Source organism: Anastrepha ludens, chromosome 3 (genome assembly GCF_028408465.1).
Source record: "Anastrepha ludens isolate Willacy chromosome 3, idAnaLude1.1, whole genome shotgun sequence".
Lineage (NCBI taxonomy): Eukaryota > Metazoa > Arthropoda > Insecta > Diptera > Tephritidae > Anastrepha > Anastrepha ludens.
This window is the reverse complement of record NC_071499.1, coordinates 52548257-52683286: the sequence shown is the minus strand read 5'-3', so window position 1 is coordinate 52683286 and position 135030 is coordinate 52548257. Positions and strand designations below refer to the sequence as shown.

Sequence of the window (135030 nt, the reverse complement as noted above, 5' to 3'; positions counted from 1 at the left end):
AGTAAGATGTTCATTAAAACGAAAAATTCCCAAAAATAAATCTTTTTTTCCTAGTCGCTAATGCTTTTTAATTTATTGTGATTGTAATTCATTACTTTTCCAATTTTCAAAAAAAAAAAAAAACAAAAAAAAAATCGTTTTTGAAACAATTAGACAATTTTCGCTGCGCGATTTGCCCGCCTATTTTCAAATCTTTATTCACTTTTTTTATTTCTTCCGCCACCTTATTCCACAAAACACTCTTTTTCCTCCTCCCTGAAGCAAATTCACTTTCCATGCTCAGTCGGACTCTGAGAAGCAACTTTACTTCCGATGTACTTAGATAATAGCTAAAATCAAGAAAAATGTAATAAAATATTGTTTTAATAACGTATATTTAATATATCTTTGCATTAAAACCTAAAAAAAATTAGTTTTATACTCACTTTTCATCGGACATCATATCGTCCCCTTAGTATAACAATAGCCTATGTGCTCATAGGCTATTATTTTTTTTTTTAATTTTTGGATTCTCCATCGTCGATTTTATATGTGGTCAAAATTTTGTCAAATTCTAGTTCCACAAAGTGGGTCAAAACGTCAGTCAAAAAATAATAAATATTTACAGACATAACGAGATTTGAGTGAGAACTACTTTCGACAAAAAGTTTGAAATTCATTTTCTCAAAACATCAAAAAATTTATAGGCTATTTTAATACTAAGGGGACGATATTAGCGTAATCAGCGGCAGTATTAAAATTTTTCCTGCAAATAATGCGTGACGTTTGATACAAAAATGGCGTTTTGGAACGCGATGCATTTGCAGTACTGCCATATTTGCATTTCTGAACGCATGGCCAACACTGCAAAAGTACGTTGCGTATTATAATGCGTTTCTGAATATACCCATTGTCATAGGAAAGAGACTATGATAATATTAGTATGGAACAAAATATCGGGCAAATGGCTGCCGCGGCCTCGGCGGCACACCTCCATCCGATGGTCCAAATTTCCGATGACGCTGAGGCATAATTGAGGTTCTATGCCGTTACTGTGCCGAATTATTTCATCCTTTAGCTCTTGAATTATTGCTGGCTTATCGACGTACACCTCTTCTTTCAAATAACCCCAAAGAAAGAAGTCCAACGGTGTCAAATCACATGATCTTGGCGGTCAATTGACATCGCCGCGACGTGAGATTATTCGGCCATCAAATTTTTCGCGCAAAAGAGCCATTGTTTCGTTAGCTGTTTGACAAGTGGCACCGTCCTGTTGAAACCACATATCGTCCACAACCATATCTTCCAATTCGGGCCATAAAACGTTCGTTATCATCTCACGATAGCGAACACTATTCACAGTAACTGCCTGACCGGCCTCATTTTGGAAAAACTGCGGCCCAATGATGCCGCCGGCCCATAAACCGCACCAAACAGTCACTCTTTGTGGGTGCATTGGTTTTTAGGCAATAATTCTTCGATTATCATTCGCCCAAATGCGGCAATTCTGCTTATTGACGAATCCACTGAGGTGAAAATTCACTCTGAGGTTTGCTATTGCCTGCCGAGGGTCGTACCAGTACATTTCCGAATGATAGGCACGCATCAATCCATTCGGCTACCGCGGCCGCCATTGATTGAATTGTTGACCTGATTGCTCGGCTATTAAAGCAAACCGTATCCCCTCCACAAAATCAAAAACAACAATATTTGTGGCATTAAATAAAAATCTGTAGCTGATATTTGAAAAAAATACAAGCATTCTTAATTTTCCGAATGACTATTTATAACAAAATTTTTGGTAAAGAATATCCAACAATTACTCAGATGTTAATACATATGTACACATATATACATATGTGGTTGATTGACAGTTTGTACAGTAACATTTTACATATTTACAAAGTTCAGGAGCAAAGTTTCTTATTTACATTGTTTTTGTTTTTTACAATAACCTACAAACCACTACAATAAATAATTAAATACATGCAAAAATACGAGTTCTAATAAAAAATAATAAATAACAAAAGATGCAAATATTTATAGCTGCTTTAAAAAACTGTTTGTGGTATCAATCAATACTTAGGAGACAAGTTTTGTTCTTGCATCATCATCATCGTGGCAAATTCGGGTTGTGTAAAAAGGTTCTGCCTCCACCAGGACACTGGGTGTTCGTTCAGCTGTTGCCAATTCCTCTGATTCGTGGGGCGGCTGGAAAAGATGTATGGTTGTGGGTAACAATTTAATAAATAACTCAAACAATAAACAATACAAAAAATAAAAAAAAAACGGCAACTGCAATTGAAATTCTTAGTTTCATCTTAAACGCACAGAAAGGATCGAAATTCCGTAAACCAAGCCACAGCTAAATAAGCCCCCAATTACTAAACAAATCCTGCGGGAAATTCACTTGTAAGCACAGCGATCCCACGTTAAGGGATTCAAGTATTTTGGACACTGTGCTAAAGTTTTTCAAAAAGTTAACTTCAAATATTTTGAAAAAAAGTAAATTTGTTCAGATGTATTCAATGTTGAAAATTAGGGTTTTTAAACTGGAATGTCTTCATCAAAATTATATTTGTTCCTTCAAAATTTGTTTGTTAACTTTTTAAAAACTTTTTAAACACTCAGTAGATGGGTAGCCAGTTGCGGTCTCAGAGTCACTTCTGACAAAACGGAGTTGATGCTATTCACCAGAAAATACAAGCCTACACCTTTTAAGCTTCCAAGACTTAACAACCAGTGTTTTACTCTTTCATCGGAAGTCAAGTATTTTGGTGTAATACTTGACTCCAAGCTCCACTGGATGCTGCACATAGAAAATCGAGTTAAGAAGGCCAATATAGCTTTCTACGTCTGTAAATCTATGTTCGGCAAAAAATAAGGTCTCAAGCCACGTGTCGTACTTTGGATGTAGAACTTAGTGGTTCTGCCAATTTTGACATATGGTTGCCTAGTTTGGTGGGTAGCTCTTCAGAAGGGGTACAACACCACTAAACTAGAGAAAGTGCAGAGAACTGCATGTGTGGGCATCACTGGTGCATGTAGAACATGTCCCACTGCTGCGCTCAACGTCATTCTGCACTTACTTCCTGTGGATCTGCAGATTAAATCCATTGCCGCTCAGAGTGCTATTAGGTTGAAGGAGATTGGACTTTGGAGACAACTTCCTGTAGGACATAGTAGCATTTTGAAGTAGATCTCCCCTTTTCGAGCAGGCAAGATTGGAAAGAGGGGAGAGTCGGTACGGATATAGATACCTCTGTATTCACTGACGAATCCAAAATGGAGTCTGGAGTGGGAGCGGGGGTTTACTCTAAATCAGCCAGAAATCTCCTTTAAACTGTCGGAAGCAAGCAACGTTTTTCAAGCAGAGGTCTTCGCGATCCTGCGGGCATGCAAAATGCTTCGGGATCTCTATTGGGAGGCAGACATTAATATTTTTTCTGATAGTCAAGCTGCAATCAAGGCCCTGACGTCGCCGTATTGCAGCTCTCCTCTGGAGAACTCCTGTAAGGAGGAACTCAAACGTCTCGAACGTGCAGGAAACATTTCCCTTATGTGGGTTCCTGGGCACAGGCATATAGAAGGGAACTAAATTGCCGGTGAGCTTGCCAGGAAGGGGCCGGCAGAACCGGTTCCAGCTGTCCCCTTCTCAGACATCGGTGTCCCCTTGTCCGTCGTTAAAGGGAAACTACACAATTTCTTTCTAAAAAAAGCGCAAGACAGATGGAGGTCTGTCTCATCGTGTGCTATTTCGAAAACACTATGGCCTTAATACGATAGAAACAGAACGCCTAAGGTGACGGGAATTCCCCGCCATTCAATTTCCAAACTCATTGCGGTGTTCACTGGTCACTGGGTGATCGGAAGCTTGGACTTCCGTATAACCCCTATTGCAGAAGCTGTGGGGATCCTGCAGAGAAAGAGACTGTTGAACACTTTCTCTGCGAATTTCCGGCTCTGGCGGCTAGGCGCTTGAGATTCTTTAGCGTGCCCTTTGGCTTTAGGGAAAGAAATTCTCCAGCCTAGATCCCTTTTCTCTTCTCCACTACATCAACAACACTGCATTGCTGTAGACGGTTTTTCTCTTCCCTAAATCTTTTCACAGGTGGTGGTCCACATTATGGTATCAAAACGGCACGTAAGTACTACTTGAAGTGTACCTGGGGTACTCTTGCCATCTTACCTACCTACCTACCTTTTAAATTTTTGAAAATTAGAAGTTGTAAACCGAAATATCTTCATTTTAATGTACATTTTAAAATACAAAATAACAGTTTTTTCTTCAAGATTCGTTTGGTAATATTTTTAAAATCTACAAAATTTTTGAAATTAGGGCTTTTAAACTGGAATGTCTTAATTTTAATTTTAATTTTACTATTTAGTATTATTTCTTCTTGCCATTTAAAAAAAAAATAAAAAATTATATTTTTTTCTTCAAAATTTTTGTGCTTTAAAAAAATATTATAAAAAAAAAATAACATTTTTTTGTTCAAAATTTGTTTGTCAGTTTTTAGAAAATCACGGAGATTTTTAAGCCACTTAAAACTTGCACTTTATTATAATAAAATTAAATAGGCTACAACTTCTTATTAAAAAATGTATGGAATTATTTAAACTTTCGGTCAAGGTTTGAAACTTCAAGTTATATTGTTTTTGTTGTATGAACCAGATTTTAATAAATTCATTTCATTTTATTATACTTCCATTGATTTATCCGAAATGCCTCTAGTGGTTTTACGACACCTCCGAACAGTAGAAGTGGTATTTTACGAGAAGCTAAAGTAGAAATGCAGTCGGCCTTTTGCCGCGAGGGTTGATAATAGTTAAAGAAAAAAATGCTGGAAGTTTCGTTATGCTTTGGCTGCTCACTTGTGTAATCACTGTCAAGGAGGTTAATATCTACTCCGACAGCCAAGCGGCAATTACCGCCCTGGGTTCGATGATGGTGCACTCGAAACTGGTTTCGCAATACCTGACTTTACTTTCGATCGCATCCGAATTCTTCGATATAAGGCTCATCTGGGTGCTTAGTCATAGTGACATTGCAGGAAACTGCGAGGCGGATGAGCTGGTCAGGCAGGGGACCTGTGAGGTAGTTACCCCGCGAAACGAGAGGATTGAGATCCCTTCGACTACCTGCGGTTTGCTCCTGGAAAGGTGAGTTTCGCGTCAACTCAGCGACTGCTGGGCAAGTATATAAACTTGTAAGGTTGCGAAATCTTTCTGGCCACGAGTGGATCGGAAGCGCTCGAGGGATCTTTAGAGGTCAGCTGTCAAATGTCATGGGTGCACTTAAATAACACTGGACATGCTGCGAGACTCGGCATTACTTCGAGTCCCTTTTGCCTCAGTTGTATAGAGCATGAGTTGGAATAATCTCAGCACATCCTCCTTAGCTACCGTACTTTCGCAAGTATAGCAAGCGTGGTCCAATTTCAACAAATCTAGAACTGACGAGTTGTTAAGAAAGCCACATGCAGACATATTCAGAATTACGCCACCAATAAGCGGCCACTGGATATCGAAAGGCCATTCCTGGAAGATTGGGTGGCCGTACATCAATAAATGTAGCATTTGCAATCAAGAAGAATCTGAAGAAACAGCTCTTCACTGTCTATGTGAATGCCCAAGTCTGGGGGCTCTACGACATAGAATGCTGGGGGAATTCTCCAGGGTTAATTTGAAAGAAATTGCAGAAAAGAAATTAGATGACATAGGCAGATTCATAGTCAAATCAAGATGGTGCGACTAATAAAAAGTCTTTCTACAAGTGGCGTATCGAAATGGCATCTTTTGTGCTAATTGGGTCTGGGGTGTGTCATTCAGACAACACCTGCTGTACCACGCCCAAAAGCCTGTCTAGTGAGTTATGGTTAACTTCTCAAATAGGTGATAAATCCAAGGTATCCAATGCGTAGACGTTCAATACATATAAGAAGGCGGTTAAAGAATATCAGAGTACGGAATAAAATAGGCAATGGGAGTGGCACCATTAATAGTTGTAACTATGGTGGAAATACCAATTTTCCTCTTCCAGCCGTAAATATCTTTACAACATACTTCGATGCCTTTTAAAACACCAGTCTTCGTCATTTTACTTTCTGCGGTGGACGAAAGCTAAGCAAACCATAACAGGAGAAGGTTTCACAATAACTCTGCAACTCAATCTGAAGACGAATCTACTTGGCATTATTACGAGATTTGTCTATAGGCTTAGTCAGTCAATGTTAATCCAAAGTATGAATATAGTAATATGGAATATCCTTAGCAATTCAATTTCTTTGAAGATAAGTTGTCGACTATGTGACACACTAAAACTCAGAGCCCATTGTGATGCCGCATGAGGACCTTGTCCTTATCTCTCCAAAACCAGTTTGAACCGTTTAGAAGCTTTAGAAGATCTCTGACTTCTACCGCGCTGAGGTCTTCTAACTCGTTGAAAATCTGTGTCTAGATAGAGCAGGACAGTGGTACCGAAGCAGCAAAATCGTCTCCTGCCTCTTCCTCGTGTAGGTAGTACCTGCAGTAGTTGAATCTCTGCATGCCGATCCCAAGTGCGTATCTGCCTATTAGTCAATGCCCTAATATTCTGTAACTCCGCATGGAGCGGAGGGTGTGCGAAGACTCTGCTTAGTTTGACTTAGCCGATATTCTGTGCGTTTAGTATTGAGAGTCGTCCACAATTGTTGGCCGATCCTGCAGGTTGGTTCAACTCTCGTTTTTACAAATTTCTCAAAGGTAAGTAGCTTATGGTGTTTTCTAAGCAGAAGTAGCCGCAATTAAGGAAGCTCTGGATTGGCTGCTCGCTTCTGTAAGTACAGTGAAAGAGGTAAATATCTACTCCGACAACCAAGTAGCAATTAAAGCCTTGGGCTCGCTGTTTGTGCGAGTCGGAGAATGCCTGACTTCCCTCTCGATTGCATCGGAATACTTCGATATTAGGCTCATTTGGATTCCCGGTGATAGCTGGACCGATGAGATGGCCAGACAGGGAACCCTTGGGACGGGTCATCGCAATATGAGAGGATTGGAGTTCCCTTAAGAACCTCTGGAAGACGGGCCTTGCGCCAGCTCAGTGAGCGCTAGGCTAGCGCGCAAACGTGCAAAGTCGCGAGGTACTTCTGGCCACGGGGAGATCGGGGGCGCTCGAGAGAACTTCTAAGGCTAACAAAACCACAGCTATCGAATTTGGTAGGTATCCTTACCGGACACTTCTTGTAAGGTGTCCATGCGGTGAGGCTTGGCATTGCGTCAATCCCTTTCTGCAGCAGCTGTCTGGAGGACGGGGTGGAATCATCTCAGTACCTTCTTTATAGCTGCCCTGCTCTCGTCGGGCCAAGGTTTAAACATCTGGGCTCTCACTTTTTCGCTACACCAGCTGCTTGAAGCGGTTAACGCATACGTAAATCGCCACTGGTTGGTCGTCATCCTCAAATTCTCTAACCCAAGTCTTGGATTGTGTCTGGTTCCTCCCCCTCCCCCTGTATGACATTACAACGGACAAGTTTTTCCCTCTCAAACCTCTTTAACCTAAGTAGCTTATAGGTCTGTAAGGCTATATCTATGAACACGTTAGTCAGTTGGATGCCAAGTCTCGCTAGTTCATCTGCCCTACACTTCCCTTCGATGCCGCAAAGGGAACCCACTAATGTTGACTATTTTGTAAGTATATTTAACGCCGCCTGGCAATACGTGAAAATGTAGATATCACTAGAATGTGTCGCATCACACTTTGCCAGTACCACGGCTTTGATCGTTGCTACCAGTTCAGCCTGAAAAATACTGCAGATGTTCGGAGCATATACCTTCGCCTATCCTATCTTCGAGCTTTCGGTCATCTGTGTATACATGGATGAACTCGCCCTTTCTTACAACGTCCCGTCCCCCTCTTCTCTAGAGTGTAGGAGAGTCTTAAATTGTGGTGGCAGTTGTAGGTTAGGATCTCACCGTTTTTATAAGAATACGTTAATTAGATTATGAAATAGAAAGCTGTAATTACCCACCCGATGTCTGTTTACTACTTAACAAATTCTGGTCTCAATTTATATTAATTAAAAATTTGCTTTCCACTCACCGACGCATCTTCGAGAAGAATCTCCGCACCCGAGAGCGAACCGTTTCTGGAACTTCGCAGAAATCTATAGATCGGCGGAACATATTGCTTCTTCTCGTTTGCTTCTCCTCCTTCTGCATTGCCGCTGCTGACATTGTTTTGGGTGTCTCCATCAAAAGAGGCAGTTGTGCTGATGATGCCGCTTTGGTGCTGCATGCCGCCTGCAGACTTACCACTGCCTGCACCGATGCTGGAGAACGCAGATAATGGATTCTGGAAATGCAGGTTGATATTGAAATCGCGATGACCTTGAAAAGCGCGACGATAGTACAAGTACCCAACGCCTGCGCATAGCATAGCTAATATTAACAAAATCAGAATGGTCATAACTGCAGCAATGGGAGTAGACTTCTCGTCATCAGCATACAGCATTCCACCAAGCAAAGCGCTGGACAAGATCTCATTGGTCGCTGCCTTCGGACAGTGAACATGTTCGGCCACAATAGCATCACCACACATACACTCATAGCCATAATCGGCCTGTATACACATACCATGACACTTGGCCATGTTGCAGGGATTTGTGGCGAGCGGTTGACGCGTTACACCATCCACCACAACATCCTCAGCGTTAAGAATATTCAAATTGAAAGCTTTGCAGTTATGTGCACCAAAAAGCTGACAATGCACCGCTTCCTTGGAACCGATATTCACAATGAACGCTTGATTCTCATAGATTGAAAGACCCGATGGATGCATAATGACATTACCCTTTTGTATGATTGTGCGTGGAATGCGTAAGCTATCCGTGCGATAACCCATTACTTGCAGTGTTTTCGAATGCATATCCACAAAGTAGAGTGCACGTTTGTAAGGATCGCAGGCTAAGGCGGTGATGTAAGCATCACGTTTTCGCAACAGTGATACAGGCTTCTTGCCATCCAAGTGGGCCATGTGGAGCTCAGAAACAGGTGTGTCAAAGGATTGTGCGCGTACGGTGGCATAGAAGAGGTGACGACTTAGCGCATCGACTGCGAGCGCGCGTATGGTTTCGCGTGGGTTGGCCTGAACTACGAGACCGCACATTTTTGCATCGAAGGAGCACACTTTGATGCCATACTTTCCAGCGCGGGTAATGACGTAGACATTATCTGTGAAAAGAAAATGAAAAATTAGCAAATTGTTAATAATTGAAGTTGAATAAATTTCTTCACCCGTGATCCAGTCCACTGCCACTTTTGTTGGTGTCTGCACCCACAGGCCAGCCTTCACCTCACCATTCTCTATATCGACTTTATACAACACCTCTTCGACATCGGTAGCAAAGTAAGCCATACGTTTACGTACATTCAAATCGAAACCAGCGATTTTCGAGTCATTTACCGCCCATGCGACCCTCAACGTGATCGGCTGCTCCGTTATGCTGCGCACTTCATTGTAGGTGGAGAACATCAGCGCGGATTGACTTTCGATTGATTTACAGCTGGTCTTGTCGGGGCGCAGCATAAAGTCTGGATAGCATTTGCAGCGATACGAACCGTGTGTGTTCTCACAAATTTGTGCGCATGGCTCACCTTCCTCACACTCATTCACATCGATGCAAGTGCGCTGATCCGTATCTAATCGATAACCGGGAAAACATGAACAAACTGCACCTACTGGCGTTGGACGGCATTTTTGCGTGCAAAGCGGCTGATTGGGTAAGGAAGTGCAAGACGTATCGCAGAGTGGTCCTTCATCAGCGCCCGTATCACAGTCTTCGAAATTATTACATACGCGCGACATTTCTACGCATTTCCCATCTTTGCAATCGAACATATTCGGTTCGCAAGGACGTTCATTCTGCTTGGTCATCACTATGCCGACGACGGATGCATTTTTATAATGTTCACAATTCATTTCGTCTGAGCCATCAGTACAGTCCTTATCGCGATCGCAACGAAAATCCAATCGTATACATTCTTTATTAGATTTGCACTGGAATTCGTTTATGCCACACACCGTGCCACACTTTTCTTCGTCCTCACCGCGTGGACATTCGGCAGTGCCATTACAGCGAACGCTCAACTCTAGGCAAATGCTGGTATTGCTCGTACACTGGTACATCGGTTGGGTCGCCGAGCCGCAGGTCAAATTGTGTTGCTTGCCCGTAGCAAAATCGCAATTCATTTCGTCCGAAAAGTCGCCGCAGTCATTGTGACCATCACAGATCAAGCGTCGATCAATGCACTGGCCAAGCATGCATTTGTGCATATCGGGTGGACATTCCTTGGTGTCTAAATTAAAACGGAAGGAAAGTTATCAACTTTTATTACCGATTGAATTTGGATGAAATAATAAAAAGTAGTAGCTACGACAAATCTCCGAGTGCATTTCTCCCATGAAAAAAAAAAATCCATCTGGCGTTCATCCAAAACTTATCAAAAATCCATCTGGGGGCAGACTTCAGGACGCACAATTGGAGGAGGAACTCACCAAATACGCAACAAAGGATTTAAGCGGCATTTTTATACATATACAGTGAAGCCTCTCTTGGGCAGACACTCACCGTCAGTCAGCGTTTGTCCGTTCAAGAGAGGTGGAAGCTATCCAGCTAATACAGGTGTCCGCTAACTGAGATCTCACTGTACATATACAGGGCCCGCCATCTATCGTTACGGATTTGAACTAGGTATTATTTGAAGAATGGTAACACTTAACTGTTATCTGATTTGACAGAAAATTAGTTTTATTCTTCCGCTGAACGAAAATGGTTGTGTATACGCTCAAAGAACGCGACCACCCAATGCGTTTTCGCTTCGCTTCATGGGCTTGGGATCGACTTGAAGAAGATGAAGACTTTTACCGAAAAATCATCTTTTCGGATGAAGCTCATTTCCATCTCGGCGGGTATGTTAACAAGCAAAATTGCCGCATTTGGGGCTCAGAAAACCCGCACGCACTCGAAGAAAAGCCGATGCATTCACAACGAGTCACTGGTTGGTGCGGATTTTGGTCGAGAGGCATCATAGGTCCATTTTTCTTCGAAAATGAGCGAGGAGTGGCCGTAACCGTCAATGGAGAGCGTTACCAGGCCATGTTGAACGAATTTTTGTTCCGAGAAATTGAAGAGGAGGATATTGGTGGCATTTGGTTCCAACAAGATGGCGCTACTTGCCATCGCATTATCAGCCGAAATTCTGACATCGTTTGGGCGCCTCGGAGCTGCGATTTGACGCCGTTGGATTATTATCTTTGGGGTGCCGTCAAAGACCAGTGTTATGCCAACAAACCAGCAACAATTGATGCACTGAAGACCAAAATACGCGATGTCATAGCTGAAATACAGCCGCATACAATCGAAAATGTGTTGAAAAATTGGACCGATCGTATGGGATGATGCATGGCTAGCCGAAGCAGTCATATGAATGAAGTTGTGTTCCATCATTAACCGGAAGGATTGTACATCAAAATAAAAAAAAAACAGTTTGGAAAAATATTGAGTAGTTTCTTTTTAATTCCGTAAAGCTATATGGCGGACCCTTTATATGTTTTTCTTAGGACCCTGACAGCGCAATTAAGGTGGTGCCGGCACGAAGACGCCAAATTGTGTAAAGTTTGAACTTCACCCTATTGCTGCTTTCAGTGCTTCTGCCATAAAAGAAAATTATTTAGATTTATTTGGGCGCCTCTACTCTCTGTTGGGCCTTTGGCTGAGCTCCTCCTCGTATTTGTGGTGTGCAATCCAAAAGTGCACCCCGCTAAAGTTAAGTGTATAAAGTTTTGTCCTAGGCGGATCTCAAACTATTTCTTACCGCATTTTTCGTGCTCATCCGATGCATCTGTGCAGTCTAATTTTCCATCACATTCCCAGCTCTGTGCGATACAAGTGCCCGTGTTGCATTGGAACATATCGACAGCACAAAAAGGCATATCGCCGGATGTCTGATCAGTATTCAGTTTGCAGTTGGACTCATCTGAGCGATCGCCACAATCGTCTATGCCATCACACATGACACTCTGATCTACACAATTACCATTATCGCATGCATGTTGATGTACGTGGCAACGTTTCTCTTGATCTACAATACACAAAAGATAGTGAAAGAGCTATTACTAGTTCAATTTTGTTATACATCTCAAAGATTCTTACCAAATTTGTCGCAGTGTGTCTCATCCGACCCATCGCGACAATTTTTCTCTCCATCGCAGCGCTGTTGCATTTTTATGCACTCTGTAGCATCGTGACACGCATATTCGCCAATATCACACACAACTTTGCGGTGCTTAATACGCGTCGGGTCACAATCAAACTCATCCGAACCATCCGGGCAGTCTTTGCGTCCATTACAGCGATGCGATTGTGTCAGACACTCACCCGAACGGCAACGGAATTCACAGTCCAGCGACTCAATGCAAGTGTTGTTGGCCATATCGCGAAAAACAAGCCCCGCCGGGCATAAGCAGGCGCTAATAAATTTTGTGGCAGTTACACAAACATGTGAACAGCCACCATTTCCATGCTGGCAGGGATGATCCAACGTGCTGGTTGGCTGGCTGGCCAACAGTGGTATGCGTGCAGGTAATACGTGCGTGTAGGCTGGATGTGCCATTGAAATTTCAAACCGTTTCACTCCACCCATATTGTGTTTGTGCGTCCAGTGTATGGCTGAGGAACGCACCTCCGACCAGAAGAGATCGTCTTCGACCAGTGCGAGTGAGTAGGGACGCTTGAGTCGAGCACGAAAAGTGTAATCTTGTAAAACTCGATAGTTGGTGAAGGAGATCTGGTCGAGTTCACTATCAGACCAAAAGAGTGTTTTCGTCTCAAAGTCGGTGGTAAACTGAAAATCATTATAGCCAAGCCCATCTTCAAATGGGTGGGCGTGTGGTCCGCGTCCGCTGAGGGGCAGTTGATCTATGTGCACCTTTTTGCGTGTGCGTAGGGCAACAAACATAACGCTAGAGGGATGAGAGGTGTTTTATTAAGTTTTATTTGTTCAGACTAACATAAATGCAATCATTGTAATAAGCAAATAAATTAATTATAATTCTTGCAAATATAAAAGAGTAAAGTATTACGAAGGGAAAATTCTAAGTCTCATAAATTAATGACGGCATTTAACTAAGCTCTATGCTTCACTAGTGTCTTTTAATTGGAGCCTAATATTATTACTAAAAATATCAAAGCGCCTAATCATTTAGCATCGAGCAAAGTCTGAAGACTTTGGTTCCGAGAGATTTGACAACTGTAAGAGATTACCGAATAAACGCTTCCGAACATATTCCAACCGACTCTCGTAAAATTCATAATAAGGCCTCCATATAAACGTAAATCATAAGAAAAATAATAAGAGACCTTTTCTCAATTTACACGACCTGTAGCTCAGATATAAAATGTTACAACTGCGGTTAGACTGGGTATATTTCACGCAATGGTACAATGGGCGTAGTATGCCCCGTAGCCAACCGAAGACGAGTTCAAGTGGAAGGAAACAAAACACGCTGGAGTAAAACCGTCTTGAGCATCGTAAAGAGGAACAACATGGAATTGCTGCTTTACTATTTCGGCGACCTGGTGGTATAGATTGTAAAGATTGCACTACGGTCGAGAGATCCGACCGAATAGTTGACATAATATCAATGCACTTGCAACCCGATGATAAGGGTGAAGTGTGATAAGGAGTAAATTGAATGTTTCTGGTAACGAAAGGGCAAGGAAGCGAAAAACGCCGGAGACCCTCTAAAAATAAAATAAAAAAGAAAGAAAGTCCTTTGACTAAAGCAAAGTTATTGATGGAATTCTCTACACCAAAGCGCCCCTGCGAGAGGACTGTCCTAGTAGCGTTGGATCTAAAAAAGGCTTTCGACACAGTCAGCCACGCCACGCTGCTAGATGACATTCTACAGTCGACACTTCCGGCAGGGCTGAAGAGGTGGACCGCGAACTACCTTAGTGGTCGTCACTCGCCGGTGATATTTCGAGACCAAACATCTAAACAGAGGAAAATAAAGCAAGGCGCACCGCAGGGTGGTGCCCTTTCACCCTTGCTTTTCAACTTCTATATCTCGAAACTCCCCCAGCCACCAGAGGGAGTCCCCCTGGTCTCATACGTCGACGACTGCACAATAATGGCGTCGGACAATGACATTGATGGCCTATGCTCTAAGGTAAATAACTACCTCGCCACCGGACGAGATCTCAGACAAAACCAACAGACAGCTACTTGATCGGACAGTGTACAGAGAGGCCATAAACAACATTCATCGGGAGACTCTCACCACCTTTTTAAGCTCCCGACGCCCGAATGCCGTTATCGGAGTCCAACCACCACTAATTGCCGACGAAGAGCTCCGACTTCCCCGAGAGTCCCGCGTAACCTTGGCACAATTACGTTCTGGATATTGTAGCAGGTTAAACTCCTACTTATCCAGAATCGATCCCGACATACTAAACATTTGTCCAGCATGTGAAGGCACCCCGCACGACACTAATCACTTTTTCACATGCCCCATCAAACCCACTTATCTAACACCCCTCTCCCTCTCTCCGTCGAAACAGCTAGTTTCCTGGCCCTACCGTTAGATGAGCTAGACGAAGACGACCGGAGATTACGCTACACTGACAGGGCAAGGGTACTGGTACAACAACAACAACAACATGGAATTCTCTATCACGAATATGAAAGCGAAGACGGAAATTCGTATTCTAATCTGATCATAGTTCCTAAATCCACAATGGGCCCAGCGGAGGTCATCTGGATATCACTTAAACGCTGGAGAAGTTTATGCAGCGGTTTACTGGGTAAACTGAACAAAATCAGTTGCCGACTGGATTCGAAATTGCGCACAGTGTATGACATCGAGAGAAATCATGGAAAATTATAGCGATAAAACGCGGGTTCACCATTTGAGTGAGTGACCACGGATGTGGCAGGTCCGTTTCTAACTAGGGACTCCGGTAACTAATATGTACTCTCTGTTATAGACTACTTCAGTAAGTGGCCAGAAGTGTACGTTCTATTAAACCAAAAGGCCAACACCATTGTCGAGGTTTTTGTGCAGAACTGTGTGACTCGGTTTGGAGTACCTATTGAATTGCATTCAGACCAAGGAAGAAACTTCGAGTCCGCAGTATTTAAAGAAATATGTTGCTTCTTAGGAATTAAGAAAACACATACAACACCAGATGACATGGTCGAAAGATTTAAAAGCACTCTGAAGGAGCACTTGCGATATTTAGTGGGAAAGTGATAGTGAAATTGGGACAAACACATCCAAGTGTTCTTGTTGGACTATCGCCCAGTTGTATATTAAAAATGCTACCCAATGGCCTGCAAGAAACATCTCTGGAAGCGATTTAAGGCTTTCGGGGGATACAGCGTTCGGAAGATCGCCACGTTGCCGCTCCTGCAACGAACGAAGGTAGTCATTGGGATGAATTACACTGTGACATGGATGCATTACAGCACCATGTGAGGCAACATAACCAGATAATGAGTAACAGGATGAAGGATCGACTGGAGCTGAAGGATTTTGCGAAGGCAACTTGCACACGATGCTAATACTAACTTCCTTCAGGAACGCCAACTGTCATCAAACACCCATATTTATTAAACCGCCCTCGTATACCCGTTTGTGACCCTCAAGGTTCAAATTGTCATCAACCACAAAGTTTAAGTTCGAATTAAATTACTAAACCAGTTGTTGGCGTACTTACCCATCCTCTGGTATTAATGCGAGCGCAATTGGCGCTTCTAATCCGGCAAAGAAACTAACCATGGCACGTTTGCGTGACTGCATGGAGTAGACCTCCACAACATGACGCTCTGAATCGGTCCAGTAAACATTGTGCGCTAAGTGATCTGCGAAAGAGCGAAAAGAAATACTTATATACGCTTTCATTTAGCTAACTACAATAATTTCAAAGCTTACCGAATGCGATCGCCGTCACATTGCCGATATTCTCACGTACCAGCACCGAAATATTGTTGCTCTGCAGATCGTACTCGAAGATGGCGCGTTGCACATTATCGGCAATGATTACCTTCTCATTCACATTATTATACGCCATTTGGCTAATATACACCGGCAGCTGATGAGTTTCCAAAATTGTATGCCGTCCAAATTTCGTATGCTCCATTTCGAGTAACGAGTTTTTCAAACCAATAAAGAGACGCTGTTTCTTGTGTGTCTTTATGCAGCGTAAATGATCGGCGACCAATTGCATGCCATCGGGACAGGCGCATGTGGCGCTATTATTTTCGGCGAGTAAACACAAATGAGAGCAACGCATGCGCATACAAGCGTGATCGGTTTTAGGTTGTTTGGCGGAGTGATAAATATGCACCGCATAGATGGTGCGATCTTTAGCGACCACTTGATGCCCCTTGCCGGTGAATTTATTGCACTTATGCACACTTTTCGTGCCCCAATCCGACCAGTAGATATTATCTTCAAAAATGGCTAAACCATACGGGTGTTTCATTATTCCATCGAGTATGCGGCGGCGATCGGTGCCATCGGAACGCATGCTTTCCATTGACGCCGATTTGGCATCGACCCAATAGATGCGATCATTGTGCATATCCACGGCGATTCCATTCGGCCAGTGTATGTTATCGGTGACAAGGGGCAGCGAGTTGCTGCCGTCCATAGATGCGCGCGCAATCATTGGTTTCACACCCCAGTCGGTCCAGAACATTTGACCTCGTTGCGGCCAAAGCGCAATGCCTCGCGGCTGGTGTACGTCCACACTGACGAGCGCAGTGCAGTAGAGGCCATTGTTGGAGCAGACAGCTATATGGTGCATGGTGTTGTCCGAGAAGTAGATGTTGCCTGGAAAGTGGAAGGAAAACAAACGAAAGAAAAGAGAGTGAGTGAGAGAAAGATCAAATAGTGTTAGATCGGTGGCGTGGCAACTCTTGCCGGGCCATTGTGGGAATGGGCAATAGTTACAGGTTAAACTTACTAGAACAGACCCTGATTCATCAGATAGGTGAATATACTAGTAGTGCTTTCATATGCCCTCATAAACCAACTCAACTGCCACAATTCTCCCTTTTATCCCACAAAGTGAAAATAGTTCGTTTCCAAGGCCTTCTACTTACGCTTACGATATTTTGACCGAGTTTAACAAAGCGCGCCAGTCGTTTCTTTCTCGTGCTAACCGGCGCCAATTGGACACACCAAGTGAAGCCAAGTCCTTATCCACCTGATCTTTCCAACGCAGAGGAGGCCTTCCCCTTCCTCTATTACCACCAGCTGGTACCACATCGAATACTTTCAGAGCCGGAGCGTTTGTACCCATTCGGACGACATGAACCAGCCAACGTAGCCACTGGATCTTTAATCTATTCCTAGGCCTACCTTTAGGAAATGTCGATGAAACTGACCTAGCGCTAATGTAGGATTAACTGCTCTATATGGGGTTTATTAAGCTGCTCCAATAACAACAACAGCGATTGCGAGAACAAATAGTGGGTTTTATCGCTCGAACCGTAGTAAAACTCGCATACCGTTGGCACAATTACGATCCATACTCGTATACTGCAGGAAGGTTAAACTCTTACTGTACTAGTTTGGACTTAAATACATCAAAGATATCAATATTTTTAATAAGCAGAGAGATTCTGCACGGTATTAAGCACCCCCTCACATGCGCATTCAAATACTCCACTGGCTGATCCGATCACATCGAAAAAAGCTTGCTTGATGCCCCTATTATTAGATGACATTGATGAGAAAATTTAGTTGTCCTAAATAGGACTTAGTAAGATTACTACAACAACAACAACCGATATTGAGAAAAGGCGTAAGTAGAGCTCAGAAGATTCGGAAGGTAGAGTTGGCAAATAGGAGCTCTTCCTGCGATTTTTGTGTGCGGCTTGATGTTGTTCCATAACTGGAGAGATCTACAGCTTTATGCCACTTCTGAATGGGCTTTATAAGAAGCTCTTTCATGGCACAAATACGCTCCGAGGTTTGCTACGATTATTAAAAACATATTCTTTTCATTAATTTGGTGCTTGATGACCTATTGCGACCGAGTATTTGGGTATTGAAGAATAAGTATTACAGAGTTCTCAAGATAACTGGAAGTTTATATCGGGTTGATTCGGTTGTAGGTGGAAGAAGCAGTAGTTAGATAAGTGGTCTGCCCCTTATCGCTTCATTCTGAAATAAATCGAAGAAGATTCTGAGCTAGGTGCTGCTCTTTAGCATGGCAATCAGCATCTAAAGCAGTATTCCTCCAAAGTAAGTGAACATCACCCCTACCGATGGTTCTAAAGGCCAGAATTCTGTGAGCGAAGTTGAGTAAAATATTAAATTATAATTTAATATGAAATACGCAAATGAGTCCGACTGCAGTCTATAGTTGCAACATATGATTTCACAATCAAATGATATCAAAATGACACTCCTCGCCAAATTGCAGCATAAGCTAGATACCCGGACCAGAACAAGGATCAGTAGTTTTATAATTCACAAAGAACAAGATTAGTATGAAGTAATGCCCAGCTCTCTCTACAAAGTTTCCTCAAGAAAGTCATGAGCCTGAAATCACTAAATTTAATATTAATCTAGGATCTGAAACATATGGCGCACACATCCTCTAAAATCGTTTATGCCCACTTTGCCTTCCAATGTGTGGTGTGCATCTTGATGCTTTTCAAAAAGTGGATAACCCTGCATGCCACCTTCCAATGAAAGTTGCTATTTTTGAAAACTTTTTCATAGTTGTAATTCATTAGCAGGATTACCAAGGTTTGCCGAAGAGTGATCGTAAGCATACTTGATGTTTAATGTCGCAGTAAACGCACTTCAACGACCGCCGTAGCCGAATCGATTCGTGCATGGCTACCATTCGGGCGAGTGTATGTTGGAGTCTCTATGAATGAAACGGAAAAATGTTAGAAAAAGTTTTTTCTATAGGGTTTTTCAGTAAGAGCGCTTCAACTTTTGAACTTTTTTGAATAAAACACAAACGGTTTGACTTTTTTAAGTAATTTTTTTTTATTATCGAGTTTGAACATATACATTTAAGTATGAAATTCGATTTCTTTTGCATGACCACCGCGAGCACGTTTTACGAAGTCCAATCGTTGAACCCAATTTTCGACCACTCTTTTGCATAAATCGGCCGAAATTCCAGCAATTTCGCGTTCAATATTGGCTCTGAGCTCACAAATCGTCGCCGACTTGTTACTGTAGACCAATGACTTCACATAACCCTAAAACGGGACGGCTTGTTAAATGGACCGTAAAATGGCCGTAATGCTCTTAAAGTAGCAGCAATAGAACGATTATTTTCATAAAAAATTTGCACGATTTGCAATCGTTGCTCAAGTGTGTAGCGTTCCATGATGAAATGTATACTAATGAAGTTTATAAATGACAAGCGAAAAATAAAAAATATTGCATCGAAAAAAAGTTGAAGCGCACCTATTGAAAAACGCTATAGTAGCGCTCCCCCTCGGCAGGCAATGGCAAAACCTCCGAGTGTATTTCGGCCATGAAAAAGCTCTTCATCAAAAACTATTTACCGTTCGGGGACGGCTTAAAACTTTAGGCCCCTCCATTTGTGAAACGACAACAAGACGCACGCCACAAATAGAAGGAAGAGCGCTCGGCCAAACACCTAATAGAAGTGTACACCCCAATTATTTATTAATTTTTATCCGTTGCGAGCTCACTACTATCAGTTTGAAATTGATTTGAAAGCTATCGAATAGATCGAGATTTTTGTCGGACCAAAGACTCTCACCTATGCAATATTCCCCAAATCTCACCACGATATACAGAATGCAAAGGTGGCACACATCTCATACTGCTTATCCGCTTCCAGTGAATTTGACAGAATGGTCACATACATTCCGCTTCTTTGATAGACACAATTTTGTATTCTATCATTCCTGACTGTTCACCACTATAGGAGTACTTAAACGCCACATTGTGTTCATCTAATTTCAGATATATAGAACATACGAGTATGTTTTCGTCTACGAACAACTACTAACCTGTCAGCCAATCGACGGCCAAATCTTCAGGCGAATCCAAACCTGAGGTGAGCAATATTTCATGATTGGTACCATCCACGTTTGCCTTCACAATGCTCTCCGCTTCATTTCGTATGTTAGTCCAATAGATATTTTGTCCATCAAAAGCCACACCAATCACTTTCGTTAAATTTGTTGCCACCGCATAGACAAATTTATCTCTCAAATGCACACCCATTACAGCTATTTGCGTGGTGTAGAGCAGCAATGGATCACCACCATGCGCCTCGCATGTTCTATTATCATCCTTTAGTGTGTAACCCTCATTGCAGGTACAGCGATACGAGCCGCGCGTATTCATACATCCTTGAGAGCAAAGCCCATACATTTCCAAACACTCGTCCACGTCCCTACAAGCGTTCTCCAGCAATGACATGCGATAACCTTTGGGACAAATACACTGGGCACCCTGTTGTGGGAGCATTCTGCAAGTCGACGCAGGCGGACATGCCTTTGTACTGCAATTGTTGGTGGCGGAAGTACAAATGTCCGACTCATCACTACCATCCGCACATTCCGACTTGCCATTGCAAACAGCGTCGATCATTAAGCAGCTTGAATTGTCACGACATAGAAATTTTCCCTCCTCCAAAGTACAATTCAAACCTGTATTGGGTGAAGTACAAATAAATCAAAAATTAATAAATTTGTATTGTATAATAATTGTTTGGTTTAACAGCGACTCATACCACATTTTCGTTCATCACTGCCATCTCCACAATCATCGACACCATCACAGATCCACTTTTTGCTCTCCAAACACTTTTTATTGTCGCAGAAGAAACCCTCACAACTGGTTCTTGCACGCTCACAACCATCCTCTTCATCGGACCGATCGTGGCAATCGCTTTTACCATCGCACATAAAATCTAATGGAATGCAGGTCTTGTCCGCGCTACAGGTATACTCGAAAGTGCTGCAATTCCGTTTCGACGAATGCCAGCCACCAGTGCCAACATCAGCACTAGCTGAGTCACCTCTTCCGACACCATCATCTTTCATCCACGACGAAGACGATGACGAGCTAACACAGTCCAATTCATCTTCACCACCAGGACAGTTCTCGATGCCATTGCAAATGAGCTGCGCTGACAAGCAAGGCCCATTAGGTTTGGCGCATTGGAACCAATTCGGCTTGCGGCACATTTTTCGCTCTGCAATGATAGGTTTTATTGAAACAAAGGCAACCTTTTTATGTGACCTTAGCATTTACCGCAATCCAGTTCGTCCGAGTTGTCTAGACAATCGGGACGTCCATCACACATCTTCTCCTGTAAGATGCAACTTCCGTCTCGACACTCGAAGTGGTCGGCGCCGCATTGGTGAAAGGCTGAAGCGCGCGCGAAAAATGGCGGTAACAGTACTAGAATGACCACAACAACAATAACAAGGCTGCTAGGCGCAGCGACAGTGGGCTGTAGTTTCTTGCGCACATTTTGCAACGGTAAATGAAAGGGTTTAGCCCTGCGGTGATGAATTGTGAGAAGATGTGAATAAAATTAAGTTGCGAATTTGATATGAGTAAATGAGTGGGAAGCGAGGGGGTGAGAAAGGGAAGATAGAAGGGGGAAGTAGGGTGTTAGAGGAGTAGAAAGGGTGAAATGAGGGCATGGGAAAACACATGCGGGGTTGTTGAAAATGTGAGGTTAGTTAAAATGTTTTATTTTTTTTCTTTCGTATTTCGTATAAATTTTTTTTAATTTCAAATCTGCGAAACAATTTTTTAATTTTTTTATTTTATTTTTTAACAAAATTTTATTTTTTAATAAAATTTATAGAATAAAAATATTTTATTAAAATAGTGTAATTTTCCCAATTTATTTTTTGACAAACAAAATTTAAAAAATTTTTTTATATGTATTTATTATCTACTTTTGGCGAAGAAATTGTTAAAAACCAAAAAAAAATATTGCACAAAAAAATTTAAATCAAGACCTTATTTATATGTACTTACATTGATTGCCTTGATTAGTAGAGACTACTCCGCCAATCAGCGTTTTGAAAACCTAATTGGACACCTTTTTATATTTTTTTTTTGTTTTTTTTTAAATCTTACTTATTTCACTTAACTTTGATTACACAAAATTTAACATAAATTATTTTCTGATAATAGACAATTATTTTCTAACAAATAAAACGACATTAAAACGACTTTCGAATCGACACAATTATTTTCGCGCACCAGCGCGTTATAACCGAAATTGACTGATGTTCGGCAATCGCTGCAAAAGTGCTGCTGCCCTGCATGACAATGCAGTAGCTGAAAAATCTACAAAACAACAGTTAACCACTGCATTGGTTGCCAGAGCAGAGGTGCGGTTGAGTGAAACTTTACTTTACTTTAATACTTTTTATATGCAGCACAAGCAACAAATACGAAAATGCCGTTAAAAAGCATAAAAATAAGAAAATATAATAAAAAAGTTAGTAAGTAGCATAAAATTTCTGTTAAATGTTTAAATAAATCAATCGCCTTGGCGCAAACCTACGGCGAGCTCTGTTGGGTGATAGTTTTGGTTGCGGTATCCGCTGGTAGGTTTGATATGCGCCATCTAGCGGCCATTAGTTCACGTAATTTGTTAAATACAAATCCGGTATTGTCGGTATTCGAACGTTTTGAATTATTGTAGCTTACCATTTGTGATTGTCCCAGCAAAGTTTATAATACTGAGAAGCAATGTTTAATATATAAGAGGTTAGGGGTAGTCAGAGTTTTCAAAAATTTTGATTTTTTTTTTGCATTTTCTTAATATCTTAAAAATATTGTGAGAAAATTTGAAATTAATCCGACAAATACATTTCGAGTTATTCAGCAATTAACAAATGGCGCTCGGGCTCTATATAAATCGATAGCAAAACTTTAAATGCATTTTTCCCAAAACTATGTTTTTTTGAACTGGTGATCACTGTAACTTAGAAACCGCTTGATAGGTTGGTATGGTTGCCCAGGGAATGGGGCAGATTCGTCCTTTGTGATACCATTATGAAGGCGGTGAGGTGAGAGAGAAGGACCGATGGGATGCAGGGAGAGGGCGGGGAGAAGTGGTGCTGGGATGGTTAGGAGCGTACGGATTACGAACGATGACTATGTTTGCGTCAACCGCCTGATGATGCTGATGAAATTCATCAGATATTTAATGTCAGCGCAAGCTATATCAGCAGGCGTGGCAAAGAAGTAGGAGCCAAGATGCCTGGATCTTAGCCCCGCCAGAGCAGGGCAGCTAAGGAGAAGGTGCTGAGATGATTCCACCTCATCCTCCATACATTTAGCGTAAAAAGGACTCGAGGTGATTCCAAGTCTCACCGCATGCATTCCTCGCGCATTGTGTCCTGTGAGAGAATCCGCGAGATTAGAGAGCTGATATTTTGTCAGCCTCAGAAGCTCGCCCGAGCGCCTCCGGTCCACACATGGCCAGAAGGATTTCGCGACCTTATACGTTTGTGTACTTGCCCAGCGCTCGCTGAGTTGGTGCGATGCCCATCTTTCCAGGAGTAGACCGCAGGTACCGCTTGATAGATTTCGGTAAAATTTTTACTGCTTTTGATAAACATAAAAAACTCGTGCCTGATCGAAGGATTGTTTTTTCAAAAATTTAGATTTTTTTTTAAACAATTAATTGTCGGTTTTTTTCTCGAAAATCTGAAAAATATTTCCGGAGACCGCCATATTCTGAATTTTGAAATTAAGCTTTGATCGGGCACAAGATTATCTATTAATAAAACTAATTTCTCTTGTCCGATTGATTTAAGGTTAATCTCTAAGCACTTGTGATGATCACCGTAAGGGACTTTTGGAGAAACGGGCTCCACATAAATAGCAATAACTTTTACAATTATTAATTTTTTTTTTTGACATTTTGCTGAAGTCAAGGCGAACTATGATGTATTAATGCTATGTTTTTATTTATAAATAAAGCAATTAACTAGCAAAAAAAAAATATACAAAATCATCATTTGCTTAAGCCTCTGATTATCCCTAACCCCATAAACGGAACCTTAAAGTTTAAAATCCTTTTAACCAATTTTCCAATTAATTTTCCGTTTAAATTGAGCGGTTTAATCTCCATTTAACACATATCCCTATTGCGTACGTCGACTGACAGTAGAGTAGAGTCTCTGTCGATTGAGCCGATTCTATTCAAGAATGATAGATATCTGATAAAGATTTGCTATTTAACTATGGTGAAAAAGAAAACTGTGAGGGGAACTTTGGCTGCCACGTCACTTGGGGATTCGGCAGCCTCACTTTTGAAATCTTTTCACCACGGATTCTATTCTATTCTCATAAATATTTTTTTCTATTCTAAATTATTAACAGCTATGTCACTTCGTTAACATTTTTACGAACTTTTATTTAATTTTTATTTCTTTGAAACAAATATTTTTTTGCAAAAAACACGTAAAGCGATAGTATTGAGCTGTGCTTCAGTGATGAGAGTGAAGATGGAAGGGGTAATTCCACGGAGTTGGTGAAATTTAGAAGGAAGTTGAGATGAACGGCCACACACACTCGTTACTGAAGCTTAGGAGTCAGGATGTGCCTTATTTAGTCGCGATGTCGCAACGGACGGGTGAACAATGTGGGTTTGCAATCGAAGTGTTTCTCAAGGCTAATGATTCGTGTGTAACTGCTCGTCGTAGATTTTGTTTATGTTACAATATTTGACGTTTACGTGATGCCCTAAATAAATATTAGGTGCCACTGTTTTTTGATAAAAATACAACTTTTTTCTGAAAAAATGGTTAGAAGTGAATCATTGAAAGTATTGCCCATCCCTGGCTACTACTTTTTCCCATCTTTCTGGTAGATCTCTAATACCGTCGCGGTAAAACTGTTCATCTTTTGAATCTATCTACGGATCAATCCATTTTTTGATGTCTTCATATGAATGGAACTGCTGGTCGGCCAGACCATTTGCCATCGATCGGAACAGGTGATAATCGGACGGCACAATATCTGGAGAATATGGCGGGTGGGGTAGGATTGCCCATTTCAGTGTATCCAGGTAGGTTTTAACGCGTTTGGCAACGTGAGGCCGAGCATTGCCATGCTGTAGAATCACTTTTTCATGCCTCTCCCCGTATTGCGGCCGCTTCTCGCTCAGTGCTCGGCTCAATCGCATCAATTGAAGTCGATACCGATCCCCACTGGTGGTTTCGCTTGGTTTTAACAGTTGACAATAAATAACACCAACTTGGTTCCACCAAATACATAGCATAACCTTCGCAGCGTGAATATTCGGCCGAGGCGACGACGTAGAAGCATGACCGGGCAGTCCCCATGACTTTCTTTTCTTTGGATTGCTGTAATGAATCCATTTTTCATCATCCGTCACGATGCGATGAAGAAAACCCTTCCTTTTTTACCGCTGGAGCAGTTGTTCACAGGCAAAAAAACGACGTTCACCATCCCTTGGTTTTAACTCATAAGGAACCCAAGACCCCTGTGTCTAAATCATTCCCAAAGCATGTAATCGCTTGGAAATGGATTGGCGGGTAACTCCTAATACTGAAGCAAGCTCTTCTTGCGTTTGACACGGATCCTCATTGAGCAATGCCTCCAATTCAGCGTCTTCGAAGGTTTTTGGCTTTCCTAGACGCGGACGGTCGTCAACATTAAAATCACCGTCTTTGAAGCGACGGAACCAATCTCGGCACGTTGTTTTACTTAAAGCAGCATCTCCTTAAACTTTTTGTAGCTCTCGAAAATCAACACTTCCCGGAAATGACGATTATTCGTCACAAAATCAGACATTTTCACAAAACCAAAAGTATATGATACCAAAACAAAACCACTAATGTATCGAATTAGTTTGTTTACCATATGTCTAAGCTTGGTTTATGACGTTTAGGTTATGTTAGAATCGACTACCACACACTGCTGGCGGCATCTATTGACAAACAGTGGGAACTTAGTTGCGCACCTAATATTTGATTCGTTCCATTTGACAAATTCGGTGGCAAACGTGAAGGCCGTGGCCCAGCCGGAGATCGAGAACGAATGAAAATATTGAAATCGTCGTTACAACTTTGTCCGATAATCTGCGCAAGCAACCGTCGTGTGGCTTCCAACCAAAAAAATAGTGAGCATGAAATATTGAGAAAGGATCTTAGACTTTATTCTCTTCAAGCAGTGGAATAATTGGACCATAATTTTTGAAAATCGGTCTGTGTTTTCTGTGGACGGTGTCTCTGAACGATTATTTTTGCCAATAATGAAAAAACATCCTTGCTGCAGTGCACACGTCAAGAGAGACTGTGGCGCTACAGTGTGATTTCTTCCCTTACAAACTGATAAGCAATTTTGGTGGTATATCCTTACCTCTGTTCGGCGGAGGTATCGCAAAAGTAAAGTCTACCAAACAAACCCAACCAGTCTATGAAACAACCCAGCACTTAAAGAAAATATCGTTCGTGCGGTTAATGGCATCCCGACTTCACTTCTTGAGCGAGTGAAACGGAGTGCGGAGTTCACATTCCAAAAGTGTATCCGACGAAACGGTCAACATTTAGAGAAAATGATAAAAAAATAAATAAACTCCCCGCTTGTCTTATTTGTAATAGCTATTAAAATAAACTTTTATTATTAGTAATTTTTTTTTTGATTTTGTGTTTATACTTGGTAGAAAATCTCTCTCAAATTTATATACAAATATTTTTATTTTCCGAAAGTTACTGAATTTTATTAAAAGTACGAGTATTTAACCTTCGCTAAAGCTGAAAATTTCGATGTTCTTCACAACTTAATTATATTAATGTTTTTTAGTTACGCGCTCCTAATTCAATCATTCACTGGGCCAGTCATGAAAATCAGCTAAATAAATGTATTATACATTTTAAACTATTATTTTTTAAGTTTTTTTACACGCCTCTTAACCGCAAATAAAATCAGCTGAGCCGAAAACAATGTGTAAAAAAAAAAACTACAAATTTTGTACGTTGAGACGAGCAGTTGTTGCCCTTGTAGCTGTTGGCGCTGAAGAAGAGGTCAGTAGCAGTTCTTAAATGCGGCAATTTTCCATGCTAGCCTTAATCAGCCATGGGACAAACAGCTATACCTGCATACATACATACATGACTGCCTACATACATTTATACAAGTATATGATTACATAGGCGTAGAGTCATTTGAGCTACACTTGGCTGACCTTTATAAAAGTATAGTAACATTAATTTTTCTAAAAATTTGAGCGACGAATTCATACACAAATAAAGGGCTCTTCAAAAGTGACGCCTAGATGTGCGTAGTGAATAATTTCTGGGCGGTATCTTTTTATTTTTAAGTGAAGGAGAGGGATATCGAGAGACGTTTGGTGACGTGTGAGATGGTTCTTAAACGGCAGAAATGAAAAAGTTTTCTGCATCGCATCATCACTGGCGATGAAAACTGGATCTATTATGATAACCCTAAGCGTCCAAAAAGTTGTAGCCTGCTAGGTGAAGCAGGTCCATCGTCAGCGAAAAAAAAAATTCATGCTTCAAAGGTTATGTTGTACATCTGGTGGGATCAGAAGGGTGGTATCATCGGAACCCCTTAAACCATCACTGGCGATCGTTAACGCCTGCAGTTAATGCGTTTGAATCGAGCTCTCAAAGAAAAGCGGCCGGAATGGGACGGTAGGTAGGCAGGTGAAATGGTTGAAGTGCCAGTCGGGCATTCCTCAAGTAGCACTGAAGCGTCGTTTTGATACCATAATGAGACCTCCAACAGGCAGATATCTATAGCTGGCCAGAGCTGTTGATATAATGGAGAAGATTGATGGGATTTAGGTTGGCGCACTGCTCCAGGGTGTCGAAGAAAAGAGCACCCAGTGGCCTTACTCGTCTAGCTGCCAAACCCAGACATTTACAGAGAAAGTGCTCAACTGTCTCCTTCTCTGAAAGGTTCCTACAGCTACTGCAATGGGGGTTAAATGGTAACCCTAGCTTTTTCGCGTTTGTACCGATTGTCTAGTGAGCAGTAAACACAGCTACGAGTTTGGAAATTGAATGGCGAGGAGTCCAAAGAACTTTCTGAGTCCTTCGTATATTGTACTAGGGCCAAGGGGTTTTCGAAATAACACATGAAGAAATGGAGCTTCATCTTTTTTGCGCTTTCCTGAGAAATAATTTGTACAGTTCCTCTTTAACAACTAAACACGTTGCTAAATCGGTTCAGAAATATTTAGAGGGACTGAATTGGGAAATCTAGCCTCACCCGCCGTATTCCACACACATTGCATCTTCGGATTACCATCTGTTCCGATCAATGTAGTCAGCCCTTATTAGAGAGTGGTTCACTTCGTACGAGAACATCGCAAACTGGCTCAGTGAATGGATCAAGTCGAATCAAAAGAACTCAAATTTTTCGTCAGAGGAATCCGTATGCTGCTTGGAAGATGGAGTAAAGTTGTAGCTTCCAATGTCTTCATATAATATCATTTATTATTTAATTCTTTAAATAATTCGTAACTTTGGCAAAGAAAGAACGGAAACTTATTCCCATAACCAATAATTGCTTAGAGTCGTTAAGGTTCCGCACCATTTTGTTGCCACACCCTCGCTACCAACACGTTATACGGCTATTCGTTCACGACTATATACAGTCTGTGCGATTGAGAAACCTTAAAAGGTTGTTTATGTCTATACCAGCCAGCTCTTCGAGGTTCTCTAAAAACAGTTTGCCAAGGGTTAACATTCTCGCCTTCAATAGGGTAGGACATTCACAGAGTAAGGGGAATACATCTAGTTTCCTTTTTCTCCGGTTGATTACAACTATGACTCATGGGAATACCCATTTTGGCTGCTTACTTATCTATGGGCCAGAAGCCATAAGTCTGTATTCATCCCTTCGTTTCATATTTATCAATGTAGACGTTTGTTTGTGGACTTGTGGGCTAATTTTGCATGTCGTCAGGTCTCTCCAGCTACAATACGCGATCCGTAGATATTTTGAAGAGATTGCATTCTTGATTGCATCCAATGCTGGGATACCGATTCTGCAAGATCGTAACTCACGGCAGATTGACCACTTGACGGCACTTCGTTTTCTTCAATTTTCCGATGCCCAGGGACCCAGATTAAGCTAACGCTATGGTGGTAAGGCTATTCCTTTGTTTCACCTTAGAGGTTGTTGTAGCCGAATCCAGTGCCTGGATTGCAGCTTGGCTATCCGAAAGAATGGCGATATTGTCATTAAATGAGAAGTCTGCGATAAGTTGCCTACAAGCTTTCCCTAGTGTTAATACTTTCGCCTGGAGGACACTGCAAGTGCTAGGAAGACGCACAGATTTTTCAATTCTAAGCCTATGAGAATATTTACCAACTCCAATCCCACAATCCATTTTTAAACCATCTGTATAGACCAGCGAAGTTATTTAGCGAAAGTTCCTCACTCCATTTCTCTCAAGATGGAAGAAGAGTCACAAATTTGCCATTGAATGGCGCCGTTGGGACGATGTAATCAGTCCTCCCCGAAGTGTACTGAGTTTGTCGCAATAATATACTGGCATGACCTTCAGGGGTCTTGGTGGTCTAAAGCTCGAAAATTGAGGGTATATTCAGGAATTTTTTTTTACAATAAAAATTGAAAAACGATATTTAAATTTTTTACGCTTTTTATTTAACATCTCTTACATACAAAAATTAAAAAAAATAATAATAATTTTAATAGTTTTAAAAAAGGCGCTGAAGTTGACCCTGCCGAAAAATTGCTATGCGCTGGGCGGAGTCTTCCTGGAAGGTTCAATGCTCTCCATTGAAGAGAGTACAACTCAACTGCTTCACCACGCCTTCTAAGGCATCCTCCTGGTACCTTCTGACCCGGTTTTAACCTCTCTTTCGCAGAAATGAAGAGATGTTACGCTTTCCCCTTCATATCATTACGGAGGCTGGATGGTGGCCACGCTGAATCCTTGGAACAGAATTTTTTATGTCTTTAGAAGTTTTAGCATAGATTTTGTAGTTTTGCTTAAAAAAACTTCATCTGTGAAAAGAATATTTCCATGGCCATTGACCGCGTGTCACCGAAGAAGCTGCCTGCGTCTATCGAGTCTAATTTTCTTCAAGAGCGTTGTCAAAAGATGACCAGTTGAGCGATGGAAGCCTTTCATGTGGAGATGATCTTTAATTAGTCTTGGCATGGATCGGTCGACGCATTTCTGCGAATTCTTTCTTGCTTTTCTGGCTGCACTGGTTCGAACCAAGCGAGGATGACCACGTCGTTTTCTGTCTGTCACTTCAGACGTTTGGGAAAAACGATTGATCGTGCAGTAAACAAACTTTTCGAAATATTAAGTTTTTTCAGCAATTCGTAAATCTAACTCGCACTTTTACCACACGACTTTCCTTAGCTCCCCACTCCATTGTTAACAAGCGAAACTGAGTGTAATTTATGAGTAGACAATTCATACGAAACAAAAGAAAATATATTGGAACTTTTTTCTGCCAATTCGTTTTTGCCATATGCATTGTAAAACTTGTCACAGAATTTATGGCATGACGAAGTATAATTAAAGCATCTTTGAATATAAAAAGTTGCTATTGGGACACCCCTTATATTGATAGGTGATATATTTGATAAAAATGGGGTACTATTATTTTGTTAAATTACTTATTTTGATATCTTTTTATATTTTCCACTGCATTCTTATTGCTGAAAATTATGCTGCGTGTTGAGCGAGATCTATCACGGCCACCAATTACGTATAATTAAAAAAAAAAAAATACAAAAACAACAACCGTAAATAGTCAAATAACGATAAGGTTATTAAATTCATAGGCTCGGCAAGCCAAAATGTTTGAAGCGGCTTCTTCAACGCTTTCGCACCTTGGGGTGACTAACGAGCTACCGATGCGGAATTCGGCGCTTACTGCTAAAAGTTGTGAAAAAAAAAAATACAAAACGGGGCAACTGCTACGCGGCCGCTTACTGCATTTGGTAGGCGTAATAAGTTAGCGTTTATACAAAATTAAAATGTGCCGAGATGACCCACACTTGAACAACAAAGTAATTATGATTTAATTTTTGTTTTAATATTTGGCGGTTCTTCTCTTACTTATGACTCTCGCTGCTGCTTTGAATGCCACTCCGTTTTTGTTTTTAATTATTTTTATAGTCAAATTCCAAGCTACTCGTAAAAAAAGTAGAGTTAATAAATTCACTGAAAAGAATGTCGTGCATTCGTCGAGAAAAAGCGCAACAACGCCAATGAAAAAAAAAAATATCAAAAACTAAGGAGATTTTGAGCCACCGCAAACTTGAACTTTATTGCACTAGAATTCAATGGGCTATAAAACTGCAGAGCCAAAAATTTTCTAAAAATTCTGAATTAAAAGTGTAAAACTTCGATGGGAATTCTATATTAGATGAATCTTTACAAATTTTAATTTATATGGTTTTTGTTATAGAATGAAATATACATAGTTTTATAAAAAAAAAGGAAATTAATTTGCAAAAACAAAATAATAATAATGCAAACTTATCAATATGTTTTTTTTATTTTTTATTATTATCCTAGGAACATCTTAAAATTATAAATATGTAATACAAATGCTCCATTGAAACGTATTCAGTACAAAAAGTTTGGTATCATTGGACCAAAAAATGTTCAGAGATAAAAAAATTGAATAAAGGGCATCTCTAATGTACATCTATACATAAGTAGGCGCCATGAAAAGTATCGGTTAATTATAATTCCATTTAATTACACAGATGACCAACAATTTGATACATGTACGCGTATGTATGTAACTCGAGTAGCTGTCCGCACGTCATGGTAGTTGATTAACTCATCGCGCTTGGCTTGGTTTTGTTCAGCACAGAAGTAGTGTATGAGTATCAAATTTAGATAAATATCTTTTTAATAATTTTTCAAAAAACTTTTTCATATCTTATATCTCAATCTCATTTATTCAACAGGTTGTTGGCCAGTTTACATTGATCTTAATAAGTAAACGTGGGGAGATCAAAAGTACGCAGAATGGAAGAGTTTCAGGCGTTGGAGTGAGGAGATGGAGATTTCACTTAGCATTACTTAGCGACATAGGATAGTTAAGTTTCATGGGCCGGTGCTGATTTTGAATAAAATAAAATTTTTTTTAGGAAATTATTGTCATTTCTCTTTATTATGATAATATTGGTATGGCTCAATTACGTATGGAACATAATATCGGCCTCAGCGACACACCTCCATCCGATGGTCCAAATTTTCGATGACCGTGAGGCATAAGTGAGGTTCTATGCCGTTAACGTGCTGAATTATCTCATCTCTCATTTAGCTCTTGAATTGTTGCTGGGATGTCGACGTATACCAACCCCAAAAAAAGAAGTCCAACGGCGTCGTTGACGTTTAGGTGTGGTTCACATTCAACATCGGCCCTTGAAATTTAACCACACATAACTGCAAATACTAAATACCAGTCAAATCGGTTAATCCATCTTGGATATATCGCGAGAAGAAAACATCAAGTGTGGAGAAAATTGAGTTCCATTACGTGTTTAAGAACTAGGCAAAGCAAATGAGAAACACCACAGACCATTATGGAAGAGAGTCATCAGCTTATGGCAACTCCTTCAAACAAAAAAAAATGTTAAAATGACATATTGAATCAATGTAAAAAGTCAATTAAACACCAGCAGCGCTCAGGCTGGCCGGTTGAAATGCATTTGCTAGAGACTGAGCCACCTCCCAGGAGAGCTTGGGGACATCTCTTCGACTATACTGACGAGATCCACGACCAAACCCCACTACAAATCGGGAATCGATATGGATCGGATAAGGTACAGACAGACATTAAACGCGATTCATCTGAAGTTTCTTACCACCTTCCTAAACTCCCAATCCCCGGAATGCCGTCTCAAAGCCCCACCACAACCCATTGCAGGCGAAGAGCTTCAGCTGTCTCGTGAGAAACACGTAATTTTGGCTCAATCGGTACTACAGTGGAAAGTGTAAAGCAATTTACATATCATCTGAAGTTTCTTACAACCTCCCTAAACGTTCTAGGGTTACGGACAGACATTAAACGAGATTCATCTGAAGTTTCTTACCACCTTCCTAAGCTTCCGACCCCCGAATGCGGGGTCAACACATATCTCTTCGACTACACTGACAAGATCCAGGACCAAACACCACTGCAAATTCTGGAATCGATATGGATCGGATAGTGTACAGACAGACATTAAACGACATTCATCTGAAGTTTCTTACCACCTTCCTAAACTCCCTATCCCCGGAATGCCGTCTCAGAGTCCAACCCCTACCCTTTGCACACAAAGAGCTGCAGCTATCTTATGAGAACCACGAAATTTTGGCTTAATTACGTTCTGGATTTTGTAAACATTTCGGGTGCTACAGTGGAAAGTGTAAAGCAATTTACATATTTTGGTAGCGAGGTTGCAGCTTTTGGTGGTACAGATGAAGATGTAAAATCTCAAAATGGCAAGACAGGGGCCGCCTGTTCTCTTCTCAACCTCAACGCTTACAGAAAATTGAGGTTTTCCAAATCCAGTGTGGTATCGATTTTGCTTTACGTTTGCTGCACATGGAAAGTGGCCAAGTCCATCACTTCGAGGCGCCAGGTTTCCTTAACTCGCTGCCTGAGGAACATTTTCCGTATATTTTTGTCTAACACGATAGCAAATTCTGATTAAAAAAAATCAAACGTTAATGGAGTCAGTCGAAGTGCTCATAAAACGCCAAAAATGGAGGTGGATTTGCTGTATCTACGCAAAAACGAAAAATGCATTGCCCGAAAAGCACTAGAGTGGAGTATTCTCGTGAGTGCTAGTCACAAGCCTGGTAGGGCAAGGGAAACTTGGAGAGGAACAGTCGAAAGGTAAGTTAGAAACATCGGGAAGAACTGGAGCGAATTAAAGTGCCTTACCAAGAATCGTAAAAGATGGCGCATAGGCGTGGTTGATGCCCTATGTTCCACGAGCTATTGAGGTCCGGAAGAAGAGAGAAGATATAGCTTTAAAGGAGAATGAGCAACTAATTGCCTACATAATTCTACAATACCACGTCTGTATTTGGTGAACTTTTTGATCTCCCCTTGTATGTGCCATTTTTTTGTTGTAATTTACCCATTTTTATTCATTCATTCTTCTTTGCTTGGTACATCAAAAATAAACAAAAATGTCGATTATTATTCATGCTGAATATAGTTAGAAACCTACAAATTGATCACAATACGTCATTCATCTTCACACATAGCCGCACACACCCTCACACCAGCTTTCTCTCATTTTAGATGCTTAAAATTAAAACCTCTCGGTTTAACCCATTATGTCTTAATAAATTTCAGGCAATAAAATGTTAAAACGTCATCGGTGGTGGTTGGAATCCATAAATCAAAATCATTTACAGTTTGTTTGTTACAATGAAACCAATGAAGCGCTCAATTTTTCTACGCGTACTACCAAAGTATTTTAGATAAGCAAAGTATTTTTAATGGATCTACAGCGTTGACGCTGTGCGTTAAATCTGGTTTTACATATTTTTTTTTTATATTTTTGTTTTTGGAAAACACAAAATTGGTATTAATAAATAAACTACTTCATTTTCGTGATGAAAAAACCCGAGCTCATTGTAATTATTCTTTTGTGAAAGAATACAATAGAAGTAGGTTTTTTTAAATTAAAAATATAAATTACGGTTTGGCAACTTGTTGCTAGTTTGGGTATGGCACCTCTATGGGAGGTAATATTGGCTGCTAATGAGTGTTTAACGGTGGGACGACTAAGCGTAGGAATATCAGTCACAAACGAGGGTGAATCAATAGATCCTTGATAGCTGAAATGAAGAACGCAATTTTATCATAATTTCCTTCACTTGCACCAAGCAACGATTTTGAATTTTTTTTATGCTCAACAAATAAGACGATTTTTCGAGTTAAAATAGTCTTTGCTTGCTGCAATTCTCTTTTCATTCTACTCAAATTTCTTACCGCCGAGGTACTCCTTTATCTTTCGAAACAGGAAATAAAGGGTTTTCCAATAACAGATGTTATTGGTGAATGGAATGCGCTATCGAAAGATGATTAACGATTTTTTATGGCCGAAATTGGATGGTGTTGATCTGGACAACGTTTATTTTCAACAATACGGCGCTACATGCCACACAAGCACCGAAAGCATTGATCTTTTGCGAGAAAAGTTTCCAGACCGTGTTATCTCTCGAAAAGGGGATCACAATTGGCCACAGAGATCTTGTGATTTAACACCTTGTGACTATTTTCTTTGGGGCCACGTAAAAGAGAAGATCTACAGCAACACCCAGGGTCGATTCAAGATCTCAAAGATGGAATTCGCAAGGCTATCGAGGACATAGGGCAGTCGCTTTGCAATTCGGTTATGGAAAATTTCATTAAAAAAATATTGTTCTGTAAGCGTGGTCGTGGTGGTCACTTGCCTGATGTTATTTTCCACTATTAACGACATACCTTCCTCATTATAATGAAAAAAACATCCGATTATTTATATTAAAAAATAGCATTTTTCTTTTAATATCAAAATAACTCCTCTTATTGGAAAACTCTATAGTGTAAAAAGTTGAAATCTATGGAAAGAAGCTGCTAGGAAGCAATCGTTGGTCCAATTTATGCACGTTTGCCATTGCTAGTCACATTGAGCTTCTTCGACTTTGATTTACGACGTCAAGTCCGCTGGCGCGCTTGCTCATACATCCATGGTGATGAATCCATGCTTCGTCCAGAGTAACGAAACATCGATAAGCTCTGCTTTGAAGTTGCAGAACGAAACAAAATTTATACAAAACTTAAACACTGATGAATATGATAAGTCTGTGGTCTCTTCATTTGTTATTGTTGTTGTTGTAGCATCATGAGCAATCCTCATATATATACGGAGAATGCTGCTGAAGAGTCTGTACGGGCCTTTCTGGTTACGTAGAACAGACTGTCATGGGAACGCCTCTTCATTTGTGTGATGTATGATATAAATGGGGTGACAACAACGTTTGACATCACCTGAGCTGGTATGACATCACCATAAATGAATAAATCTTGATAGACGGGGTCTAGGTTCAGTGCACTAGACAGGGCAAGTTTACTGGGGCGGCAGCCGCTCAATTACGCTCTGGTTATTGTAGTAGACAACATGTTTCCTGGGCTTAACCGTTAGATGAGTTAGACGATGACGATCGGTGACTATACCGCACCGGTAGGGCTTAGTAAACTGCTACAACAACAACAAAAACAATAAATCCAGATCGTTTTTTATTTTTCATACACGTTGTGGTAGCGCGCTACACTCAAGTGGCCTTCTGAAACCAAGCCTGTTTATTCAAATATCCTCTTTCCGCAGGGGTACCCTCAAGTATTACATCGCGGGAGAGGAAAGACGATTAGCTGCCGCTGGACAGCCTCAGTCTTTCCAGACGCCTCATCTCTTTCACAATCTCGGCCCCCAAGTCTCATGCCGCATTCCACATATCCTTTGAGCGCTGCTTAGAATTATCACTAGAATTCTAACAAGACATTGTAGATTGAATTATCATCTCACTAACCTGGGAATATACCCCAATGGAACTTGCAGCTTCTGTAGGGGGAAGATTAAATCGCCAAACATGTGCTGGCATCGTACCCAACTCGGTAAACATATTTTTAAAATTTGAAAAAGGCGAACCAAGAAGCACCGAGAGATAGGTAACTCCTAAAACACTCAGGCTAAAAAGCCATTGTGTTTAAAGCTCTGCAAAGTAAACTGGTAGATAGTGAAGGAGGAAAAAAGAGAAGCAACAGAGAGAAAAAGATATGATAGAATAGAGGCAGAGACAGAGATAGCTAGTCCTGTGAAAATTTTCCAGATTCTTTGGCAAATCTAAAAATATCCTCCAGCTTGGGAATATTACACATTCAATTGACATCGGAAATCAAATTAGCAGCCTTGACAGGCACATCGGGTCGTCAATGATTGGTGGTCATATGCTGGCTGGCCCATGGGCTGTGTCCTGTAACAATTACCGACCATCAACCGAACGTCTTATCTTACAAGTTTTAGAAGAAAACTCTTTAACCCTTCATAAAACTCTTTGCTGTTCTGCAGCATTCTAGACTGGACCATCGCACCTGAATGGGAAATAAAACTCAATAAAATAGAACAAACACTAAAATTTATTGAGGAAGTTGAGCTCAAAGGAATAGCCTGAATCCATGAAGGGGGTACAATAGATCTTTCAGGTCGCAGTGCTAAATCCCCTCATAATAACAATAATAGTTGCACGAACATTTCCAGCGAAATCTGAACAGATAGTAGTAAACGTGCTTTTAAAGGATATGCAGGGTGTAGTAGGCACGATATTTAGGGGTTAGAACTTGGGAAGTCCATCGTTGGATATTTTTTGTAGAATTATGAGAACACTCAGCAAGAATCAGAAAGCTTGATCGAGGGCCCTGGGGATCTTTCAGAGCATCAGAAAGGCGATTGTTGTCTGAAATGCTTGGGCTTGCAGAGTGAACAATAGGAGAGACATTAGGAGATAAATCACGGAAGATAAAGGGACCCAAATTTTAACGAGAACATTTCATTGAGAACTTCCAAAAAAAATTTTTTTAATAATCAAAGTGCGTTAAACACCTCTGCGCGGGGTTAGTTAATATAAGAATTGGACTAGAATTGTTTGGAGAAAAGTGAATTAGTCCAAATACGTATAACTTTTTGATTCTGAATATTTTGGCGAATACATAATATAGCAACAAGTGTGTTCGACGCACCGCCAGTTAAGGTGAAAGGTTTGCTGGCTTTTGCTACTAATTATTTTTGTGGTACTCTTCTCAGCCACTTTCTGTGCCCACATTTCTGATCTTCGTGCCCAAGTCAAAAGGCAGTTGATTGACTTTATCGTTTCACCTGGAATTACTAAACCTAACGGTATTAAAAGTTGCACCTGCTTTTGTATGTGCGTTTATGTCTGTTTAGTATAGAGACTGCGCATTTAACCATGGCTCAGCTTTTCTAGATAAGGAACTTTCGAGTAAAATTTTAGCCGCCTTGGCTCCGACGCGCGGGATGTCGTGCACAAGGGTGCTTGCTATAATAACAAGTTGGTTCGGTAGTTGAAGTAGTAAACTCCAATATGTACCGTCTACTTGTTCGTCTCCAAGTTTGATCTTTCTGTTTGCCCTGGCATTATTCACAGATAGCTGAAACACCCTGCGCATATATATAAGTATATACCTATATGTATAATTGGCGCTTACGCGCGTTTGGGTGTTTGGTCGTGCTTCTCTTCCTATTTTTGGTGTGCGTCTTGATGTTGTTCCACAAAAGGAGGGATCTAAAGTTTTAAGCCGACTCCGAATGGCAAATGTTTTTTATGAGGGACTTTTTCATTTCAGACTCTGTGCGCACATAGATAATAAGCGAGGGAAAAATGTTTAGCTTACTAAAGAAACACTTCACAATAGAAATAATGATAATGATACAGATTAGTCCAAATTTAAAATGTAACACATTTGCTTAAAATCTTTGTTTATTTCGTCCAGTCAACGGCCACATTTGAACTTATTTATGACTTGCCGCATACGGAAACCATATATAAAGAGAATAAATTAACATAAATACTTAAGAATGAAATTAGGTAAGTACGTCATTTAGTTGTAGTTGAAAGTTTTTCTAAATTTTATTGGGTGAATTAAAATTTTCAACTTGCTTAGGTCTTCTTCTTTTATGCATATTGCCGATTTCGTATTGCATTGTTTAGGCTGATACTTATGATACTAATTTGGGCACTGGCAAAAAAGAAAAAAAAAATTGTATGTTTGCGAAGGTGGATTTGTAAGTATCGGTTAGTCCATAAGTTCATTCGTTTTTTAAAGGTAGTTTTAAAATGAGTAAAAAAGATGTTTAAAGTATTTATTAATCAATAATATATTTTCCTTCATTATTTACAATGTCTTCCCAACGTTTAGGCAAATTTTTAATTCCCTGCTCAAAAATTTTTTGTTTTTGGAGTTTCGATATCCCTTTTTATAGCTTCTTTTGAGGAGTAGTTCTTGTTACCCATATGTAATTGAATTGAAAAGGTGATAATCACAAGGTGTTATATCCGGAGAGTATGGTGGATGCGGCTTTAGCTCCCATCCGAGCTCGTTCAGCTTGCCTAATGTTTGCCTTCCGGTATGAGGTGTGGCGTTGTCGTGGCGAAACAAAACTTTGCGTCTATTCACTGAAGACGGTCGATTTTTGTTAAGCGTCTCATTCAGGTTTGATATCTGATGGGAATAATAATCAGCAGTTATCGTCTGGTTTGGTTCCAGAAGTTCATAATAAACAATACCGGCCATATCCCACCAAATAGACAGGAGAATCTTCTTGGGGTGAAGGCCATTTCCAGGGGTTGGTTCTGGTGTTTTATCTTTATCAAACCATTGGCGTTTGCGAACAAGATTATTGTAAAATACTCAATTTTCATCACCAGTAACGATACGGTTCAAACTTTCAAACTTTCATTTTCAAGCCGTAGTAGCAGCTGAGAACACACATTAACTCTCTGCTGAAGGTTGGCGACGGAAAGTCTATGCGGAACCCATTTTCCCAGCTTTCAAACCATTCTCAACTGAACCAGGTGCCTGTGAACTATTCCATGCGATGAATTTAACCTCTGAGCTATCATATCGACTGTCAAATTTGGCTAGGCTTCCACGAGTTCGAGCAAGATATCGGACTTAAAGACTTCAGAACGACCAGCGCGCAGGGCATCCTCTACGTCGCAGTTACCACTTCGGAATCTTGAAAACCACTTTTGCGCAATCCTTACACGGTAGCCACTCCGTGAACAGTGTTTATTTCTGCAGCAGCAGTTGTTGTATTTTTACCACTTTTATAAAAAAAATACAAAATATGCCTCTTATACGCGTTCGAAGATTCCATTTTAGTTTTTAACAACACGTGCTTCTATTCGCGATTAAAATCACTTGTTGAATGCACAATGTATCAAAGAAAATATAAATAGTTCCGTTATACTCCGCGAATAATTTTTTGTATGCAAAAATCGTACAAAAGTGAAATTATGGGTAAAATAAGCACGAACTTATGAACTGACCACTCATATATATAGCACTGGTAATACAATGGATCCTAGAGGTCTAAGTGAGATCTTTTTACATATCAGCCAGCACTACCAAACCTAACCTAAGTCCACATACCATACATGTTATCTGAACAACGTACATATGTCCAAAATGGTTTCAGACTGGCCTTATACAAGAGAATTTTTTTTATTCAGCGATAATAGGGATTTTGTTTTAAGAATCAATAGAGAGAAGTAAGTTTTAAACTCAAAAATTAAAGTAGAAAGAAATAAATTATCAAAATTTGTCAATAAACCCCTGTGATATAGTTATTTGCTGTGAGGTGATAGTTAATATGATTAGTGTTGGATAGTTTAGCATACGAGTGTAAGTTTCATTGTTTTTTAGTCAAATGATGCCGAGTGCTTGTCTGTGCTTTTAAGTCACCTTCTGGGAACTCGCATATCTTCTCAAGCTAGACACCTCTCCTCATTCTACTTTATAATTACCACAATTACGTACGCCGTTTGCAAAAATTATAAATCTTCCGTAGGGTGTACAAATATTTAGACTTGGAAAAGTTTCTGTTGGCATCACCTTTGGCATTTATACCGTAAACTATGGAAAAGTATCAATGCGGATACGAACAGTGCGAGTCTTAGATAAAAAAATAAATGGTTAGTGCGCCCATCACAGCACATTCAGTAAATTCTACATTCCAACATACAAAATTCCAATTTCTATTCCGCCATTCAATCATTCAATCAAAGCAGTAATTCTTCACAATTAGCCTGGTCTGCAATTAAATATTTCTATGACTTGTCTAATTTAGGCAGCTAAACAGGCAGATTGACAAGATACATTTTAGCTTTACCCATTTTGTCAATTGTTTCTGTGGTAGAAAGGCAATGATTAATAATATGCGTGGTGTGTTTAAAAAGTATCGTGAATTTTGAATTTTCGCCGGTTACGTATATTCGAATTTCGATTTTTTATGTTGGTATTCATATCTCTCACTCATGCCGATGAGTTGGGCCATTTTGAAAGATTAGTTAATTGTTGACAGCTGCTTTGCTTGCACGTGTTTCGGCTCCTCTTCGATTTTTACCTATTCGAAAAGATGGATCAAAGAACCTGTATCAAATTTTGTGTGAAAAACGAAATTAATTTAAATTAAATTAACGGATGCATTCCGAATGTTGACTGTTATACGGAGAAGCTACTTTAGACCAAAGCAACATTTATCGGTGGTACAAAATGTTATCAGAAGGCCGAGAAGATGTGAAGGACGAAAAGCGTGCCGGACGCCCGAGCACTTCAACAACAGACGAAAAAATTGATGAAGTGAAAAAAAAGGCATTGGCCAATCGTCGAATCACCGTTAGAGAAGTTGCTGAGGACCTAGAAATATCGATTGGCTGGTGCCATTCGATTTCTTCAATGATTTGAGCATGAGACGGGTCGCCGCAAAACTCGTACCAAAATTGCTCAATTTCGACCAAAAGTAGCATCGCATGAACATTGCTAATGAGATGTTGGACTCTGTCCGCGACGGCCCAAATTACCCAAATTTGCTCCAGAGGGTCATAACTGGTGACGAATCGTGGGTTTATGGATATGACGTGGAAATCAAAGCTCAATCATCTCAATGAAAGCTGGCGCACGAACCAAGACCGAAAAAAGCGCGCCAAGTTCAGTCGCAGGTGCGTTGTGCATCATGAGTTCTTGCCACAGGGTAAAACGGTCAATAAGGAATATTACCTGCAAGTTATGCGCAATTTGCGCTAAGCAATCCGCCAGAAACGCCCGGATTTGTGGAAGAACAAAAATTGACTATCGTTTCTTGTGCGCGACTTTTTGGTCAAAAACAACACACTAATGATGTCACAGCCACCGTATTCCCCAGATCTGGCCCCCTGTGACTTTTTCTTGTTCCCGAAACTGAATAGGCCCATGAAAGGACGACGCTACGCTACGATTGACGATATAAAGACGGCATCGAAGGAGGAACTGAACAAGATAAAAAAAATAAAATGATTTTTTGAAGTGCTTCAAAGATTGGCAAAAACGTTGGCACAAGTGCATAATATCTCATGGGGATTACTTTGAATGGGGAAAAATAGATATTAATGTATAACTAAATAATTTTTGAAAAAAACACAAAATTCGCGATACTTTTTGAGCACACCTCGTATCTGTAGTGGCGTGCTAGGGCAATTTTTAACAGAAACTATTGAAAAAAAATCGTATAATAGAGAAGCAACTTTTCGAAGTGCCACTAAACAAACTGTAGCAAAACGAAGATTTATCGCTTATCGTTCTAAGGTCGAAAAAGCATAAAAGAGTAATTGCAGAGGCTAATTATTACTTAAATCTCAACAATAGCTCTGTTTAGCGAATTATTGGTTTAGTCTTTGGATATGTGGCGATCTTATTGTGAGTCATAACTTGTATAACACTGATCTACCAAAATGGACTTTTAATTTGTCGCATGCACTTTTTGGAAATCTGCATTTGAAAAAAAAACTGTAATGTAACGAATATTATACGAGAGGGGTTCAAAAGTGCCTGTGTTTGATATGAAGACACTATTTTTTCAATTTTTTTTTTTATTTTAGAAAGATACTTTTCTCCCAACAATCCGACCATTTTTTAACACCTCCAAAACATGGGATTTGTCGAACTCTACAAAATACACCTCTGTCTCGTCGATTACTTCTTCGTTTGAACTACAGTTTTTCCCACGAGCCATTTTTTCATGTTAGAGAAGAATAAAAAGTCACAGGGAGCCAGATCGGGTGAATACGGGGGGTGCGGCTGCAAATCATAACGTAAATCACGCAATTTAGCGGCGACAACTCCGGATGAAAGTGCGGGTGCGTTATAGTGGTGAAACAGCACCTTCTTTTTCGCCAAATGCGGCCATGTCTTCTTCAATTTTTTGTGAAAGCGGTCCAATAACTCACTGTAGATTTGTCCAGTGATCGTTCTTCGTTTTTCTAAAAACTCCATAAAGATGACGCCGTTCGCATCACAAAAAATGATCGCCATGACCTTTCCGGCCGATGGGACTATCTTCGCCTTCCTTGGAGCAGATCCACCGAGAGAAATCGATTGTTTTGATTGTTGCTTAGTTTCTGGTGTGTAATGATGAATACAGTAATGATGAATACAGGATTCATCATTGGGGGCAACTCGACGCAAAAATTTCTTCGGATTTCGTTTAAACTGCTCCAAAGACTGCTTCGAAATTAACAGCTGCATTCGCTTATTGTTGCTTTGAGCAACCGCGCTAGTCATCGAGCCGACAATTTTTTCATCGCCAATTTCGGTCGATACACCTATAGCCTCTGTTACTTCGCGCACTTTTGTTTGTCGATCAGCGAGCATCATGTCATTGACTTTTTGAATGATTTCCTCGGTAACCACGCCTGCCGGGCGTCCTGCTCGCTCCTCCTCAAAAACCGGATATTCGCCCACGTGTATCGAAGAATGTTAAAACTATCTTGGACATAAAAGATTAGCAACTCAGAAGTTTTCCGTAAACTTAATAAGGAAAGCGAGCTTTTAACGACAATAATTCGACGCTTTACCGCATATTTCGGGCATATCACACGTGAACCCAAATATGTATTGCTGCAACTCATTGCGCATAGCAAAATTGAGGGTAAACGTGGCGTAGGAAGGAATCAAATGCCTTGGTTAAGGAACATAAGAGAATGGACTGGACTTCAAACTATTGGACAACTCATTAAGAATCAAGAGTAAAAAAAGTGTGAAAATAATACAAAATTAAGAACCAATTTACTTTTGCTTGATATGACCACCTTTTCCCTGACTATGGCTTTACATATTAAGAAGACGGCAACCATGAGTGCATTTAGGTTAAACGAAGCGGGTCGCTGGAGAGAAAAAACGTATGGTCATGCTAGTCTATTATTGCGACAAACTCAGTTAATCTCGGTGAGAACTGACTACATCGTCCCGACGGTAACTTTCAATAGGAATTTTGCCACTCTCTTTCCAACTAAGGAAGAATGGAATAAGGGATTCTCTCTAAACAACTTCGACACTACAGTCTATACGGATGGAAGTAAAATGGGCTGCGGTGTTGGAGCTGGTATATATTCTCATAGACTTAAAATTGAGAAATCTGTGCATCTCCCTAGTACCAGCAGTGTCTTCCAGGCGGAAGTCCTGGCGATTGGGGAAGCTTGCAGGCTACTAATCGCAGAGTTCTCTTTTAAGGGTAATATCGCTATTCTTTCGGATAGCCAAGCTGCAATCCAGGCACTGGGTTCGGCCACAACAACCTCCAAAGTGGTGGAACAAAGTAGGAATAGCCTCACCATCTTGAGTGAAAACCATAAAGTTACCTTAATCTGGGTCCCGGGACATCGGAACATTGAAGGTAACGAAAAAGTAGATGAACTGGCAAGAGGGGGATCTGCCATGAATAACGCTCTTGCAGAATCGGTACTCACACCATTAGGTGCAGTCAAGAGCACAATTTCCCAAAAATACCTCCGAATCGCTGACTGTAGGTGGAAAGTCCAGACGAAATGCAAAATTAGCAGAACGTTATGGCCCACCTACAACCTCAAGCAATCGTCGGCATTAATAAGAATGAAACGACGGGACGCCTGGAGACTAACGGCAGTCATAACTGGCTTTTGGTCTATCGGAGAACAAGCAGCCAAAATAGGTATCCCTCACAATACATACTGTCACAGTTGTAAACAACCGGAGAAAAAGGAGACAATCTTCCATTTCCTCTGTGAATGCCCTGCCCTATGGAAGGACAGACTGTTAACCCTGGGCCAACCGCTGTTCGAGAATCTCGAACAACTATCTGGCTTAGACGTTAACAACCTAATAAGGTTCCTTAACCGCACAGACTGGATATAGTTATGCTATAAAAAACCGTTAAACAAGTTGGCAACGAGGATGTGGCAACAAAATGGCGCGAAAGCGCTAGTTGGATTCTGGAAGAATCACCACTTTAACCAACCAACCATGGCTTTGAGAATGTCCAGAAACGAATCGCCAGCTGCCCGAATGTGGTTTGCAGGTATTTTGGGCAACTCGCGGACAATGGCTTTTTTGGTGAAGCTTTTAGTTCGGACATTGCTCTCCAAAATGGGCAGAAGAGAATAATCCATCGAATTCGCGTTTGGTGAATTTGAGATCCATTGTGTGGACGTTATGAAGTTCGGATCGTTGTTTTTTAGCCATTTTTGGTTCACTCGAGCATTGTGAGATGGCGCCGAGTCCCGTTGGAACGTCCCTGGCCGAAATGTTTGTCTGCCCACGGCATCGAAGTAACCTCCAGAATACTTTCCCGATAATATTTCTCATTTGCCTTGAAGCCAGACTCGATGAAAATGATTGAAGAGCACCCATCTGCGGTTACAGCGGCCCAAATCATTACACTTTTAGTGCCGGACCCTGTAATTAGAAGATATAAAAGTGAATTCGGTTGCAAATAAAAGCCACTCTGGCGGCTATTATTTTTAGAAATTAATCCTGCCGCTATGTTTTGGGGAATATTTACGCCCCACATCTCCTCCGTTGCATGCGCTACTGCCCTCTCTACATACATTTTTTATGCTATTTTTGCTACTTCTTCTACCACTGCTATTTCCTCCTCCCACCACTGCGTCTTGTCTTTAAAATATTCTGTTTTAATATCATTATTTATTTGATTCTCTTGAGTTGTCGTTGTTTAAGTGAGTAATTATTAACTGCGGAATGTCAGTGCAAATTTGGTTTATTATCTAACAAAATGCAAGGTGTTTTCCGTTGTTGTTGTTGACAAATGCTTCTAGTGTTTTGGTTTCTTCTTATACACACACACGCATATGTATGTATGTATGTATGTATGTATGCACATACGACGTTTGTTTTATTTATTTTGCACGGAAAAAATTTACATAAGAATAAGCTTCAACATTTTTGATGCCTTTTAAGAAGAGAAGCCAAATGATGGCTGCAAAGCAAATATGTACCATTACAACAACAGCAGAAAATCAACTGCATAGAGCTGTTGATTGCTGCGATAAAGAATGTCTTTGAAATCATTTGAGAAAATATGGTTATAATTTTTCATGACACTTGTGATCTGCTCAATTTTCGAGTTTACGCGTTGGTTGGCTGAAGCGCCAGCCGCTGTCAACACGGCTACAAGCTATGCAGCAATTGTTGATCCAGCTAAGGCTACTGCTGCTGGTGCTGCCAATGCAAATAACCAGAAAGCGGCGTTGAGTGTCATACAGCCGGTCAATCAATTACCTCATCAGTCAATGCATCACTCAGTCAATGCGTCAGTCAGTCAATGCGTCAGTCAGTCAATGCTTCAGTCAGTCGATCGGTGTTATACGCATTGCTTCTGCCGCCGCCGCATCTTGGAGCGGCGTATGCTCCTTAAGTTTGAGGAGCATCAAATTTCAAAGCTTATTCTGTTCTCTGCGTTCATTAACAGCAGCAATAGCAATGAAAAACAAAAACAAAAGCAACCATTATGACAGCAACTCAAACCGACAACCTAATGCCGATTAGCTCAGCAACGTCCAAAATGTAGTCAAACAGTTTGCAAAAAATCAAAAATTAAAAAAATAAAATGAAAATATAAAAAAACACAATGTTAGTACATTTGTCTTGCGTGATTGTTGTTGTTTATTTTTTGACGTTGTTTGATGGCATAGCATTAAGTTTGTTTTGGAAAATGGGCGCGGAAACAAATGCGAAGGAAAAAAAAATATTTAGTGCTGCTTTCAAGTATAAATTGGCGTGTTTACCTATGTTGCAGCAGCAGTTCTTAACTCACCACAAACCGCAAACGACGGCGCGTCCGAAAAACGTAACGTGCCTCAAAAAACGAAAAATACAAAGATTTACTACTGGAGATTTTGTGTGCAAATTAGTGTCAAAATGGTTAGTGTGATGCAGCTTGAGAAGATATGTACATTGAAATATTTTACTATAAATGGAGACTACTTAAAGATATATTTAGTAGATGCAATGGAAGTTCACCCGAGTGATACGCTCAACAGGATTGCGTGTAAAGTGAAAAAATACAAAAGCTGAAACGCTTGCAAAGGAATGTTTTTTTTTGGGTGAAAGAATAAGCATTGAAATTAATATTGTGCGTAGGCCATTGTGGAGGTTTTCGATTTTTTTCAGATGAAAGTGCGGGTGCGTTATCCTGGTGAAACTGCACCTTCTTTTTCGCCAAATACGGGAAATTTTCGTGATAGCGGTTCAATAACTCACTGTAGTATTGTCCAGTGATCGTTCCTCCTTTTTCTAAAAAATCCGTGAGGACAACGCTGTTTGTATTCCAAAAACTCGTCGCCATTACCTTTCCGGCCGATGAGATTGTGAAGCTTTTTGATTTTTTTTTTGCCGCACAGGCTATCTTGAAGCAAACTACTAAGAAAATTCTGTGCCAAAAAAAGTCCTGCAGAGAATTAATATATTGAGTGTCATGTCGCACGTTTTTCTTCAACACCTACTACTTCCTGTGCTGCCGCAGTGCATAAAAGCGTACGATAGGAGCTGTTTCTAATTAGACCTTATCCTGCATTTCCATACGACTGCTTGACATTTTTTATGTCTTTAGAGTAGCCTGATAATTGCAAACATTTTTGATCGAATTTTCACGGCGCTATGATGACTCACACGATTACTGTTCTGCTAAATAGGGCCATGCAGTGCAACACTGTAAGACAGTGGCCTCCAGTGAAGATTCTCGTAAAATCCGCTTGATGGTCGATGTGTTATGCGGCTAAATCACTCTAGCGGCCGAAAAATGGTTTTTATGAAAGAGATTTAGATTTTAAAAAGAGGTTTTTTTTTAACTTATACCTACTATTCGAAAACATAGAGATAACAGCAGAGAGAGTTGGGCTCGTGGTTATCCAACAAAAAACTAAGTATTAGGTGTTGTTTGAAAGAGTTTAGCGAAGAAGGTCGCAAAATACAACATTAAGAGGTCCCGGTGGTCTAGAGCTCGAAAATTTAGGGTATTTGGAGACATTTTTTTTACAACAACAAAATTAAAAACGATATTTAAATTTTATAGGTTTTTGATTTAACTTCTTTTACATACAAAAATGAAAAAAAAATATTGTAATTTTAATAATTTAAAAAGTGCCGCTGAAGTTGAACCTCCCGAAAAATTGGTCCTGGACGGTGTTGTCCATTTTGGCTCTTCTTTTTATCTGTAATACAAAAACCAAAAAAAACCTTATTAATCAGTATGACTGTAGCTATGTCCCAGAATAAAAAAAATTCACAAAATGGAGCGGGTTTGAAATTGACACTCTAAAAATCGAGTTTTTTTAGTATTTTAATAAAAAAATTCGAAATAATTGAAATAATAATATGATTCTTGTACAGGCGATAGCCGTTGATCTTGTGAACAACACATTAAAATTTCAGACGATTCGGTTCAAAATAATAGTTTTTTTTGACAAGGCCAGGCCGAAAAAAGTCGTTTCGAGATTTTTTTTTTTTATTCCTTGATATCTCTTGTCAAATTAACAATAAATAGTTTGTACATGAAATGATTTATATAGTTATATGAGGAAATACCGCTCTTAATCAGAGCATAGGGCGGAAACAAACTCAGACCAACCTGAGCGATCTTGTGCAATTTTTCGAATTTCATGCCAGGAACATCTTGATTGGTATTCCGCGTGTGTTGATCGCATCCAAGTGGTTCGTGGTCGTCCTCTCCTTCTGGAGCCTTGTGGATTCCATTCTAGGGCCATCTTTGCGATGTCATTGTGTTCTTTGCGCAAGGTGTGCCCAATCCAACGCCATTTCCTTTCTTTGATATCAGTTGCGATGGGCTTGCACATTGAAATATTTAAAAGATTTTCGTTGGTGATAACTCTTGGCTAAAATATGCGGTGAATAATGCGCAGACATCTGTTGATAAATGTTTGTAGGCTACTGCATATTTCGTGATTGATGAGTTTAAAATTTGAGGTACAGGAGCGCGCGGGCCGCTGTCTACCTAGTTAATGGGCTGTAGAAGCTATAATATTGGGAATTTTCACGTGAAAATTTCACAGTGTATTCTTAAGGTATTAAACTTTCGAAATATCGAAAAAACAAAAAAATCGATTTTTTGAAATTTCTAGACCACCGGCGGCACGCCTTAAGTAAATCCACTTTTGGAGGTGTTGAAACGAACGCTCGAAGTGATCAACTGAAAATATCTAACAAGATAGAGAGGCACCTGAAGGAATATCGTACAGAAGGCAACCCGGCGTGGGTGTAACGCTAAATGATGATGATGCCTATTGAATGTACGGCTGCGCAGTGTTTTTGGAATAACTTCTCTGTATATGGAAGCTTCACGACTGGATATACAGCCTTTGTAAATTTTGATTTAGTTTATAGTTAGAAATTCAAGTGAATTGGTACAAAATTGAAAAGTGCAGCTTTGAGGTTAGTGGAATTAAAGTTTTAAAGAAAACCAGTACTGCTATGCAAAAATTGCAAATATAGTACAGACGAAAATTTCCCGGCATAATCGTTTGGGATATAATTTTTGAGGTCGTAAGGAACCAGTAAAAGAAAATTATTTGAAAGTAAAAAAAACTAGTTTTTTAAATCAAAGTAACCTAACCTCTTAACCGAAACCTTGGTGCGTGACTACTATTCAGAAATACACAGGATCGAAGCACCGGGCATATAATACCAATTGATACACATTTTTTTGTTCCAATAGCGGCCGCCCCTCGACAGGCAATGACAAACATTCGAGTATTTGTGCCGTGAAATAACCATCTGTCGTTCGGAGTCGTTTTAAAGGAACATCACCAAGACGCACACCATAAATAGGGGGAGCCAAGTGTGGGCAGAAGCTGTGCCCTGTGCGGCTTGGACCACTTTTCGTGTGACATCTCTAGTGGACTCAGCTTACACGTATCAGCTTAATCAGGTTGTCTGTGCACATGGTGTGGGACGGTCAGGAATGAACAACGACGAAAGTCATTTTGCATTAAAACAACTAACTGACTGTGATAAAACAGTAAACAAAACGAAGCAGAAAGCTCTGACGGCTCCAAGCTGGAATCTGGAAACTAGTAAACTCCTGTAAGGAGGAGATCAGGAGATAAAATCTCTTGGGTGTGCTGTTAAAATTTCTCTGATCTGGGTTTCAGGGCATAGGAAGATAGAACGATTAGGGGTCGATTGAATTGTTCTTAGACATCGACATCACCTTGACTGTTGTTATAAGGGAATTGCACAATTTATTTCTCAGAAAAGCGCAGAAGAGATGGAGCTCCATTCCTTCTTGTGCTATTTCGAAAATCCTTTGTCCCCAGTACAATGGACGCAGGACGCAGAAAGTCCTGGAAACTCCACGTCATTCAATTTCTTAACTCGTAGCTGTGGGGTCTTTTCAAAGAAGGAGAATGTTGTGCACTCTCTCTGTAAATGTGCAGGTTTGGCAGGTAGGCGGTTAAGGTCGCTTAGTGCTCATTTCTTCAACAGCCGCGGACCTAAATCTCATCAATATTCTCCATTACATTTAAAGCCAGGCATGGCTTTGCGAAGAAATGTGGCTCCATCTCTTCTGCGCTTTCCTGAGAAATAAGTTGTGCATTTCCCCTTTAAAAACAGTCAGGTGGATGTCTATGACCGGGCAGGAAAACCAAGTCAGTCAACCTCTTCCTGGCGAGCTCGTTAGCAATTTCATGCCCATCTATGTTCATTGTATTTGTTTTTTTTTAATTATTAGTATTTTCATTGCCAGTATTAATAGTATAACAGCAGTACGAGTATAACAGTAGATGCATATATCAATACAAAATATCTAATATATATAGAGGTCATAGGGACAATGTATTGCTACAACTGGTGCACCTCCATTGCTGAATCCCATATCTCCAGATAGATTTGAGAACTTGTTTGTAAAGCAGTATTTTATTGTGTACGGATAACCCATTAGCCAAGGCATATTGTGTTCTCCTCTTCTCTTTTTCACGTGCGACTTTACTATCAATTGGTGTTGCGTGTCCGGGGTTTTTTTTTGGAAAAATCGTGTAAATTGTCATCAAAAGTTTTGAGTAAAAAAAAATAAAACATGACGCCTCAGGCCAACCTCGTCTAGTCATCGGAGTTTCCCAGCTCTATTTCCTAACTTTTTATTGTAGTTTTATTAAATTAATTTGGGGGAATATGGTAGACATATTTTACTATTTAAAAAAATCTTTCTTACTATTCCAAGCCCATGCAGCCTCTCATAAAGGAGCGCTTGGTTATTTTTGGTGTGAAAATATGTATAAGCAGATATTTCATATAAATAATCGCAAATCATTTTGAGTTCATGGAGCTCTTCATAAATTTTTTGAATCAAATTTTCAGCCTTTTCCACAGTTTGATAAAGAGCAGTAGTGATTTTTATGTTTTGATTATTATTTAACCTCTCCAAATCTAAAAGTACCTTACTTTCCATTTGTCGCCTAGAAGCTTGAGAAAAAAACAAAGAAGATCATCTTGGGACAATCAACCGGCATTAACACAATCGAAATCATTTAACATAAACTGATTTAAAGATTGTGTGGAATTAAATAAGAATAATTTTAGAATCATCACAGGAATTCAAACAGGGCATGAAAGATTGTACTGAGAACTTTGAACTTTACTTTCGATCAGTAATATGGTTTTGAGTTCATAAAAAACCCATAGAAGAAATGAATTTAAATTCTCATAAATATTTCAAAAATTCCGGGTATCTTTTTCTTCATTTTTGAAGTGAAATATTTATAATAAATAAATAAATTTCCGATTGACACTTCTTTCAATTCCAGAACACATTCTGCAGCATCGCTTTACTCGCGCTGGTCGCTTGCATCAACGCTGATGTCTCTCAATTGTCGCACACCTATTTGCCACCATCGGTGTCATCAGCATCACGCACAGTTACCTTCAATGCAGCTACAGGCTATTCGAGTGGTGGGGGCAGCCATCACAGTTCTCACCGTTATTCAGCACCATCTGCTTTGCATAGTGCTCCCGCTGTGCAAGTGGTTGGTTCCTCTTCACGAACAAGTGGCTATACTGTACCAGCAGCACCATCTCGTCAATATCTTGCGCCAGCCACAGTGCAACACGCTGCCCCGGCGCCCGTATATCGTGCACCTGCAACCTCATATCATACTTCATCCGTGAGCTATAGTGCACCAGCTGCTCCGGCAGTTTCTTACCATGCTCCAGCTGCCACTTATAGTGCTCCCGTAGTTCAACAACGTGCTCCCGCTACCCAGTACCGTGCACCAGTGGTGTCGCATAGTGTATCGTCCGGTTATTATCGTGCCCCAGCTGCGATCTATAGAGCACCAGCTTCCGTGAGTCAGAGCGTATCGTCGGGTTCTTATAGAGCTCCTTACTCATATAGAGCTCCTGTTCAAACTCATCATGCTCCAGCGGTGCAGTATCATGCCCCTGCTGCGACTTATAGTCGTCCAGTCGTTACCAGCTACCGTGCACCAGCTGCTACTTACAGTGCGCCCACCATCTCTTACAGCGCTCCAGCCATTTCTTCATCTAGTATTTCAACTGGGTCTTATCGTGCGCCAGCAGCCACTTATAGTTCACCTGCGATCTCTTACAGTGCACCAGCCACCTCCGTATTGACTTCATCCTCCAGTCTCGGTACACAGTATGCGGCAAATGGTGGTTATATTTATTAAATTAACTTTCTGAATTTCTTTCCTTTATGCAATTTTGTCTTCTTTCCCATTTGTTCAAAAATAAAAAAAAAATTTAAGGAAAATATTTAAATGAAATAGTATTTTTATTTGCTTAGGTGATACAGATATTTTATTATGGTCAACGTTAAGAGCCAAAATTTATGCTCCAGGATCACAGGTCCAATGAATATCCAGCTTAATCAAGAAACGTCTCTGCAAAATTCAAAAAGGGTGTCAGAATTTCTGGGATTGGAGGTTCCAGTAGTCCAAATAAAAAAAAATTTTGGAAGTAACAATTGGTATTTTGAACAGATTAAAAACGATGTTCGTCTCAAAGCTTATTCTGGCTCCATACTCCAATACCGATCCCAACTAATGATAATACCAATAATATATTGTATTCGAGAGAAGACATCAACAACAGCATTAGGAAAGTTCTGGCAGCATTTGGCTCGCTTTGTCCAGCCTGGAAAGCATCACACATTTCGCAACGCACAAAGCTGAGGATCTCTGATTCGAATGCCAAATAATCTCCCCGCCTGTGGAGCCGATATAAATGCACTGCATGTTTTCACTAATCGATGCCTTCGCAAAATTCCGAAAATCTTCTGGTCAGACACAATCTGGAATACTGATCTTCTTTTTCTTCTGTGAACAACTCAGCAAACCCCAATATTCCTTGTAAAAGAAAATGGGGTTGGATTGGCCACGTCCTTTATAGACAATATTATAACTTAAAAAGAGCCGCTATTGAGTGGAATCTTCAAGGCAGCCTTCGACGAGGAAGGCCATCGAACACTTGGAGACGATTGTTTTGGAAACGCTCGCCGTGAATTCAATCTGGAATGAAGCTAAGATATTGGCGCAGAACAGATCTGAATGGAAGGAACTTGTTGTGGCCCTTTGTTTCTCCCTGGAACCATGGGAAATAATAATAATAATAATAGTATTGGTAGTTGTTTGAGCCGAGCTTCTCTTTTAGTTCGTGGTCATGATGTTTCCTGTGAGTTGAAGAACCTGCAATGTTGTATGCTGCTTCTGAACTATAAATCGTTTTAAAGCAACAAAAACAGAATTGGAGCGGCCGACATTTCTTTAATGTTTCATGCTAATCAGGATACTAACCAGGATACCTTTTTTAACGTTCAGAAGTACTGCTCATTGTGCTGATAACTGCCACTTCAATTCAATAGAAACCCTCCATATTATGTTCTTTATGTCCGAAGTTGTCTTCTGACGGGTGCCATTTAGTTGGTTTCGGGTTTAACGTCCACAGTGTACAAGAAGCATAAAGTGGCAGAAAGAAAGAAAGGCTTAAAGCCTTCTAATTTTTAGGAAAATGTTTTCATGGACATTCCACAGGAATTTCTGCTGGCTTTGTTATCAATTAGTCGAGCAAAAGAGGATTACGGGTATTGAGCTTGATGTACACTTTCGATTATGCTAATGGGCAACGATGGTGCAGGGGTTTTCTCTAAATTACGCAATTTATCTAATTCATTAAAATTGTCGAACACTGCCAGTTTTTTTCAGACAGAAGTCTTTGCGATCCTTGCGTAGAAAACGTGGGAGCGATGTAGATATAAAATCGTATGCGGGTAACATTTCTCTGATCCGGGTTTCAGGGCATAGGAACAAAGAGGGAAATGAAATTGCTGATGAGCTTCTCAAGAAGGGGACATAATTGTTGAGATCACCTACCCGGTCATCGGCATCGCCTGACTGTTGTTAAAGGGAAATTGCACACAACAGATGCAGCTCCATTTCTTCCTGTGATATTTTGAAAAACCTTTGGCATTATATCATCACTTTTATATCATCAGCTCTGGCTGGTTACCGATATCTGCCTGTTGGAGGTCTCATAATCGTATCAAAACAACGCTTTACTGGTACTTGGACTCTCTAGTGGACTGGCTACCCAGTCTGATAATCCAACCATTTCGCCTACCTACCTAAGAGATGCATATACAGTACATAATGTGAAAGTGCTCAAATTTCTTTTAGAATGTTTGCACTTCGTCTGTAAAATCGTTCGTGCCCTCTATTCATCACTATACTTTAACCAAACCAACCCTCTCAAACAAACTTTGGTTGCGCTGAGTGTGTGTGTCTTTCTTCTGGCTGCATCAGATCGAGATGTTTACTCTTTCCTCACGCTATGACATCGCATTATAGAAGCAAGTTTAGTGCTGTTTATGTACATATATAGGTCGCTGGAACGATATGAGTCGTTGAATCTAATCCCGAGTCTATGAGTTGGCTGGACAGTTTGTAGTGTTCAGTGAGAATGCCACTAAGCAGTCTCGGTTTTTACTTATGGAGGTTTATGAGATGTTTAAATCGTTTTGATTATAACTTCCTAGTAAGTATGTCCTCTAGCGTAGCCCCGCAGTTTGGTGCCAGCTCGTAGCCTTAGCTCTTCACAATGAGATTCTTCTTGATGGTGTATAGATCAGATCCTATTACTTTCGAGGTCGCAGTTTCTCTAGCGAATGCATCCGCTACCTCTTTTCCAGGTACGCTCTTATGCAACGAGACCCATATTAGTCTAATGCGATTTCCTGCGTCTAATACACGTATTTAATCTATGTGAATACCTACCTAAGGTATATTGAGGAGTCTGTTGGCGAAAAGGCCATGAGCGCAACCTGACTGTCGCTCAGAATCTCAAGAATGAATGGCAGATTAGCCTTAGCCTTTGGAGTTTTCTTTCCAGAAGTTCAAGTAGCCTTATTGTCCCGTTCAATGCCATAAAATGCTTAATATTAAGATATGATCTGTGGGGAGTTAGGCATGGATTCTGTTCTGTAACTCCTTTAACTGCAGCACTCTCGAAAAAGGTCAGCAAAGACGAAAATCTGCGTCATCTTAATTAACTTTTTGGTTGTATGAGAAGCACTGCCCAATATACATATATATTTAGGCCTGGCAGAAAAAATTGTCATAGCAAAAATTGCTGAGAAGGATATTTAGTTTAGCCAAACCAAATGTTTATTTTCCATGACCTGTCTTAGGATTTTAATAGATGCCTAAGAAAGACTATGGACGAATAAAAATTTTTGGATCACAGTTCGATTGTTCCTATTGCCAGAAACTGAGAATATCGGGCCGATAGGATCACAAGATTACTCTCATATCCCTTCCTGAAGGAAACACACCTCTCATCTATTGCTTCATTTCATTTTTATTTATTTTTCGTGCAATCGTTTTTGTGCTGACTTTAGACAGCATCAAAGAAAAAATACTGAATACCATTGTATTATCGATAAAACCAGTTTAGTGTCTTCTTTGTCTGTAACGGTATTCATAACCACCATCGGCAGCATACTTAGTGTCGTAGTTTGAAGATCCAGCAGCTACAATTTCTTGAATGTTCGAGGGAGCAGCAAACGAAGAGCGAGCTGGAGCTGGTGCTGAGTAAGCTACTTGGGGAGCAGAAGCGGCGACAGCTGGAGATGAGTAGGAATATCCTATATTGGAGGCAGCGCCACTGCCACCGTAACTAACGGAAGGAGCGGAATACGAAGGAGCCACTGGCCTTGGGGCTGGGGCTGAATATGAAGGAACAGCGTGCGAGGCCGCTGCAACTGGAGCGGCAAATACTTGTGGCCTTGGAGCAGGAGCCGAGTAGACGGGAGCTGAATGCGAAGCAGCAGCAACTGGCGCAGCATGGACTACAGGTCTTGGAGCAGGAGCTGAGTACACCGGAGCTGAATGCGAAGCAGCTGCAAATGGCGCGGCATGGACTACTGGCCTTGGAGCAGGAGCTGAGTATACGGGAGCTGAGTGCGAAGCAGCTGCAAATGGCGCTGCATGGACTACTGGCCTTGGAGCAGGAGCTGAGTACACAGGAGCTGAATGTGAAGCAGCTGCTACTGGCGCGGCATGGACTACTGGCCTTGGAGCAGGAGCTGAGTATACGGGAGCTGAGTGCGAAGCAGCTGCAAATGGCGCGGCATGGACTACTGGCCTTGGAGCAGGAGCTGAGTACACAGGAGCTGAATACGAAGCAGCTGCAACTGGCGCAGCATGAACTACTGGTCTTGGCGCAGGAGCAGCATAGCTAACATGGCTGACCGAAGGAGCTGTGGCGTAGGAAGCATGATGGCCGGAAGCAGCACCAGCGCTACCGAAACTTGGTGCTGATGCGAAGCTGCCATGCGATACGGACGGAGCAGCATAAGAGGCCGGCGCCGCGTAAGTGTTGTACGAATTGGAGGACGAGGCTTTAGGTGGCAAATAGCCACTGCTGAGACCGTTAGCGCTAGTGCCCAGCAGCGAAATAATGGCGATAAGAACGAAGATTTTCTGTAAATATAAAAATAAGTAGCGATTTCGAGATTAGCACACTGGATTGCACTCCATGGTTAGCGTTCTTGGCGCTTACCATTTTCAGATGGACTTCTAAGTCGGTTAAATCGATATTTTGAACTGATGATGATCACAAGAAATCGTTCAACTTTTATACTAAAAGCTATTAAATTCATATCTAGTGGGAGATGTGAAAAATGGGCAAAAAAAAAATATCCAAAAATCATCTTGTTTGAAACGGTGTTGTTGCATCTTTCTTTCTTTGTTTGGAGAATTGGAAAGTTATTTCATTAAACAGAACGAGTTTCGCGAAATATATCTAGGCGAAGAAGTTCATATCTGCATAACCGACGTAACAACCACAACAAATGTGCATATGTATGTATATTTGGAACGATAATAACAAATAATGGGATGCTTATTAGAATTGTTAAAGCAAAAAATAAGTGAACGTTTTACGTTGAGCGAAAGAATTGATTTCATATAAAAAAATTAAAGAAGAAAAAAAAAAAATTAAGAAAAAAGAAGAATTAAGAAGAAAGAAAAGATGCCTTGCTGAAAATTAGTAAATTTGCAGAGAAGGCAAAAAAGAAAAATGAAGTATCCAAAAAGAACAGAAGGCAGTTGAGTAACTTGTTTGCATATAGGCTAAAAATAGATACATATGCATACATATGTATACACATTAGGGTGCCTCACAAAAAAACAAAACACAAAAAAAAAAAAAATTATGGCTTTCTACTGGAATTATGTATTTTAAGACTTCCGCAAATATGTTTGGAAGAAATATTTATTAACACTTAAACGACCGTCGTCTACTGTGTTGAATGGTATGGCCACTAAAACATGTCCTCATCTCCTTCTGAAGAGACACCCTTCTCGGGACTACTTTTTCTACATTACTTCGGGAGGACTCAGAACACAAAATACCAATTCTATTCACCCACGTCTGGGTCCACCGTATTTGTAGCCAGCTTTCCTGCTATAGGCTTGTCTTCTTGTGTTTCTGCCTGCGAGGCTGCGCTTTCCTGCAATGTGTTGAGGTCTATCTTGTTTTTCCGTTATGTCTCTTTACTGCATTCCAGCTGTTCTCGCGTTCGAACAGTTTGTTGATTATGTTGGTTGGCGCGATGTCGCCAATCTGCTTCTCTTTCTGCGAGCCATCTGCCACAACTAAAAAACTTATGATCAACATCATCGCTCGGCGCTTCACAGCATATGCACTGGGGATCGCTTACCTTGCCCATGCGGTTAGGTATCTCCGGAAGTATCCGTGGCCCAAGAGGAACTATGTGAAGAAGTAATTCACTTGTTCGAAGTTCCTTTGCACCCACTTGTCCATTGATGGAATGTTTTTCGCCTTCCATCTGCCACTCGGTTCAGTGTCCCATCGGCTTTGTCACCGCGACATGGTTTGGCATCTCCGTTTCGCGACGCTAGTGATGGTGTTTTTCTGCTTGGACCCCCAAGTATCCATTCGTTCACGATCGACGGGTATCTCTCTGCTGGTTACGAAGACTGCAGCGCCAGAGACACTGCGGTAGTCTGAGGCAACTCTGAGTGCCGCTGTTAGTTGTTGTTGATGGCTGTATCAGTCCTTTGCGTTTGGCTTTGATGACAGTCCAGAGTATTGTTTACAAGCGCGCGGAAGCATTTTGCCGAGAGTAAACACGAAAAAAGAAAATCAGCAATGTATTTCAAACGTAGTAGTGAGATTGCATTATATTTTGCTGGAAAATCCCACCCAGCGATTGTGCGTCAGCTCGGGCACCTTAAAGTAAATAAAGTTTTGGTTTATGACACCATTACTTCTTACAATGATACTGGTCGCATCGCGAAACATCATGGAGGTGGTCATCAAAAGACTGCAACGTTACGTGAAATGGTTCAAAAAATGAAGAGCAATTTGCGCGAACTCCCAACGAAGTGCCAATCAAATGGCGAAAGAACTGAAAGTATCTGACCGTAGCATCCGCCGCACACTGAAAAATGATCTCAAAGCCAAACCTTACAAGATCCAAAAGACGCATGATCTCACACAAAAGCAGCAACAAGTCAGACTTGAGAGAGCGAAGGAGTTACTTCGCTTGGCCGAAGGCGGTCAGTTTCCGAACATTATGTTTTCTGACGAGAAAAATTTTCAAATTGAGCAATTCGTAAACCCCCAAAACGACAGGGTTTAATTGACCGACCTTTGAATTTGAGTCATCGATTGGCCACCAGGAGGCTGCACCCACCACAGGTAATTGGGTGTGACACTGTAACCGCAGGTTGGCGCTCTCTAATCTTTTTTATCGAGTCTGGCGTCAAAGTAAATTCGAAATATTATTGGAAAAGTATTCTGGAGGTTGCTTTGAAGCCGTGGGCAGACAAACATTTCGATGGCAGACCATGGACGTTTCAACAGGACTCCGCACCATCTCACAAAGCTCGAGTGAACCAAGAATGGCAACGTTCCGAATTTCATAACGTCCACATATTGGCTCTCAAAGTCACCAGACGCGAATCCGATGGATTATTCTCTTTGGGTCATTTTGGAGAGCAAGGTCCAATCTAAAAGATTCACCAGTCTCGAGGCGCTGAAAAAAGCCATTGTCCGCGAGTAGGCAAAAATTCCTGCAAGTCACATTCGGGCAGCTTGCGATTCGTTTCTGGACCACCTCAAGGACATAGTCAAGGCAAAAGGTGGTCATATCGAGCAAAAGTAAATTGATTCTTAGTTTTGAATTATTTTCACACATATTTTACTCTGAATTGGATAAAAGTAGTTTTCCAAACTAAATCTTATGAAAGATACAACAATGCTGTCGTTATTCAGCAGACGAAATGCCCTTCAAGAAAGGATCTGCCTGGGCGATTATCAAGTGGCAAGTGGCAAAAATAGATTTCCAGCATGGGCATGTCGAATCTGTGCAACCCATAAAAAGTGGAAGAGTGAAGCAAAGTATATTTCCAACATTTGCGCTGTACCGTTGCGTAAAGGAGCTTTTTATAAAAGAAAAATTTCAAAAATATGTTTTTCAAAAACAAAAAAAAACAAAAACTCAGATGATTGAAGGGTTTAGGCTTAAACTGGCTGCATAAAATTATTTAAAAATTTTATTGAAAGAGTCATAATAATGAAGGCATTTTAAGGGATGCGTTAAATCGATTTAGCTCACTTAAATTTTAATATATTTCCGAAGTAATCAGCGGAAATCCACAATATACAATAATAAATCGTATAATTTCGTTAGAAAAATGAATGAATGCACTGATGTTTTCGTTTGTTTTGGCAGCGAAGCACCCTAATGCGCATACATACACACATACTTGTACAGAAATGCTTGCATACATCTGCATGAAATGCTGCAAATCGAGTGTTGGTCGATTGAATTTAATCTATTTGATCTCGCTTAGATGGTATTGGCTCCTTTCTGCTTGTTTTTTGTTTGTTTTTGTTGGATTGCACTAACACAACCAGCCAACCAGCCTCAGCTCGTTTGTGTATTATTTATTTGTTTATTTTGAATTAATTTAAACTTAAACTACAATTAATTTCAGCAGAAGCTCAAAGAATAATTATTAACGTATCACCAGCCACTAATAAAAATTTAAATAAAATTTATTAGTACAAACACTAGTAGTTATTCGTTAAGTTATTGTAGTTTTATTTGACAATTTAATTAATTTGAGTTATTCCATTTCAATTTTTAATTGAATTTCACGCCATTCGACACGCGTTAATGGGGTATTTATAGTTTGTGTGTGAGCCGAAATAAATGCCCGCCTGCTGCGCATGCGCAGATGTCATGAGAAAATACTTGATTTTGTATCAAGTAATAGTCATTGGAACATTAAATATGTACATATGAGTGCGTGCATTTGTATTTGGTGCATTAAATCATGCCAATGAAGGGTTTTTTCACAATTCTGACTCTTGTGATGGATGTGCGACTTAAGTCAAAATTTGGGCCATTTTTGAGAGCTAATCCCTTGACTGAAAGGCTTTCTAAAATTGATGGCACTTTATTTACATATATGTATGTACATAAATTTACAGTAGGACAAATATCATAAAATGCTCTGAGCATTTTTCCCATTATCGAAAGCAGTCTCATGATTCCTTTTTTGAGGAAGCTTACCTATTGGTAAGCAACTTGATCAGCTTATTTTCAGAAGTCTCTTTTGAGGTAAGTTTTGTATCATCAAACATGTTTTGTAGGTATTAAGGTAAGCTTCCGTCTTTTCTTAGCCGAAGTTCGAAATATTTAAACAATTAAATAATAAATGATATTATGCGAAGTTTGAGCCATTGGAAGCTATTTACAACTTTACTTCATCTTTCAGGCAGCATATCGATTCCTCTGACGAATAATTCGAGTGCTTTTGACTTGATATATTCATTGACCTAATTTGCGATGCTCTCGTAAGAAGTAACCCGTCTCTAATAAGGGCTGACTGCATTGATCGGAACAGATGGTAATCCGAAAGTGCAATGCCTGGGGCATACGGCGGGTGAGGCAAGATTTTGCAATTCAGCCCCTCTAAATATTTTTGGACTGATTTAGCAACGTGTGGCCTGGCGTTGTGATGCAGCAAAATCAGTTTGTCATGTCTTCCGTTCCATTCCGGCCGCTTTTCTTTGAGAGCTCGATTCAAACGCATTCGCTGTAGTCGGCAACGATCCCCAGTATGGTTTCAGATGGTTTAAGGAGTTCATAATAGATGACACCCTTCTGACCCCACCAGGTGCACAACATAGCCTTTGAAGCATGAATATTTTTTTTTTCGCTGTCGATGGACCTGGCAGTCTCCAACTTTTTTGACGCTTAGGGATATCACAATTGATCAATTTTTCATCGTCAGTGACGATGCGATGCAGAAAACCTTTTATTTTCTGCCGTTTAGGAAGCATCTCACATGTCGCCGAACGGCTATCGATATCCCTCTCCTTCAATTGATGTGGCACACAGTCACCTGCTTTCTGGACCATTCCCATCGCGTGCAAACGTTTACTGACGGTTGATCTGGCAACATCCAACTCTTTAGACATATCATGAAGGGTTCGACATGTATCTTCATCCAATAATTGTTGTAGTTGATTATCTTCGATTTTTTTCGGTGCCCCTACGCGATCTGTATCACTCAATCGAATTGCCATTGGAAGCGTCGGAACCACTCTTTACAAGTTGCATTTGATGGAGCGCGATTGCCGTAAATATTGATCAATATACGACACGTTTCAGCCTCACTTTTCTTTAAAATTTAATAATGCAGACTTCCCGCAAATGCCGTTTTTTTCGGTACGAACGTAGACATTTTTGACGTCAGATAAAAAAGGATCTTTACGCTTCAAACGAATGTCAACTACTGCGATCGAGACCTCACATATACACCTTCAAATCACCAGTATATTACTAGAACGAAAATAAAATAGTATCACGAGCGACACCTCTTTTACGACGGCGGAAACTTATTTCCATACCCAATAAATGATCGAATCACTTGGCGTCAGGCATCCATTAAATCACGGATGCGAAAGAAGCTCCCTTCCAATATATCTTAGCTTCTATGTATTTTCGAATGAGAACCGTGTTAATAAAAACATTTTTTCCAATTGGTTAGTCATGTCTTTCAATATTTTCTTCTATAATGACTTCGTTCATCGTTTTTTTGGCGTAGCAAAAACTTGAAAGTGGTTACTTAGTTTTTTTGTTAATCGGATGGCTAAACAAAATCGATTCTGAATATTGTCTTTGACTCCTCAGAAGAGTAAAAGGCTATTTAAATCTATTCAGTTTCTTTTTGTAATTAAATACAATTAAATTTAATTCGATATCCAGTACTTTTTCAGTTTAGTGTGTGTTTTGTAGTGTTTTTTTATAATTCGGACTTTTCTCGGTTGAGTTGCGCTTAAATGGTTTAAAACCTGAATAAAAAACCGATATTTCGTTACTTAATAACTTCTGTTGGGTCATTAAAAATCTGTGCGCTCTAGCTTTTCGAGAGTTTTCCAGATTCGGGCTTAATTCGCTAGTTATCATTCGCTTCAGTTTCTTTTTGAAACCAACTTTGAGCACCAAAATGGTGTTAAACGGTTTTTTAATTCCTGGGTTATGATGATGATGATTTTATCGTCTTTTTCATCGATTGACGTACCGCATACTTATATTTTCAGAAGGTATAAATATATATAAATACAATATATAATTGGCACGTACACCCTTGCTGGGTGTTTGGCCGAGGTCCTCCTCCTATTTGTGTCGTGCGTCTTGATGTTGTTCTGCAAAGTGACGGTCAACCTGCAAATAACCAGTTATCTCTAAGCATATCTGGACTTCCTTTACGTTTTTTCTATATTATTACAGCTTTGCATTTACCAAAAGGTGCTCATTTTCATCCTTGCAGGTTCTACAGTATTCATTCTAACTAAAACTCAGACTCAGCCACCAATAGACCAATGACCACTAAGAACGGCGCCGAACCTCACAACGCCAGGCCTGAGTTTTTGAATACCTGATTGGATGCCCTTAAGTCTATATTCAGCCCGTATGAGTTTGGTAATGTTGCAACCTGCCGCCGTACGTCATCGAAGATCATATTGAAGGTGCAGGAGATAAATGCATCTGTTTAAGAATTCTATTGAGGCTGGAACATAATTATCTCATGAAGTCAATGAACCCCCGTTAGCTAGCTTACCGGTAACTTAGTTTCCGCTGACCAGTATCCCAAATTCAGACACTAAGAGCCAACGGCAGACGTTTATCAAACGTAATCAGTCTCGATTTAGCTTTGCGACTGCCTCCGGCAAACACTTCTACTTGTAAAACTCATTACCTAAGCCGGTAGATAACCGACAATTAGTACTAAGATAAAAATTTGTAAATTTAATTATAGTAGTAGAACAACTCTGACTATTTCATGCTATTCGCTGAAAGTCATATTTTTTTCCAACCAAGATTTTAACAAAGAATTTAAAAAAATATAAAAAATTTGCAAAAACTTAGAAACACAGTGAAAGCGTTCGTTTTAGTACAAAGAAAATAAATCACTAAATAAAAAAAACTTGATTGAGGTTATTTCAGTAACAAATTAATAAGAGTCGACAGTCTATTTTTTGTTACAAATCAATTAAAAAAAAATATTTTTAAATAAAAATATATTTCATTATATCGTATACCTGAACCAAACCAAAACCGTGCTGAACAATTTTTTATAGATCTGGCCAATATCAGACAGTTAACCAGCTCTCAGATCAGAGGTCAGAATCAGCTGATGGGCTGATGTAACAGAAGTTATAAATCGGTTCGCTTTCTAAAAAAACTGAGAGAAAGAATTTATTCAGAATTTTTGAAAGAAATTTGGGTATGCAGTTTTATAGTCTTTTGAATTTTAGTATTCGAAAAGCAAGTTTGAGGTGTCTTACAATTCTCGTTCATTTTTGATGATTTTTTTCCTTGTCAGTGTTGTGCATTTTTTCCATACGACAAATAATTATACAAAAATTTCATGAGCTGTTAAACCTTTTTTTTCAAAATTTCATCAAAACTTTCAACTTTTTATTTTTAGAATTTTTCTGGGTATGCAGTTTTATAGCCCATTGAGTTTTAGTGTAGTTTTCAATTTACTATGACATACCGTGGATTTCTGGCTATTCTTCTTCGGCGGCGGTACGTAGAGAACGAGAAATGTTGCTCCATTGATCGTGCATGTCGTTTCTTAGATCGGTCTCTGAGAGTGAGAGTCGAGTGGTGAATCTTCTGGCTGTCAGTTGGGATTGCAGCTTTTCGATGTTGAACATTCTTTGCGTAGTTGCCAAGCACGATTTTTATGTCGTGGCGGGGCAGCGCTCATAGGAACGTTCCAAGCGCTCATAGAAGGAATCTTTGGTAGGAGGTAAGTAAGTAAGTAGAAATGGCAGTCGGTATTAAAACCAATTCACTTAGACCGTTGCTGATCCATTGTGATACCACAGTAACAGTTGACCTGCTACTCACCTTTAATCCAAATCCATTGATCTTGCTGACACTTAACATATATCCTTAAGATCATCAGTATGAGGAGTCGAAGTATCCAAACCTAGTGGCATGCCACGCAGGACAGTGACAAAGAAATTGTCAGACAGACTCCTTCTCATTCTTGCACCTTCTGCAACAGTAGAAATGAGGTACATTTAATCTTTGTTCAAGTAGACCTAGGAGACTGTGGCCAATGATCAAAGCAACTAACATAGAGACGCTTTTCCTTGACCGATTGAGTAGCGCGTTTGAGCACCTGACATTCCATGCTGACCAAATTCTTTTTGTAGCGTTAAATGTCAGACTATCAACCCACCTCATGTTGCCTGAGGTTAATTACTTACTGGTACCACTCAGTTTGTAGGTAGAGAGGGGCTTACCTGCAATCTCCATATCAAGAGCGAGGCGAATGGTAGTGCCTTCTCTCGCCAATTCATCTGCCTTACAATCCTCTTGCATGTCACTACGTCCTGGCCCCATTTCAAATGAATGCAACGTTATGCCGCCACCTCGTTAAAAGATGCCCGGCATTTGCAAGCAATGGTGGAACTAGTAGGTGGACGTCACCATAAAAAGTCTACCAAAAAGTTACCAAGTCAAATTTGTGAATGTAAAAGTTACCACTTTTGGTGGGGTTTCTACCCAAATTGCAATGCTGTAAAGAATAAAGTGACAGAATTGTATTAACTCATACTTGTTTTTCCCCTCTCCATTCTACCTCTGTATCGCTTCTGTCCACTCGCCCTTTTTACTCAAGGATGATAGATTTACAAGGTTTGCTCTTTAACTATGGTGAAAAGGAAAATTGTGAGCGGAACTTCGGCTGCCACGTCATTTGGGATTCGTCGTTCAGGGGGCAACGAAGTGACATTGTGTTGATTTTTTCATTTATCACCAACAGAATCGCATTTTCTTTGTAAACACATCCAAGCGACGTCAGCCAATCAAATTAAACTAATTGAACCAATCCATATAAAATTTCCAGTCATTAAATTTTTTAGAATATCCCGGTCAATATCAGCTTGACTTGAACAGTATTTGAATGACCAGTTATTGAATTATAAGCTGTTGAAATGAATAAATAAAATAATTATAAATTAAATTGCAGCTTACGAAATATAAACATACATACAATGCAAAGCTGTGCATTTGTGACAAAACCACTTAAATCGAGTTATAGCTTTCTTGCTGTCAAGTTTTAAATTGGTGGATTCGAGTGCTATATTGAAAATATTAATCACAGTTGAAGCATTTGAAGTAATCTTAAATATAAACTTTTTTCTATAAAAATCAGGACTTATTGAATTAAACCCTAAAGTCGCTACAACCAAATAAATATTCTTTGTTAGAAGTTTGCAAATGTGAAAGTTGTTCCCTGCTACCTGGAGAGCCCAATTTTGCGGCATTGTCCCGTTAACCGAAATATTCTCATCACTTTTTACCAAAAATACCAAATTAAAAAAAAAGAAACAAAATAAATAAATTTTGATTCACAATTAGAAAGTAAGACGGCGTTTGTTATGTAAGCCTTAAAATCTCATTTACATAATGCAATTGAATAAACATTTTGCCATTTTTTGTGTAATTTTTTGCCTGATTTATCAATTATTTACCAAATATGTATTTTTTAATTAATTTCAACGAAATTTTTAAGACACGCCACACTCACAAGCCGAGACAAAGCGGCTCGTTTTGTTGTTTGTTATTGCAAAGAATTAAACGCGTTGAAGAATTAAGGTTAACTGCAGCAAAAAAGCCAAGAATTATAACAAAAATTTTGTAGAATGAAACGGAAAACAATTGCGAGGCTGCCTGCTCAGGTAGACTTTGTGCAAACTCGTTAAACCCGACCACCGCTGGGTGTTGGCAGCGCACGCTTGTTGGCTCTGGGCAGCGGACGCATGTAGGCCGCAAAGCGCGTTCAGGTGTCGATGTAGCGTGTGACCGAGATTAAACGGCGTTTATGCGCAAATTGGCTTAATTAACTTTTTTATTTTTATTTTTTATTTTTACTTTGGCGCTGAAAACCAAGGAAGAAAACAGCGAAAATGGGGAAATTAACGTACGCATCGTATAAAAGATTTGCGAAGGTGAACTCAAAGACTTAGTCGGATGTTTATTGTGCGTTTGGAATGTTGCCTTCACGCGCAGGAAATGTTTTGAGTAACAAGGTTGGTAGTAACTTGCGTATAACTGACACATTTTTTCAGAAAAAAGAAAATAAACAAAATTTACTTTCTTGCAGATGTTGTGCCTCGCTTTGCTTGCGTTGCTCTGCACCACAGCTCTAACGCAAACGGTACATGAGCCTATGACCGAGCATATTTACTTCTATCCGCGCCCAGGTGATGGTACACCTCCACACGTTTACGTCAAACCAACGGATCTTATAACGCGGCATCGCTTGCAACTCATAACTGATTGGCCATATCCGGGCGTCATGAATGGACACGTCCACAAACCCATCGATTTGGTCGCCACCGCCGAAGTCAGCTCACAACCTATTTACTTTCGCAAGCGAGAGAATCTCTCCGATGTAAAACTCAAACAGAAACAAAATATTTTATATCTCGCATTGCCGATAATGCCGCAAAATCAGTCCAACCTTAGTGTATCCGAGAATAAAGTTTTAGAATAAAATCAGACATCATTTAAAATGTAAACAATAACACACTTTTATTTCGTTTCGTTAGTAGTCATATCTCTTACTGAACACATACATATAACTAGTACGTAGAGGTCAACGAAAAAAACACAAATATTTGGTGCTCTAGTGACGTTTGCGGTAGATGTAGCCACCGTTGGAACCATAAGCGGTGCCACCGCTGGAGTATGAGGGCGAGGAGTAGGAAGCAGCAGCGACTGGAGCGCTATAACTGGCAGCTGGAGCTGAGTAGGATACACTTGGAGACGAAGCAGCAACCGAGTAGCTTGGTGCAGAGTATGAAGCAGCTGGAGCTGGGGCCGAGTAGGAGACTGAGTGAGATGGAGCTGCGTACGATACACTTGGTGCTGAGGCGGCAACCGAGTAGCTTGGCGCTGAGTAGGAAACTGAGCGAGCTGGAGCAGCGTACGATACACTTGGTGCCGAGGCGGCAACCGAGTAGCTTGGTGCGGAGTAAGAAGCAGATGGAGCGGGTGCCGAGTATGAAACTGAGCGAGCTGGAGCAGCGTATGAAACACTTGGTGCCGAGGCGGCAACCGAGTAGCTTGGTGCGGAGTAAGAAGCAGCTGGAGCTGGGGCCGAGTAGGAGACTGAGTGAGATGGAGCTGCGTACGATACACTTGGTGCTGAGGCGGCAACCGAGTAGCTTGGCGCTGAGTAGGAAGCAGCTGGAGCAGGTGCTGAGTAGGAGACTGAGCGAGCTGGAGCTGGAGCAGCGTACGATACACTTGGTGCTGAAGCAGCAACCGAGTAGCTTGGCGCTGAGTAACTGGCAGCCGGTGGCAGGTACTCTGAGGAAATTGAGCTAGCAGCAGCCTGGGATGGTGGCAGGTAAGTGTTGCTCAGGTGGCTGACATCGGCAGCAACGCTGGCAATGACGGCAAATGCGATGGCGACGAACAATTTCTGGCGAAGAAAAACAATAGAAAGGAGTTTAATGTAGATTGTAGGTATTGAGTATAAACGAAAACATCACATTTTCTTTTAGTTTTTAATTTTTAAGGATTTTCAAACAGCAGTTGCCAATTCTTAAATTCCTTGGACACATTTGAATATGGACACTGCTGAATATTTGTTTATTCGTTGAGTTAATTTTTAAGTTAGGCTGCTTTGCCGAACACATCACTTTTTAGGCAAAACTTTGATTGCATAATAATCGTACTCGTATATTCTTCACACTAACCATTTTAATTTAGGTCTTCTTTGACAGTTGGCTACACTTCACTCAATCAGGCGTTTTCAACTAATACCGAACTTCTATTCACCGGCATATTTATATACATTTCACCAGCATTTATTTAAGTAGTGCCAGCAGCCAGATGCATAAGTTAATATGCTGGTTATTATGCTAATTCTTAGGAGATCAGAATCCTGTACTAGCACCCATCTCGTTCTATAAATAAGCCGTAAAAAAAATTAAATAAGTAATCTGCAGCAACTTGCGAATATTTACTATGAAATAATCTAAACTTTTAAATTAACGCCAAATATAAAAATAAGAACAATAAAAATCGTATAAATTCGATTCATCACTGGCTTCATAATTTGTGCCGAAGAGTCGCGGTTCGTGGTTTGCAATGCGTCAGCATAAGATATATAGTAAAAACTACATTTAAATTTGCAAACTTTTTGCAAAAAATTAAAAAATATAAACATATTTGTATGTGAGAAGCACACATGTATGGATGTATGTTTGCCTTAACTTAATTTATGCTTGTTTTACCTTCCTTTTGTTCTACATTTCTTTGTATTCTTTGTTGAATTTATTTTATGCTTTTATTTAAAAGTTGCGCGGACAGTCAACAACTTTAATGGGAATACTAAAAAAAAGGTAATTAAACTACACAAATAAACTGTGTAGCATAACATAAGTTATTATTTTGTGATGTCGCGACGTATGTCGACATCTGCCTATTTCCTAAAGGACCGAAAGAGTTCAAGGCAGCTTTTTCCGGTTTGCTCTACAATCTCTTAATTTTAACCAGCCTTAATTATATGTCAACGGGCCCCGCATGTCAATGAAAGTAAAATCACTTTCCTCAAGGCCCATGATATGATACACTCACGGATCTACTGGAGAGGATAAGTTTCAATATACCCCAAAGAGTTTTGCGTTTAAATCACATTTTTTAGATTATGCATCCATTACCAGTTCCTTACCAGAACTCAATTTTGATTTTAGCCTTACCAGAGCTCTACAGGGTTTGATTGAACAGTAAAGAGCCATCCCGCGCGGAGCGTCTGCCAAGCGATCAACCGAATCGGCTGGTGAGGGAAAATTATCGTTGGACCTTCTCCTTCCACTAGAAACCGGTCCCAGTTCGCTGGCAACAGCGGTTCAGTCAACATCGCTCCGCGCGTGAAAGCTGTTTTAAAATTGTGTTAGGATTTTGCAATGGCGAAAATGCAGCGATCGTTGGAGCAACGTTACTTGATCAAATTTTGCGTAAAGCTAAACAAAACGAGTACCGAAACCATTGGGCTACTCAAGAAGGCTTACGGGGACCAATCTCTGTCCAGCGCCCAGGTAAAACGGTGGCACAAGTCGTTCAAGGAAGGCCGGGAGGACGTCGAAGACGAACAGCGATCTGGAAGGCCTTCGACGACGCAAACAGACGCAGATGTGAACCGGGTTCGTGAATTTTTGAACATTGACCGTCGTGCTAGTCTACGTGAGATCAGTGAAGAGTTAAATTTAACCGTTAAATCCTGACCGGAAAACTTGAAATGCGCAAAGTGATTCCATCGAGGCGATCCAAAAAACTGTGACAGCCGAATTGTACGCGATTCCGGCGGATGAGTTTAAGAAATGTTTCCTGCAGTGGAAGGACCGCTACCAGCGGTGTATTGACGTTCAAGGGTCCTATTTTGAAGAATATTAGTTGTATAAGCTAAAAGGTTTAATAAAACTGCTTAAAACAAATAATGCTCATTACTTTTCAATCAAACCTTGTATTTTTAAATAATTGGTTAGTTCTTCTGTCAGTTGTTTGATCGAGCTCCTCCTCCTGTTTGTGGCGTGGGTATTAATGTTGTTCTACAAATGGAGCTATCTACAGTTTCAAGCCGACTACGAATGGCAGGTAATTTTTATGAGGAGCTTTTTCATAAATAAGTGAAGCGAATGGTTCAGAAGCTAAACGTGGGCTAGGTGAGGTATCTCCAGTGATCAAATGAAGCAATTAGCGGACTCATGCCAAATGCCAAGGCACTCATGACACTCATGATAGCTGTAATAGAGAATCGGCATTAGCACCGTTAATAATGTCAGCCTTTCTAATAGTCCTTTGCACGAGCTCTTTGACATGCTTTGTTGCATGAGGCAGGATCCTACCTTAGAACGTCAAACAAATTCGGTTTTTTCTTATATCTATACTTTATTTATCAGAGAATATTTAACTAAAGTTATAGAGCTTAATTTGAGGTAATATTTCCAGGTACTGCTCTGTACTTGGCTAGGCATTAAACAGTAGTTTAAGTATGAGGATTTGAAGCGCGTTTTTCGACTTTTGAATTTCATAAACTTCTGGGTTGGTTGTTTTAAGTGCTAATTCGTCCAGATCCAAGTAGCGCAAACTTCTGAGTAGTATCGAAAGGAAACTAAGCAACCAATTTTAATGAGTTTGAACTATCTTTCGCAAGGTTTCAAAACCAGGGCGATTTCCTGTAAGAACAAACACGCAGATCTGGTGACTGACATACAGAACGTTCTTAAATTATAGAGGGAACACTTCTCAAACCTGCTAAATGGTAACAACTGCGCATGTCACAAAGACTTTGAAGATCCCGATACCCCAATCGTTGACGATGGGACGGTCGTTCCGCTTTCAGACCATGACGAGGTGAGAATAGTGATAAAGCGGCTAAAGAACAACAAAGCTGCGAGCGCTGACGGACTGCCGGCTGAGGAGCTGGTAAGCTATATACATCAACTGCTATGCAAAATACGGTCGGATGAAATGAAAGCATGCTTGCTGATTGGAATTTAAGTATGCTCTGCCCCATCAACAAGAAGAGTGATACTGCAAACTGTGTCAATTACCGGGTGATCAGTTTTCTAAATATCGCGTTTAAGGTTCTAGCTAGCGTATTGAGTGAAAGACTGTAGCCCACCATGATTGGACCTTATCAATGTGGCTTTAGACCTGGAAAATCCATCATTTACCAGATATTCACAATACGCTAAGTCTGGAAAAATACCCATGAAAGGAGAATTTTAAATCTACATTTTACAGTACGAAAAGAAGTTGCCTATATGGCGCAATGTCTGAATTTGCTATCCCCGTAAAATTAGTACGGCTATGCAAAATGACGTTGCGCAATACTTGCAGCGCCGTCAGAATTAAGAACGACCGCAGTAAGTTTGATACCAAACGAGGTTTCAGAGCCATCGCTGTTGTGTGAGTTCTTTAACCTTAAGCTAGAAAAGATCATACGAGCCGCCGAACTTAATCCCTCAGGTACATAGAATTTTTTGTAACACCGTACAATTGTTAGTGAATAAATAGTCGGCGCACTCGCTTATCGACAACCCACGTCACTGTTGACAGTTACGACTTCGAGTTTGTAAGAGACTTCGTTTACCTCGGAACCAGCATTAACACCGATTTGAAATCCAACATAGAATCCGTCTTGCCAACAAGTGCTACTTTGGACTAAGTAGGTAACTGAGCAGTAAAGTCTTCTCTCGACGATCAAAATTAATACTTTATAAGGTTGTCCTCTTTCCCAACCTATCGTATTGCGCAACAGCTGGGAGGATAAAATATCCGATGAGGCATCCCTTGGAGTCTTTGAGAAAATACATACAGAATGGATACAAACCTTCCGGTTCTGAAAGTATTCAATGCCACCTCTGTGTTGGAAATATCAGTGCCTTCACTTGGTGTGCCCAACTGGCGCGACAAGTTGAAAACGTTAAAATCGTGTATGCGGGCATTGCGCCAATAAGGAAGAAGAGCTACAGTAAGGCGTGGTCGAAAAAGTGGTAGAGAAAAAACGTTCCAGGGGAAAAAATTCTATTCAAGTATTCCAGCACAAAGGCAGTAAAATCTATGTAGCACAGTGTAAACGCAGGCACATAAATATGTTAATTATTATGAACCCATGCCAATGCCTAGGCCATCATTTATGTGTTGTTGTTACATTGAAGACATTACTCGGTGGGCGAAGATCATTAGCCAAATGATTGTTATCTGAAAATGTTGCACCATTTAGTTGACTGACTTGTTTCGAAAAAAGGAAATTGTTGTTCTACTTGAAGCGATTCAAAATTCAGAACTTCACGCATGCGCTTTGGATGCTAAGTAGATATTTAGTAGATAGTTAAACTGGATTTTTTGTTTTGCAATTTTAACTAGTCGTAAAAATTTGGCATGTCATTTGCACGTTTTATAGCATAAAGTGCGAGAAGGGGAAATTTATAGCAAACGCATTCTTTATTCTTAATGACAGCGTCTCAATTTGGCGTTAGTTCTGGATTTATTTTATAGGTGCAAATAAATTTTTTAGTGAAGTTCATCTTGATAATAAGTTTTATGAAAATTTTGCTAAGTTTTTGGTGAACTTAATATTCAGTAGCCTCCTATTTCGGCTGCTAAGCTCACTGGAGTATAGTCTATAGTTCTTGGGTGTGGCTCTATCAATTTAAATCACCATAAATCATATCGAAAATTCGCAATATTTATTAATGGATTCCATTTAACGAGGATCGAAGATGATTAATTGGTAAAAAAGATGTCTTTTATTTATGAACATTATAAATGCGAACAATTTTATTTACAGATGAGGTAATAAAAGGTAAACAAAATTTGATGATACAACAAACACGCAGCAATAAAGCTGACGTCATGGCAATAAGAAGCTCTAAGAAGCTTTTAATGATTTAATACAAGTTCGAATACTACAGACTACTACACGACTACGGGCGCTACTCATCTTGCATCTCCTTTCTTTTTTCCCCTACTTATGCTTTCTGTATATGTAGCCACCGTTACTGCCATAAATAGTGCCGGTTTCTTGGTTATTAACTTCCGCGGCCGATGCGGCGAATGACGATTGAAAGTTGTTGTTAGTGTGCGCAGCAGGCGCTGGAGCAGAGGAGTACTTCTGTTGCGCTGCAATTAGGTGTGGGATCAACTGGGCTTGGCCATTACTCCCCGACTGGAAGTCCGATGAGGTTTGACTCAAGGTAGCAGCACTTGTCTGGCTGCTTCGTTGAATTGGAGCGGGAGTGGGGGCAGGGCTTGGTGTCTTATAACTCTGCGCTGCCTGAGCTGGAGGGAAATAGTTTTGGTTAACTGCGACAGTTCGTGCATGTGGAGTGAAGTAGGATAAAGTTGGTGGTGCGAAAGATGAAGCAGGGGCTGATGCAGGAGCCGAATAAGACTGCCGGCTCACTGTGGTTAGCGCTGGTTTAGGTTGATATTGTTTTTCTGGCGTTGGAGACAGATATTCTTGACTAATTTGTACCGGAGTAGGTAATGGTGCTAGCGAAGGAGCTGAACAAGGTTGCTGGCTAGTTGAAACCAAAGAATTAGACTGTTGGCTGATTGGAGCTTGCACTGGAGTGCGGTATGATGATTCCACTGGAACTGCAGCTGGAGATGAAATTGTTACAGGAGATAAATTAGAGTAGTGGTTGATTGGCTCTTCAGCTGGTCGGGCATAAGGTTGCTTTTGTGGAGCAGGTGGTAAATATTCCTGGCTGACTGAAGCTGAAGGCGGTGCGGACAAAACCTCGGGGGCAGAGGCTGATGCCGTTTGTGAATGTTGAGCTAGAGCTGAGTGATGTGGAGCGGCAGGTGATTGTGAAGCAGATGAATATTCTTGAGCTACCGGCGCTGAGGAGAAATGTGATTGCTGTGACGGAGGCGCAGGCGCAATGTATGTTTGTTGAGCTGGTGTTGAATATGACTGTTGACGAGGAGGTGAATATGATTGCGGCAGAGGAAGAGCTTCCAAAGTGGAAGCAGGTGCTGGATAAGTCTGGTGGGCAGGGACAAGAGTTGCGGGGTTTTGTTCAGTAGGAGCTGCGGTTTCATAATTCCCAGAGCCGGAATTTTCATCAGAATGCTGCTCTGTATGCGATTGCTGTTCCAAAGCTTGAGCTGGCTGCTCCACTGGAGCACTATCTCCCTCATTGCTCGATGTGGACGTAACAACAGTTTGACTTAGGACCGCGCTACCGGATTCACTCTCTTCTTGTTCATTCACAGAATCGCTTGAGCCAGTTTGCTGATTGGTTGAAAAAGTTTGTGCTAGTGGCGCTGATGCAGGTGGAAGGTACTCGTGTGAAACTTGGGGAGCTGGTGCAGAATGGGACTGCTCAACGGGCGCATTGTAGTTTTCGGACTCAGTTGCAGCGTGAAAAGTTTGTGTAGAAACCTGAGGAGCGGCAGCTGGAAATTGAAATGGAGTCTGAGCTGGAGCCGTGTACGCTTGTGGTACAGGAGCCGATGCTGGTGGGAGATAGTTATTTGCAGTGTGAGGGGTTGGCACTGAATAATTATCTTGAAGTGGTGTTGAACCTGGTGCAGCGTAAGATTGCTGAGATGGAGCCGAATATGATAGCGCAACTGGTGCTGGAGTATTATGAGTATGTTGTACAGGGACAGCAGGAGGGGAGTAAGCTTGTCGGGCATACGCTGACGCTGGAGGCAGATATTCATTAGATGGCGCTGCTGAAGCAGAATATCTCTGTTGAGCGGGACCAACTGGAGCAAAGTTGTATGAGCCAGACTGGTGAGCTCCACCAGAATAAGGAGGACTTGATGCAACTATTGGGACTACCTTGTGTGCTGTAACTGGGGCAGCATAGTTTAAAGTGTCAATATTTTGCGCGTGTTTGGCTTTTGTCTGCGGAGCTGAAGGAGCAGAGTATTTTTGCTGAGAGTCAGTTGAGTAAGTTGGACTTATTGCCGGACCGAGTGCGGCAAATCCGTGCATCACTGGAGCAGGTGCTGGAGCGTCGTACGTATAAAAGCCATCGTTTTGTTGTCCTGCCAACTGAGGAGCTGTCCGGTAGACTGGTTGAGATTGGGGCTGATATTGAGGATGCGTCTGATAGTTGTTTTGTGGAGCTTGATAGCTGCTTTGAGGCGCTTGAAAGTTATTAGTACCAGCTATGCTTGGTGTATGCGTCTCTTGTACTGGAACAATAGTTGTCAAGGTGTAACTGGCATTAGGGATCGATCTGATAATTTCAACGCCGCTGTGTAGGAAACTCTTTTGGGGGTGTTGCTGATGTGTCGGTGGCTGAAAGTGATTGACCGCAAAGTCGTCTGAATGCCTTTCGTTGGGCGGGGTTGGCGGCAAGTACTGGTTGTTGGATAAATGGCTAACATCGGCGTTAACAATTTGGCTTGCTACGAGCGAAAAACTGAGAATTACGAAGAGCTTCTGTGACGAAGATAAAATAATGTTTTTAATATTTGTGTAGAAATATTTGTTATTTCAATTTGAAACAAATTTTATAATATTATACGTCTACGATTAATGGTAAAAAATATATGTTGATGCAAAAAAAATTAACTATCTTATTAATTGCGGAGTTTGCTACGAAAATTGTACTGATTTTTTAATTAATTCAAATTACTTAATTACATATTTTTAGTAAATTGTACAGGGTAGCCCATACAGTAGTCTCTTTTTAAAATCAAAAAAGGACTACAAAAATTAGTTTATTATAAGTGAGTAAGAGCAAACGTTCCCATTATTTATGGAATACGAATTCATTCATCCGACTGCCTCGGCTGTCTTTGCGGTAGCGCATCATATGAACCCAAGTTTCCAAAACTTGATGATGGTTTCTGGCTCTATCTTACGAACGCCTCATTTCATATTCTCCTTAAGGTCCTGAATCGTTAGTGAATTGTTTGCATAACATCAGTCATAGTTCACGGCACCCCACAAAGAGGTCTAACGGTATCAAATCGCAAGCCCGAGGGATCCAATTAACATTGCCTAGACACGGTTATCGAACTTAACTTAGCGCGCAAAAGTTGAATTTTGGGTTTTCCTCTATAGCGTAGTGGGCCATCCTACATCAAAATCCATGTTTTAATAATTTTTGACTACAAAAATTTAGTTATCATGTCGCCGCCGTAGCCGAAAGTCTTGGTGCGTGACTACCTTTCGGAAGTGAAATTAAAAAAGGTCCTCATAAAAAACCTGCCGTTCGGAGTCGGCTTAAAACTGTAGGTTTTTCCATTATGTAGCACAACATCAAGACGCACGCCACAAATAGAAGGAGGAGCACGGCCAAATACCCGAAAAGGGTTTAAGCGCCAGTTATATATACGAGGGCGGTTCAATAGTACCCATGCTTGATGACAGAGGACGCTCCTGAGAGAAGTTGGTGTTAGCATCGTGTGCTCCCATCTATCAAACGACGGCAAAACAAATTTCAGATTGATTGAAGGGTTACTTTAAATTTGGCAGCTATTCGAAGGAGACGTGTTTCGTGATTTTCGTTAAGATGGAGAGCAGTATCGTTCTGTAATTCGCTTTTTGTTTTTGGATGGGAAAAACTGCCAGAAGATAAAAGCAAAGTTGGATGGAGTCTATGGTCACGCTTCGCCATCTATAACCACAGTTAGATTTTGATTCAACGAATTGAAATGAGGGCGAACATCCGTTTTTGATGAGGAGCGACCAGGACGTCCGGCAGACGTGGTTACCAAGGAAAACAATCAAAAAGCCCACGACATGATTCTCGCTGATCGACGAACGAAAATGTGCAAAGTAACAGAGGTCATAGGAGTGTCGACCGGAACGGTAATTAATATTTTACATGATAAGTTGGCGATGAAAAAATTATCGGCTCGATGAGTGCCGCGATTGCTCACGGAGTATAAGAAGTGGATGCGGCTGTTAACTTCGAGACAGTGGAATCTTTGTGTTGAGTTATCAGCGTTGACGAAACTTGGATTCAACATTTCACACCAGAAACTAAGCTACAATCAAAACAATGTACATATGTATTTCTCCCGCTGCATCTGCTCCAAAGAAGGCGGAAAGTCCCATCGGCCGGAAAGGTCATGACGACGTGTTTTTGGGATGCGCACGGCGTCACCCTCATGGATTTTTTAGAAAAAGAAAGAACGATCACTGGACAATACTACAGTGAGTTATTGGACCGCTTTCACAGAAATATAAGGAGACTCGGCCGCATTTGGCGAAAAAAAGCTGTTTTTTCACCACGACAACGCACTATCACTTTCATCCAGAGTTGTCACCGCCAAACTGCGTGAATTGCGTTATGAATTGATGCCGTCCCCTTCGTATTCACCCGATCTGGCTCCTTGCGACTGTTTCTTGTTCCCTAACATGAAGAAGTGGCTCGCGGGAAAAAATGTAGTTCAAACGAGGAAGTCATCGCCGAGACAGAGTCGTATTATGAAGAGTTTCGACAAACTCTTTTTTTCGAGGTGTTAAAAAATGGCCGGAGTGTTGGGAGAGTGGTATCTTTTTAAAAGGGGACTATGTTGAAAAATAAAAGCAAGTTTTTGAAAAAATGGTGACTTCATTTCTAACACGGGTACTTATTGAACCCGCCTCGTATACATATATGTATATAGCTCTCACTGTTGGCCGGAGTGTTCTTTCTAGCAGCAGTTTCGAAGAAAAATGGGCCAATGAAGACACCGCTTCGAAATTCGTACCAAAGTGTTGTTCTCAGAGGCGACACTAAATTCTTGCCAATCGCGTGCGCGTTTCCCAATCTCCAGATGAGATGGATTAACTTTGGTAATACGTTTGAAATATTGTTCAACGTTATTCAAGCGTCAAAATCCCGATTCATTTTCTTCCGCGGGAATGTGACATTCACTTTTTGTCAAGATTAGCAGCGGAAAAAAGTTGACACTGTTAAAATTGCATAGGATTAAAAAAAAAACGCTATATGTAATATTACCTTGCATGCATACATATTTTTAAAAAATCAAATGCGTATATATTCCTATACATCACATACACTCTGCTAATTTATTAAACACAACTGTACTTAGTAAATTAAAGAAGTTTAATTACAGAAAAAACCGTCCAATGCTACTGACCATCTTCACTGAGCTGCCACTGCGTGGTTAACTGTTCGATTGAAGTTCTTCAACTGATACTCCAACCCAGAGTCTTTGCACCATTTATAGACAACCCTTCTTCCACTGCATTGCCGAGCCGTTGAGCATTGAATTGTCATCAGGCGGAGCGAGTGAATGCAAATGCGTGTGACCAAAATAAATCCAGTGCCAAGTTCGCGAACTCTGCCATAGGTACGCACGCGCCTTTGCATTGTGTCAGCGGCTGTGCATTGCCATGTACCCGCAACAACAGCAATAACGCATTTCGCTACCGTTTCACACGATTTACATTTGCATTTCAGTTCAGCTGAGGTAGCTGAATATTATTGAGCTGCTCAGCGCCCGCGGCATCGAATGCAACAACTCAACAGCCACTCAGCGAGCACTTAGCATCCAACTAAAAGCTATAGCCCAACTGGCCCATGCTAAGAAGTGTTTACGGCGCTTAGCGTGTGTCGTTCAGCTCGTACCCTAATCGCGCTGTTAGGCCGATTCAGTGGCCGTAAAAGTAAAAAATGTTCGAAGTATAAAAGAGTAAAAAACTTCGCACATAAGTGGTTCAGTTGTTTGTTTTTGTTGTTGATGCTTTGTTTTAGGGTTTTCGTAGTTAGTTGAGTTGTTTGTTTTAAAATTTATCTTTTTTTTGTTTAATTTATTTCTCGCTGTCCATCCTCTTCCTCTTGCCTCACTGCATATAATTAAGTTTTTTTGGTTTTTTAATGAAACGATTTTATAGTGAAAGATGCTACGTTAAATTGGGTAAATTAAAATTTATTAATACATGTCCAAACACTCTTGCGGAAAATGCCATTTAACCCTTAATTGACTAATGGTGCTGTTAGAAACCAATTTGGTTGCAATATAAGGTGTGCGTTGGTGCGTGACTACCATTCGGAATTCACAGAGAACGTAGGTTCAAATCTCGGTGAAAGACCAAAATTAAGAAAAAGTTTTCTCTAATAGCGGTCGCCCCTCGGCAGGCAATGGCAAACCTCCGAGTGTATTTCTGCCATGAAAAGGCTCCTCATAAAATTATCTGCCGTTCGGAGTCGGCTTGAATAACATCAAGACGCACACCACAAATAGGAGGAGGAGATCGGCCATACAGCCAGAAAGGATGTACGAACCAATTATATATGTATATATATTATATATATATGTTGGGTTGGCAACTATGTGATTACGGATTTCACTCACAGATAGTTTCAGTTGAATTTTTAGGTTTGCAGACGTAGTACAGATGTAAAATACAATACATTTTGTTTTTTGTTTTTTGATAGGTGCAATTCAGCTGTCAATCAGTAAAAAAAAGTTTTTTGATCGGTTGCGTAGTTTTCGTTTGGCGTTCCTTGGAAAATCGGAAATCAAAATCAACATTTTCGTCATATTTTACTTTTTTATTTCCGCAAAGGGAAACCCGCATCGCAAGCTCATAAAAAGTTATGTGCTGTTTATGCTGACGAAGTCTTAAAAGAACGGCAGTGCCAAAATTGGTTTGCCAAATTTCGTTGTGGGGATTCACTCAAAGATGAAAAGTTGAAGTTGATGCCGCTCTAATCAAAGCAATAATCGATTCGGAACGTCACAGTACAACACGTGAGATTGCAAAGAAAATTCCTGTATCACATACATGCATTGAAAATCACTTAGAACAACTTGGCTATGTTCAAAAACTCGATACATGAGTTCTTCACGAACTGAAAGGAACGCATTTAACGCAACGCATTAACAGCTGCGATTTGGTAAAGAAACGTAATGAAAATGCGGAAAAGGTCGTGGAGCAGGCCAGCTGAACCAACTCAAACAACATCAAAAGAAGGTTTTGTTATCAGTTTGGTGGGCAACCCTGTATCTTTTGACAGAGTCGTCAGATCGCTTAATGACATACCGCGTTGGAAGCGTCAGTCTAAGCAGATTTTTACCATGGAACAGTACACGCCACACGAGCGCTCCCAAATTGTTGAAATTTACATTCAACAAAAGAGGTCAATTGTGAAAGGAAGAAGAAGAAAAGAAGAAAATTGTGATGCCAGTTATTCGTCGAAAGCGTATGAGGCAGTTCTGGTTTCAACAAGACGACGCTCCACCACACACAGCTCGCACCACTATCGATTTTTTGAAGAAATTGTTTCCTCGTCGTTTGATGTCGAAAAATGGCGATTTTGACTGGCCACCGCGTTCGCCCGATTTAACGCCACCTGACTTCTTCTTGTGGGGGTGTTTAAAATCAAAGGATTATATTAATAATCCAAAGACCATAGAAGAGCTCAAGAACAACATCCGTGAGAAAATAGTCGCTATTCCAGCCGAAATGTTAGCTAAAACTATGGAAAATGCGGCAAAACGGGCACAATACGCCGTACAGACTCAAGGCGGCCATTTGAGAGAAATCATATTCAAAAAGTAATGTCAACAAATCTACTTGAACCAAATAAAATGATTATTATCGTCAACATCAAAAAAATTGTGTTTTTCTTTGATTAAAAAAAAAACCACATGGGTCCGTCTAATATGGGTAACCCAGTACTTTGAACTCTTACCACCCAACCGAATGATGAAATCTGATTTCTACATTGAACAACTAACGATATTAAACAATGAAGTTGAAGAAAAGCGGACCGAATTCACATATCGAAAAAGTATTGTATTCCTTCATGACAATGCGAGGCCACACACATCTTTGGCCACTCGGCAAAAAATATTGGAGTATGTTTTGCCACATCGACCATTTAGTCTTGACCTTTTTTTTTTGTCGATCTTTACAAAACTCCTTGAATGGTAAAAATTTCAGTTTTTTGCCAATAAAAACTAGAAGTTTTGTGAACGTGGGATTATGATGCTGCCTGAGAGATGGCTAAAGGTCATCGATCAAAATGGTGAATACATTACAGAATTAAGTTATTTAGTTCCATGAAAAAGTTGTCTTTGATTTTCTAAAAAAATCCGCAATTACTTAGTTGCCAGCCCAATATATTAAATAACGAGACTTACGATAAAAAAACATTTTAATTTGATGTCATACAAGAAGTAAGAAGATAACAGAATTTTAAATATGCGCGTTCATTAATTCAGGCAAATTTTTGCTTTAACTCGCAGTACTGTTGTGTAAAATTTCATGTCAATATTAGCATTCGTTCAAAGTTATGCTTTGAGAGCTTTGAATGCTTTAGGTGCTGCATATCATAGGTCAGAACAACCAGGATAGTAGGCTATGAGTTCCAGACCACATAGAAATTAATGAGAATGAAATAGCAGATAAATTAGCCAGGAAAACGGCGGCCTTTCCATTTATCGGCCTTGATCCATTTTGTGGTTCAGGAAGGGGTAATTTCTTTTTTCTTATTCAGGAAGTAGAGGAAAGATAAAGACGATTATCGCAATCAAAATCAATGATGATAGCTTCAACCAAAAAGCGGGCTAATACAGAAATTAAAATATTCGATGAGGCGTCTCTTCGAGTATTTGAGAGAAAGATTTTGAGGAAGATTTTTGGACCTTTAAACCTTGGCGGCGGTGAGTATCGCAGGCGATGTAATAATGAGTGGCATGAGCTTTACGACGACATAGAAATAGTACAGCGAATAAAGATCCAGGGGCTACGTTGGCTGGGTCAATGGATACAGACGCTCCGGCTCTGAAAGTATTCGATACGATACCAGCTGGTGGTAGCAGAGGAAGAGGAAGGTCTCCTCTGCGTTTGAAAGATCAGGTGACGAAGGACTTGATTTCACTTGGTGTGTCCGCCCGTTAGCACGAGAAAGAAACGACTAGCGCGCTTTGTTACACTCGGCCAACATCGCGTAAGCGGTTTTCGCGCCAATCAAAAAGAAGATAATTTAATACTTAGTTATATGGGCCAATTATGCATCCTGAGATTATTACAGTTTTAATAAATCTTCTTTAGAATTTAGATGAGATTAATTATGCAGTCCAACAATTTTAACAAAAATATTACTCAATACGAACAAACGCTAATAATTACGAAAGAGCCTATCTCCAGAGTGCACTTTGCTGCAGACAGTACTAGTCCAGAGAGTAAGCAGAGGCTTACACTGTAAAATTTTGAGAGGAAGTTCAAATAGTTTATCAAAATATTTTGTTTAAAAGGACTTGGAATATAATTTAGCACATTTTAATCCTCTGCTTCATGCTTAAATGGGCATCTTTGTCCTTTTCTTAAAACATGTGCAAAGAAGATTCATTAAAAAAGCCAGTTAAAGGATTAAAGTGGTCCTCAGAAATTTTGAGTAGAAACTTTCATTGGGTTCACCAAAGACGAAAAACTCTTAAGACTTAAAACTCGCGAGAAAGCTGTGCCTTTATAGAGATAAACTCATGCAACTACGATCGATAGGGATGACCGATTTGTATGAAAATCTATTTTAATTTATAAGAAATTTTTCCCAATAAAGTTGGTATCAGGTTGTCTTGAGCGAATAGTTTAGATACAAAATTTTTCTTCTGCTAGAAATGTAATTGCACCTGCCAAAGCTGGTTTAAAAAATCGCAACCAAAAAACTTTTATTATTTCTCATACTTAGTCATTTATATGCCATTCTAAAGGAGTTAAAACCACAAGCATTTAAACATCTTATATAAAAATAAATTGCATATTTTCAATTCTGTTTTCAACGAACTATAGACTAACAAAATCCATTGGGGCTCGTTTAAGATATTTGACCCTTTTGGGGTCACAAAAAAAATCATCATACTTTTTCCGGAAAAAAATGGGAAGAACTAGGAATTGGTGAACTTTTTGTGATGAACAAATGTTCAGAAATTTAATTTTTTTTTATTTTTTGTCTTCTTGCTCTAGGCCAACCAACAAAACCCTTTAAAATATCCACAAACCAATTATCAGAAAAGCCGCGGAACAAATGCGCTTTTGAATTGCATAGCACATCAAAAATGTGTTTTTTTTCGCTAGAAAAGAAAAAAATGGGTGTCTAAGGGTTAAGACAAGAAATTAAAATATAAATTATGCACGCCCACTGATCACTGCTACCGCAGAGTAGCTGCGTTAATGTTTGCCGCGCATGCGAACTTTGCTTTTTCGTTTGTTGCTTTTCTTTTGACCGAATTTTATTTAAATTTAATGCGATTTTGGCAATCAATTGACCGGATGGACCACAACAAATCTGGGAACTAAACAAAGTCACTTAAAAATTAGGGGAGACGTCCAAACTCATACAAATAAACAGAAGAATCGGGTGGACTTTTAAGATATTGAGCATTTTAAATGATAATACAAAGTAGAAATATTTTTGGTATGAATTTTTTTAAATTCGGGGTTCACTTGACATGGTTTGACTCACAATCGACTCTCGTTAATTCGAAATTCGAGGTACTCTTAAAATATCTACTACGAATTATCGAGTGTTTGAAATATTAAATGGTACGAAAATTTTGAGAGAAACTAAATAAAATTTCGAATTATCGAGTGTATTTAACTGCTAATGTTTTACATATGTATTCATAATGTGAATTAATTAATCTTTGAAAAGAACTCTTTTATACGGGATTGCTTCGAAGCACATTGCTGCTGTTTTATTTTGAGGAGAATTTTTTTAAGGAGAAAAAGTGCCTGATATGCTGTTTCATCAGTTTCATTTTGTAGACAAAAGCTTTGTAAGTTATCGAATGAAGCTCTTCCTACCTTAACTGACACCTCTGCCAAAGGTTCTGGTATATCGTCTTCATCTTCATCGTTGCTCTTTTCGTTCGTAATTGTCGCTGATAAAATTTCGCCAGCGGTTAGTGATCCTGAGACAGCAACATCTTCATCCACCTGAACATAGTCAGAAAAACTCACACTGCTGATGTCAACTACACAAACTTTTTTAAACACGACTCCATTTGAAATTTGTAACCGCCCTTCACTTGCCGCAAAGTTTTGTGTGTTTAGAGTAGACGCGAACTCTTTTGCTTTTTCCGCTAATAAATACTTTTTGTGCTCTACACTGTCTAAGCCAAATGACCAGGTTTTTTTCCAGACGAGAAAATTCACCTTTAGTTGTTCTTTTCCGTGCTCCAGCAGTTTGAATAGCAGTAACTTTCTCCTTGTTCTTTATTATGGAGAGAGTACTGAGAAGAACCTTAAATTCTTTTGCAACATCGCTTTTCTTCTCACCTCCTTCTACTTTTTAAATTAGATTCTTCTTTTCAGCAATCGCCAAACATTTATACTTTTTTAGGACTCATATTTAATACAAATTGTTTTATCTGTAAACCAACGAATTGATTCTTGCGGAAGCGTGCGCCACAACGTGCCTATGTTTTATGCGTAACACGCAACCACGCACAGTTAAGGTATTTTCAGGGGAGTCCCAAAATCAAAGTTCTTAGTAACACACCAAGAAACTTTGCAAATTTGAATTGTCGAGTGTTTGACCGCATCAGTTCAAATTACCTCGTTGTAGCAATGATTTTTTCGTTCGAATTACGGAATGTATAAAAATGTATGGGCATAATTCGAAATACAATGAGATTTTTTAGGGGACTCATAATAACATTGAATTAATGAGCGGTTCGAAATATCGCAGGTTTGAATTAACGAGAGTCGACTGTACTTGAAAAAGTGGTAAAAAATGGGACAGAGAGGGTCTTGTAAGATGTTTTCTGAAAGAAGCCGACTAGATTATCATTTGCCCATAATTGTTATAATTATTTATACAATAAAAGTTAAATGACATGAAGCTGATGAAATAAAAAATCTCACTAATCTTTTGTTTTATTTGATCAAAAAAAAAAAAAGGAAAAACAAAACGCTCACACAGGTACAGCCTTTTAACGACGTAAGGTCATATGTTAATCATTTAATACGATCTGTAGAAAGCATTATTTGCGAATTAAAAGTCCGAACAATTTAACTGATTAAAGTGAGCTGCTAAGGCAAAAGTAAAAAATTGCAAACCGCTTAGGTATCTAAGTGATTTGGTCAAATTCAGTCCTTTGAACAAACAACCATTCCATCGTTGCTGATGATGAAAGCGCCACCATCAAAACTTTAAAATACTATCTAATTAAAGTGACAGTTTGCTATCGCACTGAAATGCAAAAATTTCCATTTTGAAAGGTTGACCCGAATTCGCCTTGAAATGTCCAATAATCCAAACATAAAATTAGCTGTCGTCTACTGCACAAATTGAAACTCATAAATCGAATCAAACCAATTAGTAATTTTGTAATTGCTTGCAAAGATAGGCGAAATTTTGAAAAAGCTTTGAAAAATGTACAAACATATTTTGCAAAAGGGACCAACCTTATTGTTTTTGTGCATTGCCGGCATGGCGTGAGCAGGAAATCATATTCGGCTGCCTCGCGATATTTCGCAGCTGGGCGTGCGCTGTGCCTTACGTGGATGCGCAAATACCTGTTGCGTGCTAAAAAATTATAGAAATGCAAACAATTTGCTTCCAGCTGTTGAATAAACACTCAAATTATTCTCCTAATATGTTTCATTAATGAAAGACTTTTGTAATTTATTAGGAGTTAATTTGCATTTTCATGGCAACTTTTGCAAAATAAAATTTATAAACATTTACGAAATGTGATAAGGTTTTTGTGTGTGTAGTACATATATACATGTGTATGTATGTAAACGCACCGTAATCAAGTGATTGTGTGTGGCATATGGCCAAATAACACACAAGTTGTGGGTTCGATTCCCATACAGCCCACTACTGGTTTCCATAGCAATTTCTCCTTATATTAAAATATAGTAAAAATATGTTAAAAGAAAGAAAAATAAATTGTGTCAGTTAAGTATTTCGGCCAGGTACTCAGATGAAGCGTGTGCCAAAGAATTTGGATGCGATCGAAAGGGAAACCAGGCATTCACTGCCATGTGGATCGGATGCGTTAGAAGGATCTTCTGAGGTTAAAAAAATCGCAGTTCTTGAATTTCGCGGACTCTTTTTAGGACGCTGTTCGCGAGACATCACAGCATGCATGTGGAGTTACTTCGACTCCTTTTTGCGTCAGCTGTATGGATAATGAGGTGGAATCAAATCAGCACCTTTATCTTAGCTGACCTGCTACCGCGGGTTTCGGTTTCGGTTTTCCCTCCTTTGCTACGTTTGCTGGTATAGCACGCCTTGATATGAAAAATCTGAAGAACTTCATCAGCAACATAAAGTGGTTACGTCAGTTATCGTTCGTAATTCGCAAATACTCAACCCCTCCAAAACCCTTAAATTTTCCAAAATTTCTAAAGTTTACGCACCATTGAATCAAGGCGACGTAATTTTGACAAATGCACAGCAATGGACATTTGTTTCGGGAACTTTTTGAAGGCGATAAATGCTGTAGAAGAGGTACGCCAGCAACCTACATCTGTTTAGCCAAGGATGATGTTTGATTACTAGGTTTAGCCAATAGCTTGGGTGAAAAACAAAATTGTGAGGGGAACTTCGGCTGCTACTCACGGTAGTATTCGCCAGTCGAAATTTGCACGATAATTTCACTCATATTCACACACTCGTCAAATCTGACGTTGTTCAGACTTCAAGAAAGTGACATTGTGCTAATTTTTTTCTTATATCACTAACACATTCGCATTTTTTTGGTAAATAAACAATTTCATAGCTCCTGCTACGTCATTCCAACCGCTGATTCTGTCGAATTCACTGAGAACCGGCTAACAGTCTGATATTGGCCACACCGTCAAGTTTTCTCACCGTGCTGTTTAGCGATAAGCCTTCTCTTTCAAATGCAGTCGCACTCGTTTCCATAAACCAACCAATTCAGCCATAGCCACTCTTCATATTAGAATTGTTTTTGTTACACCAGATAAATTTTAAATGTGACAACTGAGCCATGAATAAGTTAGCGAAAATATTTGTACTGAATGCCGTTGAAAATGACCCAAACTTATAAAATTATCAACTTATATAAAGACCTAAGTTATATAAAGAAGCCCAACTTCAGCGATAGCCAAAACAGCTCAAATTAAAAAATCAGCATTCAAAGCAACGGTTGTGGCTCTGGGTACCAGCAGATCGAACTATTAGCAAAGATCAGTTTCGTGATCTTATTGAATTCTATGAGGGTTAAGAAAAAAAATTACCCGATTTGTGGAAGAACAAGTCATGAGCTCTTCACACAAAAAACGGGTTGTCTCTTTCAGAATAATCCTTCAAGAGGTTTCTAGTCAAGTCCTAGTCAACTCTCCGGTATTATTGAGTTAAGGGATTAAGTTTTCGCATTCGTTTGAGGCGTAAAGATCCGTTTTTATCTGACGTCAAAAATGTTAACGTTAGTCCCGAAAAAATGTCATTTGTGAGAAGTCATGCTTTATTATTACCTTTTAAAGAAAAGTGCGGCTGAAACGTCAAACCATCAAACACAACTTTTAAAGAGTGGTTTCGATGCTTCCAAAGTGCCAATTTCAACGTGAGTGATACAGATCGGGAAGGGGCACCGAAAAAATTCGAAGGTACTCAACTAAAACAATTATTGGAGGAAGATGCATGTCGAGCCGTCGAACCCTTGATGACAAGTCTGAAGAGCCGCTAAACGTTTGTACGCGCTAGGAATGGTCCAGAAAGCAGGTAACTGGGTGCCACATCAACTGAAGGAGAGGGTTATCGAGAGATGTTTGGTGACGTGTGAGATGCCTCTTGAACTGCCAAAAAAAAAGGTTTTTTTCGATGAAAAATGGATCTATTATGATAAAAATATTATGTTGAAGATCGAGCTCTCAAAGAAAAGCGGCCGGAATGGGACGGTAGGACGGTAGACATGACAAACTAATTTTGCTGCATGACAACGCCAGGTCACACGTTGCTAAATCGGTCCAGAAATATTTAGAGGGTCTGAAGGAAATCTTGCCACTCGTCGTATTCCCCAGACATTGCACCTTCGGATTACCTACTGTTCCGATCAATGCAGTCAGCCGTTATTAGAGAGCGCATCGCAACTGGCTCAATGAATGGATCAAGTCAAAAGAACTCGAATTTTTTGTTAGAGGAATTCGTATGCTGCCTGAAAGATGGAGTAAAGTTGTAAAGAGCTTCCAATGGCACATACTTCAAATCATTCATTATTTTCATTTATTATTTAATTGTTCAAATAATTCGTAATTTTGGCTAAGAAAGGACGGAAAGTTATTCCCATACCCAATAAATATTCATCTTATTCATCGACGATTTTTCATCTGTCACATCGCTTAGTAACCGCCGTTGTGCCATTCAAGACAGAAGTATTTTAAATATTACAAATTTAAACATTTAGTTTTCAATGGAAACTTTCTGTTCGTTGAATTGTTGACATATGCAAATACATTTGTCTAATTTGAAGAAGCAAATCAATTAGGCGAGCATTAATAAAATTGGCTTGTAGTAAAAGTGGTGTTGAGTTATACTAATCTGCATGCAATGTATACGTATGTGAATATGTTTGTACCATATATTTGTATGTTTACATGTTTACATTTTTATTACCCAAGGCTAAGATTAAACAGATACCAACATGCACACTTTTGATGTATTGCTTGTTTTAATTATGCACCTACTTACATATGCGCACACAGATTTGCTGACATAATAAATCTCTTAGGCCACGTGTATGTCCGTATGTAGAAGAGTTCAATCAATCTGTGTGTATTATAAATATATTTGTGCTAAAAAAATTATAAAAAATTATACGAATTTGTAAATCAGCAACTGAGAGCTACTTCATGAACGGAACGAACTATCGAACATTTTGGGAATAATCACAATAAAAAGCTCATAAATTTTTATTAGCTGTTTCTATTTTTGGTAAATTATTTGTTGTGAATTTTGAAATATTTAAATTTATAGTGTTATAGATGTATGTGGACATGTATCATATATAATATTTGCGTACACAGCAGGTCGACTTCTGGTGTTTGACAGCCTGTAGGGAAAACTTCAGGGTGGGATTAATTTCTGATTTAGTGGCAGTATCATTAGGAAAAGGTACCCAAAATATGTCATTAAACCAAGCTGTGTATATTTTTATGAAGTTTTCAAATGAAAGATTACGTATTTATTTATTTATTTAGTAATCTAAAACTGCAGTACTTCTTACAGACTATGAAGAACAGATTATTGCTAAATAATTCAGTGAAAAATAAATTAAACTTATAATTTACGTCTTTCATTGTAATGAATAAAAAAAAATGTAAAATTTCTTATAATTTACAGAGAAAGAATATTAGATAATACTTAGAATTCAGTTCACTAATTAATTTTGTTCAAGAAAAAAATCTAGGCCAATGTGATTTGAAACCGAAATCGGTCAAAGTTCTAATGATCGGAGCACTGGAAGCATAATTAGTTCTAACCATCTCTAACAAGAAAATATCAAAATTTCATTAGCTTCGCTGAGGAATATTTAAATTAATTTTCCCGAGTAGCGAAGTGGTGGCAACCGCTCCACTTACCAACTGGAAAACGAAAGTGAGGGAGAGATTAATCCTTCTAATATTTAGTGTTTTTCGATTAATGAGCTAGCACCGACTTTTATAGGATGGAATTGGATCAGTGACATTCACAGAACGCGAAGCATAACGCACAGAAGCTCTCTGGACACATTAAAGCCCATAATAGAAGGCAAGCGTAAAATGGCCTCCAAATAAAGACGGCGTAATCCAGCTTCGAACGCACCAGAGAGGTATACAACAGCTCAGAGTATATGGATCAACTCCAAGCTAAAACGTCGATTAAAAGCAAGTACAGAATAGAATTTTGCAATGTTGTAATTTAAATGTCTTTGAAAAAAGTATCTAGAGTCAAATACCACACCAGGATCAATAATTTCACTTCGATTGGATAAACTAGAGCCACCCATGTGGTAGGAAGTGGGTATACCAGAGAAAGATTTGGGATAAAAAACATAAAGACACGTGCTCTTATATAAATCTAACTTATTTCTTTTACACAAAGCAACGATTTTATCTAAATCAGTTTGAAGATTTATAAAGTCCGCTGTAATTGTACTCGGTGATTATATCCCTAAATCATCAGCATACTTAGTCCTGTCATAAATTCTGTGATAAATTTTACAATGCATACGGCAAGTACAAATTCGCCGAAAAAGTTCCGTTATTTTTGCGTTTGTTCGTATGCATTCCCTACTCATAAATTATACTCAGTTTCGTGGCAAAATTCGCTTGTTAACAATGGAGTAGGGAGCTAAGGAAAATCGGATTGCAGTGATTGCATTAAAAAAATGAGGTAAAAGTGAGGTAAAAGTGCGAGTGAGATTTACGAATTGCTGAAAAACTGAATATTTCGAGAAAGTTTGTTTACCGCACGATCAATCGTTTTTCCCAAGCGTCTGAAGTGACAGGCAGAAAAAATGTGGGCGTTGGAATCAGTACAGCCATAAAAGCCGTTCGTGAAAGAATTCGCAGAAATGCACCTAGAAAGCAGAAAATCATGTTCAGGGATATGAATGTGTCGACCAGATCCATGTCAAGACTAATTAGAGATGATCTCCACATGAAAGCCTTCCGTCGCTCAACTGGTCATCTGTTGACAACACACTTGAAGAAAATTAGACTCGACAGATGCAAGCAACTTCTTCGGTGGCACGCGGTCAACGGTCATGATAATATTCTTTTCTCAATCGGGAAAATTTTCATTTTCGAAGAAGTTTTCAATAAGCAAAACTACAAAATCTATCCTAAAACTTCTCAAGACGCAAAAAATGTTGTTCCAAGGGTTCAGCGCTGGATGGTAGCCAGCCTGCGTAATGGTTTGGTGGGGAGTGTCTTGTAAAGGCGTTACATCTCTTCATTTCTGTGAAAGAGAGGTAATGACCGGGGCAAAAGTGTGCCAAGAGGATATCTTAGAAGGCATGGTGAAACAGTTAAGCAGCACTTTATTCTATCTTCCATCAAGATTTCGCTCCAGCACATAACGCAAAAACCACCTAACAGTGGCTAAAAAACAATATTTGTGTATTCATAGCCGTAGAAGATTGGCCTTCTGGAAGTTCAGATCTGAATTCATTGGACTACAGTTTGTGGCCAGAATTGAAGAACAAAGTCTGTCGAAGACCTCATAGAAATTTGTAGGGCCTCAAACAACCTTGGGTCGAGGAGCGACGTCAATATCCATGGAAACCGTGCGTGTTGCAACTGAATGCAGCTGAATGGCCTAATCCTTTGAAGACTTGTGTAAAAGCAAATGGTAACCCTTTCGAATTCAATTTAATTTTTTTTGTTTTAGTATTCACATGTTTAAATTAAAAAATTATAATTTTATATCTATAACGGACTCACCATAAATTGTAATAGAACTTCTGGCAGGACTAAGTATAAAAGAAAATTTGCGTTATTAAAACAACTAGAAATGTCATTAGCAAAAATTATAAAAAGCAGGGGACCCTATGGTACACCAGAGGACGGAATAAAAGAATAGATGACGCATCTTCAACATTAACAACAGGCTTCAGAGAGGGGAGATAGGATTTAATCCATTTTAAAAGAGTGGAGTGAAATCCTAAAGGCCCCAGGTTGAAAATTAAACCCGTGTGATTAACATTAACAACTTGGACTTTTTTTTAAAGTTGATATACAATATACAACCGCCGTAGCCGAATGGGTTGGTGCGTGACTACCATTCGCAATTCAGAGAGAACGTAGATTCGAATCTCGGTTACACCAAAATGATGAAAAAGGTTTTTCTAATAGCCCTAATAGTGGTCGCCCCTAGGCAGGCAATAGAAAATCTCCTCCATCAAGACGCACGCCAAAAATAGGAAAGGGAACTCGGCAAAACACCCAAAAAGAGTGTACGCGCCAATTATAAAGGGTGATTTTTTAAGAGCTATAGGAAAGCTTTTCAAAAAAACACACGTAAAATTCAGAAAAATGCATGAAATTTTTACTTAAATCGATAGTACAGTTCATATAATTTAATGTTTGAAGATTATTTCATGCAAATGATGACCGCGGCTGTGCTTCAAATGGTCCATCCGCTTAGTCCAATTTTGGCATACTCTTTCCAATGTTTCGGCCGGTATCTCAAATACTTTAATGTTGTCTTCCAATGCGTTAATTGAAGCAGGCTTGTCTGAATAGCCATGATCTTTAACATAGCCCCACAAAATATAACCTAAAGGCGTTGTATCGCACGATCTGGGTGGACAATTGGCAGGTCCCAAACGTGAAATAAAATGTTCACCGAACTCGCCTCTCAACAAGTCCATTGTTACGCGTGCTGTGTGACACCGTCTTCCTGAAACCACAGCAAAAAAAAGTTGGATATCATTTCACGGTAGCGCTCACCATTCACAGTTAAGTTACGATTCGCAGCATCTTTGAAGAAGTACGGTCCAATGATACCTCCAGCCCATAAACCGCACCAAACTGTGACCTTTTCTGGATACATTGGTAGCTCTTACAATTCTTCTGGCTGATCTTCACTCCATAATCGACAATTCTGCTTATTTACGTACCCATTGATCCAAAAATGAGCTTCGTCGCTGAACACAATTTTTCGATAAAAAAGTGTATCTTCGGCCAACTTTCAAGAGCCCATTCACCAAAAATTCTGCGTTGCGGTAGGTCGTTCGGCTTCAACTCTTGCACCAGCTGTATTTTGAAAGGCTTCACACCTAAATCCTTTCGCAAAATTTTCCACGTTGTTGAGTAACAGAGGCCCAATTGCTGCGAACGGCGGCGAATCGATAATTGATGATTATCATTAACACAGGCCGATACAGCTCCGATATTTTCTTCAGTTCGCACTGTACGTGAGCGTGTTGGAGATTTGATGTCCAATAATGTAAATTTGGTTCTAAATTTAGTCACAATAGCCGCTTCAGTGGGTCGATTAAACTGACCATAAAATGGAAAAAGCGCGCGATAAACTTTCTTAACAGAACACGCACTTTTATAATAAAATACAATGATTTACAAGCGTTGTTCGTTTGTAAGACGATTCATGGTTAAATTATAGACCAAAGTGAATGTGTTTGACAGTGAAACAAAACACGAAACGTGCGTCAGCTGTTTAAACCAACTGTTTAAAAAGATAATAGCTAAAAAATCACCTGTTGAAAGCGAACTTTACTCAATGATGCTCATTGTTTCGTTTCTGCATTTAATATCGCGTAAACACCCGGTCACGCGTGCGGCTTGTTAGGATTTATTTCGCACTTCATCAACATGTTTTGAAGATGATTTTAATGAAATTGTGTGCCATTCATAATGGGAGTTTTTATTTTTGTTAATTTTTTTTGGAATTTTGAAAAGAAACCACTATATGGACCACCCTTCATGCAACAACGAAACCCATGCATGAGTCAATGTGTGAACTATGATTTGGAGTTTGTCAAATGGGACCGTGAGCGATTTGTTAGATGTTATTTTTTGGTTTCTGACATAACGACTCTGGTATTATTGGAAATTTTAGTGCAGGATTTTTGCATTTTATGCCATTGTGCAACCGGGCTGCACATGGAGAATCCTTTTTATTAGTTTGCATGCATTCTTATCATTCTTAGGTGAGCGCGATTGTAGCTATTTGCAAATTAGTAGATAAAAACGTAGAAGCGTATTTATTTTTACAGTGGCGGCCACCAGTCGGCACCGGTCTCAATGTTGTCCCTGGCAATGGCAATGAATACCTGTTCACTCTCCATTCATTGAATGCAGAAACCTGACGGAAAGTATCATAAAACATAAATTGCACGCGTAAATGGCGGCAATTAAAAGCAAAAGAATACAAACAGACAAATTAACCTGTACAGTGACTGTTGTGAAGCGGACATATTAACTACATAATAATTACAGCTGAGGTGTTAGTGGCGATCGTAAATGCGTCATATAGTCCACCTCAAGTAAGCTTCTAACCGTGAGCAAATTAAGTTAAGGGAAGAGCAAGCACACTATAAACATACTTATAGCGTTCACTGTACTCCACTACTCCACTTAGTAATGCCAAGCTGAGGTCACCGAGCCTATAATGCGTTGGCGCGTGCAAGTAAGTGGCTCACGAAATGCGTGCACGAAATGTTATTTTTTATTCAAATATGCAAAAAAAAACTATTACACAACAACAACAATCCATTAAAGTATCTTCAAACTGCAAAAATTTTTACACGTTACGATTTAATTTATTAGGCCATTTATTTCAAAACCATTTGTAGGAAGATTTATTAGTGGAATATTCACACTCCTAAAAATGTTAATGCTAAAAAATCATAAATTCGAAAAAAATACATAAATTTTAGGCGTTATGCTTCACGCATTCTATTGGACAAGCTATAAAATGCTAAATGAGTTGATGCAATAAAAACATGCCATAAAAAAACAAAAAAATAAATAACATTAAAATTAGACCTAATACTTGGCAGTTAAAACAAAAAAATAAAAAATCAAAAGCCATCAAAAATTATTTCGGTTTGTCGTAGACATAACCACCGTTTTCTCCGTAAATGGTATCACTGGCAATCAGACGCGTTTTTTGGTTACGAACATCGGAGCCGGATTCCTGGTTGTTTGTTTGATAGGGCACACCCGGAAAGCCTCCAGGGAAACCTTGACCGGGAAAGCCTTGTCCAGGGAAGCCTTGTCCAGGGAATCCCGGAGCACTAAAGCCTTGCCCAGGAAAGCCTTGGCCAGGGAAGCCTTGTCCAGGAAAGCCTTGGCCAGGGAAGCCTTGACCGGGAAAGCCTTGACCAGAAAAGCCTTGACCAGGGAAACCTTGTCCAGAAAAGCCTTGTCCAGGGAAGCCTTGACCGGGAAAGCCTTGACCAGAAAAGCCTTGACCAGAAAAGCCTTGGCCAGGGAAGCCTTGTCCAGAAAAGCTTTGTCCGGGAAAACCTTCTCCAGGATAAATTGGATACTGTCCAACATAAACCGAAATAGGCACAGTAGATGTGGGAAAACCTTGTCCTGGGAACGCGGGTCTAGAACTTGGGAAACCGCCAAAACCAACAAGGCCAGGTTGTGTGAAGGGATCGCTAGCTGCTTCGCTGGATGCGCCGTCGCTTGCGGGATTATCTGTTGCGTTATCCAGTGATTGCTGCACATCCGTTACGGCATGAGCGTTCCCGTTTGTGGCTTCGTCAAGCAGCACTTCATCATGTTGCACCTGTTTTAGTTGCTGTTGTTGCTGCGGCTGTATTTTCTGATCTAAACGTTGAGCTGCAGCGGCAGGCGGCAAATATTGACGACTTAAGTGACTGACATCGGCAACACTGAATGCAATCAAAGCGTGGAGTACAAGAAATTTGGTGAGCTGTGAGAAATATGAAAGATTCCTGCATGATTTCCTATTGCTGGCTTCAGAAATATTCAAGACATACCATTTTGATTTGATGCGCATGCGTCCGCTTGCCCGATGAACTTAGAATGGGAACTAAATTCGAAGTACTCTTGAGTTGACTATTTTATACCTTTTGAAGGCCAAAGTGTTATTCAACTCTTTAAATTCGTTCTAAGTCTCTTTTAGGTTTTCACGCTTGAAAACTTTCTTTAGTGTGACTTTCTAATGCCAATTAAAGAGTGTTAAAGACTCCATTTATGGTGTATAGAAATGATTTAAGCGTAGTTCAGGTAGGCAGCAACTTTAGAGCTTCATTATATATGTTTGCATCTACCAATGTAGTTTTATAAAGAGCCCAGTAGGGAAATCCTATACCATCGAACTCTTTAGCTTCCATGTAATTGAAATAGAATTGTGAATAGCTCATATTTCTCCGCTTATCCATTTTACTAATTGATAAATTTTGCGCGGTGTTACCCTATGTAGTGTCAATTGGCTTCCACTTCAATTCATGTTCGATACTTCGGAACTTGCACTAATATTGACAGACGAGACCTACTAGGCTCCGCATCCTATTGAGATAGTTCCGAGTTATTAGTATTAAATTTAAAATATCTGCCGTTCGGAGTCGGTTTAAATCTGTAGGTCCCAAAAACCGAATCGGCTGAAATTTTAATATGTTATTCACAGCATATATGGCTACCGCCCGTGCTAGAATCATATTATTATTTCAATTATTTCGTAAAAGAAACCCGATTTTTAGAGTGTGAAATTCATTTTATTCTTATTTCTTTTTTATTCTATTGTAGTAGCGGCTACTGTCTAGGTCCCATTATTCGGATGGGTCAACTTCAACGCCATTTTTAAAATTATTAAAATTAAAAAAATTTAAATATCGTTTTTCATTTTTTTATTGTAAAAAAATTCCTGAAAATACTCTAAATTTTCGAGCCTAGAACACCGGCACCACTTAAGGTAATTTATTAGTGTTCCGTTGGAGGAAAACTATGAGACAACAGGGGAGAGTGCAAAAAGTGGCTTTCCCGGGAATCAGTGCGCACTAAAGATCACCCCTACTCTAGCGCTTAAGGCTTTGTTAAAGCCCGCATCCTGCAAATATTTATTTTAATAGCCATGCAGTTATCTAAGTTTGGCTTTAGCTTAAAAACGTTCACGACGTCCTCGGGGGAGGCCCAAAATATGTATCTCTCTAAAGCCGAACTTATCGTTGCGTGAAATTGAAGCAGGTTTATGGAAAAGTGGTGTTAATGTATCGAATGACACGATTCGTTCACGTGCAGAAGACCTCGCTGCTCTCCTTACCAGACATTGAAAAAAGATTTGCATGGGCTAAAACGAATTCAGAACCGAATTGGGCCAATATAAAATTCATAGATGAATCTTTCTTTTGAACGAGTAGTTGCATCCGTAGATCCCCGGTCTACTGCTAATAATCGACAACTTCAACGAACTGCCCTTTTATTCGAAATGTCATTTTGTCCATTTGCGCTCGAGATCATTAGAGCGATCACCTAAAAATAACAATGCGGCAATCATCAATAATGTAGAGACCCCTGAACGGATACTGTGTGACCGGAATCCATCCCATCCCATCACTGCTGTGGTACCTATCAGAAGAATAATGGGGTGGAATCTTCTAGCATCTTCGTACTTTTGCGGGGCTAAGACATCTTGGCTCGCGTTTTTAGCACTTTTACGTTTGAGGAGCTTTCAAGCTTGATTTCTAATCTTCATTGCTCGAGTACCCTTTTTGTATCTTCTCTTTCTCCTTTCTGAGTTGCCATCCTTTCGGGGACTATCATCTAACCACAGTTGGTCTAATCTCAGGTTTTTCCTACAGGGTTATTGCATACTCGTATATTCTTTGACCGCTAAAATGATCACCAAATATCATATAAATGTTTAAGTCTTCAAAATTCCAAAACCGGCAAAATGCAGCCCGAAGTGTGACTTTTGATGAACCTCAAATGTATGCTCAGACTTCGCTGATTGACATTTATTTTTCCATCGTTAACCTAATAAATCTGTGGGCGCTTTGTCATTCCATTTCAGATTTGTTTTGTTTTTAATTTACATATCAAGGTGCGCCAAATTAATGGGTTTGCATAAATTTTATGTTACGAATTGGATGGACTAAGAGTTGCAAATAAACTGAACGAATAATACCCATAATTGTTTTGTCTTTTCCATTTTATTTTATCACCATCTTTGCTTCAGCATTGTGTAATTAAAAGCATTCACTCTTTTCAAATAACTAACGCCTAGAAGTAGACAAATACGATGATGAGCGAGCCAACATCATGAAACACCTTTTAAATAGTTGCGCTAAGAAGGAATTTTCTCTAGCCCTGCAATACCTTCCTCCGCTACATAGGATAGCTGTCGATATTACCAAGCTAGTCTCAAGTTGTCTCTCTTGATTTTGTCTCAAGGTCAGTGCTGATTATAACTCCTTAATTTTCAATTCTGAAGCGGCGTAGTTGTTCAGCAGGTGTAATCGTTGCTATAATGGGTTGCTTTGGCGTTTTCATTAAGAGTTCTATAGAAACGCATTTGGTCAATTTGTCGGGTAGTTCGATTCAGTGTGCGTGGTCGCAGGGAATTTGGGACAGTCACTCTAAAACCTCTAATTCGGCGTTTCTTCTCAGATGCCAGTCAGGCAGTTATATTTTCTGCCTGGGGGATGCCTGGAGATCTAAATAAAAGTTTGATCAAATCTCTGTAAATATTGATATCGTAATTCTCCAGTTACTGGTACCAGTGAATTATTTGAATTTGGCTTTGGACTGATTTCATACAGAACAGACTGTCTACAACTCCACTCCTATCCTAAATTAGATAATTAAATTACGTCTAACCCATAATTTCGTTTCTTTTTCATTCGCATTGATCTAAAGTTGGGCAAGTTGGTTATAAGCTCGAGGTACCATCAGCGTTCACCCAGGTTTTGGAAAATCAACTTAAAGATCTTTCAACATAACTCCAGTTCAGCCCAACTAAGGCCCGTCGTTCTCGTCGAGTTTTCATAACTGATCTCTTCTCATAGGCAACTCATCCACATCATTGACAGTTCCCTTATGTTTTGGAGCTCAAGTTCGCTCTAAGGTAGCTGTTTTGTCATTTGAACTTAGTTTCGATTTAAGAGTGAAAGCAACTTAGAAGTGGGAGCCGAAAAACTGATCATTTCAGATGCCGGTTCAGGCTCTTAATTTGATGAACTGCCCACAAGAAAATAACATAACGATAATAGTATCCAAATACTTTAAACAATTATTTAAAAACATTTTTTTATTAAAAACAGAACTATTTATAAAATGACTTATTATAGTTTCAAGTGATTTACTTCTTTCAGTAGATGTAACCCCCGTTACTGAGTACCAACATTGTTACCAGAGTATGATGAGCCGCTCGACGAGTCGGACGAACTACCTGACGAGTATGAGTAACCACCTGATGAATAGCTAGGAGCAGAGTATCCAGAAGAGCCACCACTAGAATAAATACCAGCAGAGCTACCAGCTGAATCACCGCTGGAGTATGAGTAACCGCCATCACTCCCGCCGGAGGATTGGGATGGGGCCGAGTAAACCGGAGCTGGTACGGGAGTTGAGGCGGGAGTAAAGTACGCTGGGGCTGGAGCAGGAGCGGGGGCAGTGTAGCTAGAAGAACCGCCCGAGACACCAGCTGAACTACCGCTTGAGTAAGAGTAGCCACCATCATTACCGCTTGAAGAAACTGGTGCAGAATATACTGGAGACGGAGCAGGCGCAGAGTGTACTGGAGCTGGAGCGGGTACTGGAATAGAGTATACTGAGCCAGGAGATGGGGCGGAGTATTCTGAAGAACCGCCAGACACAGTAACTGAGACGCTGCTTGGGTATGAATAACCACCACCATTTCCGCCTGAAGAATATGATGGACTTGAAGAAACAGGCCCAGGGGCTGGTGCAGAATATACTGGAGACGGAGCAGGCGCAGAGTGTACTGGATTTGAAGCAGGTACTGGCGCAGAATATACTAAACCTGGAGCTGGGGTGGAGTGTTCAGAAGAACCGCCAGACACACTAGCTGAGCCGCCGTTTGAGTAAGAATAACCACCATTATTACCAACTGAAACCTGTGATGAAGCCGAGTATGCGGCCACTGGACCGGCTGCAGAATATATTGGAACTGAAGCTGGTGCAGAGTATACTGGCGCTGAAGCTGGGGCTGGGACTGGGACTGGTGCAGAAGAGGCAGGTGCTGAAGCAGGCGCTGGTTCAGAATAGACTGGCGTTGGAGCTGGTGCAGAGTATACTGGCGCTGAAGCTAGGGCTGGGGCTGGTGCAGGGGTGGAGTATACTGTTGCGGGTGCTGAGTAGCTTTGTGAAGGTGGCAAGTATTCGTTAGATGGAGCAGAATAAGAGGAGCCACCACCACCTGATGAGTAAGAACCAACTCCTGAGCCACCAGAAGAGTATGAGCCACCAACAGCCCCACTTGAGGAGTGTGAGCCACCTGCCGAACCGCCTGAGGAATATGCTCCGCCGCCACTACCACCTAAGGAAGGACCACCGTAGTTGGCAGTTGGTGGCAAGTATGACCTCGACAAATGGCTGACGTCAGCCGCAACGAAGGCGACCAAGGCAAGAGTGGCAGCAAGGAAGAGTTTCTGTAATGGAAGGGAAAGATAGAAGTGTAAAGTGATGATTGCAGCTAATATACGAATAAGAGAATTTTCAAACGAGCAGCTAGTTATATTTTGGATATCCGGTTGGGACCATGTGCCGGGGTATCGTTATTTATAATTTATATATATTTTAATTTAAATAACTAAAATTTAATTTACGAGTCTGAAACTTCACACTTTGTTTGAAAACTTTTGTACAGTAACCACTAAGAATACTTGGGAGCTAATATTATCGTATTTTAATAAATTAAAGATTACTGTTTTTGAAAATATGAGTTCCCGTACCATTTTGCTCCGATGATAGATGTGGTATATTAGAAAGAATGAGTCTACTTGGCTGAAAGAAGACTTTATTGGAACTGACGTTGTCCCACAAATTAACTGAATAATTTATACAAAAACTAAGCTTACACATAAAATGTGTTTTTTTTTTCGCTACACACGCTCAGCAACCACCGCTTCTGCCGTTACCCGCGAAGGCCGTCCCAACCGCATAAAGCTTTGCTGCGGCCGTAAAACATGTTTTTTGATTTACAATGCATATGCCAAAGTAATTCAGAAACAATGCTACCTACTATACCATAAAAATCTAAGAAACTAGCTAAAAAGCAATAAAATAAGCTAAAAGATGAGCTCTGAAAGCGAATGATACGTCGTAAAGGGATGGCCATCCTTGTCGGTACACTAAATATAGGGTGGTCCTGCTGTATGCGATTTTGTTAGACTGTTACTCGCTTGGTAATTAGCTAATGGACAATACTCACGGTCTACGTCAACGTACATGCGTTCAGGAACATTGACTCGCTATGGAGTCGAATACAAATTGTACGGAAGGTCTTAGATTATTCGCTTACAGCGTCCAAATAACTCAGCATTCAAAGGTAAACCAGCATCCGCTTTCTTATAGCTTCCAAGATGGGATCTCAGCATCTGTGGATTCGAAAACTTATGAATGTTTGTTAAGAAGCGAAAGCATTCACAGAATGTGGAAGGGTGTGACATGCTTACTGGATTGGACGAATATTTGGTTTCAGCAGAATTGCGCACCGAAACACCATTGGTCTCTGGCGGAGATCTCGACATTCTGAAATGAAAGTAAGTTCATAGAACAATTTACGATACCAAAGGTAATATTTCGAAAATAACTTTGAGCGTTATGAACTAAAGTTTGTAAAAAATAAAAAAAGTCAGATTGACAAATTTTAATTTTTTACAGTTCGGGTCGGAAGATACTTCGAGTATTTTGGTCTACTATAATCCTCACTTTACAGAAATACACCACAGCAGATGTCAGGGGATGGGTTTATGAGTATCCGAGTATTCAAATGATCGAACAACAACTGGAAATCGAGATGTATGCTATAGCTTCTTTGATAAGAGGCGTCTTCGAATGTCGTCTACACCATTTCTTTTTAATTTTCATCCACCATATTGTGAGACAATATTTTTATTAAAAACTTAGTTCTTAAATTCGTAAAGCTTTTCGAAGACGACTACTCAACCAACCTTTCCCTTTGAGTTCTCATCTTTAAACTTAGTCAAGTTATGTCTTCTAAATACTCATCTCAATATTGGGCTTGCAGAATAACTTTCTGTTAGGTATTAGATGCATGTAGTTATTGGGTTGGGGAATAGGTTCATAGCGTTTTTATATTTTCTTTTATTCTGCAACGATTTGTGTGCTGTTTGACAGAGAGTTAGTATTCATCCGATAGAATTCTTTCTGGTCTACAAAACTATGTTAATTGTTTTTCTGAATTATTTACTTTTTTATTAGTTTTGAGGCTTAGAAACGGAATACTCTGGAGGTAAAACTCAACATTTTCGACACCTGCTCTTATCTGCTTTTCATCGAGGTCAAAAAGCTGCCGAAGCAGCCCGAGACATTGGAAATGTTTATGGAGAAGGTGTCGTAGACGAGTGTACAATACGTAAATGGTTTGCAAAGTTCACGTCGAAGACACGTCCCGTACTGGAGGGCCACGCGAACTCGTTTAAAAACGTCTCATATCACTTTTGAAGGAAAACGGTCGCAAAACCAGTCGTGAATTGACGGAAATAATGAACTGCGATCATAAAACGATTCTCAGTCACATTCATTCAATATAATTTACAGAAAAATTGGAAGCCCATAAACTTGGGTGCCTCACGAGCTCAACGAAAAAAACGAAGAAAGTCAAATTGCTTCTCAGCATCTCGCCCCCCATCGAGCAACACCCAATCATAAACAAAGCTTTTTGTACCGAATCGTCACCGCAGATGAGAAATGGTGCCTATGTGTATACATCCATATGAAGCAAAGAGAGTAGTGCGTGGCGTCAGGAGATACGCCAAAGTCGAGAGTCAAGCCGGATATTCACCCAAAGGAGATTGGGGAGACTATGAGGTCATGATACACTGGGAAATGCTCGACAAGGACAGGTCCCATGCTACACAAGTCGTCAAAGCCGGACTCCAAGAGCTTTAATGGAGGCTCTTCAGCATCCTGCGTATTCTCCGGACCTTGCACTGACCGATTACCATCTCTTCCGCTCTCTGTCAAACCATATGAAGGGCGTTATCTTCGATAACAAAGAAGTCCTTAACATGATGAAGGCTACTTCGATGGTACTCTTCCACAAATTGCGAATGCAGTAAACGGAAGATGCGCTTGAAAAACGGAAGATAGCTGTAACCTGTTCCATATAGTTTCCCACAGTTGTTTTTAAGAACTTGAGAACTTTAAACGATAATACAGAGCCGAAATATTGTTGGAAATTTTTTTTTAGTATAGTCTAGTAAATAATTTCTTGGCATTCATTTTTTGAATATGATGTCCGGCATATGTCCGTCGCGGCTCCGAGTTACATGGTCCATTCGATCATTCAAATTTTTGACTACGTTTTCCAATAAATCTGAATAATAAATCTAAACGACCAGTAAAATTGCGACACATTGCGACCATTTCACGTAGTCGAAAGACAAAGGCTAACAAGTTTAGAATGACTACGAGTCGAAATTTTAGCGTCTTATTCAATACTTCCCTCTATAAACTTTACCAATTTCTTTTTTTTTTAAAGTAAATTTCCATAATATGGAAGCGATGTTCTGGCGTTAAACGATTCATGATGACTTGCCAAATCTTACTGATCAGAAATGTGAATACCGTTTGCCATTCTCAGCTGTCAAACCGTAGTTATCGATAACAATAGTTCTCATGCAGCAAAAAATACCCGTCCACTCTTTCCCTTTCAATTGCAGACCCATCTGACGATCCAATAGGACTTCGTTTATTTCCTCTTAAGTTTCATCAAATTAATCGTTTTCGAAAATGGATGAAGGGGTTCCCTTTTCTATTTAAATAGGCAATGCTCAATAATATCCTGGATATAACTAATTCGAAGTATTTCTAAGAAAGACCTAAGACCGTCTAAATTTCTGACTTATTTTCATTTCTATGAATTGCATCTCCCGAAACTCCACAGCAAATAATTATAACCAATCAAAAAACTTTACATATATTTTCTAAAACAAAAATGTATTTAATAGAAATAAAGGTATTTACAACAAGTTAGGCAGGAGAAATGAGCTAGTTGATAGGGACTTATTTGTATGTGGCACCTTAAGTAATTCAGCATTACAAAAAAATGTTTGCTAAGGTGCACTAAAATATATACAAAGTTCTACTTATTTTAGTTCGAAGCGATTTACTTCTTTCTGTAGATGTAACCCCCGTTGGAAGCATACTGGGTGCCAGCATTGCCACCAGAGTATGATGAGCCGCCCGACGAGTGGGATGAACCACCTGATGAATAGCTGGGAGCAGAGTAACCAGCACCTCCAGCACCACCGCTTCCGCCTGAAGAATACGATGGACTAGAGTAGACCGGAGCTGGAGCTGGGGCAGGAGCAGAGTACACTGGAGCTGGAGCTGGAGCAGAGTACACTGGTGAAGGTGCCGGAGCAGAGTAGCCGGAATAACCACCGCTAGAATAAGAACCACCAGCACCGCCGCTGTGGTGACCACCACCGCTTCCGCCTGAAGAATACGATGGACCTGAATAAACAGGAGATGGGGCTGGGGCAGGTGCAGAGTACACTGGTGCTGGAGCTGGAGCAGAGTACACTGGAGCAGGTGCTGGACCAGAGTAGCCGGAATAATCGCCATCAGTTCCACCAGACAAACCAGCTGAGCCGCTGCTTGGGTAAAAATAACCACCATCACTACCGCCCGAGGAATATGATGGACCAGAGGAAACGTGAGCAGGAGCTGGGGCAGAATATACCGGTGCTGGGGCTGGTGCCGAGTAGACTGGAGCTGGAGCAGGAGCTGAGTAAACTGGAGCAGGAGCCGGGGCAGAGTAACCGGAAGAACCACCGCTAGAGTAAGAACCACCAGCACTGCCGCTGTAGTGACCGCCACCGCTTCCGCCTGAAGAATATGATGGACCCGAGTAGACAGGAGATGGGGCAGGTGCAGAGTATACTGGTGCTGGAGCTGGTGCAGGAGCAGAGTAAACTGGAGCGGGTGGAGAGTAACTTTGCGATGGTGGCAAGTATTCATCAGATGGGGCAGAGTAAGAAGAACCGGCACCACCTGAGGAGTAGGAACCAACTCCTGAGCCTCCAGAAGAGTATGAACCACCAGCAGCCCCACCTGACGAATAGGAACCACCTGCTGAGCCGCCAGAGGAGTAAGAGCCACCAGCAGCTCCACCTGAAGAGTATGAACCTCCAGCTGAACCGCCTGAGGAGTACGATGGACCCGAATAGACTGGAGCTGGGGCGGGAGCAGAATAGCTTTAAGAAGGTGGCAAGTATTCGTTAGATGGAGCAGAGTAGGAGGAACCACCACCACCTAAGGAGTAGGAACCAGCTCCCGAGCCTCCAGAAGAATATGAGCCACCTCCGGAGCCGCCTGAGGAGTACGCACCGCCGCCACTACCACCCGAAGAGTAAGAAGGACCACCGTAGTGGGCAGCTGGTGGCAAGTACGTTCTCGACAAATGGCTAACGTCAGCCGCAACGAAGGCGACCAAGGCAAGAGTGGCAGCAAGGAAGAGTTTCTGTAACGGAAGGGAAAGAGAGAAGTGTAAAGTGATGATTTCAACTAATATACGAATAAAATGATAGCGAATTGTGGGTTATAAGTGCATGCAGAGAATTTTCAAACGAGTAGCTAGTTATGTTTGCCGATGTATCGAAATTTCATAACTAAAATTCAATTTGCGAGTCCGAAACTTCACACTTTGTTTGAAAACTGTTACGCTTTAACCACCAAGAATATTTAAGAGCTAATTTTATCGTATTTAAATAAATTTAAAAAAAATTGCAAAATATGAGTTCACATACCATTTTGCTCCGATGATAAGATGCGGTCTATTAGAAAGGATGAGTCTACTTGGCTGAAAGAAGACTTTATTGGAACTGATAATGATCCACATATCGGCTGACTATTTTATACGAAAATTATGCTTACATAAAATATGTTTTTTGTTTCGCTGCACAACTCATCTGCATATACGCAGCAACCGCCGCAGCTGCCGCTTCCCGCGAAGGCCGTCTCAGTTGCAAAAAGCCACGCTACGCAATGATGCCGGCAAGAAAGTTTTTTTTTTATTTTTCATACATATGTAAAATTTATTTGATAACAATGCTACCTCCCATCTCATGAAAAAAGGAATGAAAAAGCAATAAAAGTGTAAGTTAAAAGAGATGAGCGCTAAAAGTGGCTGGCCACTCTTATCAGCAGAAAGGTAAAGGTTAGCGATGAACTGACAACACCTGTTTCTTTTCCAAAAAACTTACTGAATTAGTTATTAAATTTAAAAAAGTAATACATTTTATACTAAGGAAACGGGTAATATATTTTTAGGTTTACTCACTGAAGGGAGCTGTTCTGTGTATCAGCACATACAAATTTGTTTGTTTTTAACTGACTTGCTTAATCCGTTTGAGTAAATACATAAGGCAAACTAAGTTTAAGGACTGTAAATCAAAAATCGTTTGAATGACTTTGATGAATTAGATCTTCTGGCCTGGCGGACTTTGAACATTCTCAACACTTAGTTGACGGCCGCCTTGGAAAATCACAATTTTTTCAATACTGGTGGAGGTGTTGCATACTTAAAAGAAATTGGAGCAAAATTATAGATTTGAAATACACAGCAGAAGAAAAAGAAAGATTAAAATCGTTTCGAGAAGAAGCATTTGATTCGTTCAAGAAGCCAGAAAATTATTTTTCGGAAAGGAACGCGTGGAAAGGTTCGGGCGTAAATGTCGGACAATCGAATCCTGAAAGTAATATGGAACCTGCTCTACATTTTAAACAGATGAGCTTCTTAATGAAATTATTCAATTATTGGCTAGCGGTTAAGCACAATAGACCACCTTAGAGATCGTAGTGCCACTATGACCCAATAAAATTAATCAGTTAATGTAAGGAATGAGAAGTCACTGTCGCCTAAAAAACACTTTGAGAAGATCAGCTCACCGCAAACTTGCTGCAACAATGGAGGATACTGTAAAAATAACTGCCAGGTGGAAAAGCCTTGTAAAGGCCTTATGCTCCAGAGAGGAGCGAAAAAGAGAGATAAATGAAATCATTGCACCAATAAATCAATTATCGGTCGTTAAAGCCGGAGCTTCTATTAAACAAGCCAATTCGATTCAATACTGTAAAATTCATTGCTTTAAAAATAATGATCAGCCCATTGGTTCTTCGCTTGTCCCACATGTTAATGGAAAGCTACTGAAACCCTTTCATTCATTTGTCCCTAAGTTTAAATAAAAATGACCGGCTATTCCAAATTGGGTTGCTGCTAGATAAATCCGATAATATTCGGCAAAGTTGTATTAAATACAAAAAACAGGCCGATAGTCCTAGCTACTAGTGCCTTTCGTAATGTAATATAGTTATTTATAATTATATTTCTAATAAATAAATAAATAAATAAAATAAATACCAAAAGCCAAAAATATTTGTGTTGACGAAATGAAACATAAATTTGGCGTAAATCTTCATACGAGGCCAAGCATTTCGATTGTTAGAAAGCCGTGTGAAAGTAATATAGTACGAGGGAGGTTCAATAAGTATCCATGTTAGAAATGTAGGCACCGTTTTTTTCAAAATGTTTATTTATTTTTAGAAAGATACACTTCTTCCAACACTCTGGGCATTTTTCTAACCCTTCAAAAAATAGTATTTGTCGAACTCTCCAAAAAACGAATCTCGGCGATGACTTCCTCGTTTGGACTAAATTTTTTTCCTCGAGCCATTTCTTCATGTTAGGAAACAAGAAACAGTCGCAAGCCAAATCGGGTGAATACGGGAGATGCGGCAGCAATTCATCGCGCAGTTTGGCGGTGACAACTCCGGATGAAAGTGCGGGTGCGTTATCGTGGTGAAACAGCACCTTCTTTTTCGCCAAATGCGGCCGTGTTTCCTTCAATTTTTTGAGAAAGCGGTCAAATGAATCACTTTAGTGATCGTTCTTTCTTTTTCTAAAAAATCCATGAGGATGACGCCGTGTGCATCTCAAAAAATCGTCGTCATGACTTTTTGGCTGATGGGAATGTCTTCGCTTTGTTTGGAGCAGATTCACTGGGAAAAATACTTTGTTTTGATTGTTGCTTAGTTTCTGGTGTGTAATGATGAATCCCTCGATGAAAGTTTTCTTTGGATCTCGCTGAAATTTCTCCAAACACTGCTTCGCATCCGCTTGTTGTCCACATGAGCAATCGCTGCGCCCGTCTTGCTAACAATTTTTTTATCGCCAATTTATCATGTAAAATATTAATTACCGTTCCGGTCGACACACCTATGACCTCGGTTATTTCGCGCACTTTCGTTCGTCGATCAGCGAGAATCATGTCGTGGACTGTTTAAATGTTTTCCTTGGTAAACACGTCTGCCGGGCGTCGTGGTCGCTCCTTATTAAAAACCGGATGTTCGCCCTCATTTAAATTAGTTGAACCAATATCTAACTGTGGTAATAGATGGCGAAGCGGCCCCATAGACAGCATCCATCTTTGGTTTTATCTCATCGCGTTTTTCCCATCCAAAAACAAAAACCAGCCAACTAGCAAACGATACTGCACTTTTCCCATCTTAGCGAGTATCACGAAACACGTCTCTCTCGAATAGCTACCAAATCCAAACTATCCTATCAGTTTAGGTATAGTTTTTAAAGGGAAATATCTTCGATTCTTTTACAAATGTTTAACCTTTTTTTATTTTTTAGGGTCAAATATGCTTGTGAAATTTTACCAGATGCTTGGTTTGCTGAGAAGTTCTTTGGTAAGGTTATAAAATCACTAAATTGGTGAGGGTGGAACGGACTGTTTGCATTGGCATCACCGCACCATGTAGAACTTGTCATGGACATGGTAGCATTTTTAGGCAGTGACATCGTATTTCTCTAAAGTTCATACAGATTTCTCTATCCGCAAACTAGAGTTTGAAGGTTTTGCCAGGGTAACCTCTCCAAGTTGACCGGATTGGAACGACGGGAAGATCTGTACCGATGTTGGTACGTCTGTCTGGCTCCAAGATGGAATTGGGAGTCGGAGCAGGGGGTTTCTTTAAATCAGACAATCAGGCAGAAATTTTTGCAATCCAGCAGGCATGTAAAATGCTAAGGAAACGTGGAAGCGTGAGAGATATTAAAATTTTGTTTGATAGTCAAGCCGCGGACCAAGGCTCTGACGACGCCATGAGCCACTCCTGTAAGGAAGAGATCAAACCGCTTCGGTGTACAAGTAACATTTCTCTGATCTGGGTTCCAGGACATAGGCACATACAGGGAAATGAAAATGCTAATGGTCTTGCCTGGAAAGGGTCGGCTGAATTGGTTTCAGAGGTCTCCCACCCGGTCAGAGGCAGCCCGAGATATTTCAAACGTTTATGGGGAAGGTGTCGTAAACGAGTCTACAGCACGGAAATGGTTTGCAATGTTCAATTTAAAATGACACGTCCAGTAGCGGAAGGGCATCTGAATTCGATGAAGAACGTCTTATGTCACTTTTGAAGGAAAAAGGTCAACAACACCAGTCGTGAATTGGCCGAAATAATGAACTGCGATCATAAAACTTTTCTCAGTCACCTACATTGAATGTGATTTACCAAAAAATTGAGCGCCTAGGAGCCTGGGTGCCTCACGAGCTCAACGAAAAAACGAAGAAAGTTGCTTTCAAATCGCTTCTCAGCATATCGCCTGCCATCGAGCAACACGTTGTCATAAACAGCGAATTGTTACGGGAGATGAGATGCTACATAAATATGAAGCAAAGAAAGCAGTGCTTGGCTCTAGGAGATATGCCAAAGTCGAGATTTAAGCCGGATCTTCATCCAAAGAAGATCAAGATATGTGTTTGGGGAGACTATGAGGTCAAAATACACTGAGAAATGTTTTAAAAGAATGCCACGGCCAATAAGAAGCACTACATTGCCCAGCTACGCAGCGTGAATTAGACTATTCGACTGCAAAGACCTGGTCGACATGGTCAAACCATACTCCCCTTCGACAAGGTCAGGTCACATGCTACACGAGTCGTCAAAGGCGGACTGCTAGAGCTCGAATGGATGCTCTTCAGCATCCTCTGTATTCTCCGGACCTTGCACCGACTTATTACCATCTCTTCCGCTCTCTGTCAAACAATATGAAAGACGTTACCTTCGATAACAAAGAGGCTCTTAAAAACTGGCCCAACAACTTGTGTGGCACCGGTCGCCTGGTCGATTTTTGACGGAACGGCATCAACAAATTGGTGGGGCCCCAAGCAAAGGCTGCTTCGATGGTACTCTTCCACAAATTGCGATTGCAGTAACCTCCGTTCGAAAAATGGAAGATAACTGAAACCCGTTCGACATACAGACAGTTTTTTTAAGAACTTGAGAACTTTTAAATGATAATACAGAACCGAAATATTGTTAGAATACATTTTTTTATTATAGTCTGGTAGATAATTTTTTGAATATTATATCAGGTATTTGTTCGTAGCGACAACGAGTTACATGGTCCATATGGTCAGTCGAATTTTTTACTCCTTTTTCCAATAAATCTGAATAATAAATCTGAACGATCCCATCCATAGATCCTTGAAAGTATATCTAAGAAAGGCCTAGGACCGTCTAAATTTCTGACTTATTTTCATTTCTTTGAATTGCATCCCACTAAACTCCACAGCAAATATAACCAATCAAAAAACTTTACAAATATTTTCTAAAACAAAAATGTATATTATTTAATAAAAATAAAGGTATTTACAACAAGTTGGGCAGGAGAAATTATCTAGTTGATAGGGACTTATTTGTATGTGGCACCTTAAGTAATTCAGGATTACAAAAAAATGTTTGCTAAGGTGCACTAAAATATATACAAAGTTCTACTTATTTTAGTTGTAAGCGATTTACTTCTTTCTGTAGATGTAACCCCCGTTGGAAGCATACTGGGTGCCAGCATTGCCACCAGAGTATGATGCGCCACCCGACGAGTGGGATGAACCACCTGATGAATAGCTGGGAGCAGAGTATCCAGCACCACCGCTTCCCCCAGAAGAATACGATGGAGTAGAGTAGACCGGAGCTGGAGCAGGAGTAAAGTAGACTGGAGCTGGGGCTGGGGCAGGAGCAGAGTACACTGGAGCAGGTGCCGGAGCAGAGTAACCGGAATAACCACCGCTAGAGTAAGAACCACCAGCACCGCCGCTGTGGTGACCACCACCGCTTCCGCCTGAAGAATACGATGGACCTGAATAAACAGGAGATGGGGCTGGGGCAGGTGCAGAGTACACTGGAGCAGGTGCTGGACCAGAGTAGCCGGAATAATCGCCATCAGTTCCACCAGACAAACCAGCTGAGCCGCTGCTTGGGTAAAAATAACCACCATCACTACCGCCCGAGGAATATGATGGACCAGAGGAAACGTGAGCAGGAGCTGGGGCAGAATATACCGGTGCTGGGGCTGGTGCCGAGTAGACTGGAGCTGGAGCAGGAGCTGAGTAAACTGGAGCAGGAGCCGGGGCAGAGTAACCGGAAGAACCACCGCTAGAGTAAGAACCACCAGCACTGCCGCTGTAGTGACCGCCACCGCTTCCGCCTGAAGAATATGATGGACCCGAGTAGACAGGAGATGGGGCAGGTGCAGAGTATACTGGTGCTGGAGCTGGTGCAGGAGCAGAGTAAACTGGAGCGGGTGGAGAGTAACTTTGCGATGGTGGCAAGTATTCATCAGATGGGGCAGAGTAAGAAGAACCGGCACCACCTGAGGAGTAGGAACCACCTCCTGAGCCTCCAGAAGAGTATGAACCACCAGCAGCCCCACCTGACGAATAGGAACCACCTGCTGAGCCGCCAGAGGAGTAAGAGCCACCAGCAGCACCACCTGAAGAGTATGAACCACCAGCTGAACCGCCTGAGGAGTACGATGGACCCGAATAGACTGGAGCTGGGGCGGGAGCAGAATAGCTTTGAGAAGGTGGCAAGTATTCGTTAGATGGAGCAGAGTAGGAGGAACCACCACCACCTGTGGAGTAGGAACCAGCTCCCGAGCCTCCAGAAGAATATGAGCCACCTCCGGAGCCGCCTGAGGAGTATGAGCCACCTCCGGAACCGCCTGAGGAGTATGCACCGCCGCCACTACCACCCGAAGAGTAAGAAGGACCACCGTAGTGGGCAGCTGGTGGCAAGTACGTTCTCGACAAATGGCTGACGTCAGCCGCAACGAAGGCGACCAAGGCAAGAGTGGCAGCAAGGAAGAGTTTCTGTAACGGAAAAGAAAGAGAGAAGTGTAAAGTGATTGCAACTAATATAGGAATAAAATGATAGCGAATTGTGGGTTTTAAGTGCATCTAGAGAATTTTCAAACGAGTAGCCAGTTATGTTTTGGATCTCCGGTCGAAGCCGTATGCCGTTGTATCAAAACTTCATAATTAAAATACAATTTTCGAGTCTGAAACTTCACATTTTGTTTGAAAACTGTAGCATTGTTTGAAAAACGCTTTAATGACCAACAATATTTAAGAGCTAATTTTATCGTATTTAAATCAATTTAAAAAAATTGTCAAAATATGAGTTCACATACCATTTTGCTCCGATGATAAGATGTGGTCTATTAGAAAGGATGAGTCTACTTGGCTGAAAGAAGACTTTATTGGAACTGATAATGATCCACATATCGGCTGACTATTTTATACGAAAATTATGCTTACATAAAATATGTTTTTTGTTTCGCTGCACAACTCATCTGCATACACGCAGCAACCGCCGCAGCTGCCGCTTCTACCGCTTCCCGCGAAGGCCGTCTCAGTTGCAGAAAGCCGCGCTACGCAATGATGTCGGCAAGCAAGTTTTTTTTTATTTTTAATACATATGTAAAATTAGTTTGATAACACGGGTGAATACGGGGGTGCGGCAGCAATTCGTAACGCAATTCATGCAGTTTGGCGGTGACAACTCCGGATGAAAGTGCGGGTGCGTTATTGTGGTGAAACAGCACCTTCTTTTTCGCCAAATGTGGCCGTGTCTCCTTCAATTTTTTGGGAAAGCACTCCAATAACTCACTTCAGTGATCGCTTTTTCTTTTTCTAAAAAATCCATGAGGATGACGCCGTTCGCATCTCAAAAAATCGTCGTCACAACTTTTGCGGCCGATGGGAATGTCTTCGCCTTGTTTGGATCAGATTCGCCGGGAGAAATCCTTTGTTTTGATTGTTGCTTAGTTTATGTTGTATAATGATGAATCCAGGTTTCATCATCGGTGACAACTCGACGAAAATTTTCCTCGGATCTCGCTTAAATTGCTCCACGTGAACAATCGCGCTACCCATCGTGGGCTTTTTGAATGTGTTCCTGGGTAACCACGTCTGCCGGGCGTCGTGGTCGCTCCTCATCAAAAACCGGATGTTCGCCCTCATTTAAATTCGTTGAACCAATCTCTAACTGTGGTAATAGATGGCGAAGCGCTCCCATATATAGCATCCATCTTTGCTTTTATCTCCCCGCATTTTTCCCATCCAAAAACAAAAAAAAGCGAGTTACCGAACAACACTGCACTTTTTCCATTTTAGCGAAATCACGAAACACGTCTCTCTCGAATAGCTACGAAATTCAAACTAGCCTATCAGTTTAGGTATAGTTTTTAAAGTGAAATATCTTCGATTCTTTTAAAAATATACTATATATTTTAACAGATGCTTGGTTTGCTGGGAAGTTCTTTGGTAAGGTTATAAAATCACTAAATTGGCGAGAGTACAACGGACTGTTTGCATTGGCATCACCGCACCATGTAGAACTTGTCATAGACATGGTAGCATTTTTAGGCAGTGATATCGCATTTCTCTGAAGTTCATACAGATTTCTCTATCCGCAAACTAGAGTTAGAAGGTTTTGCCAGGGTAACCTCTCCAAGTTGGCCGGATTGGAACGACGGGAAGATCTGTACCGATGTTGGTACGTCTGTCTGGCTCCAAGATGGAATTGGGAGTCGGAGCAGGGGGTTTCTTGAAATCAGCCAATCAGGCAGATGTTTTTGCAATCCTGCAGGCATATAAAATGTTTAAGGAACGTGGTACCGAGGGAGATATTAAAGGCTTTTCTGATAGTCAAGCCGCGATCAAGGCTCTGATGATGCCACGACCCTGTAGGAAAGAGATCAAAGATAAGGAAGAGATCAAATCTCTTGGGTGTGCAAGTAACATGTTTCTGATCTGGGTTCCAGGACATAGAGACAGGCAGGGAAATGGCGGCGCTTTAGTGTTTCTTGAGGAGCGCCAGAGTGGTACTTCAATCATGTCACCTAGCCACCTACCTACCGAAAAGCAATTACCATATATGTATATATATAATTGGCACTTATACCCTTGCTGGGTGTTTGGCCGAGCTCTTCCTTCTGTTTGTGGCGTGCGTCTTGTTGTTATTCCACAAATGAAGGGACCTAAAGTCTTAAGTCGACTCCGAACGGTAGATATTTTTATGAGGAGCTTTTTCATGGCAAAAAATACACTCGGAAGTTTGCCATTCGCTGCCGAGGGGCGACCGTTATTAGGAAAAACTTTTTCTTCATTTTGGTGTTCCACGGAGATTCAAACCTACGCACTCCGATTTCCGAATGGTAGTCACGCAATAACCCATTCGGCTCCGCCGGCCGCTTAACCTAAATAGTGACTCAAAATCCGAGGTTGTAATTGCTCTAACAACTGAGGCTTCCGATGTTCGCTTTTATTTGAGGTTATGCAGCTTATTCTAAACAAACCATACACAGCATATTAATATGTAAGACATAGTAGTTTTCTTTCGAATTTCGCGTCTTGTTTTTAAAATTCAATGTATCAACAAAAATTACATTTCCTAGCTGTAATTGAGGTTATTTAGGGTCATGTGTTATTTTTTCTAAAGGTCGTAATAGTGTCTCATAGTGTCGGCCTTCCTTCCGATGTATGAACATTTTCATTGCATCATACATAGGTATATGGTTAACTCGCTCGGCATATTATTGAAAAGATTAGGTTAGGTAACATGGCTACGCTTGCTACGGGGGGCCACCTGGATCAAAAACCCAAGTTTCTTCCCTTCTGAAGATAAAAGTGAGAAAAAAAAGGAATGAAAGGATAAGAGGAGGGGTAATGCTTGAAGCTTACAGAGAAGATCGAAAACTGACTGCTTATTGTATTTTTTCTATAGTTAACACCAAGAAACATACGCAATTTTTCAGCTTATCTATCTTATCTTAATATCTACATTCAAGCAAGTCAGGTACTTCATGAAAATCAACTCGGACCATATAACTCACTCTGAACTTACACCCTGCACGATAAAAATAACCACGAAGACTGATTGTTTTACTTGTAATCATAATAGGACGTCCGCCACTCAATGGCCGCTATGGGTGGCAATCGCTGCCGCCACACCTCTGAGCTGGTGGTGAGCGCAGCCGCGCCGTCGACAGCAACAAAATGAGCGCCAGGGCAGTGGGTAAGTATTTGCATACATCATAATTTTTGATTTACTGCGCTGCTCTGAATTGCAACCGGCTCGTTGGAAAGTAGCGCGCTGTGGTCGGCTCAGCTTCAAACGTGCCTGCGTAAATTATCAATGAATGTTTGTTTGTATGTATTGAGCACTGGCGCTTGATAGAGAGATCGCGCTCGAAGTTCCTATAGCAATAATTTTTAATTTGCGTAATAAGAGCGAATGTGCAATAAAATCTGCATTACGGCAATGAATTCAATTCGTTGCGATGCATCAATTAAATACGCACTGACACGCGGCGACGGCTGCTCCGTTGGCGACATGCCAAACAAAAACGAAAAAAGTGTGCGGCAGCATAAGGAAAATATTTCAAATACATATTAATTCATGCTAATGATAACGAAAAAGATGCAAAAGCCAAAGTGATGAAAAAATCCTAACATCTTTTGCAAAAATTTATATAAATAAATTAAAAGCCGATGTGCCACCAAAGGGGAGTGTTTGCTTCAGTTAAGCGAACAAAAATAAAGAAATGCATGCGAAAAAAATGTAAATCAATAAATCCCAGCATTTCCAAAACGGTGTCAACGTATCAGCTGAAATACCTACATCCAATGTTGCGTCGCACTGTGGGACATTTTGTAAGGGGGTGCGGGCTTAGTTAGTGAGCCTTGGAAATACATTTTATTTGATGTTTTTGTGTATAAAAATGCATAAATTTAAATAATAAGTAACGATAATAATAGAAAAAAAAAAATTGGAAAGCTATATTAAGTGGACAGGCTAGAAATCAGATCGCAACTATGGATTTTTATTTTCTTATTTTTAATTTAATTTTTACATTAAGTCGGCTTAAGCTACTATGGAGTTTTATATCGAGATGGATATATCGTTTCCGAAAAAATCGGTTCTCGATTAATCGTAGGAGTAATCTTGGATAAGAAGCTGACTTGGGTGACACACGCTTCACTGTGCATTGAGGATTTTTCAGCAATGCCGCAGAGCCTTTGGTAAAACCTGGGGTCTGAAACCTGCTGTGATCCTATGGATATACACAGCACTTATCAGACCAATCATCACTTACGCTTCTGTGGTCTGGTGGCGACGGAGCATGGTTAAGTCTACAACCCGGGAACTATACAGGCTGCAAAGAAGTGTATGTTTATGAATCACGGGTGCCATGAGTACAACCTCTGGTGATGCCCTAAATGCTATGCTTGATTTGCTCCCCCTGGATCTTAAGATACAACAGGAAGCAATAAGAGCAATGTATAGACTCCATAAATATGGTTTCTGGCACGAAGACGGAACTTCGAGACACAGAGAAATCTTTAAGTTACTGTCGTAGTAGTATCCACTGTTTTTGGCACCTAAAGATGACCTGATACCCACAGTTTCATTTGGAAAGAAATTTGATGTCAGATTTCCACTGCGTGAGCAATGGAGAATCCAGAATGCGTGCAGGGAGGTTTGACGGATATTTTCTTTACCGATGGGTCCAAGAATGAAATGGGGTATGGAGCCGGATGGTATTTAAACGATACTAATAAGTATCACTATGCTATGGGGGAAATGGCAACTGTTTTCCAAACAGAAATTTTTGCCATCCCGAAAGTAGCCGAATGGATAATCGAGAGGAGATGGAGCGGCAAACAGATTGGAGTTTTCAGTGACAGTCAGGCTGCACTGAAGGCCCTGGTGAATGCGAAGCAAACCTCAAAGATTGTTCAAGAATGTAAGAAGAAGCTTAATTCTGTCGCAAGACAAAACAGGCTTGTACTTATATGGGTTCCAGGACACTCCGGCTAACCGTGGATCAGCGGTTTCCCCACAGCGACCAGAGCCAATAATCGGAATCAGTTCTGCAGGAATCATGAATTGAGTCAGCGATTATGTATGCAATTTACAGAAAGAGCGATGGCCCGGTCTTGAATGCTGCAAAACTGCAAATGTTTTGTGACAAGTCCGAACAGAACACTGTCATACTTTCTACTAAAACATGGAAGGAAAGATGTTCGGTTGATGGTCGGTATTATTACAGGACACAATCCAAGGGGTCAGCCTATGACCACCATTCGAATCATTGAGGACCCAATGGGTCTGCCTTGCTTGGAGGAGGCGGATAGCACTGAGCACTTTCTCTGTGAATGTCCTGTCTTTGCTAGAGCACCGCTACTCGTTTTGAGTTCCGATGTCGTGAGAATGAGTAATATTCGTTCTCTAAAACTGGAGGATATTTACAGATTTGCCAAAGAATCTGGAAAATTCTCACAGGACTAACTATCTCTATCTCTCTCTTTATTCTTTCCTTTCTCTTTCTCTGATACTTTTCTCCTTCCCCCCTTGACTATCTATCTTCTTTCCCTTTCAAATTGCAATCGTAGTTTTTTATTCGGGTCTTAAACCGTTTAAACAAAAACTTAATTAAAAACCTGATCCTTACGGTTCGCCAAAAAAATTGAAATATAAAAAACCCTAGACAAACCCCAAAAAATATCGATGCCGAATTGAAATAAATTTACTTACTGCTGTGCGCCGCATATCTCGCGCAGTATTTTAAATAGTTTTTAATTCCGTTCTGTTTTTCTTAACTGTCAAATCATTATTCTCAATCGACTTTATAATCGGCCACCAATAAAAAAACTAAATATTGTGTAATATAAGTGCTGCCTTTATATTTTGCGCAGTAAAATAATAATGAAAATCCCTTTATTGTTCTTCAAAGTATTCTCCTTTTAAGATAACACACTTTCTTCCGCATTCGTTTGGACCAAAGCACTTTTCAAAGCACTTTTGCCACTCATAAATGGATACCTCCAAAAACGAGATGTTTAAAGGCTCCAACAGCTTCTACGGGCGTTGAAAAAACGTTGATCTCGCATTTAATTTTTGATTACCGGCAACAACAGAAAATAATTAAGTGCCAAATTAGGTTTGTGAGGCGGATGACCTATTAATTCGATCGTCTGAGTGTTCAAAAACTCTCTTGTATCAGTTGATACGGGAGAGCTCGCATTGTCTTGATGAAGTGGTGAATGATTGGTTTCCCTTAATTTTCCCAAAATTTCTGGCCAATAAATGCTTGTGTACCACTTGAAATAGACTGTTTTGAGTTTCTCTAGTATCCAGTTGCAATATGTCCAGATTTTGGGGGAAAAACAGGCGACCATTTGCTTTGGGCACCCTTAAAGAACTTTTGTTCGATTCAACTCCTCTTCGCACACCTATACTGTCGATTGCTGTTTTGTTTCCCGCTCATATGTATACATAGATGCAAGATACGTCTTTTGTTACGATGCAATGGAAGACCTTCGAACCACTGCGTCTAAATTTATCCACCTTTTCTTTACACCAATCGACACGAGAACAAATCTTCTTGACGACAGTTCATTCCACAACAAATATGGTATAAATCAAAGTTTCATACTTTGCACAAGACTTATAAACATTTGATATATTAAAATCAAAATTTCAGAACTGAAAAAATGGGTACTCAATTTTAAAGCCCATTCAATTTTAGTACAGAATTAAAAAAGTATATATTATTTGCGAAGGTCCAAGTTTAACTAGGCGTGAAATTGCTCAGACCATAAGCTTCTGAAATGAATGGGTGACCATACAGGTATATTAAAAGAAGAATTACGTGAGAAAAAGCTACTCGAAAAGTTAGTGCCGTTTTTCCTTCATGGATAGGAACAATATACCCATTATTACAACCCTAAATGCGAGAAGTCTTATGTGAAGCCCGCCCAACATGGCACATCGACTCTAGAACAGAAGCGGATAATCACTAATGGGTAGTGCTAACCTATAATTATCCCGCTTCTAATGCTGCTTTCGTCTCATTCTCTCTCAGTTTGTTTTACGGAAGGTTTCACTTCTATCGCGTCTAACCGTTAGACTGGTATTTTTTTTTATGCATTTTTTCTTAATTTGGTCTGATGAAAAAAATAATCGTATAAAGCTACATTTACCATTAATATTGTCTTTAAGGGGTCCCGGTCGTCTGGACAAATTTTGTTTTACAATAAAAATGAAAAACAATATTTAAAATTGCTAAACTTTTTATTAAACTTCTTTTACATACAAAATTTAAAAACAAAAATTTTTTAATTTTAATAACTTTAAAAATGGCGAAAAATTGGACATGGACGGTGTTGTTCATTTTGACTCTTCTGTTTATCTGAAACACAAAAACCAAAAAAATTATTAATCAGTATGACGGTAGGGTCCGGTACTAAAATAAAAAAAATTGACAAAATGGCGCGGTTTTGAATTTGAAACTCTTCTTTTGAATTTGACGCGGTTTTTTTCAGTTTTTTTTTATAAAAAACATACGAAATAATTGAAATAATAATATGATTCTAGTACGGGCGATAGCCATTGATATTGTGCATAACATATTAAAATTTCAGAAAGTTGAATATTTTTTTTATTTTGACAACACCAGGCCGAAATAAGTAGTTTTGAGATAATTGAGTTTAAAGTTTTAAGAGTGGCCGCGTGACGAATCTGACTCTACTTACTAAAACGTCTGTAGAATCGTATGTAAATACTGGGAATATCCTTCCAAAAATTTTACAGTATATTCTTAAAAGCCTATACTTTTGAAATAACAAAAACAAAAAACTCTTTTTTGAAAATTCTAGACCACCGGAACCCCTGAAGTGTTTGTAATAAAATGTGATGGCGCATATTTTTGTGAAACATTTTGGCTCAATATTTCTTATCCGTGTGGGTATATTTGAGCCTTATTTCTTTACACCTGAAAAATTTGAATTTTATAGGGTCGATTGAAAGTTAAAATGTTTCACAAAAATATTCGTCTTTACATTTTATTGTAGACAACTGGAACATTTTTGTTAATGTCTTCTCAGACAAGAATAGCGTGCGATAAGAGATTAATTCATTTGCCTCTAGCACTATTAAACAGAACTGGCATGTGCATATACGAGGTGTGTTCAAAGAGTATCGCGAATTTTGAATTTTCGCCAGTTACGTATATTCGAATTTCGATTTTTTTGTGGCGGTATGCTGGTACTCATATCTCTCACTCATGCCGACGAAGTCGGCCATTTTGAATGTTCTGTTAATTGTTGACTGCTGCTTTGCTTACACGAGTTTCGGCTCCTCTTCGATTTTTACCTATTTAAAAAGATGAATCAAAGAACCTGTATCAAATTTTGTGTGAAAAACGAAATTAAGTGCGCAGATGCATTCCGAATGTTGACTGCGTCATACGGAGAAGCTAAATACTTTGGAGCATAGCAACGTTTATCGGTAGTACAAAATTTTATCAGAAGGCCGAGAAGATGTGAACGACGAAAAGCGTGCCGGTGTGCCGGACGCCCGAGCACTTCAACAACAGACGAAAAAATTGATGAAGTGAAGAAAATGATATTGGCCAATCGTCGAATCACCGTTAGAGAAGTTGCTGAGGACCTAGAAATATCGATTGGCTGGTGCCATTCGATTTCTTCAATGATTTGGGCATGAGACGGGTCACCACAAAATTCGTATCAAAACTGCTCAATTTCGACCAAAAGCAGCATCGCATGAACATTGCTAATGAGATGTTGGACTCTGTCGGTGACGACCCAAATTTGCTCCCGAGGGTCATAACTGGTGACGAATCGTGGGTTTATGGTTACATGGAAAACCAAAGCTGAATCATCTCAATGGAAGCTGCCGCACGAACCAAGACTGAAAAAAGCGCGCCAAGTTCGGTCGAATATAAAAGTTTTGCTTACCGTTTTCTTCGATTGCAGTGGCGTTGTGCATCATGAGTTCTTGCCACAGGGTAAAACGGTCAATAAGGAATATTATCTGCAAGTTATGCCCAATTTACGCGAAGCATTCCGCCAGAAACGCCCGAATTTGTGGAAGAACAAAAATTGGCTCTTCCATCACGATAACGTCCATGCTCTCACATGGTTGCTTATGCGCGACTTTTTGGCTAAAAACAAACCCCCTATTGATGCCACAGCCAACGTATTTCCTAGATCTGTCCCGCTGTGAGTTTTTCTTGTTTTCGAAACTGAATAGGCCCATGAAAGAACGACGCTACGCTACGATTGACGACATAAAAACGGCATAGAAGAAGGAGCTGAACAAGGTAAAAAATAAATGATTTTTTGAAGTGCTTCGAAGATTGGAAAAAACCTTGGCACAAGTGCATAATATCTCATGGGGATTACTTTCAAGGGGACAAAATAGATATTAATGCATAAATAAATAATTTTTGAAAAAACACAAAATTCGCAATACTTTTTGAACACACCTCGTATACATATGTAGATGTTTAGTACATTTTGCTAATATATTTCGTTGTCACAACAACTCATGCGAGTATATTTTTAAAATCTTTCACAATTTGAATGTTTATTCCGCTCATATCCCACTGTTCGCCGCAGCAAACATCGGCAAACACAATAGCGCTTTGCAAACTCACTGGCTGGTTGACTGTTTAATTTGCACATTGGCGACCGACGTAGCGCACGCGAATTTGCATACACACATGTAGACGGCAAAGCGCTTGAGCTAAGCGCAATTGAGTCACTGCCGACTTGTCGAAAAGTGAAATACATATAAAAAAATAGTCGCAACACCCATAGCAAGGCGTTTTTCTCACTTTTATACATTTGTGATGCGGTCTTTTGCCGTCAATATTTGAAATGAAGGTTGGCATATGATTAGTCTGCTGGCCGCCTTAAGAGGTTGCCAACATAAATAAAAACATACATTTGTATGCCACTATTTGACGGCTGGGGGCTAAACTTTAAAGCCATCAGATTTAGCAGCAGTTACTCCATTTTCCGTAATGCGGGCGAACTACTTTTATTTGAGATCGCTGGCACGTCTGCCTTTTGGCTCCTTGCCAGTAATACAAAAACGAAATTTTCGGGCAACGATTTCAGACCTCTAATTTGCAATAGATACTAAACGTGGTTAAGGTTGGGAAATCGAGTACGAAGAAATTTTATACCATCCTCGGAGACACATGAATGTATTTGTGAATGTTCTTAGTGAGCGCATAGGCGGCATCTCTTCCTAGCAGAGGTTCTTTAAATTAGTCGCGATCCAGTCCATTTACACTGCGACTTGGCTAAATGAAATTAAGAAGACTTGTTAATTTTCTGTTGTCTGCTATTTGTGTCTTGCTAAGGAAGAGGTGTGGCACCAACTGTTTGAGTGGCTTTGACTAGAGTCCTGGGAATGAACAATTTACAGCGCTTGAAAGCATGAAAGTGTTATAAGACATCGTCCGAAGTTTTGTCATATGAAATACGTGAGAAAAGTGGATCGTTTACAATATGATAGAGCAGGGGTGCTCCTTGATAGTCCAAACCATTATTCCAAATTTGAAATTTTTTTATTTTTCATTTTTTTTTTTTTAGAAAGATACACTTCTCTGAAGGCTCCGGCCATTTTTTCAACCCCTCCAAAAAATAGGATTTGTCGAACTCTCCAAAATATGCCTCCGACTCGGCGTGACCTCGCTTGAACTAAATTTTTTTCCCGCGAGCCATTTCATCATGTTAGGGAACAAGAAAGAGTCGCAGGGATCCACATTGGGTGAATACGGGGGGTGCGACAGCAATTCATAACGTAATTCACGCAGTTTGACGGCGACAACTCTGGCTGAAAGTGCGGGCACCTTTTTTCGCCAAAGGCGCCCGTGTCTCCTTAAATTTTTCGTGAAAGCGGTCCAATAACTCACTGTATTATTATCGACTGATCGTTATTTCTTTTTCTAAAAAATCTATAAAGAGAACGTCATTCGCACCCCAAAAAATCGACACGAAGACCTTTCCGGCCGATAGGACTGTCTTCGCCTTCTTTAGAGCAGATTCACTGGGAGAAATCCATTGTTTGATTGTTGCTTAGTTTCTGATGTGATCAAAGGTGGGAACTCGATGCTAAAGTTCCTTTGGATCTCACTTAAATTGCTCCGAACAGTGCTTCGAAGTTAACAGCCGCATCCGCTTGTTGTTATTTGTGAGCAATCGCGGCACCCATCGGACCGACAATTTTTTCATTGCCAACTTATCATGTAAAATATTAATTGCCGTTCCGGTCGACACATCTATGACCTCTGTTACTTCGCGCACTTACGTTCATTTTTCAGCGAAAATCATGTCGTAGACTTTTTGAATGATTTCCTCATATGTAGATGGCAAAGCGTTCCCATAGATAGCATCCAATTGTGCTTTTATCTCCTCACATGTTTTCCCATTCAAAAACAAAAAGCGAATTACAGAACGATGCTGCTCTTTTTCCATCTTAACGAAAATCACGAAACACGTCTCCCTCGAATAGCTGCCAAATCCAAACTATCAATCGGTCTGAAATTTGTTTTGCCGTCCTTTGATAGATAGCAGCCCACGAGGCTAACACCAACTTCCCTCAGGAACGCCTTCTGTCATCAAACACGAGCACTTTTTGAACCTTCGTATTTTAATTGTAGAGCTTTTCTGCTTGCACCTATGTTAAATCTAATTCTCCAGATACTTTTTGGGTCATAATTAGATATATGGGAAACGGAAAAGTCACCCTCAATTAATTTTACATTTCAAAAGGAGTTCAGAAAAAAGCATGAGATAAGCATCAACAATGCAATGTAATTTGGAAGTTCTTCGTCCTTTAATCCCTCAAATCAATCGATGCGAATCTAATTTACACTGTGTAACACTGTTTTCACAACACCAGGGTATTTTCAATATTTTGTAAGGAGATGTTGATATGAATCGGTATGAATTGTGGAATTTGATAATCATTTTTTAAAAGCCAAATAAGACCGATTTCTTTATATCTGGACCTGTACGACTTGAAGATTATTATTTACGGCATTCAGTACAATGACGAGTTAAACATATTTATCAGAAGTACAAACGTAATCAGGTACATAAAAGCATAAAGGATTCGATGGTACGGTCACATTTTACGGATGAGCAACGATAGAACACTAAAAAAGATCTTCGAAACAAATTCACAAGACGACAGAAGAAGGAGCCGGCCGAGAAAACGATGGAGAGAGGACACTGAAGGCGACTTTGGAGGTATGGGCATATTTGATATCAAACGAAAAGCTAATGGCCGAATAAAGAGCAAGCGAATAGTAACGCAAGCAATGGTTCTCCCCGAACTGTGATGCTATGATGAAGACCGGAACTCCATCAGTTGCAATGCTTACAAATTTATTAAGAGGCACATCGAAAGTTTTCACTATGGAATCTAAGGGATTTTTAATATCGATAACGCGGTTTGAACTTTAAAGTTCTGCTAAATCGGATAGTTCTTCTTTAACAACGAAGTCAGGTGCAACAAAACGTATGGGTATTGTTAATTGTGGAAGATCTGTGATATTTGTGGATGTGTCAAGGGCTAAGCTGCATACAATACAGTTCTTCAAATCATTTTTGAAATTATATTCTACGATGTATTAATTGCAGTTACGCGCCGTTTGGTTGGGTGTCTTGAGGTGGGAACTCGCGAAACAACTTCGGGCAATGCTGCATTATTTAAATCTAAAACTTCCAATGGCCTTCCAATCGGTTCAGTACAACCGGCTGTATCAATGGGTTAAAAAATAAACTACTGAAAGCAAAAATAAAAAATCTGATTTCGTTTCCATTTTACACGCTTTTAGAGAAACACTCAAAAAACACCATTTCAAATGAGTTGAGGGCCTTTAGGCACATTATTTGTCTCAAAGTTGACTGTTGTTTATTTAAATTTGATTTTAAAGAAATAAGTTTATCTGATCTTAATTTGGAATTTGGTGGATACTGTTTAGAATACTGAGGTAGGTGGTAGTGCTGGGTTCGATGTCTTCCCTGGACATCAAATATTAATTGACAAAATAAGTTGCTTCAAGTCACTCATGCTTCTTCATTGAAAAGGACACTTTAAGATGGCCGAAACGATACTCAAGTTGACTTACCAGGTCAAAAACGAATCTGGCGTCTTCATTAGATTCTAGAATGTCTAACTATTAGTTAGCATTGCTACTTTCACTGTTCGTTTTCTGTCAGTAGAATCCAAAGGTGCTCTTTTAAGCCCATGTGCCGGCTTAATCCGCTTTTTAATGCAAGAGATTTCCTATCGTCACCTAAGAGATTGACCGTCCGCGTACTTCGCTGGATTATACCTGAGGAGATGAAATTTTCATTAAAAGGAGCAATCAAAGGAAAACTTGCAGTACTCTTTCGAACCAGAAAAGAGTCATATGCAACATATTAAGGATAGAGGAAGAATTAAAATAAGTGTTTTACGGAATCAACCTCGCTATAGTACCCACAAAGCTCATGCAAAATTTCGAGGAGTAATACGAGCTACTTGATCAGCTCTGTTGTAATTAGAAAGAACTTTCTAATGAGATTTAACACAGACAAATTCTCTATCAAAGCTTATAAATTTGACACTTACGAAGATCGCTCGATTTGCAGAGCTAAACTGTACCACATTCGCGTTGAAGTGCGTATAGTTTTTGGCATAGGATGCATATTTGCGCTTCCTTTCCTTGTAAATAAGAAAAGAAGGTGGATGAAAGTGGTAGACCTCATTTCTATGGGAACCATTCTCGACACCGATAGCGAAGTCAGTTCTGAGAAATGAGGCTTGACAGCAACTGCTACTTTGAATTAAGTAGGCAAATGAAAAGTGAAGTTCTCTCTGTATGAGTAAAAAAAGTAGACCCGAACCAAGTTCCTTAACGGGTTCATGCGCATGTACGAGTATGGCGCAGAAGTTTGAATGATTGTGTATATAAACTTTAAAACAAATTAAGGAGGATAAAGATATCAAATGGTTTGATGCGTGACTAGCATTCGGAAGTGCATAGGTTCGAACCTCCGTGAGTGAAACATCAAAATGATAGAATACATTTTTTCTAATAGCGGTTGCCCCTCGACAGGCAATGCCAAACTTCCGAATATATTTCTGCCATGAAAAGCTCCTCATAAAAAATATCTGCCATTCGAAGTTGGCTTAAAACTGTGGGTTTCTTCTGGCCCCTTGATTTGAGGAACAACATCACCTACTATAGGAGCAGGAGCTCGGTCAAACGCCCATAAAGCGTATAAATATATCATATAAAGATACCGAGGCTCTGCGGTCTAAGGATCGTCGTACGAATAGCATCACATGCTACCGAAAGTATTTATGCAGTACCTGTTAGTGATGTTTGAGCAAATATAAGACAAGCTCTGATCTGGAAATACAAAGGAAAGGCTTCCCTAGAGTTCACAGATGATGACCTTTCGATATACGTATGTAAGTACGTAATCTCATGTTCAATTCCGAAAATACTGATCATGCATCCGTTGGCACAGATTCATTTTATAGCATCATGGATCTTATTTATGATAATATTGGTATAGCTCAATTACGCATGGAATAAAATATCGACGAAGTGGCCGCCGCGGTCTTGACGGCACACCGCCATCCGATAGTCCAAATTTTCGATGACGCTGAGGCATAGTTGAGGTTCTATGCCGTTAATATGCCGAATTATCTCATCCTTTAGCTCTTGAATTGTTGCTAGTTTATTGACGTACACACCTTTTCTTTGAAATAACTCCAAAGAAAGAAGTCAAACGGTGTCGTTGACGTTTAGGTGTGGTTCACATTCAACATCGGCCCATGAAACTTAACCACCCTTTATATATTTTTTAGAGCAGAGTTAACCTAGCTTTTCTAGCCGAACAGAAAATTTTATTTTAACAATAACAGTGGTACGAAAATGTTAATAGTTTTCACAACATATTTTTAGGCGCATTATTAATGATAATTTATTATTAGTCTCGGGTGGTACAATTTTCGTGCGAAACATTACCTCTGCCTCTAGTTTGAGCTTAAATGTATTATAACCATAAAACATCTTTACATAAAAATGCGTGAAACTCTGGTAGCTATCTGCTTTTAACACGCCTCAAATCTAATCAAAAATCAGCTGTTTGGGTTAACCCCATGACGGGGGCAACGATTCATATTTCGGGAATTTAACTCAGCTCTTGAAGGTAGTTAAGCTCTCCGTGGAATGAGGCTATTATCCTATTCAGTCCCCTTTTTTACAAAGAATTTAAATTTTTTTTCGATAAAGTTGGAATTCGTTTTCGCCTGTACTTACCTAACTCATTAAACTCTAAAGAATAAAATAACAAATCGAGAAAAGGCACCCAAGCTGTACAGAAATCAGTTGGATTCAAAATAGGGGCATGGCTGATTGTACTATAAAATGTGATTACGTGTCATTGGACTTCCCTAAGTCCCGATTTACACACAGAGACATCTGGAAGGGAGACACTGGAAATTCTCTTTAGATGTTTCATTCACAGACACACGGACAAAATTGTTTTCGGCAATATTCGTTGCTTTTGACGTTAACTTCTTTAAGTTCGTCAATACGAATAGGAAGAACAAAACTTTTCGCTAGTACGGCAAACAAAAACCCCTCTCTTTTCTACGCTCATCCTTCTCCCACGAACAAAATGTTTCCCTTCCAAATGTTTTCCTGTCTAAATCGGGATTTAATGCATGCAACAATTTAGTTTATTACCGGAAAAATAAATATTGCATAGAATGACGTAGAGATAAAATGGCAATACTCTCCGAAAAACTTGAAAACAGCGCAGCAGATAATATTATACAACCACCGTTTCGTGATCTACTGAGAAATTAACAAATATAAATTAGCAGCAAGAAATCGTTGGGCACGAAAAGTAAGATTCCATTTTTAATACTAAGTAAGGCTGACTTAAGGTCTCTTCCCGAAGTCAACAGTGGACACTGAACCACCAATTCTTCAAACATGGCGTAAACCCACAAGCGACTCTAATATTTACAAGTCTGGAAAAGACAAAAGAGGTAGAACTGAGCTCGTAAAGAGTTTAAGGTGATTGTATCTTTACTAAACTAAGAGCTGCACCCACAGAGGACTTCATAACAAGCAATTACGTCTCCTGGATAGAGTGAGAGATATCCGACCTCATCCCCATTCACAAATACATACTTATATTAGAAAGAAAACTACTTTAAAAACTTAATTTTTTTAAAACAAAAATGTATTTAATAAAAAAAGAGAATTATTTACAACATGTTGTTTAGGAAGAATGAGATGGTGGTTTGTGACTTGTTTGTATGGTGCACCTTGAGCAATTCAAAAGTATAAAACAATTAATGCTAAGGTGCTCTAAAGTACAAACACAGCTTGACTAACATGCGTAGTTCCGCACGATTTACTTCTTTCTGTAGACGTAACCACCGTTAGAAGCATACTGGGTACCAACATCACCACCAGAGTATGATGAGCCGCCTGACGAGTAGGATGAACCACCTGAGGGGTATGAGGAACCACCCGATGAGTAGCTGGGCGCCGCTGGAGCCAAATAGGTGTTCGATGGACCAGAGTATCCCGAAGAACCGCCGCTAGAGTATGAGCCACCGCTAGAGTAAGAGCCACCGCTAGAGTACGAGCCGCCGTGAGAGTAAGAACCACCACCGCTACCGCCCGAAGAATATGATGGAGCCGAGTAAACTGGAGCTGGTGCGGGAGCAGAGTACACTGGTGCTGGAGCGGGAGCAGAGTAGACTGGTGCTGGTGCTGGAGCAGAGTAAACTGGAGCTGGTGCGGGAGCAGAGTACACTGGAGCAGGTGCAGGAGCCGAGTAGACTGGTGCTGGTGCTGGGGCAGAGTAAACTGGAGCGGGTGGCAAGTATTCGTTGGATGGGGCAGAGTAAGAGGAACCGCCACCACCTGAAGAGTATGAGCCACCAGCAGCGCCACCTGAGGAGTATGAACCGCCAAGGGAACCACCCGATGAGTAGGAACCGCCTAGAGAACCACCGGACGAGTAGGAACCACCAAGGGAACCACCGGATGAGTAGGAACCGCCAAGGGAACCACCGGATGAGTAGGAACCACCAAGGGAACCACCAGAAGAGTGTGAACCACCCGATGAGTAGGATGGAGCACCATAGCTGGAGGAGGGTGGCAAGTACGTCCTCGACAAATGGCTGACATCAGCCGACGCGAAGGCGACCAAGGCAAGAGTGGTGGCAATGAAGAGTTTCTGTAATGAAAGAGAGAGAGAGAGAGGAGAGAGGTGAAGAGCTTGATTTAATTGACTTAGTAAGGGAGTTAAGATAGAAAGTGAAAGGAATATGTTTTATAGCACGTTTTTAAGGAAGCTTCAGTGGCTGCTGCAAAATTTTAAAAATTTTGGAAATACTTATTAGTGAAGTGAATGTTTTATAAACTTTCTCTGTCTACGGAAATGCAATTTTTTTCAGTAACGCGCTTGGCATTCGATGGTTTATTTATTATTTATGAGTTGCCTGTGAAAGTCGGGGATCCGTAAGAAATTTTTAATTAATTTTAAAAGGACAATAAAGCAGAGTAGTCTCATAGCAAAAGCTGCGTTAAAAGATTTTGCACTATTTCTGCATCTCTCGGTACTACTCTTGGTAAAATCAAAGCACTTGCGTTTCAGACTTCAACGAGAAACACGGAAAGTTCTGCGGAAATTCAATTATGCAATATTTAGTTTATATTTTCTTTCCCGGATGAGGCTAAGATTTTGTAAGTATTCTGGAACTCCCTTGAATATTTCTTTTTTAAACCATTTTACACTCTTTCGGATTTGGAAAAAATATTAAAATTACGCTGCCAACTTTTTGTGGCAGGTGACTTCACTATTTGTTCGAATGAATGTTACACTTCGACTGCCAGGATCACTTGGAAGCCTAAATGCTTCTCATTCACTTTTATAAAAAAAATGTTTTGCAAACTAATACATTTTTTTTAGTATTTCAGTTCACCCACCATTTTGCGTTGATGGTCTATGAGGATGAGACTACTACTTAGCTGTACGAAGAAACCGTTGGAACTGATGCTGTTCCACAAACCGACTGACCAATTTATACCAAAAATTATGCTTACACACTAAATGTTTTTCGCGGCACAAATCGCTTGCAAATACACTGCCACCGCCGCTGCTGCCACTGCTCTCCCTGCAACGAGCGCTTCCCTCAATAGCGCAGCGACGCGCGTCGCGCGCTGAGCGACGGGCTACGCAACAACGCTAGGGCCGGCAAACAAGTTTTAGTGATTTACAATACGTACAACAAACACAAAAATAAATGTTACCTACTACCCCCTAAAGAAACAAACAACAACCAAAAAAAATCGCTGAAAGTAATAAAACTACAAGTAGAAGAAGAAGAAGAAAAAACAAAAGACGTAAAGACGAAACAGTCAGTGCGGCGAAGCGACTGCGCGGCGGTTATAAAGCGAAAAACCAAAATGCAAAGCATGAATTGGAGGGTAATACAGAAAGCAAGAGGTGAGAAATAAAAGCAAAATCAAAAGATATAAAATTTACACAGCAAGACATAAGACGCTTACAACAATAGCAAAGCTATTAACATACTCGTACCTGCTTACATATGTACATACATCAGTCGTCACAGCCACGACACTGGCTGTTCAACTGGATGAAAGAAACTAAGTCAGTGGCTTACGTTTGGTGCTTTGACGCAGAAAACCAACAACAAATAAAAATTAATGCGAAAAAATTACGCGAGTTACAAAGTAATATTTACCACTGTTGCATGGCCAGGAAAACTAACAGCGCTTATGGTTATTGGTAACGGGAATAGGACGTCCGTCATGCAACGATCGCCGCGGGTATCAAACAGCGTCGCAACACCGCTGAGTTGGCGGTGCGCGCAGCCACATTGTCGCCAGCAACAATGTATGGAGAATTGTGCGACAATAAATTGGAGTCAGAGCGGCGTATTCACTTACAAATACAAGAGCGAGTCAATAAGCCCCTGGCCAACCGTGGATCAGCGGTTTCCTTACAAGTGCCAGAACCAATAAACGGAATCAGTTCCTCAGGAATCATGAATTGGATAAGAGGTTATGTTCGCAATTTACATAAAGAGCGATGGTCCGGTCTACAACGCTGCAAAACTGAAAAAGTGTTTTGTGACAAGTCCGAACAGAAAACTGTCACACTTTCTACTAAATCTTAGCAGGAAAGACGTTTGGTTGATGGTCGGCATTATTACAGGGCACAACCCATGGGGTCAGCATATGTCCACCATTCGAATCATTGAGGACCCAATGTCTTGCTTGGAGGAGGCGGATATCACTGAGCACATTCTCTGTGAGTGTCCTGTCTATACTAGAGCAAGGCTACTCGTTTTGGGTGAGAATGAGTAACATTCGTTCTCTAAAACTGGAGAATATTTATAGATTTGCCAAAGAATCTGGAAAATTCTCATAAGACTAACTACCTTTATCTCTGTTTCTATACTTTTCTCCTTCCTTCCTTGACTATCTACCCTCTTCACAGCGCTCTTAATACAATAGGCTTTTTAACCTGAGTGTTTTAGGAGCCACAAAATCTCTTGATGCTCCTTGGCTCGACCTATTCAAATTTCATTTCAATTTCAGACCCCGAAAACGTATATAGGGAACACTCGATTCGGCAAAATAAAAATAAAAATCGCTTGATGCGCTTCATTCTACTCTGCCCTTTCTAGTTGCTATCAAATTTTCAAACATTTAATATTTGAATTTTCCTTCAATAATCTTCCGTTAATAAAGAAAAGGCGTTATAAACTAACTTGGTATAACTTAAGATTGAAAAAGTTAAAGAATTTTAGAAAAAAAAAAAAAAATTCAATTAACTGGTAGTAAATTTTTTCTCGCAAATTTTATGGGATGTTCAAAAGATTGTAATGATTTAAAGTTTTTTTTGGACAAATTTCTTCGCATAAACTATGTTCTTGGAACTAAGGGATCTCTATTAACCCATCTAAAACTGCGCTAGTGCCGTTCACTAGGAAAAGGAACATCAACATTAAATCCATACCACGGGCAAAACGCTCATTTGGAACATTCATCTTGATATTTATTGCAAAAGGCACAAGTTCATTTTATGCCTGCGCAAGGCTTTTTGGAAAAACATGGAGACTCAGCTCCAGAATGACGCATTAGGTGTGCTCCTACGCATACCGCTTCCACTCTTAATTGAAACAGAAGCTTGTTTGAGCGCCTTAAGAATAAAAGGCAACTTCTACCTAATGATTTTAGATATGAAAGGACATCTACTGATTTTAGAAGCCTTCCGACATACTCCTGTTCTTCATAGAGTGGTTACATTATCTCCCAAACCCATTCTTTGCACGAACTTCCGGCGTGGAAAAATAATTCTATCACCTTTAAACCAGGTACACTGGATCGAAATTATAAGACGGTATGATGATTGTTTTCCGCCCTAATGAATGGACTAAAATTCAAAAAATCGGGCGTCTACCCAACAATCTTCTAGGCAGAAATACATACCATTGAAATATGTGTCGGAGAATGTTTCCGTAGAAAAATGAGAGGATCTCACATTTACATACTTTCAAATAGTCAGGCGGCCTTGAAAGCCCACTTATCAACTACAATCAGCTTAAAAATGGTACATGACTGCGAGAATCTTCTTACTATGCTAGGGAACTTCAACACATTATTATTGCCTTGGGTTTCTGGACACGAAGCACACGAGCGAAATGAAATAGCGGACGACCTGGGCAAACATACCCCTTATTGGTCCTGAACCTTTCTGTGGGCCGCATCAACAAACTTCTCAGTACCCGGGAGGTGAAGAAATTCGTTGAACACTGGATAAACTCCATCGATCAGCGAGAAGCGAAACAATTCCTAACGCCGGACAGTGGAATTTCTGATAAGATACTTTCATTTAGTGTAGACTTAAAACTTTTAACTGGTTTCTTTACTTAAAACTTTTAACTGGTTTCTTTCTTGCCTGAGATATCACTTAAACAAAATTGGCCTCTCTGAGACCATCATCTGTCGATTCTGTGAAATGGGCACTGAAATTTCAGAACTTATTCTTTGTAAATGTCTTGCACTAGGCAGAAAACGGCTACAGCGCCCGGGTGGTACTGCCGTGCCTGTATAGAAACTGTGGAGCAATAAATCCCAGAATGTCGAACAATTTTTAAAAGTCTTAAAATAATGGGTACCTAGCAGGCTTTGCACAATAGATCTACTTTGGCGACTTTGACATCGATGACACGTCTCGCAGCGGAAGGCCTTCAGAATTCAATGAAACGATTCTCATTCACTTTCATTCAATTGGATTTGCCGAAAAATTGGGACTCTGGGTGCCTCACGAGGTCAACGAAAAAAACGAAGAAAGTTGCGTTTAAATTGCTTCTCAGCATCTTGCCTGCCATACAGCAACACGCGGTCATAAAAAGTGCATTGTGTACCGAATCGTAACGCGAGATGAGAAATGGTGCCTATACATCAATATGAAGCAAAGAAAGGAGTGGGTGGCTCCAGGAGATACGCCAAAGAAGATCACGATATGTGTTTGGTGGGACTGGGAGGGCATGGTGCACTGGGAAATTCTCGAAAAGAATGCCACGGTCAACATGGACCTCTACATTGCCCAGCTACATCCCGTGTTCGACTGAAGAACCTGATCGATATGGTCAAACCATACCCCCTCTCGACAACGCCAGACCCCATATGACACTAGTCGTCAAAACCGCACTCCAAGACCTCGAACGGGATGTCTTTCAACATTTGCCCTGCACAGAGCGATTGCCGCCTTTTCCGCTCCTTGTCAAACCATATGAAGTGTGTCACCTTCCATAACAAAGAGGCCCTTAAAAACTGGTTGAACAACTTCTTTGAGACCAGACTAGGCGATTTTGGACGGAACGGCATCAACAAATTGGACGAGCGGTGGGAACAGGTTGTAAACAGCAACGACGAAAATATAATTGATTAATTTATTGATATAATTATTGTTCTCTGTTTGAATAAGCCTTCGGTAAAAACGCAACGAACTTATTCCCCAACCTAAAAGTTGCTTTTGTTTTGCGAAATTCTTTATCTAAGCTGATGGTTTAAAGATAATTTCCAAAATTTCGAAACCCGGTAGCACACTGGAGCTTCAAAAGGACATTGGTGTGTTAGTTCTCGCCTTTCTTTAAATATCAAAAAGTGCTTTAAAATTATATATATATATATATAATTGGCGCGTACACCCTTTTTGGGTGCTTGGCCGAGCTCCTCCTCCTATTTGTGGCGTGCGTCTTGATGTTGTTTCACAAATGTTGGGATCTACAGTTTCAACGGACGGAGTATGCTTCTTAATTTTGGTGTTTCACCAAGATTCGAACCTTCAAAATGATGTTTTCGAAAATCCACAGTATATTGCCGATGTTTTAACCCATTTCTCATTTTTTTTTGCAAAAT

The 135030-nt window shown here is 40.2% G+C and overlaps 9 protein-coding genes across 10 annotated transcripts; 2 read left to right on the top strand and 7 right to left on the bottom strand.

Annotated features, from left to right (window-relative positions):
- Positions 1-1688: 1688 nt before the first annotated feature.
- On the bottom strand, positions 1689-22308 carry LOC128857942 (putative vitellogenin receptor). Of its 2 annotated transcripts, XM_054093799.1 has the most exons (12): positions 22031-22308; positions 21290-21540; positions 20766-21230; positions 20038-20682; positions 15953-16855; positions 15738-15882; positions 12171-12979; positions 11833-12099; positions 9253-10314; positions 8376-9189; positions 8060-8311; positions 1689-2190 (listed from the first exon to the last, which is right to left on the bottom strand). In XM_054093799.1, coding segments are annotated over exons 1-12 (5751 nt in total). In that variant the 5' UTR covers positions 22033-22308; the 3' UTR covers positions 1689-2054. The 2 variants fall into 2 exon arrangements, with proteins under 2 accessions (XP_053949774.1, XP_053949772.1); XM_054093797.1 differs by having other exon boundaries at positions 8060-9189; positions 22031-22307.
- Positions 22309-46916: 24608 nt separating this feature from the next.
- Positions 46917-52860, top strand: LOC128857940 (cuticle protein 16.5-like). Its single transcript, XM_054093795.1, has 2 exons — positions 46917-47022; positions 51921-52860. Exons 1-2 carry the CDS (start codon positions 47020-47022, stop codon positions 52800-52802), a joined length of 885 nt encoding a protein of 294 aa, XP_053949770.1. The 5' UTR covers positions 46917-47019; the 3' UTR covers positions 52803-52860.
- A 3108-nt stretch (positions 52861-55968) lies between these two features.
- On the bottom strand, positions 55969-69036 carry LOC128857502 (uncharacterized). Its single transcript, XM_054093254.1, has 4 exons — positions 68962-69036; positions 67886-68684; positions 57190-57233; positions 55969-57110 (listed from the first exon to the last, which is right to left on the bottom strand). The coding sequence occupies exons 1-4, from the start codon at positions 68962-68964 to the stop codon at positions 56079-56081; spliced, it is 1878 nt and encodes a 625-aa protein (XP_053949229.1). The 5' UTR covers positions 68965-69036; the 3' UTR covers positions 55969-56078.
- LOC128857941 (uncharacterized) lies at positions 67053-67753 on the top strand. Its single transcript, XM_054093796.1, has 2 exons — positions 67053-67284; positions 67359-67753. The coding sequence occupies exons 1-2, from the start codon at positions 67246-67248 to the stop codon at positions 67749-67751; spliced, it is 432 nt and encodes a 143-aa protein (XP_053949771.1). The 5' UTR covers positions 67053-67245; the 3' UTR covers positions 67752-67753.
- A 26190-nt stretch (positions 69037-95226) lies between the features above and the next one.
- LOC128857501 (uncharacterized) lies at positions 95227-96547 on the bottom strand. The gene is made up of 2 exons (XM_054093252.1): positions 96437-96547; positions 95227-96075 (listed from the first exon to the last, which is right to left on the bottom strand). The coding sequence occupies exons 1-2, from the start codon at positions 96545-96547 to the stop codon at positions 95227-95229; spliced, it is 960 nt and encodes a 319-aa protein (XP_053949227.1).
- Positions 96548-99490: 2943 nt separating this feature from the next.
- LOC128857500 (loricrin-like) lies at positions 99491-101875 on the bottom strand. The gene is made up of 2 exons (XM_054093251.1): positions 101801-101875; positions 99491-100774 (listed from the first exon to the last, which is right to left on the bottom strand). Exons 1-2 carry the CDS (start codon positions 101873-101875, stop codon positions 99491-99493), a joined length of 1359 nt encoding a protein of 452 aa, XP_053949226.1.
- Positions 101876-104336: 2461 nt separating this feature from the next.
- On the bottom strand, positions 104337-110795 carry LOC128857499 (loricrin-like). The gene is made up of 5 exons (XM_054093250.1): positions 110787-110795; positions 105603-105837; positions 105000-105551; positions 104844-104909; positions 104337-104744 (listed from the first exon to the last, which is right to left on the bottom strand). Exons 1-5 carry the CDS (start codon positions 110793-110795, stop codon positions 104479-104481), a joined length of 1128 nt encoding a protein of 375 aa, XP_053949225.1. The 3' UTR covers positions 104337-104478.
- Positions 110796-111052: 257 nt separating this feature from the next.
- LOC128857497 (loricrin-like) lies at positions 111053-118280 on the bottom strand. The gene is made up of 2 exons (XM_054093249.1): positions 118266-118280; positions 111053-112534 (listed from the first exon to the last, which is right to left on the bottom strand). The coding sequence occupies exons 1-2, from the start codon at positions 118278-118280 to the stop codon at positions 111182-111184; spliced, it is 1368 nt and encodes a 455-aa protein (XP_053949224.1). The 3' UTR covers positions 111053-111181.
- Positions 118281-128781: 10501 nt separating this feature from the next.
- Positions 128782-130626, bottom strand: LOC128857938 (keratin, type I cytoskeletal 9-like). The gene is made up of 2 exons (XM_054093794.1): positions 130564-130626; positions 128782-129811 (listed from the first exon to the last, which is right to left on the bottom strand). The coding sequence occupies exons 1-2, from the start codon at positions 130564-130566 to the stop codon at positions 128978-128980; spliced, it is 837 nt and encodes a 278-aa protein (XP_053949769.1). The 5' UTR covers positions 130567-130626; the 3' UTR covers positions 128782-128977.
- Positions 130627-135030: the final 4404 nt, after the last annotated feature.

Coding starts and splice junctions, on each gene's coding strand:
- LOC128857942 (XM_054093797.1), bottom strand. Junction 16,856..20,037: donor GGCCGTCGATTGGCTGACAG/GTTAGTAGTTGT, acceptor TCCACTTTCCAG/GCAACATCTACTTCTCGGAC. Junction 15,883..15,952: donor TGTGACGGCGATCGCATTCG/GTAAGCTTTGAA, acceptor GCTCTTTCGCAG/ATCACTTAGCGCACAATGTT.
- LOC128857941 (XM_054093796.1), top strand. CDS start 67,246: ATGTTGCCTTCACGCGCAGGAAATGTTTTGAGTAACAAG. Junction 67,285..67,358: donor GAAATGTTTTGAGTAACAAG/GTTGGTAGTAAC, acceptor ACTTTCTTGCAG/ATGTTGTGCCTCGCTTTGCT.
- LOC128857502 (XM_054093254.1), bottom strand. Junction 57,234..67,885: donor CATCTACCGCAAACGTCACT/AGAGCACCAAAT, acceptor GATCATCATCAG/TTCAAAATATCGATTTAACC. Junction 57,111..57,189: donor TAGAAGTCCATCTGAAAATG/GTAAGCGCCAAG, acceptor TTATATTTACAG/AAAATCTTCGTTCTTATCGC.
- LOC128857501 (XM_054093252.1), bottom strand. CDS start 96,547: ATGGATAAGCGGAGAAATATGAGCTATTCACAATTCTATTTCAATTAC. Junction 96,076..96,436: donor CTCTTTATAAAACTACATTG/GTAGATGCAAAC, acceptor TATTTCTCACAG/CTCACCAAATTTCTTGTACT.
- LOC128857500 (XM_054093251.1), bottom strand. CDS start 101,875: ATGTCGAGATCTCCGCCAGAGACCAATGGTGTTTCGGTGCGCAATTCT. Junction 100,775..101,800: donor CCAAATATTCGTCCAATCCA/GTAAGCATGTCA, acceptor CTTCCATTACAG/AAACTCTTCCTTGCTGCCAC.
- LOC128857499 (XM_054093250.1), bottom strand. Junction 105,552..105,602: donor TGGTTCCTCCTACTCTGCTC/CATCTAACGAAT, acceptor CTCCCGCCCCAG/CTCCAGTCTATTCGGGTCCA. Junction 104,910..104,999: donor TCCATCATATTCCTCGGGCG/GTAGTGATGGTG, acceptor ACTCTGGTCCAG/CACCTGCTCCAGTGTACTCT.